The following is a 144179-nucleotide window of genomic DNA, read 5'->3' on the forward strand; positions in this document are numbered from 1 at the left end:
GACTTTCAGTAGGTTGTGACAAAAGGGTAGCTGGATTTAAGGTATTGACAATCTCTAAATGCACTCTTGGGTTTTCACACAACATAGCTTGATACTTAGTCATGCGGCTATTACTGAACCAATGATTGCCTTTGTAATCTAGCAACGTCTGTACTGCGTGCGGGACTCGCACATAGAGTTCTTGACCCAGAGTGAGTTTATTGGCTTCAGCTACCAGCAGGGCGGCTGCAGCTACGGCTCTTAGACAAGGTGGAAGACCACTGGCCACTGCATCTAGTTGTTTAGCCATATATGCAACAGGTCTTTGCCATGATCCCAAGTACTGTGTTAATACTCCCACAGCCATTCTTCTCTGCTCGTGTACATATAGGTAGAATGGACGTGTGTGATCAGGTAGACCTAATGCTGGGGCACTCATCAAAGCCTTCTTCACATCTTCAAATGCCTTTTGCTGTTCTGGGGTCCATAGGAAGGGATCGTGTTCTGTACCCTTTATAGCTGCATACAGAGGTTTCGCCAATATCGCATAACTGGGAATCCATATCCTACAGAAGCCTGCTGCCCCCAAGAACTCTCGCACTTGTCTTCTATTCTTGGGTATTGGTATTTGGCATACAGCTTCTTTTCTCTCTGGCCCCATTATTCTTTGACCTTCATAGATATGGAATCCCAGATACTTGACAGTTGGCTGACACAACTGTGCCTTCTTCCTGGACACCTTGTATCCTGCCTTCCAGAGAATGTGTAGTAGATCATGTGTTGCTTGCTGACATATTTCTCTTGTAACTGCGGCTATCAACAAATCATCTACATATTGCAATAATACACACTCTCCTGGGATGGACTTGAAATCCAGTAAGTCTTGACTTAAAGCTGAACCAAATAGGGTAGGTGAATTTTTAAACCCTTGGGGCAGTCTTGTCCAAGTCATCTGGCGTTTCGAGCCCGTTACAGCATTTTCCCATTGGAATGCGAAGATACACTGGCTTTCTGCAGCAATTCGGAGGCAAAAGAAGGCATCTTTGAGATCTAAGACAGTAAAATAGGTAGCCCCGCCCAGGATTAAAGCAAGCAGGTTATACGGATTGGGCACAACTGGATGTATACTTACAACCGCATCATTGACTGCTCTCAAGTCCTGCACAGGGCGATAATCATCTGTACCGGGCTTTTGAACAGGCAGCAATGGGGTGTTCCAGGGGGAAGTACAGAATTTTAGGATACCATACCGTATGAACTTATCCAGATACGATTGTATATTCTTCTTAGCCTTTTGCGGGATATGATATTGCCGTAGGCTCACTGGATAGACCCCAAGTTTCAATTTGATTCGAATGGGTGGAATATTGCGAGCAAGTCCTGGTGGGTTGTTCTCTGCCCAAACTCCTGGTATATTGAATAAGGATTCATCACTCTTAGGGTTTTGGCTAGTCAACGCTGTATAAAGTCGCCACTCTTCTTCTTTTGGTACTGATAGTGTCATTATACCTGAAGGTCCATTGAACTTTAAAGATGTTGTTCCATTTGGTAGAAACGTTATCTGCGCTTGTAGTTTTGACAGCAAATCACGTCCTAACAGTTGGACTGGACATTCAGGCATATAAAGGAATTGATGTTTCACTATGTGGCCTCCCAATGTACAGAGTCGACTTTTAAGAACCGGTTTTGCAGCTCTCCTTCCAGTTGCTCCTATTACGGTGATAGTTATTCCAGATGGAGGAGCAACTAGGTCAGTCACCACCGAATGTTCAGCACCAGTATCAATCATTAATGCACTCCTTTTTCCCCCTATCGATACATCGACCATAGGCTCCGCTCGGCCAAGGGGGATGGAGCCCGGTCGGTATCAATAGTCCTCCATGACCGTGTCAGCCAATCCTACAAAGTCCCTATCTTCTCTATCGCGGGATCTCTGCGCTGCGGGATAGTACCTGTCTTCCCTAACACTTCCTCTATTGTTACCATTACTCCCTCCGGGACCTCCTCTACCTCTCGCTCTGCCTCTATAATTACCATATCCTGCCCTGGGTCGGTCTCTCTCATACTGTTCCCTCTGTGGACACTCACTTCTCCAATGCCCTTCTTCCTTACAATATGCGCACTGATTCCTACTCAGGGGTTCCTTATTCCATCTACTATCGCCTCTATCAGTTCCCCTATATACTTCCTTTTGCCTTCTGTCTACGCCTGCGATCGCTACCGCTAGCATATCCGCCTTTTTACGCATCTTGCGCTCTTCCTCTTTCTTCGTCTCCGTTTCCCTGTTCATATATACTTTATTCGCTACCTCCATTAGTTGGGTTATGGACATCCCTACAAACCCTTCTAACTTTTGTAGCTTGCGCTTAATATCTCCGTAGGCTTGGCTGACAAAGGCAGAGTTAACCATCCGGGAATTTTCAGGGGCTTCCGGATTAAAGGGGGTATACAAGCGGTATGCCTCCAATAATCGGTCATAAAAGACACTGGGCGATTCATCACTTTTCTGTAACACCTCAGCCGTCTTAGACATATTAATAGCTTTCTTTCCTCCTGCTTTCATGCCAGAAATAATAGCGTCTCTATAAGCTTTTAAATGAATCATATCTGCGCCATTTACATTCCACTCGGGGTCAGTGTTCGGATAATGAGTTGCGGCCCATGCTGCTGGATTGGCTTGATTTAGTGCACGGGCCTCTTCTTCCAGCGCTTTAATGGCCGCTTGGTTTATCCTAGTCCTTTCCTCGTTATTAAATAATGTCATTAATAATTGCTTGCAATCAGCCCAAGTAGGATTGTGTGTCTGGACTATCGAGGTGAACAGATCGGTCATGGCTTGAGGCTTATCGGTGTATGAGGAGTTATGGGTTTTCCAATTAAAGAGATCAGTAGTCATAAAGGGGACGTATACAAAGACTGGGTCAGCGTATTGTATCTGGCCATCATCATTAAGGTGTGTCGAGCCGGGAGTCAATCGAAGTGGCATTTGATAATGTCGGGGTTGGAGGGTACCGGTCAGTTGTTGGGTTAGTATAGGGCTTCGTTGAGGTGCGTCGGTTAGGAGTTCCAGTCGAGGGGTAGTAAGGCATGGGGATGGGGAAGCTTTACTATGGGGAAGGTTGGTGAATAAAATATTCCGGGCCGGGCTAGGGGGAGCCTGACCGGAAGCTAGATATGGCGCCACATCAGGATATGAGGGGTTAACGGAAGTTGGTACCGGAAGGGGAGGTTTGGAAACAAGGGGGCTGGACTCTGAGCTGGAGGAGGAAGTAGATGGGGACAATGGGGAAAGGGGTGTAACGTTTCCAGCAGCACCTCCTCTTCCCCTTCCTGTGGAGGAGGAGTAAGGGGGCGGCATAGGGATCTCGGACTCAGGGGGCGTGTCCAAAATGGGCGTAATCATGGCCCTGGTGGACAAACGAGTCCTGGCCACCATGAGGCGACATTGCTCCTCGTGGCATACTCGGATCCATCTTGGCGAGTCATTTACGGCTTGCCTCCAGCAATCAATATATGGAAACTGGCCGTAAAGTTCAGGCCTACCTGATACAGCCACGTGTACACGCTGTACCAGATTAGGATCCAAACTGCCACGTGGCGGCCATGCGGCAACCAAAGTAGGCCATTCCCTATTACATTAATGTAATCACATTTTGTATATCCCTTTTTAAAATTCTTTAACATGCATCCTAAGGGATCCAAAATCGTCGAATCTGACACGCCCATACTTAACAATGGAGCATCGTTTCCAACGGATACTATACACACACTCTATCAACGGTCACACCCGTTCCCTCGGCAACAGCACCACGTGGTACAGTTACTAAGTGAAACGCACACAACAAAACAACACAACTCAGGGAATTCCCGTACACACACAGCTGTTACACCAGTCACTAAGTAACAAATACTATGTCCTTTGGAGAAACTATACAGTCACCCACGCTATAATTCTCTATATTTGAATTACCCGTCTATAACATACCCCAGTAACATCGTCTTTACAGACAGTAGTTACAGTACGGTTAGCATAGGTTAAAGTACAATTTAAAGTCACAGTACAATTAATAGTGGTTATGGTATTAGACATGCAATATAGACGACAATTATTAGTACTTATTTACAGTGTCAGTAATTATACATGGTTATGGTACCGTGCGCTATAATACAGCTACACACTATTCACACTCCCGCTAGACAGCAGAGCTCACGCTATCTAGCAAGATATACACGCTACTAAAACAATCTTTAACACATATACAATTCCCAACTAATCTATTGGCCAGTACCTTGATGTACTACCTAAAACTATCTACATCCGTTTTGGTTAGCCACACTGCCCAAGCACCACATATAGCGAACTAGAGGGCGGAATTTACAACAGTACCCTCTTAGTCTAAATACTCTATCAAAAATCTAGTGGGTTCCTGTTACGGTTACCCTTAGGCTAGCTGAGAGCTGGACCGTTTAGTTGTCTGGATTCCTAGTTGCTGAAGAGGGGAGAGCCGAGTTCCATAGTATTCCATGCGAGTCCTGTAAGTGTGGAAACATCCCACTAGCTATAGCATAGCTAGGATACCTTTTCTACCCACAAAACGAGTCAAAGCAGCGATTTGAGGGTCAAGTAAGAACTGAGGACTGGGCTGACCAGCCTGCTTTTTATTGTGGTTACATGTAAACAGGATACTCCCAGGGGGAGGCATAAAATCACCAATCACATATTGGGTACCTCCCACACATCTCCTCCCCTCAGATAAACAGTTAACCCAATTATACAGTACATATTTTCAACCAAGTTCTGGATGTACCCCGAAACCAGGGGGTACCCCTTTAAATCCTACACCGCTGTACAGGTCTTGTTCAGGGGAGCAACATATCCGAAAACCAACCTGTTCGGATGAACGGTTCAGGAGTTAGGGGTTTTCAAAGTTTTGACCGACCGCACAGACTTTCTGGCCGAAAATAGTTCCACACGTTTAGGCCTTGCGGTCGGTCTCCGTTCGTACGGGAAAACTCCACGAACCCATGGTCATCCATAATTATCCTGGAGGTCGCTGTACTCCCCTTGCGGAGAGTAATCGTCCTACCGAACGGTGGGCTATTCGGTAGGTCCAGCACGAAGTTATGCTATCCTGGAGGTCTCAGCGGTGTTCGCCTGGGTGCGTCTCCGTTTTTAGTTCCAGACGATTGCTGGCAAACACCGCTGTTCGCACGTAAGATGGCCGCGAACACGTGCAAAGTCCCGAAATGGCGGCCACCTATACGCTTACACAAAGGATTCGTGCTGAACCATACCAACGACTGCACATAAGGCAGAAAGGCGAAAATAGCATTGAAAAGTACACAGTGCAATAAGGTTTTTGTAACAGTTTTGTAACAGTGCTCCCTTTTTGTGGAACACTCTGGCAGACACCGTCTGACCCCTTTTCGGGGCAGACTAAGGCTGTCCAGACCGCTGGTTATGCTGGGCTGAGGTCCGTTTGTCTGGACAACCCGTCCGCATTGCCATTCTGTTTCCCAGGTCGGTAGGAAATGGTGAAATTGAAGGGTTGTAATGATAAGCTCCAACGTAATAACCTGCCGTTATCTCCAGAGACCCGGTTTAGCCACACCAACGGGTTATGGTCGGTGACCAGAGTGAACTCTTGTCCATATAAATAGGGAGTCAATTTCTTTAATGCCCATACCAAGGCCAAACACTCCTTTTCAATCGCTGCATAGCTGACTTCGCGGGGCAGGAGCTTCCGGCTGATGTAGGCCACTGGGTGCTCCCCTCCATCTTCACCTACTTGGCTAAGGACGGCTCCCAGCCCGAACATGGAAGCGTCTGTATGGACGATAAAACGTTTGTTAAGGGCTGGGGCCGCCAGGACAGGAGCATTAACCAAAGCATTTTTGAGGGCCTGAAAAGCCGTTTCACAGTGGGGAGACCACAGGACCTGTCGAGGTAAGTTTTTCTTGGTCAAGTCAGTCAAAGGTTTGGCAAGTGTGCTGTAGTCGGGTACAAAACGTCTATAGTACCCTGCTGTGCCCAGAAAGGCTAAAACCTGGGTTTTTGTGATGGGGGTGGGCCAGTTGGCAACAGCTTCTATCTTGGCTGGCTCTGGTCGCTGTTTTCCGCACCCCACCCGATGACCCAGGTACTGTACCTCGGCCATCCCAAAGTGACATTTTTCTGGTTTCAGAGTCAGGCCAGCCGCCCGGATCTGATCCAGAACCATTCCTACGTGAGCTAAGTGGTCCTCCCAGGACTCACTGTGAATCGCTATGTCGTCCAGGTATGCACAGGCAAAACCCTGGAAGCCATCCAGGAGTCTATCTACCAAGCGCTGGAATGTAGCGGGGGCGTTCTTCATCCCAAACGGCATTACCTTAAACTGGTATAGGCCGAAGGGGGTGACGAAGGCCGACTTGGGGATAGCCTCCGGGGCCAGGGGAATCTGCCAGTAACCCTTACAGAGGTCGATAGTGGTCAGGTAATTTCCCCTGGCTATGCGATCAAGTAGCTCGTCTACCCTGGGCATAGGGTAGGCGTCTGTCACTGTTTTTCATTGAGTCTCCTATAGTCTACACAGAACCGGGTTGTCCCATCTTTCTTGGGTACCAGGACAACCGGGGAGGCCCAGGGACTATCGGAGGGCTCAATCACCCTGAGTTGGAGCATCTCATCTATCTCCTTCTTCATTCCGGCTCTAACGGCCTCGGGGATGCGATACGGGGGTTGGCGTAAGGGTGTTTGTCCGGGGGTATCGACCTGGTGGGTAGTTAAGGTGGTGTACCCTGGTTTCTGGGAGAACGTGAGGTGCTTGGACTGGAGGAGTGTATTGAGCTGCTCCCTTTCAGTGGGGCTAAGTCGGTCTCCTATCTGAACCTGGGTCACTACCCCTGTGGGTGGACTCTTTTCCAGCAAGTCGGGAATGGGTAGACTGTCGGGGTCTTCCTGGGGAGGGCAACATACGGCGGTCACGTTCTCGGGGCGCTCCAAGTATTCCTTGAGCATGTTTACATGGAATGTCTTCCGGAGGTTGTTGTCGTGACAACTGGCTATAACATAAGTGGTGTCGCCCCTTTTTTTCTACGATCTGGTATGGGCCCTGCCATGATGCTTGTAACTTGTCGGTCTTTACCGGCTTAAGTACTAACACCTTTTGTCCTACGGTAAAGATTCTCCTTCGGGCCCCCCTATCGTACCATACTTTCTGTCTTTTCTGGGCCGACTGGAGGTTAGCCTGCACTGATTTGGCTAGCTGCTCCATGCGGTCCCTGAGTTCCAATACGTATGGTACAATAGGGACACCGTCCGTTTCCGTCTCTCCTTCCCAGTGTTCTCGGATCAGGTTTAGGGGGCCCCGTACCTTTCGTCCGTAGAGCAACTCAAAGGGAGAGAACCCTGTCGTTTCCTGGGGCACCTCCCGATACGCAAATAGGAGATGCGGCAGAAAGCGTTCCCAATCTCGGTACTCTTGTGTGAACGTTTTGAGCATTTGCTTGAGGGTTCCGTTAAACCTTTCACAAAGTCCGTTCGTTTGGGGATGATAGGGTGAACTCAGGAGGGATTTAATTTTGCACACCTGCCAGAGTTGTTGGGTCAATTCTGCTGTGAATTGGGTGCCCCGGTCGGATAGAATTTCTTTTGGAAATCCTACCCGGGAGAATACTTGTACCAGGGCATTCGCTACCGTATCCGCTTGGATGTTGGACAGGGCGACTGCCTCGGGGTACCGGGTAGCGTAGTCTACTACGGTAAGGATGTAGCGCTTACCGGAGGGACTAGGGGTGGCCAGTGGTCCTACTAGGTCAATAGCAACCCTGCTAAAGGGTTCCTCTACAATGGGCATATTGACTAGATGCGCTTTAGGGTGATCGCCTCGCCTTCCCACTCGTTGACATACATCGCAAGTATTACAGTAATTCTTAACGTCAGCGTGTACTCCTGGCCAAAAGAATGTGTGGGTAATGCGGTGTAGCGTACGTGTTATAGCTAAGTGACCTGCCAAGGGGATGTCGTGTCCTATTTTGAGGATTTCCTGACGGTATTTGTGGGGTACTACCAGCTGTCGCCTACGTTGTCCCTTTTTCTCTGTCAAGCGGTATAGTTTCCCTTTTTCCCATAGAAAAGTTTCGTTATCTGCCCCGCTCCCCCCTGTCTCTGCTCGTTCCCGGTATTTTTGTAAGGTCGGGTCAGTCCTAGACTCGGTCTCAAAGGTAACTGGGGTGTCCCAGGGTATGGGGTCTAACAGGTCAAGAGAAGTCGGGGTTGGTCTTACCTGGGTCTCCCGCACTGGTGAGGGTTCTCGGTCCGTCCGGGCTTGTGCCCGTGTAGTCACTGGGTTCGCTTCGTTGTTATATACTGGTGCATAGGCTGAAGTCATGGGGCCCAAATCATTGCCCAGTAGTACTTCAGCAGGTAAATGGTCCATTATACCCACGTTTACAGCTCCTTTCCCCGCTCCCCAATCAAGATGTACTTTAGCGGTCGGGACCTTGTACACATCCCCTCCCGCCACTCTAACGGCCACGGTCTGCCCTGACCTCTTGTGTTCTGGCACCAAATGACTTTGTACCAGTGTTATGGTAGCCCCTGTGTCTCTCAACCCCTCGGTAGATCGCCCTTCGAGCCATACCTTCTGCCGATGGTGCTGTCGGTTATCCGAAGCCGCATATACCGGGTCTGCCTCGTGAAGCGGCCCCAAATATTCCTCCATAGGGGTCTCCTGGTTAACACAGAGGGCTCGGGCAGGACGGTAGGGCCCAGAGGGGTAATTGTAATTCCTGGGCGTCTGGTGTGTGCCAAGCGGGCAGTTGGCCATGAAATGTCCTGGTTGCTTGCATCGGTGGCAAGTGGGCCTAGGGCGATCAAAATTGTTATTGGATGACCCTGAGTGTCTGGGGGGCCCGGCGGGTACTGGGGCCCGGAACTCCGTACGAGGAGGTGCACGGTAAACCTCTCTGGGCTCGACCCGTGCTGGAGCCCGGTAGTTTGTGGACTCGTGAAGACGTGAATCGTAATGTTCATCAGCTAATTTGGCCGCTTCTTCTAGAGTGGAAGGTCGCCTGTCTCGCAGCCACTCCTTCCCTTTTTGTTCCATGCCATCGTAAAAATGTTCTAAGAGGAATAATTGTAAAATTTCCTCACCAGTCACAGCTTTACTCCCGCTCATCCAGTGATTTACCGCTCTCCGCATTCGGTGCGCCCATTCCATATGTGTATCGTTAGGCTTCTTTTTCGTGCCCCGAAACTGCCGGCGATACGTGTCTGGAGTCACCGCGTATCTTTTTAGCAGAGTCTCTTTAACTCGTTCATACTGTGTCACTTCCTCAGTACCCAAAGTACGAAAAGCTTCCAGGGCTCGCCCAGATAGCTTCCCAGACAAGATCGTGGGCCACTCTCTGGTGGGAATCTGGTGCAGGGCGCATTGCCTTTCGAAGTCTGCCAAGTACTCATCAATTCCTGTCTCGCTCTCCAGGAAGGATCGGAATGCCGCAAAGGGTATTTTAGGCTTCCCAGCAGTTTCAACAGGAACGATTACTTGTGGGGCTTCAGCAGTGCGTTGTGCGTTGGCCATTTCAATGTTGTAGGCTCGGGTCTTTTGTAAATCCGCGTCTGCCTCCACCATCAATTGCTGTATCAGTTCTATAGATGGGTTTGGCCCGTATAAGGGAAGCCTCCCCCGAACAATTCTTGCCTTTGCATCATCATCCATGATTGGTGTTTCCGCCATGGTGGAGCTTTGATCCAGTTCTGTCAATTCTGCGATCAGTTCCCTCTTTGGCCGGTTGCTGGCGTGCCTTCCTCTGCTTTCCAATAAATCTTTCAGGGTTGTACGTTTCAATTTTGCGTAGGTGCTCTCCATCCGTTCCGTGCCTCTCCTAGGATATCCAGAATCGTCCCACCGCTGCCACCAAATGTTACGGTTACCCTTAGGCTAGCTGAGAGCTGGACCGTTTAGTTGTCTGGATTCCTAGTTGCTGAAGAGGGGAGAGCCGAGTTCCATAGTATTCCATGCGAGTCCTGTAAGTGTGGAAACATCCCACTAGCTATAGCATAGCTAGGATACCTTTTCTACCCACAAAACGAGTCAAAGCAGCGATTTGAGGGTCAAGTAAGAACTGAGGACTGGGCTGACCAGCCTGCTTTTTATTGTGGTTACATGTAAACAGGATACTCCCAGGGGGAGGCATAAAATCACCAATCACATATTGGGTACCTCCCACACATCTCCTCCCCTCAGATAAACAGTTAACCCAATTATACAGTACATATTTTCAACCAAGTTCTGGATGTACCCCGAAACCAGGGGGTACCCCTTTAAATCCTACACCGCTGTACAGGTCTTGTTCAGGGGAGCAACATATCCGAAAACCAACCTGTTTGGATGAACGGTTCAGGAGTTAGGGGTTTTCAAAGTTTTGACCGACCGCACAGACTTTCTGGCCGAAAATAGTTCCACACGTTTAGGCCTTGCGGTCGGTCTCCGTTCGTACGGGAAAACTCCACGAACCCATGGTCATCCATAATTATCCTGGAGGTCGCTGTACTCCCCTTGCGGAGAGTAATCGTCCTACCGAACGGTGGGCTATTCGGTAGGTCCAGCACGAAGTTATGCTATCCTGGAGGTCTCAGCGGTGTTCGCCTGGGTGCGTCTCCGTTTTTAGTTCCAGACGATTGCTGGCAAACACCGCTGTTCGCACGTAAGATGGCCGCGAACACGTGCAAAGTCCCGAAATGGCGGCCACCTATACGCTTACACAAAGGATTCGTGCTGAACCATACCAACGACTGCACATAAGGCAGAAAGGCGAAAATAGCATTGAAAAGTACACAGTGCAATAAGGTTTTTGTAACAGTTTTGTAACAGTTCCAAATTTACACGCCTTCCCACTTAGCCAAGATAGGTTGAGATCTAGCGAACCAAATTTACACAGGCGCCGCTTAGTCTCCCGGTCCCTCCGACCTAGCGAACAAATTGTACACCCTAGAACGCTAGTCTAGACAAGACATCGGTGTCCGGCTAGGGCTATTTACACAGGACCCCGCCTGACTCCAAACCAAAATTAAACGGGCTTACTAAAGAGCATTTAATTGAGCGGTGCGCCTTCGCTCCTTCCGTCCACTGGAGGGGGCCAATTCCATACACAAATAACCCCTTATGGGCCTACCGCACAATCGGTATCCAGAACCCCTAGTGGGTCCGCCGTCTAAAACAGCGGTCGTCTTACCTCCTCGTTCCTGAACCTGAGTTCACACTCATCGACGGGGACACCCCAGCACTTACTACATAGAGGCCGATGATCTCCTGGACAACAGACCAGTGGCACAGAGACGAAGGGAGGTCCACGCAGAAGTTCAGGGGTGCAACCGTAGAGAACGTGGGCAAAGATAGACCGCCTCTGCTTCTCAGCTACCGTTGAACGATGAGCTTCCCGGCCAATGCACCAAATGATACCGGAGAAACTGACGGAAGCCAAGCACAGAGAGATGGACACAGGTTTCTTCAGGAAGGAAGAGATTCTTTATTCGGTTCACCGATCGGGACTCAGAGGGACTAATGTCACCAAAATACAACAAGTTCTGAGCCCCGGACAATGGTGTAGGCTCCTTATATAGGCATATAACTCCTCCCACAATAAGCTCCACGCACACATTCTCTTAACCAATCAAAACGAACAAGAACTAACTTCCTGTTTGACCGCATGGCTTGTCCAGCACAATGGAGGAGGGGAATACTATATCCGGTATTCTCGCACATGCTCCGTACACTACTGATCGTATCTTTGCCACGTGCAACCAACCGACCGATACGCCAGTATATGCACGTACACATGCCACGTGGTAATCTCGGCCTACTAAATTTATTTTTACCGAGATTCCACCACAAAAGCAATTCTTTAAAATTGCAATTCCAACCAACAGCCTTACCTGATAGAGGCTTTCCTTAGCCGTAATTGGGAAGCAGAGGCTAGAGCAGACAGACAAGCTGCAACTGCATTACAAAACCTGTTTGATGCGGACTCTGCTGGAATCAATAGCAGAAGTAATTCTTAAAATTGCAATTCCAACCAGTGGCGTCTCTAGGATTCATTTTTAGGGGGGGCACATGGTGGGCCAGGGACAAAAGTTGGGGGGCACATTTAACCCCGCCCCTGCTGCATGTTAAGCCCCGCCCCCGACACAATGTGTTTTTTTTTTTTTTTAAAGTCCCTGGTGGAGAATTCATTATTTTCCACCAAGGATTATTTAAAAAACAAAACAAAAAAAACAAAAAAAAAAAACATTTCCCTTGATACAGTCCACACACACACACACACACACACACACACACACACACACAGACTGCTGAGTCCTTACACACACACACAGAGAGTCAGACTGCTGAACACACACACACACACACACACACTGCTGAGTCCATACACTCATACAGACTGCTGAGTCCATACATACACACACTACTGAGTCCATACATACACAAACACAAACACACGCAGACTGCTGAGTCCATACACACACACACAGACTGCTGAGTCCATACACACACACACAGACTGCTGAGTCCACACACACACACACACACACACACACACACAGACTGCTGAGTCCATACACACACACACAGACTGCCGAGTCCATACACACACACACACACACACAGACTGCTGAGTCCATACACAGACACACACACACACACACAGACTGCCGAGCAGTGGCGGATCCAGAACCAAATCTAGGGAGGGGCACTGGTGGTGGGCTAGAGCGGGGTGAAAAGGGCTGCAGCGGAGGAATAGGGTAATCTTGTTTAGGGGATAGGAGGCTGTACACATATGCGACCACACACCGTGATATGAAAACACAATAACACACTGGCACATACACACAGAGAAAAACATATACCTTCACACACATACACTGGCACACCCACAGATACAAACCTATACCTACACATTCACACACAGATACCTACATACACAGATACCCATACCTACACATATACACACATGTACACACACACACACACACACACACACACCCCTAAATATACACAAAATTACACACATACACACACACAGATACAAGGCAATAGAATATACAGACAAAACTCCATGTACTGAAGATATATTTATTGGAGTATAGAACACCTTAAAAGTGCAAACGTGCAACGTTTCGGCCCTAGAGGGCCTTAATCATGTTTAAGTCCGTCTAGGGCTGAAAAGTTGAATTTTTATGTGGTGTTCTACCCTTCAATAAATACACCTTCATTACCCCGAGTGTTGCCTGTATATTCTATTACCTTGTATTGTTGGACGGATTAGCAGTGTCTTTCTAATGCAGAACACCTCTGAGGCTGTGGGCCAGAGTGAAAAGCGGAACCTGAGTGCAGTGGTACACACAGATACACACTGACACTCACAGATACACACATACTCACAGATACACACTGACACTCACAGATACACACATACTCACAGATACACACCGACACACCCAGATGCACACACACTCACAGATACACACATACACACTCACTCACAGATACACACTGACACTCACATACACACTGACACTGACAGATACAGATACACACACATACACACTGACACTCACAGATACACACAGACACTCACAGATACTGAGCTGACTGAGGTGCTGATGGACCGGCGCGGAGAAGGGAGCTGACAGGAGCTGCAGGAGAGGTAAGTAAACACTCTGCAGCCCCCACAGCCCCCTGTCTGTATTATGGCAATGTAAATTGCCATAATACAGACACTGACTCGAGTATAAGCTGAGTTGGAGTTTTTCAGCACAAAAAATGTGCTGAAAAACTCGGCTTATACTCGAGTATATACGGTACCTTAAATGTCCTCAGAGTGTGTTGGAGGTTGGTGAGAACACACTTGCAACAGATTCTGAGTGCACCTGGCAACAGTTAGTTGCTGCTGGGTAAAGCCTCTCTAAGTCCTGGAAACCAATGTCTTGACCCCGGAGAGAAAAAACAAAGATATTGGCGCCTGAATTTAAAATCACATTACGCATGTCCTGCATTTCGCGATTTCACGGTGGAAATAAACATAACCTGTACGAGTGTTCCACCGCCAGGACTTTCCAGCTAGTGCCCAAATGCGCACTATTGTCTGCTCGGCACCTGGCTCGGTAAAGACGGAATTAATACAACCCGGGAGATACAGCCGTCTGGAGTGTTAACCCTGGCTGATCTCTGAAAAAGTTTTTAAAAAGAAGTAGAGCCTCCAGAGCCTCAGCCCTCTCACCATACTTCTAGGGAGAAAACCTGACTTGACACCCTCCTCTGCCGGAGGCAGGCAAAGAACTGGGGAAGTCTTGGGTAGGAAGCAATTTATAAGGTCAAAGGTTAATTAGGGGAGGTTCTTGAAAAGTTTTGGAGATTGCCCGCCTGTTTTTTCCCTCCAGGTGATATCCCCAGTCGTAAAGCACTGCCTCTAATCTGAAGGGAAAAATGTATTATACAAAGTTTTTTTAACAGTAAACAATTGAATTGACAAATAAATCACAATAATGTGCAAATAACATGTGCAGTGAATAGCAATAATATAATGAAAGAGTTAACAAAAGATTCCAAAGTGAACAGGAGTGATAATGAAAGACCTAAAGCATTTTCACAACATGCTGTACTCACCTGTTCTGGGTAATAAAGCCTGTCTTGTGAGGCAAACACAAAAAAGGGAAACAGGTCCACGATACAGGCAGGGCCGGCGCGTCCATAAGGCGGCCGCCTTAGGGCGCACCGGCTCTGGGGGCGCAAAATTCCAGTGAACGGCAGGAGGGAAGTGCTCCCTCCTGCCTGGTCACCACCTGGATCCCCGGAGCGGCGCTGAAGTTCATTAGGAGGCGGCGAGGGAGCTCTCTGACCGGCTCCCTCGCGCGCCTTTTGCTGATGCCGCGGGAGCCGGAATATGACGTCATATTCCGGCTCCCGCGGCATCAGAAAACAGCCTGCGAGGGAGCCGGTCAGAGAGATCAGAGAGCTCCCTCGCCGCCTCCTAATGAACTTCAGCCGCACGCCTCCCAGCAGCCCCACTGGACCACCAATGAAAGACCCACGCCAGCACTCCAGGTAGGGAGGCTGGGTGGGAAATGTAAATTAAATTTAGATAATTAATTACTGTGTGTGTATGTGTGTGTGCATGTGTGTGTGTTCGAGTATGTGTCTGAGTGTGTGTGTGTCTGTCAGTGTGTGTGTGTGTGTGTGTCTGTCAGTGGGTGTGTGTGTGTGTGTCTGTCAGTGTGTGTGTGCATGTGAGTATGTGTGTCTGTCAGTGTGTGTGTGTTAGAGTATGTGTCTGTGAGTTTGTGTGTGTGTGTGTGAGTATGTATTTTTCTGTAAGCCTGTCTGTATGTATGTATCTGTATGACAGTATGCCTCTGTATGTATGTATGTGTCTGTATGTCATGTACGTATGTTTCTGTATGTCTCTGTATGCATGTATGTAACTGGATGTATGTTTGTCTCTGAATGTCTGTATATATGTCTCTGTATGCATGTATGTAACTGTATGCCTTTATGTCTCTGTATGTACGTATGTGTGTGTCTCTGTATGCCTGTATGTCTTTGTATGCATGTTTCTGTATGTATGTGTCTGTATGACGGTATGCCTCTGTATGTGTCTGTATGACGGTATGCCTCTGTATGTATGTTTCTTTATGCCTGTATGTCTGTATGTATGTGCCTGAATGTCTTTGTATGTATGTTTCTGTATGCCTGTCTGTATGTATGTGTCTGTATGACGGTATGCCTCTGAATGCATGTATGTCTTTATATGCCTGCATGTCTCTGTATGCATGTATATCTCTGCTTGTATGTCTCTGACTGTATGTGTCTGTATGTCTCTGTATGATTATTTCTGTCTTTGTATGACAGTGTACCTGTATGACTTTGACTGTGTGACTGAAAAATTATGCCTGTGGCTTGGGAGGAAAGACACACAGGTGAAGATGCATTTTTTTTTTTTTAATGAGGGTTGGGGGCGCCAAAATGCATCTTCGCCTGTGTAACTAAAAATCCTAGCACCGGCCCTGGATACAGGTAACAATGTCCCATGGGTATGCTATACAGACGTACCCATGTGGCCCTGCCAAATCTGTCAGACAATTTAACCTCTCTACTAGAAAATATTATGAACCTCAGTGCCCTCCCATATTCCACATCTGCCTGAATACTATTAGTTATGTGACAGGTGGGCCACACAGGTTATTCCTTGTATCTTTAGAAAGCCTTGCTACCCCGGCTACATCCTACCTGCTATATACCCAACAGATACCTTGTAGAAGGTATAATCAGGAGATCCATATATTTGTCTGATCTAACTAACAAGAACATTTGCACCTGGTTAGGAGAAATGGTATTGCGTGGTAGTATGTTTTGGTTTGTTGTAGGGATTCCTACTATATATACAAAAATTAATCATTTAGTGGACTATGTAGATGTTGCTATTAATGCCACTGGCGATGTTAGTAAAAACAGGAACAAATTAGGATGGTTGCCATCCAAAACAAAATGGGCTTAGATTATCTATTGGCAACCCAAGCGGTTTGTAAGGTACTAGGTGATCAATGGTGTACTTACATTACTAATGAGAACGAGACAATACAACATGATCTGCAAGTTCTAAATGAAGTTCAGACTAGACAACTAGACCAAGACTTGTTAGGAGATCTACATTGGACTTTTGGTATTGGTAATAGGCTAGGTAGTATTTGTAGAAATATTGTTACATGCTTATTAATTATTTTCTGCTTCATATTCACGATATACATTATTTTCTAAGCGTTTAAATACTTGCTGCAACTTCTGAAATGTAAACCCAAAGACAAGAGTAAATCTCATGTATATCTTTCTTTGCAACCAGTTAAGGTTCCAGACAACATTATTAAAATGATCTAAACCGGATCCATCCTTGGGGTAGGAGTCTGCATGGCTGTGATAACTCCCCAGGTTTCCAAGCCTCAAGGAGGTATATGGGTTTGGCCTTCCTGATCACCCTACTCCCACTTACCGACCCTACTGATTAACGTTTTGTATGCCTATATCTAGTTATTGTTTTAGAATTAAAGGAGGGATAGACGGGTTAAAAATGTCTTTCTTACTGCAATGACCTTCAATAACACTTGTAACTAATTTTAGCCATTAAATCCGATTCTGCTACAGTGTCCTTAAAGGAATCTGATGTTTCCAGCTAAGGCCAGTTCTGACCAGTTTATTGCTACAGAAGTTTTGCAGATAAGGAAACAGAATTGTGCAGTTTAGCAAATATGCACAAAGGTTCCAGTAATAATGGCAAGACCCCTCAATGTGATAATAAATATTTTTTGCAAAAAGATGATGTCTTAATCTATTTGCGTAATTATCTACACCCATTATTGCCGAATTATGTACACCTCTTTAAGTCTCGAATTTTCTGTTTAAGAACCTATATAAGCTCTTGCTTTGTTCTAATAGTGTGATGTAATTCCAGTAAAATACAAGTTTAGCAGGCTAAGATTGCCACAAGGCATATGTATGTATATGTGTTTGTAGTATCAGTTAGTTAATTACACGTAGCTAAGATACTGTTATCACTGTACTGACCAGGTGCAGGAATGTAAGAACTGGAATTACGCGTCCCTCTCCTTTGTATCAGATGAGCCACGTGGTTAGACCGGATGGATGAGTTTAGACTCTATTTATTAAATAGGTTAAGGGTATGTGTGGGTGTAGTTAATTGTGGGAGGAGCTACAGTGCTATATAAGGAATGTACTCTATGTATTCAGTACTCAGACTTTGCTGTATTTTGGTGACGCTAGTCCCTCTGAGTCCCGATCGGTGATCCAATAAAGAATCTCTTCCTTCCTGAAGAAACCTGTGTCCATCTCTCTGTGCTTGGCTTCCGTCAGTTTCTCCGGTATCATTTGGTGCATTGGCCGGGAAGCTCATCGTTCAACGGTAGCTGAGAGGCAGAGGCGTGAGACGGTCTATCTTTGCCCACGTTCTCTACGGCTGCACCCCTGAACTTCTGCGTGGACCTCCCTTCGTCTCGGCGCCACTGGTCTGTTGTCCAGGAGATCATCGGCCTCTACGTGAGAAGTGCTGGGGTGTCCCCGTCGATGAGTGTGAACTCAGGTTCAGGAACGAGGAGGTAAGACAACTGCTGTTTTAGACGGCAGGACCCACTAGGGGTATACCGATTGTGCGGTAGGCCCAAAGGGGTTTTGAATCTGTGTATCTGCCCCCTCTGTCGGAGGGAAGGAGCGAAGGCGCACCGCTCGATCGAACGCTCTTTAGTCAGACCGTTTGATTTGGTTAGTCAGGCGGGGTCCTGGTGTAAATAGCCCTAGCCGGACACCGGTGTCTTGTCTAGACTAGCGTTCTAGGGTGTATATTACGTTCGCTAGGTCGGAGGGACCGGGAGACTAAGCGGCGCCTGTGTAAATTCGGTTCGCTAGTTCTCATCCTATCTGGGCTAAGTGGGAAGGCGTGTAAATTTGGAACCCACTAGACTTTTGATAGTGCGACTAAGAGGCGCCTGTGTAAATTCGGTTCTCTAGCTCGCTATATATGTGGTGATTGGGCAGTGTGGCTAACCAAAACGGGTGTATATAGTTTTAGGTAGTCCATTCAAGGTACTGGCCAATAGTTTAGTTGGGAATTGTAAATGTGTTAACGATTGTTTTAGTAAAGTGTATATCTTGTTAGATAGCGCGAGCTCAGCCGTCTAGCGAGAGTGTTAATAGTGTGTTGCTGTATTATAGTGCACGGTACCATAACCCTGTATATTTACTGACATTATATAATAAGTACTAATCATTGTCGTCCATTGCATGTTTAACACCATAACCACTAATAATTGTATTGTGACCTTAACTTGTGCTTTGACCTATGCTAACCGTACTGTAACCGCTATTTGTAAAAGACGATGTTACTGGGGTGTGTTATAGACGGGTAATTCGTATATAGAGAATTATAGCGTGGGTGACTGTATAGTTACGCCAAAGGGCATAATATTGATTATATAGTGACTGGTGTAACAGCTGTGTGTGTACGGGAATTCCCTGAGTGTTTATTGTTATTGTGTACGTTTCACTTGGTAACCGTACCACGTGGTGCTGTTGCCAGAGGAAACGGGTGTGACTGTTGAATAGTACGCGTGTATAGTATTCGTTGTCGACGACGTTCCATTGTTAAGTATGGGTGCGTCGCAGTCAACGATTCCGGATCCCTTAGGATGTATGGTTAAGAATTTTAAAAAGGGATTCAAAGTTTGTGATTTTGGGGTAAAGATGTCTCCTGTACGTTTGGTCACTTTGTGTACTAGGGAGTGGCCTACTTTGGTTGCGGCATGGCCGCCACGTGGCAGTTTGGATCCAACTCTGGTACAGCGCTTACACGTGGCTGTATCGGGTAGGCCTGAACTTTACGGCCAGTTTCCTTATATTGACTGTTGGAGACAGGCCGTAAATGACTCGCCAAAATGGCTCCAGACATGCCACGAGGAGCAGTGTCGCCTCATGGTAGCTAGGACTTGCTCGTCCACTAGGACTGGTGTTAGGCCCATTTTGGACACGCCCCCTGAGTCCGAGATCCCTTTGCCGCCCCCTTACTTTCCGTTAAGAAGAAGTGACGCAAACGCAGGAAGTCCTGCACCCCTCCCCTCATTACCCTCATCCACTTCCGCTTCCTCCTCCAGTACAGGATCCACCCCCCCTCGTACTAAATCTCCCCTTCCGGAACCAGAATCCACCCCCATTAGAAACGAATATCCTGATTTGGCGCCACTTCAGACTTCCGGTCAAGCTTCATCTAGCTCGGCTCGAAGTGTTTTATTTACGACCTTTTCCCAAAACCGACCTCCCACATCCCCATACCCTATCTCTCCCCGACCGGAACCCATGACTGACGCCTCTCTACGTAGCCCCATCCAAACCCGACAGTTGACTGGTGCCCAACAATTAAAGCACTATCAGATGCCTCTTCGTCTGAATCCCGGGTCAGCTTATATCGATGCCGCAGGTCAAATGGCACACGCTGACCCAGTCTTCGTATATGTCCCATTTACCACAACCGATCTTTTAAACTGGAAGACCCATAATTCCTCGTATACTGAGAAACCACAAGCTATGACTGATCTGTTCACCTCAATAGTACAGACGCATAATCCGACATGGGCTGATTGCCAGCAGTTACTAATGACTTTATTTAACAATGAGGAAAGGACAAGAATAAATCAAGCAGCCATTAAAGCATTAGAGGATAGAGCCCGTGCTTTGAACCAAGCCAATCCAGCAGCATGGGCCGCGACACACTATCCCAACACCGATCCCGATTGGAACGTAAATGGTGCTGATATGGTTCAACTCAGAGCCTATAGAGACGCTATAATTGCTGGCATGAAAGCCGGAGGAAAGAAAGCCATTAACATGTCGAAGACAGTTGAGGTGATCCAGAAAAGCGATGAAGCGCCCAGTGTCTTTTATGACCGATTATTGGAGGCATACCGCTTGTATACCCCCTTTAATCCGGAAGACGCAGACAATTCCCGAATGGTTAACTCCTCCTTTGTCAGCCAAGCATACGGAGATATTAAGCGCAAGCTACAAAAGTTAGAAGGGTTTGCAGGTATGTCCATCACCCAACTAATGGAGGTAGCAAATAAGGTCTATATGAACAGGGATACAGAAAGTAAGAAAGAGGAAGAGCGCAAGATGCGTAAAAAGGCTGATATGCTAGCGGTAGCGATCGCAGGCGTAGATAAACGGGGCCCAGATAGAGGCAATAATAGATGGAGTAGGGAGCCTTTGAGTAGGGATCAATGCGCGTATTGCAAGGAAGAAGGGCATTGGAGGAACGAATGTCCGCAAAGAGAGCAGTACGAGAGAGACCAACCCAGGGCAGGCTACGGAAACTTTAGAGGTAGAGCGAGAGGTAGAGGAGGCCCCGGAGGGAGTAATGGTTATAGAGGGAGTAATGGGAACAGAGGAAGTGTTAGGGAAGACAGGTATATTCCAGCAGCGCAAAGGTCCCGCGATAGAGAAGGTAGGGACTTTGTAGGATTGGCTGACACTGTCATGGAGGACTATTGATACCGACCGGGCTCCATCCCCCTTGGTCGAGCGGAGCCTATGGTCGATGTATCAATAGGGGGGAAAAGGAGTGCGTTCATGATCGACACTGGTGCTGAACATTCAGTGGTGACTAATCTAGTTGCTCCTCCATCTGGAAGGACTATTACTGTGATAGGAGCAACTGGAAGAAGTGCTGAAAAACCGGTTCTTAAAAGTCGACTCTGTACATTGGGAGGCCACGTAGTAAAACACCAATTCCTTTATATGCCTGAATGTCCAGTCCAATTGCTGGGACGTGATATGCTATCAAAATTACAAGCGCAGATTACGTTCCTACCAAATGGAACAACATCCTTAAAGTTTAATGGACCTTCAGGTATTATGACTTTATCCGTACCAAAGGAAGAAGAGTGGCGACTTTATACAGTGTTGACTAGCCAAAACCCTAGGAGTGATGAGACATTGTTTAACATACCAGGAGTTTGGGCAGAGAACAACCCACCAGGACTGGCCCGCAATATTCCACCAATAAAAATTGAACTGAAACATGGGGTTTATCCAGTAAGCCTAAGACAATACCACATCCCACAGAAGGCTAAGAAGAACATCCAATCCTATCTGGATAAATTCATACGGTATGGTATCTTAAAATTCTGTACTTCCCCCTGGAACACCCCATTGCTGCCTGTTCAAAAGCCCGGTACAGATGAGTATCGACCTGTACAGGACTTAAGAGCAGTCAATGATGCGGTTGTTAGCATACATCCAGTTGTACCCAATCCATATAACCTGCTTGCTTTAATTCCGGGCGGGGCTACTTACTTCACAGTCTTAGATCTCAAAGATGCCTTCTTTTGCCTCCGAATTGCCGCAGAAAGCCAATGTATTTTCGCTTTCCAATGGGAGAACGCTGTAACGGGCTCAAAACGCCAAATGACTTGGACAAGACTGCCCCAAGGGTTTAAAAATTCACCTACCCTATTTGGTTCAGCTCTAAGTCAAGATCTACTGGATTTCGAGTCTATCCCAGGAGAATGTGTATTGTTACAATATGTAGATGACTTGTTGATAGCAGCAGTTACAAAAGAAAAATGTCAGCAAGCAACGCACGATCTACTACACATTCTCTGGAAGGCAGGATACAAGGTGTCCAGGAAGAAGGCTCAGTTGTGTTTGCCAACTGTCAAGTATCTGGGATTCCATATCTCTGAAGGTCAAAGGATTATGGGGCCAGAGAGAAAAGAAGCTGTCTGCCAAATACCAATACCCAAGAATAGAAGACAAGTGCGAGAATTCTTGGGGGCAGCAGGCTTCTGTAGGATATGGATTCCCAGCTATGCGATACTGGCAAAACCTCTGTACGCAGCCATCAAAGGTACAGAGCATGACCCCTTCTTATGGACCCAAGAACAGCAAACGGCATTTGAAGATGTGAAGAAGGCTTTGATGAGTGCCCCAGCATTAGGTCTACCTGATCACACACGACCATTCTACTTATATGTACACGAGCAAAGAAGAATGGCTGTGGGAGTATTGACACAGTACTTGGGATCATGGCAAAGACCTGTTGCCTACATGTCTAAGCAACTGGATGCAGTGGCCAGCGGACTTCCACCTTGTCTAAGAGCCGTAGCTGCAGCCGCCCTGCTAGTAGCTGAAGCCGATAAACTCACTCTGGGTCAAGAACTTTATGTACGAGTCCCACATGCAGTACAGACGTTGTTGGATTACACAGGAAATCATTGGTTTAGTAACAGCCGTATGACCAAGTATCAAGCAATGTTGTGTGAAAACCCAAGAGTGCATTTAGAGACTGTAAACACCTTAAATCCAGCTACCCTTTTGCCGCAACCTACTGAAAGTCAACATGATTGTTTGGAAGTAATGGATGAAGTATTTTCAAGTAGACCAGATCTTCGTGATTTTCCCATCCAGAACCCCGATGTTCAATATTACACCGACGGCAGTAGTTATGTGAAAGAAGGGATCCGCTATGCAGGATATGCAGTAACAACAATAGACAAGGTGATAGAAGCTCGGCCACTGGCGAAAGGAACATCAGCACAAAAGGCAGAATTAATAGCACTAACACGAGCGTTACAATTGGCTGAAGGTTTAAGAGTAAATATCTATACGGACTCTAAGTATGCGTTTTTAACCACTCATGCCCACGGAGCTTTGTATAAAGAAAGAGGACTACTGAATTCAGAAGGCAAAGAAATCAAGTACGCAGCTGAAATCCTACAACTATTGGAAGCAGTGTGGGAGCCGAAAGAAGTCGGTATCATACATTGTCGAGCGCATCTGAGAGGAGATGGTGATGTAACCAAGGGAAATCGGATGGCAGATAGTGCAGCTAAGCGTGCTGCTGAATCAGGAAGACAGGAGTATGTGGGGCATATAGCTGCTCTTATACCAACTCCACTGTCCCAATGGACTCCAGTTTATACAGCTCAAGAAGAGGAGTGGTTAAAGACTGAACCGGGAAAGTATTTGGAGAACAAGTGGTATCAGCTAGAAGATGGAAGAATAGTCATACCAGCATCACTAGCGGTAGAAATTGTCCAAAATTATCACAACGGGACACATTCTGGGAGAGACAGTACTGAAGAATCTCTCAGGAAACATTTCTACATACCAAGATTGTCCAACTTGACTCAGGCCATTGTACGCAGATGTGTAACGTGTGCTAAAAATAATGCAAGACAAGGACCAGTAAAGCCACCAGGAGTCCAGTTTATGGGGGGACTCCCCATGTCCGATCTACAAATAGACTTTACAGTAATGCCTAAATCGGGTGGACATCGTTACCTGTTGGTAATTGTGTGCACCTATTCAGGCTGGGTAGAAGCATGTCCTACTCGTACAGAGAAAGCAGGAGAAGTTGTAAGATTCCTGCTACGAGAAATAATACCCCGATATGGACTACCCTGTTCTATAGGATCGGACAATGGTCCAGCTTTTGTTCACCAGTGCCTACAACAACTGACTCATATGCTTGGTATAAAGTGGAGGCTTCATACTGCATATAGACCCCAGAGTTCTGGTAAGGTAGAGAGAATGAATAGAACTATAAAGAACCAGTTGGCTAAAATGTGTCAGGAAACCCAACTTAAGTGGAACGTTCTCTTACCCATAGCTTTATTGCGAATCCGCAGTACCCCTACCAGAAGGATGGGCCTCTCTCCTTTTGAAATCATGTATGGGCGACCACCTCCCGTACTTGGTAACTTAAGGGGGGACTTGAGTCAGTTGGGAGAAGGAATTACCCGGCAGCAGGTTGTAGAGTTGGGTAAGACTATGGAGGAGGTACAGAAATGGGTACAAGATAGATTACCTGTGAATATTTATCCCCCTGTTCATAGTTATCATCCAGGAGATCAAGTGTGGATTAAAGAGTGGAATAATGTACCGTTAGGGCCCAAGTGGAGAGGTCCTTATGTTGTTCTTTTGTCTACCCCTACAGCGATAAAAGTAGCCGAAGTAACTCCGTGGATACATCACTCCAGGGTTAAACCAGCAGCAGTCGATTCTTGGCAAATTACAGCAGATCCAGAGAATCCCTGCAAGATCCGGTTGAAACGCACTACTCAGTCGGAGTAACGAGGAATTATTGTGGATTACAAATTTTATTGTTACAGGTGTGAGTGAGAAGGCCATAATAAAGCCTGTCCGCTTACCAACACATAGTGTATAAGCCAGGAAAGTCTCGAAGGGACACCTGTGAAGACGAGCAGAACTCCATTCCCTGCAGCCCTCACATCCTGGAAGCTGAGGTTCCATCGCACGGACGAAGACTGAGGATGACGGCGAAAGATGTGCTTTTGATTGTGTTTATTTATATGTGTTTTTATATTCAGGAAGGTAGAGGTACCGACACTCCTAGCTGTGAGGTATGCATTAAGACTACGAGAACAGGTAACCATATTTCCCAAACCCTAATTTGGCATTCACAATACGAATGTAAAGGAGAGGTATCAAGATGTAGATACCTAAATATAGACTATAGTGTGTGCCATTTAGGAGTAGGAGAACCTAAGTGCTTCAGTCCAGAGTATCAACCTCGTACAATTTGGTTGACTCTCAGGAATGGAGATCCTCAGGGGACCCTAATTAATAAGACGGTGTTAGAATCCGTACATTCTTCGGGTGTTCTGCTATTTGATGCATGTAAGGCGATATCAAGTGGTAGAAAACCGTGGAATGTATGTGGGGATCTTAGATGGGAGAGGACGTATGGGTCTAATGATAAATATATTTGTCCCAGTAGTAAAAATAAATATGTGAGTCCTAGATGCCCAAATAAAGACTATAACTTTTGTCCATATTGGTCTTGTGTGGGGTGGGCGACTTGGGGACAGACAGTAGATAAAGACATGATAGTGACTAAGTTGCCGACTAGCCCTTATTGTAAGTCTATGGAATGCAACCCAGTCCATATACTTATTAATAACCCCGACAAGTTCCTAGATAAGTATGGAAATTTATTTGGGTTTCAAATATACGGGACGGGTTTAGATCCTGGGACATTATTGTTTATAGGAATAGAGACTGATACGGTATCCTCCCAGACTCATCAAGTATACCATTCCTTTTATGAAGAGATGAGTATAGATAATAAGATCCCCCATAACGCTAAAAACCTGTTCATTGACCTAGCTGAAAGTATTGCCGGTAGTCTTAATGTTACCAACTGCTATGTGTGTGGAGGTACTAACATGGGAGACCAATGGCCTTGGGAAGCAAAGGAGGTAATGTCCGGTTCTGAGGCAGTTGACCAACTAATATCTACACAAGCCGATTATCATTTGAGTGTTAGAGGTAAATCTGAGTGGAGATTAAAGACCTCCATCATAGGTTATGTTTGCATAGCAAGGAAAGGAATAATGTATAATACTTCTGTAGGAGAATTAACTTGTCTAGGGCAAAAAGCTTATGATGATGATACTAAAAATACAACTTGGTGGTCGGCTTCAAATGTCTCAGAACCATCTAACCCGTTTGCTAGATATGCCAGTTTAAAGGATGTGTGGTTTGATTTATCCATCACATCTACCTGGAGAGCCCCAGCAAATTTGTACTGGATCTGTGGTAAGAAAGCCTATTCGGAGTTGCCACAGGACTGGGAAGGGGCATGTGTGTTGGGTATGCTCAAACCATCCTTCTTCTTGTTACCGATTGAAACAGGTGAGACTTTAGGTGTTAAAGTGTATGATGTGAATCATAGGAAGAAAAGGGGACCCTTAGAGATAGGCACCTGGGAAGATAATGAATGGCCTCCCCAGCGTATCATAGATTATTATGGGCCAGCCACGTGGGCAGAAGATGGTACCTTTGGTTATAGAACCCCAATTTATATGCTCAACCGTATTATAAGATTACAGGCGGTGGTTGAGATTATTACTAATGAGACCTCACAAGCACTCAATCTTCTAGCGAAGCATAACACCAGGATGAGGACAGCAGTCTACCAAAATAGATTAGCCTTGGATTACCTTTTGGCAGTAGAGGGAGGTGTATGTGGGAAGTTTAACCTGAGCAATTGCTGTCTTCAAATAGATGACGAAGGGCAAGCAATAGCTGAGCTTACTAGCCATATGGTTAAACTAGCGCATGTGCCTACTCAGGTATGGAAAGGGTACAATCCAAGTAGTTGGTTTGGTAGCTGGTATGAGTGGTTTGGAGGGCTTAAGGCAGTGGTAGGTGGAGTCCTACTGATTTTACTGTTGTGTCTACTCCTACCGTGTCTTATACCCTTAGTAGTTAGGTCTGTGCAAAGCCTGATAGGAAGTATAGCAGAGAGGAAGGCTGCTGCACAGATAATGGCGATATATAAGTATAAGGCTCTAGATCAAGGAGAACCAATGCAGGAAGATGAGTGTTAAAAGATTCACATCATAAGATAAGTCTGGTCTGGTTCATGGTAACCTGAGGTATATGCAAACCAAGGTTAAGTGATGCCTCAAGTAATTGTGAAATATCAGAGGCATCAAAGGGGGGAATGTGATGTAATTCCAGTAAAATACAAGTTTAGCAGGCTAAGATTGCCACAAGGCATATGTATGTATATGTGTTTGTAGTATCAGTTAGTTAATTACACGTAGCTAAGATACTGTTATCACTGTACTGACCAGGTGCAGGAATGTAAGAACTGGAATTACGCGTCCCTCTCCTTTGTATCAGATGAGCCACGTGGTTAGACCGGATGGATGAGTTTAGACTCTATTTATTAAATAGGTTAAGGGTATGTGTGGGTGTAGTTAATTGTGGGAGGAGCTACAGTGCTATATAAGGAATGTACTCTATGTATTCAGTACTCAGACTTTGCTGTATTTTGGTGACGCTAGTCCCTCTGAGTCCCGATCGGTGATCCAATAAAGAATCTCTTCCTTCCTGAAGAAACCTGTGTCCATCTCTCTGTGCTTGGCTTCCGTCAGTTTCTCCGGTATCAATAGATTGGAGTATTTTATTCAGCTTTCTTTGTGTCAGTTTGAGTTTGTCGCTCCCTCAAGGCCTTGTGTGGAGAACCAAAAAGTCCATGGCATTAGGAGGGCGGTTCGCTCCAGGTATAGTGATCACTAAGAAAAAAGTTACAACAATCATAAACTACACCCTCAGAAAAACTGCAGATTTCTCTGTTTCGGCAAAAATGTTGCACACACAAATTGCATGTTTCAAGGTCATGGTTAGTTAGGAAATGTTTGAACAAATACCATAAACACATATCTTCCAAGTGTCCCTAATTAGGAATTACATTCATATTGTGGACCCAAATCCCTCTTTTCTAGGAGCTCCATAGAATAAAATGCTCTATATCCATTCAAGTTGCATAAACTATCAATAACTCACCTAAATAAAATACAAAAATAAAGATTGTCAAAAAAAAAAAAAGACTCACCTAAACCTCAGAGCAGCCCTGTTCCCAGCCACCCCTATAATAAAGCACCCCTCTCTGTACATTGGGCATAATGTGAACAGTTCATAACTTCTCTTAAAGAAAATGTAGCTGTCCGTCCTGATTTACAAAAAGTGATCTGCTGACGTCATCAGACAATGAACATATTATCAGTTATTTTAAAATAAATCATAAATACAAACAATGTAAAGCTATGCCTTTAACCCCTGTGTCTCCAGCAGGCAGAGCGCTGGCTTGGCAGAAGGCCGCCGCCCCCCACGCGTTACCGAGGACACGGCGCTGGCTCGTATTCACGACGCGGTGACGTAGCGCGCGTTTACGTAGTGTCGCGATTGCTGGTGGCCGCCATCTTAGCGCGGCAGGTCCTGCGTTTCAAAGTGCTGATGATTATAATTTTTTTTTTTTTTTATCTGAATTAATAATTCCCTGCGTGGGCTGAAACACGAGCACGGTAATCAGTGGGTACAGGAGCGTGACCTGCACCAGGAGGAAGGACACTACGTACAGTGCGTGCCCAGCCGCGGGGATCACAGCCTCTCTCTCCCTCTGCTATCAGCGCTGCCGTAGCGCCTGCCGGGCCCTGGACTCGGCCATGATCATAGAGGACTTCGAGGCGCTGAAGAAGTGGCTTTCAAAGACCTTGGAACCAATGTAAGTGCTGGGCTAGGAGCTGTGTGTGGGATTCGCACACTCACACATGGGGGGGCGATACAGGGGGGCTGGGTGTCCATTTTGGGCAGCGGTGCTGGGGTTAGGGTCTAGTCCCACCTGCCTCACACGCACCCTGTGAGAGAGCTTGGACTAGACTCTCACCCCTTAAGGCAGGGGTCCTGAAACTCCGGCCCTCCAGATGTTGCTGAACTACAACTCCCATGATTCTTTGAATTACATAGCCAGAGAATCATGGGAGTTGTAGTTCAGCAACATCTGGGGGGCCGGAGTTTGAGGACCCCTGCCTTAAGGGAACCCCTGAGTACAGCTAGATCAGTAACCGGTCTGCAGTGTATGCATTGAGAGGGTGTCTGTGTGGCCTTTGATGGGTTATTGCTGTAGGGCAGGGGAAGGCAACCTTCTGCACGCCAGGTTTAGTGGACTACAACTTCTAAGATACTAATAAATGTTGACATTTTTATACAATAGGCTTGCAAGGAATTTATTTTCTGGTTTAGTCGTCTTCCGACAATCAATGTAAAAAGGTGAGTTTCCTCACCTTTATCGCAGCGCCTTTTTGGTCTGTCTCTTTGGCTGAAATCATCAAATTTGAAGATCCCAGCTCATCCCAAGATTTCACATAGAAAGCATTGGGAGGCTAATGCAAGCACGCCAAAACACTGTGATCTGTCAATTAGCATCTCATCAAAGAGATGCATTGAATGGAGACACTGGAGTTCTGCACTGACCCAGGAAGCAGCTCCAGTGGTCGTCTGAGTGACTGCCACTAGAGGTGTTCCTAGGCAGCAATGTAAACACTGCCTTCTCTGAAAAGTAAGTGTTTACATAAAATTCCTGCAGGGGCAGGCACTAGATAACAGAAAAGCTACATAAGTTGTTATGGTGTCTATAGTGTCTCTTTAAAGGAGCACTATAGTGTCAGGAACATAAACATGTATTCCTGACCCTATAGGGTTAAAACATCATCTAGCCACCCTGGTCCCCTCATGCCTCCCTAAATATAGTAAATCGTATTTGTATTCAAGTCTGCAGCTGCTTATTTTGTGCCTGTTTCCTTTATACCTGCCCACTGCCTGCTGACATCATCAGAAGTGGTGGTCTGAACCAATCACAATGCTTCCCCATAGGATTGGCTGAGACTGACAAGGAGGCAGATCGGGGCAGAGCCAGCACAATTCAAACACAGCCCTGGCCAATCAGCATCTCCTCATAGAGATGAATTGAATAAACGAATCTCTATGAGGAAAGTTCAGTGTCTGCATGCAGAGGGAGGAGACACTGAATGTTTGGATGCATTTTAAGCAGCCATGACCCAGGAAGGATCTCCAACAGCTATCTGAGGAGTGGCCAGTAAAGTTATTACTAGGCTGTAATGTAAACACTGCATTTTCTCTGACAAGCAGTGTTTACAGCAAAAAGCCAGAAGGTAATTCTTCTACTAACCAGAACAAATTCAATAAGGGTTTAAAGGAACACCGTAGCATTAGGAATACAAATCTGTTCTCCCCCAGCCCCCAATTTACCGTATATACTCGAGTATAAGCAGAGTTTTTCAGCACATTTTTTGTGCTGAAAAACCCCAACTCTGCTTATACTCGAGTCAATAGTCTGTATTATGGCAATTTGCATTGCCATAATACAGACAGGGGGGAGAAGGGGCTGTCAGAGAGTTTACTTACCTGTCCTGCAGCTCCTGTCAGCTCCCTCCTCCTCCACGCCGTCCGTTCAGCACCTCGGTCAGCTCCCATTGTAAATCTCGCGAGAGCCGCGGCTCTAGCGAGACTTACAGTGTGAGCTGACAGAAGAGCTGACCGGACGGCGCGGAGGAGAAGGGAGCTGACAGGAGCTGCAGGACAGGTAAGTTACAGCTCTGCAAGCCCCCTCTCCCCCCCACTGAACTGCCAATCCCACTGGACCACCAGGGAAGGAGAGCCCCCCTCCCTGCCATGTATCAAGCAGGGAGGGGGGACGAAAAAAAAATAAATTCATAATAATAATACAATATTAAAAATAATAATAATAAAAAAATATAAAAAAAAAAAATAAATAATACTATACAATAAATATTATAACAAAAAATGATCAAAATAATAATAAAATAACAATCAAAATGCCCACCCCCCACCAACACATACACAAACACACTCTGCATCACACACACTCACACTGCATTCATATACACACACTGCACTCACACACACACTGCACTCACACACACACTGCACACGCACACACTGCACTCACGCACACACTGCACTCACGCACACACTGCACTCACGCACACACTGCACTCACGCACACACTGCACTCACGCACACACTGCACTCACGCACACACTGCACTCACGCACACACTGCACTCACGCACACACTGCACTCACGCACACACTGCACTCACGCACACACTGCTCACACGCACACACTGCTCACACGCACACACTGCTCACACGCACACACTGCATTCATACGCACACACTGCATTCATACACACACTGCATTCACACACACACACACTGCACTCACACGCACACACTGCACTCACACGCACACACTGCACTCACACGCACACACTGCATTCATTATATACACACACTGTAAATAAATATTCAATTAATATAATTTTTTTAGGATCTAATTTTATTTAGAAATTTACCAGTAGCTGCTGCATTTCCCACCTTAGTCTTATACTCGAGTCAATAAGTTTTCCCAGTTTTTTGGGGTAAAATTAAGGGCCTCGGCTTATATTCGGGTCGGCTTATACTCGAGTATATACGGTAATTAAAAAAAGAAATAAAAGTTTTACCTTTCCAGCTCTCGTGACTAGATTCCTAGACTAGAAATAACAAAAAAAAACAAAACACTGCAATGTTAGGAATACAAACATATAATCCTAACAATGGAGTGTTTTCTTAACTATTTAGATCATGCCCCCCGCCATCCCCCCAAACAGGTAAAACAAAGCCACAGCGCATTCCCTGGATGATATCATCATTACTGATCTTAGCCAAACCAGTGCTTCTCCACAGGGAAACATTGGGGGACTAGTGTACCCATGCCGTAATTTGCAGTTCCTCACATATGAATTTGCTCTTTGCATCCCTATGGGGAGTGTTCCAAGTCTTCATTTAGCACATGAAGGTGCGGTGGTGAATGCTGGTCCCGCAAAGATTGTAGGAATACACCAGGAAGCACCTCTAGTGTCTGAGTTTCACATTTATCATAAAAGTATGCCAATCTCAGTACAGATGTTGAGGTAATACAAAATATGTCAACATTGTAGTGTATGTACGAAGAACACCATAAAATAGGTAAACACTCTATTAAGGAGGGGAAAGAGAGCCAAAGAAAATATTTGAGAAAGGAGGGAAAGAGTAAAGTGATTAGAAAGAGGATGTGGCAGGAAGGGAGCTTGGACTTCAGGCTCGACCAGAGAACCCAGCACGTATTGGGTCAAAGCAGGTAAAAGTAGACCACGTTGACAGCACTAAGCTAGGAGACCACCGACCAATATGGTGGCTACTGTTAACAATAAAACCACATGTTACTTCTAAATTTTTATTATACTGTCGCATTGGATAATTTGTAGTGCAAACTATACAGCTAGTGCCTTCTCAAAAGAAAGATTAATTTAGTGACTCTTCACTGTCTAACCTCTATACTTGTCTTTTACAGTTGTGATGCTGACCCATCAGCTCTTGCAAAATATGTTCTTGCTTTAGTTAAAAAGGATAAAAATGACAGAGAGTTGAAGGCTTTGTGCATAGATCAACTGGATGTGTTTCTACAAAGAGGTAGGTAGTGCATGCATTCTGTTAATGTTTTATGTTAATTGTCGACTTCAATATATTTTACTAAAAACAAACACATGGAACTAGAATATATTTCGTTGTTATGCAAATTTAAAATTCTTAATGTACTAATTTTATTTTTGTATTGTTGCTGGAAGCGATCAAATCATTTCCCATATATTTTTTCCTAAAGAAACCCAAGGCTTTGTAGACAAACTGTTTGAAGCGATCAGCACAAAGAGTTACCTTCCTGAACCAGAATCTCCATCAGCTGCTGCAAAGTTAGAGACGTTTGAACCTCAAGAGAAGGAAGCAAAAAAGGAGGAGGTATGGAAAAATGTTTAAATGATAACTGCCTATCAAATACTTTAAAGGGATTTTAATGTAGTGGTGTTTGTGTCTAGAGCATGTCCCTGAAGCCATAACACTGTAAACACTGCCCATTCAGAGTAAAAGCAGTGTTTAGATTGCTATCTGGTAGCACCTCTAGTGACTGTCACATATACGGCCTCTAGAGTTGCTTCCTGTGCAAGTGTGCATAACTCCACGCTCTGCATGGATGCACTGAATATTCCCTATAAGGGCCAGGGACCTAATTGTGTATTCCAAGATTATAGTGTAATGTATGCATTCATGACACTGTAGTTTTTCGTTAGGGGACCTTCTAAGCACCATAAGCTTTTCAGCCTTTTTTTGTGTGATTATGGTGCCATTAATCTTGGGGTACTGTAGTGGATTCTTTTCTGCAAACCAATAAGTTTGAATGACTATCTGTTCCTGTCCAAATTAAAGATAACAAAGTTGCGTGCACGCAGAAGTAAATTCACACTGAGACACAGGGTTCAGGTTAATGAAAGAACTTCGGAATGATTTTAATGGCATCGCTTAAAAAATGGGTGCGCAGACCCTTATAAAGCACAATTACATCATAAGCATTGTCAGAGATAACATCGATTTATGCATTAATAATTGGTTTAGGTGTTAAGTGATTAGTTAAATGCCCTCCCATCAAGAGGTGGTGACATCCTTGACACGGGAGTGGACACAAGATGTAGGTGTCATCCTGTTAGCACGAGGTGTCCACAGCACGAGGTGTCCACTCGATGGGAGGGGGGCTTTGGCAGCAATTTTGAGTAGTTAGCATTATTAGTTTAAAAGTTAGAATTCAAGGTTCTTTTTAGTAAATACACATTTTATCATTCAGCTGACACATGCTTTATTAAGACCAACATGTAGCTTAGTTGCTACAATGTTTCATTTCAACAGAAACTCATTGTTCTGCTGACGCACATTTCCTCCTGACAAAGCATTCTTTTAAGATAATCTTATGAAGTCAATAATTCTACAACAGTACCATTTCCAGAAGTATTTATTAATTGTGACATTTGTAGGAAATGAAAATGTTGTAGGCACTGTTAGATAGCACAAACATAGGTGAGATGCTCTTTCATATACTGACCTCATTTTTATTTACTGACTTTAGCATAGTTGTAAGGACTTATGTGCTTAGGTAGCATCCTCTTGTTGCTGCATCATTTGGGAGAGTGCTGGGTATTTGTGCCCCATCCTTTCTATTTTCTTTGTCTGTTCTCCAAAAACATCTATATTTATTATTATATTTTCTTTTACATGGCGTCAGCAAATTCCGTAGCGCTGTAGAATGGGTGGACTAACAGACACTTAATTGTCCCTGTGCATCCATTTGTCTGGTTACAGAGTGGTTGAGGGCCCTGCTCAATAAGATTACATGCTAGAAGGAATGGGGTATAGTGACATAAAAGGTATAAGTAGGGGTAATGAAATAGGTTGCTAGAAAAGTATTCACTGAGAACTTTGGTTATTTTTGACAGCTGGAGGAAAGGAGTCATGGGGGTGCTAGTATCAGATTCATTAACAGCATGAGGGAGACTGGCACTGTAATCCTGAGTAAATTGATTGTTTGGAACCTCTAACATGTGCAATTGACATACATGATTGTGTCTGGTTAACACCACAAAAAGTCTCATTGTGTGATCAATGCTGGACATTAAGAATGTGTGAATAACAAGCTACTTGCTTTTAAAGTGTAGCCAAAATAGACCAGACTGACAGCCAGACACACTTAATTCTGCCTAATTTCAAATTGTTGATGTTGTGTTAGTATTTTTGCCTATTAAAGGATTAGTATAACCACTCTGCATTATTAAGTGCATGGTGCTTAGAACACCTTGAGTTAATCGGGTTGAAAACATTTCTGCAGAATAAGTAATAATTCCACAAAGGGACATATTAGAACCTCAGTAAATTTTATATTTTGCCAGTACTTAATGTATTAACTGTGTCACAGCTTAACATTTCCACTAGCCATTGGTGGATTTTGCGTTTTTTGTTTGCCGTGGACCCTCAGGCTTACAGTGGCAAGTAACTTTTAATCCTGTATAAGTAGCGTAGGACTTCAAATTTTGAGCCATGATCAATATAACTTGTATCAAAAAGAAAAACAAACAAGCCCTTTAACATATTTCTGTCAAGTGTCTGCTAAAGTCGTACAAAACCAAATTTTAAGTTGTTTTCACTAAAGTGAGAATTAAAAGTGAATTTCAAACTTAAAGGGGAAAACAAACCCATTTTTCTGGCACTATAGGTTTCTAAGAATCCAGCACCGATGTCCTTCGTCGCTGGGTCAGGCTCCACCCACGCTCCTCCCCCGCCGATGTCAGCCGGAGGGGAAGACCTAATGCACATGCACGGCAATGGCCGCATTCGCATTATTCAATGCTTTCCTATGGGGGAAAATCTGACGCTGGAGATCCTCATGCAGAGCGTTGGGACGTCCAGCGTTAGATAACGGACCAACGTCTGATTCAATACCGGAAGCCCTCTAGTGGCTGTCTGATAGACAGCCACAGAGTGCAGACTTAGAACTGCAATGTAAGCAGAGTGCAAAAGGGACACTGCACCCAGACCACTTCAATGAGTTGAAGTGGTCTGGGTGCCTACAGTATTCCTTTAAGGTCCATAGACAAATTGGAAAAATTATCTAATTGAGCTATGCTTCCAGTTCAGCTTCTATGGCTTCAAAGTGAATTTTGAATTTTCATTTTAGTTAATAACCCTGTATGTCTTGAAGAGAGAAATTAATTTGTACTGAATTTCATTCTCCTGGGTTATTCATACAATTTTTTTTTTTTTTATAGCTGCCCAAGGAAGATGAAGCAAAAGACAAGAAAATTTCAAGAAGGACGAACCACAGTCCTCAGCAATCAAGTACCCGACACCGAGAAATTAGGTAATTAAGAGTTGAATTAACAATGCTTAGAACTACACCCCAGGGTAAGCTAAATCAAACACAAAGAATTAGATTTGTGTAGTTCTGCCTTGCAATAAGTTAAGTCATTAAATTAAAGTCAGATGTATTCTATGTGTTATAGCTTTATATCTATTCAAAGTTTGTAATGATTAAATATATGTATATGTGTCCACATTTTGGCTGGTAACCTATTTATGGTGTTGGACATAGTATTTGTTATTGCATACAATGTGCACATCTTCTATCAGTTATTATTTCTAATCATGCAACAGTGACCAAATTGGAACCATATCTTCACACATGCAAACCTTTCAGTAAGTAGGACATACTGTTTTTTTTTTTTTTTGTTTTTTTTGTTTTTTTTTGTGGAACATTCTGTATAAGACTAGGAATTTTTCACTTCTAAAAATATTTAGTTAATCCATATATGAACACTAAAGATTTCTAAAAAGAACACTCTTCTGTAAAGTTAGTGTTCAGTTTTTAGTGTAAGTTACTGAACCATCTGTTAAAGGGACACTAGAGTCACCAAAGCAACTTTAACTGTGTTTGTGTAAATATCATTCCACTGCATTATCATTGCTCAATTATCTGCCATTTAGGAGTTAGATCTAGGGTTTGACTGATTATCGGTTTGGCGAATATAGTCGCCCAATATTCAACATTTTGGAAAATATTGACATTGGCTCATAATGACACAGATATTGTCAATAGCATGGGCAGAGGCCCAGCACATGCCATCTTCAGTTCCTCTCTCAAATTCTTGCAAGCACCCAGCCGTGAAAGCATTGGTGTGGGTTGCCATGACAATGCTCCACCTGGCAAACCAGCTTTGTGCATGTTGGATAGAGGCCCCTACCGAAACAGAAGATAGCATGCGCTGGGTCCCAACTGTCCCTGCTTCAAAACCACTGGCAGAATACAGGCATACCCCGCTTTACATACACTCACTTTAAGTACACTCGCGAGTACAGACATCCCTGTGTCTCTTCTGTCCGTGAGTGAACGGGAAATGGAAGGTTCTATTCTCGCCCGGAGCGGCTCAGTTCCGTGTCTTTGGGCCAAGAACTTTTCACACCTAACTGGAAATCTGCAGTTGCAGTATCAGTTATGCCTGTAAATGAATATTGCAATGCAGTACATGCATTGGGAAGTGAAAAAAGGTATTGTTTTACATACATGCTCTGGTCCCATTGTGTACTTAAAAGTGGGGTATGCCTGTATCGCTACCAGTTATCGACCCTAAAGGCCACCATTATTCGGTACATGCCCTTGAAAAGTGATATTTGTCGATCCTTAGTTAAATCGTTTTGTTTATACAGCCCTAGTCACACCTCCCTGCATGTGGCTTACACGGCCGACCTAAACACTTCCTAAAAAGTGAAATCTAATGTTTACTTTTTATTATAGCAAATTCTGTTTAATTTAGAATATGTCTCTTGCTCTGTTAATAGCCTGCTAGACCTTACAGGAGCCTCCTGTATGTTATTAAAGTTACATTAACAGGAGATAAAAACATCTGAAGCAAGTAAACGTTTGATCATTGCACACAATTTAATTATTTTTTTCATGCTGGCTATCAATCCTCAGAATTGGTTAAACATGGATACATTTACCAAATAGAACGTTTTCTGTTTTGCTTAGTACATTTTTAGTGTTTATTGTTTTAATGATTGATTTTTGTTTACTTACAAAATATAGGTCTTGTGTATGGTAATGCAGTCCTTTAACACTGTATGCAGTGTTCTGATTGTGTACTCTGTTCCCCTCCAAACTAGAGGCAGTGCCACAATAACTGTATATCCTCTGTCTGGACAGGCAAAGGCAGATTGTGTTGATGTCAAAAGCACATTATAGTGCTATTTGGAGAAAGCCAGACCTCCATCGTTCAAACAGGTTGTTTATGCTTTATCAGGGCAAAAAAAAGTCTAATGGCATTTAAGAGTTCCCTGGCAAGATGGATTATGGAGGCTATCGTTCTAGTCTTCAAATCTTCCAATGTTTCTCCTCTCCTTAACGTAAAGGCTCATTTTAAAAGGGTGGTTTCTGGGCATTCAAGGCTTCAGACATCTTGTCGTCTCTTCAGGCATTCTCCAGGCAGTATAAATAAGACATACATGCCTCTAAGGACACAGTTTTGGGGCATAATGTGTTACAGGCTGTGGTGGTAAAATTCTTCTCTCCCTGAATTGATTGCCTGTCTATCCAAGTTATGCACTGCCTCTAATCTGGAGGGAAAAAAGGAAACCGTGTATATCCCATACCCTTTTCTGTTCGCTACAAAATGATTCTCGGTTAAAGGGACACTATAGTCACCAGAACAACCACAGCTTAATGTTGTTGTTCTGGTGAGTATAATCATTATATTCAGGCATGTTCATGCAAACACTGCCTTTTCAGAGACAGGGCAGTGTTTACATTGCCTCCTAGGGACACCTGTAAGTGGCCACTCCTCAGATGGCTTCTGGAGGTGCTTCCTGACTCAGTGCTGCATAGTAGGCAGCTCTGCCGTACAGCGTCCCCACGCTCTGCATGGGGATGCATAATTTTCCTCATAGAGATGCATTGATTCAATGCATCTCTATTAGAAGGTGCTGATTGGCCAAAATGGCATTTGGCCCCGTCACCTTGCCGATTTTAGCCAATCCAATGCTTTCCCCATGGGAAAGCATTGGATTAGCTAAAATTCTGAAATTCTGATGTCACCAAGGGGATGGAGCTAGTGCAGGCAGACCCGCACGGCGCTGGAATTAAGGTGAGTTTTTCATGCTTTATGTGGGGGGGGGGTTTGCACTGTAGGTTCAGGAAAACATGTTTGTGTTCCTGACCCTATAGTGTTCCCTCAATTAAACTTCCTCTTGTCTGCTAGTGAGATTCTAGGAACTCCCTGTAGTGAGGCAGCTGTTAGCTCCTGTCCATGAGCGGTTGACGCAAGTCATATGTTTCTGTAGTTTCTCATTTTATACACTACTATAATATTAAGTTATTATAACTTAAGTATGTAAACTCCAAGAAATGTAAATATACATTTACATAAGCTATAAGCAAAATTAATAATTATGTGTGTAAACAGGTTAATCTAGATGTATTGTAATGTCAGGGATAGCTTTTTACTATCTTGCAGTTTGCATATTGTATGGCTTAAATTACAATTGTGAGATAACTAGTCTTTGTGACATATTTTTTTTTTTGGTCAATCTTTATTTTATTGTAAGTTTTCAAAAACAAACGAGACATAAAGACAGGTTCAAGGGGTGCGTTATACATAAACTTTGAAAACATAATCAGGGGTACACTCTGGTCTCACGATATGGTCCTATTTCAATGTACGGTACAACTGTGTGGGGTTGCCCCCTTTGCCACTTAGTCGTCTTTGCAGTTAATGGAGTTAGGCCTTAGTTCACAGGGTAAATATGTATCACGGGCATATCAGTATAATCGTGTGATCAGACCGCATCGTCGAGTGTTAGTATCGACTTATGACCGTGGAGTATAGCATTAGGTGTTCCATGTATTACCCAATCATTTGGTTACCCAACAGTCATCCCTATTCTTCCCTCTTTGGACTTCCGTCAGTGTTAATTTCCTGTGTCAGTGAGGGAAAGATGCCAGTTCAAAGCTGATGTGACATTATCAAGTTATGTGCTGAATGGGCAGGTGAGAATGTGTGGCTAGCATCAGTCGGCTGTGCGAGGAGGGGAGGAAGCGGGGCCAGCCGATCTGGTGTTTCGGTGTTTTGATGCCAAGGCATAGTTAGTTAGCATAGTATCTGCCCTGTCCTGTAATAAAGTTAATTTCTCTGCGGTTCGTCTATAGAGTGGTCGGCATTAGCTTGTGTTCGCACTCTGGGCGGGCTATCATCTCTCTCCGTCAGTGACTCCGGAGATCTAGGGATCACCGGGCCCTCTGTTAGTCCTTTGTGTAACATTAGTGTGTGTATTCCATTCGGTTTCCCCCGTCCTCCCTCCCCCCCATGTCGCCTTCGGTATGTACTGCGGGGTTTAAGCTTGCTAACCGTCTGTGGGATGCATCTGGCTGGGCAATTTGGGTAGTTGGTGGTGGTCAGTAGTCGGTCTGTCACAAGTGGAGGTCTAGGGTCCCATATGCCTCTCTGCAAGCGCCAGTGGCTCATACGTCCTGTTGGCAATTAGCCTCATATCCCTGTTGCCCTCTGCCGTGTGGCCTTCCCTAGTCATGGTGTTTGTCCATTGTGCGGGACTTATCTGCAGAGCCTGGGTGTGGCCTTTCCCTAAATCGTGTGTGGTGACCTGTGGGAGGCAAGAGCCTCGACTCCGTATGTCTTAACCTATACGTGGCTCCTTGGAGCAGTGTGTTCAGAGATTGTAGGGAAGGGTGGGGATGGAGTGTGCAGGTAGGGTGGGTGGGTGGTGGTGAGGCATGGTGGGAAAGGGAGAGGGAGGGGAAGGCACGTTCGCCATCGAGGCCGCAGCCCCCTGCGCCTCCCCCCGCCGTCCAGACGGGCACATCCCCTGGGTCCGAAGGGGCCCCCAAGGTTCGATCCTCTGGAGCGTTCCCAGGTTCGAGCTCGCGTCCGGGGACTGTCCTGGGAGTTAGTTTGGCCTATTTGAGATGTACGTGAGCCATGGCATCCAAACATGCATGTATTTTTCTGTGGTGCCGTTGAGGGCGGCGGTTAGCTGTTCCATCCCGTGTATTTCTTCGACCCTGTCCATCCAGTGTTGTAGGGTGGGTACCTGTGTGGAACGCCATCGTATCGGAATTAGCGTTTTGGCCGCGTTCAGGAGGTGTTTAGTTAGTGTCTTTTTGTATTTTGAGATAGGTAGCGGTGTATGATGAAGTAGCATCTGTAGTGGCTGAAGGGGAATGTCAGTGTCTGTGATATGTTCGATCTGTGCGTGTACCTGTCGCCAGTATGGGGCTATCTTTTGGCACGTCCACCAGATATGAAGGGCTGTGCCTACGTCATTGTTACATCGCCAGCATGTCGTTGGCGCGTCCGGGACCATCTGGTGTATTCTCACTGGGGTTCTGTACCAATTGGTTAATATTTTATAGTTGAGTTCCTGTAGTTTGGAGCTAATGGAGCTTTGGTGAGTCAAGATGTGAATGTTCGTCCATTGGGGGGCTGTCAATGTTACCCCGGTGGCTTCCTCCCAGCGTATGGTGTGTTTCAGGGGCTCATGCTGTGTGGAGGATATCAGCATCGCATAAAGGTGTGAGATTCCTCTGCATAGGTGTTGTCGCTTCGTGCAAATTCTCTCAAACTCTGTTAGGGGTCTATGGATTAGGCGTTTCCCCGGTAGAGCTTGGTAGAATGACTTGATTTGGAAGTACCTGTATCTTTCAAGACCCGTTGGGGCTCTATCGGTGATCAGGTCTGGGAGCTGTTTTAGGGAATCGTTCGTGCACCACTGTTGCATGTACGTCCAGTCCGTGTCTCCAAATGCTTCTACGTCGCGTAGTGAGAGTCCCCCAGCGAGGTCTGGGTTGTGTGTGATCGGAGTCAGCGGCCCCGGGGTCGTCGTCCATGCCAGTTTGGTCCTAATCGCGTACCAGACTCGTAAGGTTGCACCGATGAGTGGGTGCTTGCGGGTTCTCATGGAGGTTAACGGGCCTCCTAGCCATAGTGCTGCTGGCAGCGAGCCTCCCATCTGTAGCCGTTCCATATGTATCCATTGTTTCCGTGTGCCGGTGGCATGCCAGTCCACAATTCTGTGGATGTGCGTGGCTCTATAGTAGTCCAGGAGAGAAGGGAGACCCATGCCTCCTTGCGCTTTTGGTAGTCGTAGTTGCGACCTTTTTAGTCTGGGAGCCTTGGAGAGCCAGATGAACTTGGTGATGGCCGTATCCATGGTTCTGAAGAAGGTCCCTGGTATAGAGATTGGTACGGTCTGAAATAAGTACAGCAATCGGGGTAAGAGATTCATTTTTATGGCGTTCATTCTCCCGAACCAAGACACGCATAGACCAGCCCACCTGGCTAAGTCCGAGCCCAGCTTCTGTTGTATAGGTGCGAAATTGTGAGTGTATAGCCGGGAGAGGTCGGCAGGTAGCCAGATGCCAAGGTATAGTAGCTTGTCCTGGCACCATGTAAAGGGATACTGTGTTTTTAGATGGGTAGTCATCGCGTCCCCTGTTGTTATGGGGAGAGCCTCCGATTTGTCCGTGTTTAATTTTAGGTTCGATATCCGTCCGTACTCCTCAAAGGCCCTCAGGAGATTCGGTAGGGAAACCATCGGCTCACTGATAAAGAATAGCATATCATCGGCATACGCCGCCACTTTATGTTCTTGCTCGTGCATAGCAAACCCCCGTATGCCCCCGTCCCGTCTGACCGCCCCCAGGAAGGGTTCCAGGGAGAGGGCAAACAGGAGGGGGGACAACGGGCATCCCTGTCTTGTTCCGTTGCGTATGTGTACTGGGTCCGACAGCGCGCCATTCACCCTGATCCTAGCAGATGGTATCGTGTATACGGAGGAGACCCACGTAAGGATGTGGGGGCCGAAGCCCATTGTCTGGAGTGTCGCGAGCATGTAGTGCCAGTCTACCCGGTCAAAGGCCTTCTCCGCGTCGGTTGAGAGGAGGAGGATCTTCTGCGGCGACTGCTTTGAGGCGTGTAGGACATTTAGGGCTCGGATGGTGTTGTCCCTGGCCTCTCGACCCGGGACAAACCCGACCTGATCAGGATGTATCAAGTCTGGCAGGACCCAGCCAATGCGCGTTGCTATGACCTTCGTGAAGAGCTTCAGGTCAGTGTTCAGTAGTGATATTGGTCGATAGCTGGCGCAGTTGGTCGGGTCCTTGCCCTCCTTCGGGATCACCGTGATCGTAGCTGTTAGGGTATCTCTAGGGAGCGTACCCCCCTCCAAGAGTGAGTTGAGGCCCGTCAGGAGCTTGGGCATGAGTATATCTCCTATTTCCTTGAAATACCGAACCGGCAGGCCATCGGGTCCCGGCGCCTTATTCGTCTTGGAGCCTTTCAGTGCTGCTTGGAGTTCCTCTAGTGTGATGGGGGTTTCCAGTGCGGCTGCCTCTTCCCGTGTGAGGGTCCTCTCCACATGTTGTTGTAGGTACTCCATTATGCGGGTATCTTGGAGGCGTCGGGCACCGGGGGCGTCATCTACCGGTAGGTTATACAGATTGTGGTAGAACCCTTGGAAGGCGCTCAGAATATTGTCAGGGATTTGGGTGGTCGTCTGGTCTCTGTTTTTAATTTTTGTGATCTGGCACATCCTTCGCCTCTTCTGTAGAGCTCTGGCGAGTAATCGGCCACATTTATTTGAATATTCGTAGAAGAAACGCTGGGATTTGCGGATCGTGTACTGGAGTTTGCGTTGGAGAATGTCTCTCAGTGCTCGTCTCGCGTCTAGGAGAGATCTGTAGTCCTCGTCGGTCTGGGAGGCCTTATGGGTGGCTTCCAGGGTCGCTATCTGTGCTGTTAACTCGGCCACGCGTTGGCGCTGTTGTTTTTGTCTGTGGGTGCATAATTTAATCAGGTGTCCCCGGATGACGCATTTGTGCGTTTCCCAGACCACCATCGCCGGCGTCTCGGGGGATTCATTTTCTTCAAAGAATGTTGTTAGTATCGTCCTGAGTTCCGCGATTACTGGTGCGTCATTGAGGATCGATTCATTCATCCTCCATTGACGGTCCCGTGGTCGAAATAGTGGGGACTCGAGTGTAGCTGAGACCGGCGAGTGGTCAGACCAAGTCATTGGTCTTATCTCTGCCGATATTAACTTTGGCAGAAACTCCTGGGACACGAAAATATAGTCCAGCCTGCTGTAGGAGTTGTGCACCGTGGAGTAGTAGGTGAAGTCCTTGTCCGTCGGGTGCATCACTCTCCAACAGTCCACGAGTCCGGAGCTCCCGAGGGCTCTTCGGATGGTCTGTAGGCATTGGCGCGGGAGGGAGCTAGCACCTCTGGATGTGTCGTTCCTCGGATCCAGGGCCACATTCACATCCCCAGCAACCACCAGGAATCCCTCTCTGAATCTTTCTAACTTAGTCAGCGTCTGTCGGACAAATCTGCCTTGGCGGGTGTTTGGGGCATATATGCTTGCAAAGGTGTACGAGCAACCAGCTATTGTGCCTTTGATGAACAGATAGCGTCCCATGTTGTCGGCTAGAGTGTCGGTACAGTCAAATGGTATCGTGCTTGCGAATAAAATTGCTACTCCTGCCTTCTTGGCTGTCTGGTGGTTCGCGAAGAACCCCACTGGGTATCTTGAGTCTCTTAGCGTAGGGTTTTCCGTGCCTTTGAAGTGGGTCTCCTGGAGGAAGGCGACTGAGACTTTTTCGGCCCATAGAGTTCGCAGCAGGTGAGATCTCCGCTCGGGGGCATTCAGACCCCTGGCGTTACCCGTCCAGACATGCAGAGGGGCGGGCGTGAACCCCGACCCCATGGCCCCGAGCCTATCAAGGGAGGGGGGTGGGTTAGGGATGGGTGTAGGGAGGGGGAGGTTTGTTAGGTCCAATACAGACCTGTATGAGTCGGCACCTGTGGCGGGGATGTCGCGTGCGGCGCCCGATAAGAGCGTCCCACGCCCCCCCCGTCAACCTTTGAGTGGTGCCTGTCAAGGGGTACTGGTCCCTTGGAGCACAGTGGCAGGCAATAGACAGTATATGAAAAGAGTGTAATCAAAACTATAAATAAGTGCTTTTCTCTTTAGAAAAGTAACAATCAGAAAGATAAACCAACTATCACTCACCCCCCTGGCCAGTGGGTCTTGACTTTACGGGAGGCATATGGTTCCGGTCAGTGGGACATCGTTTTGTGTGTAAGTTGTAAGTGAATGTGGGCGGTCGTCTCAGGGTTGGGTCCCTAAACTCCTGGGGGCATCTATCATTCTCAGGGGGGGCAAGTCCACCGGGAAGGGTCGGGTCTGTCAGGGTTCTGTCTCTTTCTAGTCACATGCATATCGGGTCTCTGGACGCAGCCGTCGGTGTGAGGGGTGGCTCATATCCTCTACGTTGCGTATTTGTGGGGGTCCTAGGGGGCCTGGCTGAGCGGGGCGTTGTCGCTCGTCTAGTGTCTATGCGTCGCTGTTTCTCACTACTCCGTCTCCCGGGCTTAATCATATATGCGTGTCTAGTGTGGGCCTTCCGGTCCCTATCCTGGTTTGTCGCCTCCCCAAGTAGCAATCAATCATCTCTTGTGGGTGTCCCTCGGTCTAGTACCACAGAACATGTCAACAGATATTATGCATTAAAGCTCCTGAGCTCAGGATACGTTTCCCCCTCTCCCTCAGATACATCAGAATATCATACAACATGTCCAACAATGCATATATTTTGTGCTTGAGCCCCTGCGGGACAACTGTTTCCAATAGCTAGACTGAAGTAATCCCCCTTCCCTGGGTTGAGCCATCTCTAGACCTTATGAGAGGGCTGGCGGCAGTTTAATTACATTGTCAAAATGGGGGCCTCAGTTCGGGGCTATGCCAAGAAAGACAAAAAAAAAACGTGTTGGGTTACTGCATCGCTGCCGTAATTGTAGTGGTTCCGCATGTATGCGTCCCTCAGGCAACATCATCCCTTCGTCCCCCCACCCAAATCCCCCAACTGGAGGCTGTATGTGTAGGCCACCCCGCCTGTGTCCCCTGCGATCAGTGATGGCAGCTCAGGGTAATAGCACAGTTCCCTGTGTCCCACAGTTCCCTGTGTCCCTTTCAAGCCCAGGGAGATGGGGAAGCAGTTGATGGCATTAAGTCCCCCTGTCCCTCTCCCTCCCCAAGTGTCCAGACCCCCCCCGTTGCCTTGTGGTCTCTCTTGCCCATTAGTATGTCCCCCCGTGTGTTCAGGACTCACCAAATCCCCTTCTGAACGGGCGCTCCTTGGAGATTACTCTTCCGGGCCTTCCGGGCCCCCTCGTCGACGCAGTAGGGCGTTGTTGCCGGGTACAGGTGCCGGAGGGTGCAGCGGAGCTAGAGGATCTCGTCGTGTTGCAACAGCTTCCTCCAGGATCCAGTTCCTAATTCTAACAGACGGCAGGCCCAGTGTTCGCAGCATGCGTGGAATATCTTCCGGCCAGCGGGCTGTGAGCCAAGCGTTACCGTGTTTCACTTGGAGGCTGAATGGGAAGCCCCACCGGTATGGTATACGTTTGTCACGGAGGGTACTCGTCACCGGTCTCAGGGCCCTTCTGGCGTCTAGGGTGAGGCCGGACAGGTCCTGAAAGAGTGAAATGTCAGCTTCGTGGAATCTGATAGAGGTCTGTTCCCTTGCTGCGGCCATTATTTGGTCTTTCACGCCCTGAGAGGTGAGGCAGCATATCACATCTCTGGGCCTGCCATCTTGTCTCTGAGGGCCTAGTGCTCTGTGTGCCCTCTCCATGCGGAATGTGTCCGGGGCCTGGTCTCGCAGTAGTTGGTGAAATAGGGCAGTCAGCGTTGTCTGGAGCTGATCTGTGTCCGCTTCTGGTAGGCCCCTGATCCGGATATTGTTGCGCCTACTCCTATTCTCCAAGTCTTCCACTTGTCTGCGCAGCGTTAGGAGCATGTTACCTTGTCTGGTAACCGCTACCTCTGTAGCTCTGTGGTGCTCGTCGCATCCATGGGCTGCTGTCTCCATTTCGTCCACTCTTTGTTCGAGCGCAGTCAGGTCTGAGCGCATTTCAGCGAGCTCACCACGCATTGCGGCCCGGATTTCCTGCACTAGAGTGCCAGTGTCTGCTTTGGTAAGCATGCTGGCAGAGATGTGTGCCAGTTCGGTTCTGATTTGGGCAAGTTCACTAACCGGGGCATCTTCTGTGTGAGGCTCTCCCGCGCCCTCCTTGCTTGGAGAGGCGGGCGCCATTTTGTGCTCACTGTGCTGTCTCCGCGTGTCGGCCGGTGTAGCGATGAAATCATCCATCGGGCCCGTGTGTCTCCTCGGTGAGTCTGTTCCCACTGTCTCAGCTGTCTGCTGCTTCTTATTGCGGACCATTTTCTCCCGTTTTCGTAGCTAGTTTTCGCTGTTTAGGCGGCCAGGGGTGCGGAGCTCTTTCAATGTGTGTCCTGCACCATGCTCGTCCAGGCCACGCCCCTCTTTGTGACATATTCATGACCAGGTCCGACGCTTGAATATTCTTGTTCCCTGGAACTTTAACATTGGCCAGATCTCTCCTGTCAGGTCAACGTCCTTTCTAGGGGTTCTAGGTTACAGTCCATAATTGTCATGCTTGCTACAAGTAAAGGAAAAGTGTCTTAAAGTACCACTATAGTGCCAGGAAAACAAAGTTGTTTTCCTGGCACTGTAGGGTCTTTAGGCCCCCCCACCCCCAGGGTCCCACTCTCGCCGGGCTGAAGAGGTTAAACTCTTACCTTTCTCCAGCGCTGGGCTCCCTCGGTGCTGGGGAACTCTCCTGCCTCTTCCGACGTCAGCGCCGAATTTCTCAATGCTTTCCTATGGACGTCAGCGTCTTCTCACTGATTTTTCACAGTGGGAAGCGCCTCTAGCGGCTGTCATTGATACAGCAACTAGAGGCTGGATTAACCCTAGTGTAAACATAGCAGTTTCTCTAAAACTGCTATGTTTACAGCTGCAGGGTTAACCCTAGATGGACCTGGCACCCAGACCACTTCATTGAGCTGAAGTGGTCTGGGTGCCTATAGTGGTCCTTTAATTCCTTAAGGACCAAACTTCTGGAATAAAAGGGAATCATGACATGTCATGTGTCCTTAAGGGGTTAAGCTCCTGCATTGCAATTTGGCAGTCATTTCCTGCACATTGTGCCTTTTTAATTTGTTATTCACAATTTGCAATATATCATTATTTCTGAGGTGGTGTTAAGTGCATTCAAAACATAATTTGTAGGTGCACATGAATAGGATATTGAATATAAAATAATATGTTGATTTCTGAATGTGAGGTTTATTAGAACAGATGCCTACATTTTCTTTCTGCAATGTTGGCTGCAGAAGAAGAGTGTTCCCTCAGCCAATCATAACCATCAAAGTATTTTCAGTATGTGAACTGCAAATATCCCAGAAACCCTTGCAGTTATTCTGGAGATTTGTATTTATAGCTTTTAGATATCCTTGAACTATTCTGCTTCTAAGAGAACTGACGATGTCCTTTGGTACAGTTTGTACATTTGGCTGAGGTCTTATAGAACATAATATAACAGAGGGTAATATTTCTGTTGGAGAGCCATTTCAGGCACCAGAAGTTAGTTTTAAACATAAAATGTATCCTTATTTAATTTTTTGAAGGAAAAAAAAAAGACTTTTCTTAAAAACCTCTTACCCCATAACACCATCCTGTTTTGTTTTGGTTTTCTGCTCATCTCAAAGCACAAGTTGTATTCCCTCCCAGTAGGAACTTTCCACTGTCTAATTTTTCACAAGTCCCTCACTCAGTGTTTTCTCATTCTAGAGCATTTGCTGCTCATTAATTTATCTTTTTCCTCGTGAATTAGAATCTGTATCTTTCTCCTTCGCTTGAATGAGAAATCATCATGTGTATATGTATTGTCATACAAGTGTGGTTGCTCAGTAAGTCTCTTTATAATTATAGAAAGATGAGGAATGGATGAAACTTCAGCCCATTTAGAGAAATGTGGAATGTTGGACTGGCTTTCAATGCTGAAATTGGATTTAAAGGACCACTCTAGGCACCCAGACCACTTCAGCTTAATGAAGTGGTCTGGGTGCCAGGTCCTTCTAGGGTTAACCCATTTTTTCAGAAACATAGCAGTTTCAGAGAAACTGCTATGTTTATGAATGGGTTAAGCCTTCCCCCTATGTCCTCTAGTGGCTGTCTCATTGACAGCCGCTAGAGGCGCTTGCGTGCTTCTCACTGTGATTTTCACAGTGAGAGCACGCCAGCGTCCATAGGAAAGCATTGTGAATGCTTTCCTATGTGACCGGCTGAATGCGCGCGCAGCTCTTGCCGCGCGTGCGCATTCAGCCGACGGGGAGGAGAAGAGGAGGATCGGAGGAGGAGAGCAGGAGGAGATCTCTCCGCCCAGCGCTGGAAAAAGGTAAGTTTTTACCCCTTTCCCCTTTCCAGAGCCGGGCGGGAGGGGGTCCCTGAGGGTGGGGGCACCCTCAGGGCACTCTAGTGCCAGGAAAACGAGTATGCTTTCCTGGCACTAGAGTGGTCCTTTAAGAAAAGGATAGTAAATGTATTCTGTAGTGAAGGGTGAAAAACCTTTTTGAAAAATCATAATTTTTTTTACATTAATTTTTTATAGCAGTTTATTAATCTGGAACAAACTCCTGTGAGTGTTCAAACTTCCTTCTGGTTTGTCTAAACTAAAGTGAGGAGCTGTTGAATGGTGAAAAGGAAAAATCAAATATAGCTGCTATGTAAGAAATGTAATGATCTGGTTCTGCTTTTTTATAACTTTGAATGGACCAGCAATTATTTATGTTCTCTTATAGTATTTTTCTGACTTGTAAACAAAATCCTTTGCATATGTAATTGGCACAGTAATTGGAAATAACCTATGATAAATCGCTTCACTTGCTTGTTATTACTTTTGTTGTTGTAAAAGGGAAAACAGTCGCAAAAGAAGCAATTCTGATCGAGATAGTTCTTCCATGCAACACCTCTTCAGATCAGGAGGGCAGGAACAGAAACAAGAGGTCGATATTCCACCGAGTCGTTTGAGTGGAAGCAAAATTCAAAATACAAAAAACACCACAAGGTAAAGTGGTTAGTTTTTAGCATGATCACAGAATGTGGCTATCTTCATGAAATAGAACATGAGACTAGACCTACTGGAAAATGTGTGTGAATAGTCTACATTGGATTACATCACACTACCTTGCAGTCATCTGCTAGTGAGAGGGTCATGTTTTGCACTGTTTTTCTATATGTTGTGGATTGATTCCCATTTACACCCAGCTACATAAACAGTTAAACTGAAAGACTGGCTGAGCATCATTGAAAGTAAAGTACATAACATTTGCAATGTAAAAGGTTATCTATCACTTTGCTAAATCTTCTACTGAAAAAATATCAGAGGAATGACTATTTCTCAAAGGCCCACTATAGTGCCAGGAAAACAAACTCGTTTTCCTGGCACTATAGTGTTAATAGGTCCCCCCCACCCTCAGGGTCCCCCTCCTGCAAGGCTCTAAGGGGAGGAAGGGGCTAAATTCTTACCTTTCTCCAGTGCCGGGCTCCCTCGGCGCTGGGGACTCTCCTCCTCCTTCCGACGTCATCGGCTGAATGCGCATGCGTTGCAAGAGCCGCGCATTCAGTCAGTCCATAGGAAAGCATTTCTCAATGCTTTCCTATGGACGTAAGCATCTTTTCACTGCGAAAATCACAGTGAGAAGCGTGGAGGCGCCTCTAGCGGCTGTCAATGAGACAGACACTAGAGGTTGGATTAACCCATATGTAAACAGCAGTTTCTCTGAAACTGCTATGTTTACAGCTGCAGGGTTAACTCTAGATGGACCTGGCACCCAGACCACTTCATTGAGCTGAAATCGTCTGGGTGCCTATAGTGGTCCTTTAATCATATTGAATATTTATGAAAAGTTTTATTAAAATTCCATCACAATTAAAAGGTAGACATGAGCTATGTTGATTTACTTGTAACTTTAGGGAAATAAAGACCGTCCTGGAATATTGAGTTTTAGAATTCCTTGCATTTTTCAGTAGTCATGGCTGACCATTATATCGATTTCATCTCTCTGTACATGTATGAGATCTGTGGGAAATCCTGGTGATTCTTCCATAAATAACAGATTTATAGCCGGTGTACAATGCATTCTCATGAATATAACAGCGGTCCTCACCTTCTTTTGCTAGTGTCCATCGTCTTTTGGTCTTTACCATTGTGGGTCTTTGCAGAAATAACCTGCTTTCAATTAATCGTGTCCAACCTTCAACATACCCTGTTGTTGAATTTGGTCCAAAAATAAGAAAACCAAACATTGAAGTAATATGAACTTTAGCTCCAATGGTCCAAAATCTTTCCAATGTAATCGATATTCTGATACAAAATATAGACTTGTGCATTAGGTGGAGGAGGTCTTTTGGAATCTTATATAAAGTGAGTTGAGACTTCTCGCAAATGGAGGTTCAGAAGCCAAATACAAAGCTAAAGAAAGATGAAAGGCTTTAGGTTAGTATATCTCTGTGCAGGTTCTCCCTCTGTCCCACATACATGAATGTCCTTGTCATCTTGAAGGATCTTTACATTGTGATTGACTTTAAGAATAATTATTCTTTCCTGACTTCTAATTGGAAATTGGATCTCTCTCTGTGGGCACTAAGCTATTCTTATTAGTTATTGTTTATTTGTCTATTTTGTATAGATTAAAAATCTAGCACATTTTAAAGCATCAGTTGACAGGACACTTTAATTCCATATGTCTCACTAAAGTCTTTTTTTCCTCTCAGATTTCAATGTATGACCCTGTGTTTTTTGTGCACTCTAATTGTTTTATAGATTATTAGAGAGCTCTTCTTTGTGCATGCCTGTGTTTTTGTAAATCCTACTGTCTAACAGTTAAAAATTTTTTCCTGTAAATTGCATATCTAAAATATTTACTTTTATGAATTGACTGGCTTACTAATTGTTTAATAATTAACCCCTTATGGACTGGGGCAGTTGTACAAGTTGTGATCAAAACAAAATGTAAACAAAACCTTGAATTTACGCTATATGTCTGTTCAGGCGTAATTCACCTCTTTCATATTAAATGCACCCACACTTATAATATATCATTTTGTTCAGGAGAAACAGGACTTTCATGTCACATCAAATATTTATAAATTAAACATAATAAAATATAAATACAATTTTAAAAAATTAGAAAAATTAAGAATTGCTTTTATTTTTTTTTAGTTCTGTGTGGCATTTTAACTGTAAATGGCATATTATGTTTAGCTGTTACTGCAATAAAATTCACACATTCAGTGAAGTTTCACAAGTAAAATAGCACACCCCCCAAGTACAGGTTTTATAGTGTTTTGGAACGTTAAAGGGTCAAATTTAGCACATTACATTTTTTAGTTTATACACATTGAAATCTGCCAGACTGGTTATGTTGTCTCTGAGATCATATGGTAGCCCCGGAATGAAAATTACCCCCATGATGGTAAACCATTTGCAATAGTAGACAACCCAAGGTATTACAAATGGGGTATGTCCAGTCTTTTTTAGTAGCCACTTAGTCACAAACACTGGCCAAAGTTAGCATTCTAATTTGTATGTGTGTGAAAAATGCAAAAAAACTGATTTGAACGCTTATTTTGGCCGGTGTTTGTGACGAAGTGGCTACTAAAAAAGACTGAACATACCCCATTTGCAATACCTTGGGTTGTCTTCTTTTGCAAATGGTATGCCATCATGGGGATAATTCTCATTCCTGGGTTACCATACGCTCTCAAAGGCATCATAACCAATCTGGTGAATCTTAATGTGAAAAAATGGAAATGCAAGTATTATAATTACACTCTGTAACTTTTGAAAATACCATAACACCTGTACATGCACTGCATGACCCGGCTATTTCGGCCATGTGATCGCAAGGACCCGTGATCACATGGCCCTGGAGGACCGGATCGTGCAGAAAGGGGCTGCCTTGGCACTACCAAGCCTCAATAGCCAACCAGTAACCAGCCTCGTGCTAATGATTTGCATTAAAAATTAAACAGCTGTCCATGAGTGGTTCACTGGCTTTGCATATTTTTCTAAGTTGTGTTTCAAAGCTATTGTATACAGCAAACACAGACTCAAAGGAATCCATGTTTAAAACGGAATGAGGCAAAAATTTGACTTTGTTTTTGCATATGCCTACCCAGAATCCTTTGCAGTAGTAACATCACTGCAAATTTGTCATTTCTATGAAAAAAGCAAGTCTTATGGCTTGACTGGTGTGCAGATTTGTTTGACATTGTATCAACTATCCATAGAGATACGTGTGTGTGTGTGTGTGTGTGTGTGTGTGTGTGTGTGTGTGTGTGTGTGTGTGTGTAAAAACCGATATAATTAGTATCTTGTGATACCTTTTTTTTTTTTTTTTTTTTTTAAATTGGTCTAACAGAATTTCTTTTTATGACAAGCTTTTGGGAGAACCTCCCTTTCTCAAGTCTGAAGCATTTCTGAGCAAGACGACACATAGAATTCAATGTTGAGTTGTGATACAGGGGTTAAAGTGACATGAGTGCAAATAAGACACAGGTTTGAAAGAAAACATTGACAACATTCTTGCAGAGGGTCATACATATCTTTCTGAAGATCAGAGTGAGGGAGGAAAAAAAACCAACAAGCCAATAGTGCAGAAATTGGTACACTTTATATATGTATGTATGTATATATATATATGTCTGTGTGTGTGTGTGTGTGTGTGTGTGTATACACACACACACACACACACACACACACACCTATATATTTATATCCAAACACATGAACTCATATACTCAAATATAAATGCACATTCACATATATAAGCATACATGCGTAAGAATATGGGAAAGGTCTACACACTTTGTTTATGGATAGAATAAACATATTGGAATGCATTTTCAATGATGATATATATGACAGAACAGTAAGATAATGTGGGGAAGTGTTTTTAGTGGGACAGGAAATCCAAATCAATATTTAGTCCTCTATTCTTGCTGTTAAACAATTTGATCATTCTGGTTTCAAAAGTGTTTTTTGGGTTTTTTTTGGGTGGTATTTTTAAAAACCCCTTTCAGTATTTGATTTTTAGGTCCTTCATTGAGTGCCCAGGCTTGGTAAAGTGGTGTCCCACAGGAGTGCAGTATGATCCTTCTTTGTTGTGTTTAATGGACTGTCTGCATATTCATTCTGCCATTTAATTGCTGGGTGGTTTCCCCAATGTAGCATCCTAGGTGGCATTTGGTGCATTGAATCCTGTATACAACAGTGCTGGATGTGCAGGAGTATGAAACTTTAATTTCTTGGGTTTTATTGTTGTGTGTTGTCTCTGCATATGTGTTGACACAGTTTGCAGCAAGGCTTTTTGCATTTACTGGTCACGTTTTCATTATTCTTCCCATCAGTGGGCAGCTTCCTGTTGATTAATTGTTGGTTAAAAGTTTGGTGGTTGTCTGAAGGCCAAAATGGATGTTTCAGAGAAAATGTTTTTCACAGTCTCATCTTCTGTTAACATTGGTTGTAGGTCTTTGATGATTTTCCATATTTCCTCAAGAGCTGGGTTGTAGGTGACCACAAGTGGTACTCGTGTGGATATTTTTTTCTCTCTGTACTGTAGCAGGCGCGTGCGTGGAGTTTTTACAGCAAAATTGATTTGTTTGGTAATAGTCTTTGGTTTGTAGCCTTTCTGTCTCATAGATTGGGAGAGTACATTTAGATGGGAATTACGGTCATTAGGATTAGAGCATATGCGATGGTACCTAGTGGCCTGGCTGTAGATGATGCCCTGCTTAGTATGGGAGGGGTGGAAGCTGGAGCTGTGAAGGTAACTGCACCTGTCTGTGGGTTTTCTGTAAACCGAGGTGTGGATTGTGCCATCGTTACATGTCACAGTGCTGTCCAAGCAATCCAAAGATCCAGTGGAATATTCCATCTAAATGTACTCTCCCAATCTACGAGACAGGCTACATCTATGTGTCGTCTTGCACAGAAATGCTTCAGACTTGAGAAAGGGAGGTTCTCCCAAAAGCTTGTCATTAAAAAATTCTGTTAGTCCAATAAAAAAAGATATTAGAAGATACGAATTATATCTGTGTTTTTTTTTTTTTTTTTTTTTTTTTTGTTTTTTTTTACATGTTCTTCACGGGACTAATACAGCTACAATCTCTCTCTCTCATAAATAAAGTGCATCAAATAGGACATATAAATGATTTTAAAGCTGTCAAATAACTAATAACCATCTTGTTCTATGTCCCCCATATGCGAAAAAATTGTTAAGAAACAGACAAAATAAACAAGATAAGTCAGTGCGACCGGGTGTATCTCCCCTCCCCATATATTAGAAACCATAAGAGAATTAGGGAATTAGACTTTAAACCTGTCCAGATGCATACTCAGCCAGGGTTCATATATATATATATATATATATATATATATATATATATATATATATATATATATATATATTTGGATATTTAGGCAGTGTGTGACTCTCCCAACCTGTATCCAACTTGTTCCCACTCGTTTCCTAGGTCTTTAGACCAAACCGTAAATTATCTAGGTTTAATTACCTTTTCCAAGGTTTTTAGAAAAATATGGGCTTTTTTAATTCTTTATTTTTGAGTGCAGAGTTAAATACATGTCTCAGCGTTGTCACATAACATAAGAGAGAGTAACAGTATATATCACTTCGAGTATGCGTGGTATGCTGCACTTTTTTTTTTTTTTGGAACAGGAGTAATACGAATATACAAACAGGCTTATTAAAATACAGAGTAATCTTGTTTAGTCCTAGCTGGAAATGCATGTCTGTAATTATATAGGCTTGCTATACTTGTGGAAATGTGTGATTGTAAGAATACGTCTCGTGTGCAAATCACATGGAAGGCTCTATAGTAAAAACAAAAAGTAAGAGAAAACAGTACATTCTAAGTAAATACGCTTTTATAGTACTACGATCTTAATGAACCTGAACGCTATTTTCATTTGCTGGGCTATACAATCAAACATGCTAGTCTAGATGATAGACACGTTAAGCTGGTGTAAGACTTGTGTTGCAGTTTACTAATAAACGACCTGTTGCAAAAAGAAAGGTCAGCTGGGTCTATAGCTTGGTCACAGCAGCTTAACAGAAAAGCAGAGGCTTAGTGAGTATTCTAGATACACGTAGAAAAAAAAAAAAAAAAAAAAAAAAAGTTATCAGGGGTTAAATAGGAGTCCAAACTTGAAGGGTACGTCCAAAGTTCAGCTTCCATACAGGATAGCGTCCGGGCAGAAGCACAGGTCACATGGTGTGCGTGTGGGCAACGGCTGGATGCCAAATGATGAGGTAGTCCCTATGTGCCTAGCCGATACCCATTCTGGAGGCCGTGGTTGCTGATCTGGAGCAAGAGGCTAGCGAGGTGCTGGACTGCTGTGGCTCCTCCGGTCCCGGCAGCGGTAAGAGGTTGTTGCTGACTGGGTGCTCGTCTGGTGGCTGAGCGCCTCTTCCCTTCGGATCTCTTTCAGCGGTGGTGAAGAGGCCGGGTATATACCTGTTGAGGTAGGACCCAGGCCTGTGGTGGTGCGTCGCCGCGTGCCATGCGCAGGCCTCCGCCTCTGCTTGCGTGGGGGATGCGTCTGGGCTTTGCCCCTTGGGGCCCTCACCCCGAGTTGGCTCTTGTGGGGGGTCGTGGGTTGTGCCGTCGGGTTTATGCCTGGGAGCTTCCCCGTGCCCCTCCGGCTGTTGCTTACTTGGGACCTTGGCGTGTTCTTGCCCGTCCGCGGCTGCTGCTGTGTAGCTGTGTGTCTGGCTTCCACCTTTGCCCAGAAGTTTGCCATCAGCCTGTTCAAGCGGGTTTCCAGGTCGCCAGTTAGCTGTGTGGGTTCACAGGTTGCGGGTGATTGGACCGGGTTAACCCCCACCGGTCCTGAGGGGGGAGGGGAGGCCCGATACTTCAGGTGCCGCACGCTTTGATGAGTTGGGAGAGCGGCCGCCTCTCCCCTGCACTGCGTCGTGTAGGCCCCAAGCCTCTGATCTACCGATCCAGCGGTCATACGGGTGTGTGGGATATCATTCTGCTCCCCAGCTTTGGTGTCGTCGAGTAAGGTAAGTTGGGGTTCAGGGTCTGGGATTTTCCCCCCGTTTTCCGCTTTAGATCAGGACCGGGCTCGGGAGCTCACAGATTTTGCGTCTAGTCGGCTCCCCGGTCAGGCTCCGCCCTGAAAAATATGGGCTTTTTAAAAAATATTTTTGTTTGAATGGACAGCAAAGATGTTCTCTAATGCATCCATTGCATTTTGGTGTTAGAGTGGTTAGGAGGTGCCCAGTGAGAGAATGCTTTATACGAATCAAATTATAGTAATCATTAGTTGGTATTTCATGCTCAGTTATTAAATGTTCATATGTTTTGAATTGGGAACCCTCTAAAAAAAAGTCTACTACCTTTAGATTTTTGTTGTAATACCACTTTATCTTATTCATATCTGGGATGTTGTTTTCTATTATTTCTATAGGGGTTTGTTTTATTATTTTGTCACTTAATCCAATGCTAGTCTTCAGTTTGGACTAAAAGGATGGTCAAAGTTCCATTTAGAATCATCCAAGATTTTTTTTACTACTGCATTATATATCCATAAAATATTGTTATAATTCTTAATATCCAATATTTTTTCCTCAATCATAAACCAATCTTCAAATCTAGAAGAGTGTGAGTGAATAGCATGTAGATGCGTCAATGCATACATTCTACTATATAGCATCATGTTGGGAATGCCCATACCCCCACTAGATTTGTTTCCATATAATATTTTTTCAGATATTTTTGGTTTCTTGTTTAACCAGATACATTTTTCTACTGCTGTTTGAAATTGTATACAGAAATAGGATGAAGTTGAAGTGGGATTACTCTTAAGTTATATAGCCATCTGGGTAGTACGTACGATTTAATAACATAAAGTTTGCCCATCCATGATATGGGTAATTGTTTCCATTCTCCCAATTTTTAAAAAAAGATTGTTTAATAAGTCTTGGTAATTCAGAACAATTAGATGTAAAGGATCCTTTGCGATTCTAATCCCTCAGTAATCAATGCAATTCTCTTTTCACATAAAAGGGAAATTGTCTTAGTGAAGTCAATCTATTTTCACTGATTCCTACTGTCATCGCTTGTGATTTGTTAATATTGAGCTTATAATTAGAGTATTCCTCAGATCCTTTAATCTCTTTTAAAAAGGGCTTCTACTGAGGTTTCAGGGTATGTTAATGTCAGCAGAATACAATGCGCATAGAGACTGGTCTTGTTTTCCGTGTCGCCAATAGAGATGCCCATAATCTCTTTGTTGTTTTAAGGTCATGATGTAGAGAAGCGGGGCCAAATGACATCCCTGTCTGGTACCGTTCCTGATTGTAAACCACTGGGAGGAGAAGCCTTGCCCAACTACCTTGGCTGTTGGATCTGAGTACAAAGCCACAATTAGTTTTAAGAGTTGATTCCGGAAAAAAAACACCATTTATATTAAAGTTTTTTTTTTTTTTTTCTGTATGTCCCATCTGCCTCTTTGCGATGAACACCTCACTGAGGGTTTTTTTTTTGTTTTGTTTTTTTAAATCATAAAAAAGTTGTGTTTATCTTAGGTGTACATATCTTGTCATATTTTAGGTGAATGTAGACAACTTTGTTTGGGTCATCACATTGTAGAACTTAAGTAGAATGCTGATAACAAAAACAAAATCAAATTCCTTAAATCCTTGAATTGTTTGAACCTTTCAGCCACTGTTTGTAATGAGAACTAATGGAAGAAGCTACAAATCTTTGTGATTTTAAGCAAATCACTACACATTAATGTTTTTTTATTTGTTTTGTTTTCTTTTATCATACACTTTTGTGAAGCGGGATATGCATCTATTATATATATATGTATATGTATATGTATATATATATATATATATATATAGTTCATCCATCTGCCACAATTCTGGTTAGAAATCTGATCAATGTAATAGATGAATAAGCTTTATTTAAGGAAGTCAAAATCCTTTAATTGATTACTGATGAAGAGGAGTCAGCCTTAAAACTGTAAATAGGGAGAGAAAATTTATTTATTCCTTTTACACACACAATTAAATTTTTTTAAATTTTGTATAGAAGTAGAGATGATCGAAAAAAAGATGACCGGTCTCGTAAAAGAGAATATGACCGGAATCTACCTCGACGAGATTCATACAGAGACAGATACAACCGGAGACGAGGAAGGAGTCGCAGTTACAGCAGAAGCCGAAGTCGCAGCTGGAGTAAGGAGCGGCAACGCGATAGAGACAGAGATAGAAGCCGATCAAGGAGCAGAACACGGAGCAGAGGTACTTATTTTTGTGTACTTTATTCTGTGTATATTGAAGGTTTAGTAATTGACTTCACAATCCAGTTCAGTCCATGCACATACTGCAATGAAGGAAGCGAAACCTTTTATCTGCGTCCAGAAGAGTCGGAAGCACCTGATTAGGAACTTTTGTTTACTTGACTGAGATGCAGTCCAGGAATTGTTCATTGTCTGAGAGTGTCAGTTGATCACTCTCAACCAATGAAGCAGAGCTTTCAGCTCTCTGAAGGCTATGGAAGCAGGAAGGGACATCCATAGAACTCCTGGTAAGAAGTTAAGCTTTTCTAAAACGGTTTACTTATGTTGAGGAGGCACCAGTGTACTCCTTACACCATAACCACTGCAGTGTGTTGCAGAGGTTTTTGTTCTTGGAGTGTACCTTTTATAAAACCCAAACATTGTCAGGTGTGCGTGATCAATGAATGCTCATACTTTGCAGTATTTTTTAGCAGATGCCCTGCCAAAAATGTGCATGGAAGTGCTGGAAAGGTAAGTGCCTTTATACATTTTTCTGCAATACTTACTTCAGTAAGCACTTCCATAGCGTTTTTAATGAGGGTGAATGGTTGTGGAAGTATCACTTCCTGAAAAGTGGCTGTTACAGTTTGATGATAAGACTGTCAGTTAACCAAATAGAAATGCAGACAACTGGGATAAATAGTATATGCAGTCGCTGCCCTGCTACGTTGCTACTTCAGCATTAGCATTTAAGCCCACAAAACAGTGTTCAACATGCAACCGTAATAACATTAAGACTTTACCAAGCAGTATTTTGTTTTTAGCAATTTGTTATAATTTTGTTTAACACAAACTATCTGAAACTTTTATAGATAAAGAGTCCGGCAAACCAAAATATGAAGTTGAAAGGACAGAACCCACAGATAACAATTATCCATCGGGATCTTCTGTACCCCAAATTGCATCAGCACATTATCCAGTTCCAACACTAAACAGCACTATTACAGTTATAGCACCTTCTCACCATGGAAGCAGCACAACTGAAAACTGGCCAGAATTCCATGAAGATCAAGTTGACCACAGCACATATGGTAGACCTCCAGTACCCAAGAAAAGATGTAGGGACTATGACGGTATGTTTTTCATTTTTCCTTCTTTTTAGTAGTAAAATGTAATAAAATGTCACTTGTTTGTTGCTTGATATAACTTTTATAGTGCCCTCTCTTTTCACATAGCAATTTGCTTATTATTTGTACATAGCGTACATGCTCAGTCAGTTAGAAATCAGAGAGCACTGAGCTGCTGATGTGACTCTATCTGTGACCTTTCCGTCTGACATACTATATAGTTAAAAAGAGGACAATGGTTGCAGATGGAGCTTTTTGACTGAGCTATACTGTAAGTCTGTTTTCCAAAGACTTATGCTTGAGAAGGATGCAACATTTCTCATTTAAAGCAATTTTATCAGGTAAACATGGTTTTAAAGGAACACTACAGCTTTATGAACACAAACCTGTATTCCTAACGCTATAATGTCGTGCTACAGGTTGCATTGTGTCGTTAGTCTGTCCAACACCACACCCTGGTCTCCCCAATTGTACTTTGTCTTTTTGGTTTAGATCATCGGTGTAGGAAAACAAAAGCTATCTGGGTGTAAGTGCATTTAGCGACTGCCAATGTGACAGCCACTACATGTATGTTACCTTACCACGCAGACATCACCATTCATGTAAAATGGTAATATTTTCAATTGTAGAGGGAATCTACAGGGACGTCGTACCCAGACCTCGTCATGCAGATGAAGGGCCCTAGGTGCCTATAATATATAAGAACACAACTTCTAAAAAGCATGTAAATTGCATTTGTATCTAGAGTGTTCCGTTTAATTTTCAAATTTCCACTTGTTCAGTTCTGGGCACACCTGAAGAAAATGTAAGCTACATTACAAAGCAATGGAACTACGTTTTTTTGTGGCTTTTTTGCATTGCCGAAAGTTTCTATAGAAAGACACAGTTAATGCATTAAATAATGAATATTTAGTTGAAAGTTGCAGCAGTAAACAGTTCAACTTTCTTATTTCTAAACATGGATTTAAAATTGCGACTCTAATTTGTGTGGTCCTTTTGCAAATAATGGCCTAGCATCTCCAGAATTTACTCCTTTGATTAAAACATTTGTTTGGTGTGCAGCAGGGTATGTTTAGCAAGAACTATAATTATTTTCTTTGTGGTGGATTCCTTATGAAAGGTGCAATGTATAAGGGTTTTTCAGCTGCACATCTTTTTATGTCACTAGGAAAAGGTTATTTAGATGATACTTGATTGTTCCACAACTTTTAGCACATACGTTTAATACCCATTTTAACCTCTGCTTGAGAGATGCGGCATGATTGTCCTGTCTGGAATGTTACTTTTTCAGGGGCTTCTTATACTGAAGATATTACAAAGCATACCTCAATCAGTTATTTTAAGTTTTTACCCCTTGTGTTTCTAGACAAACTATTTCTCTCCTAAATCATTGCCTGTTGATAGAATACAACTAACATTCCCACAGTAGTTACAGTGTTGACTGAACTCTCAGCCAACAAATGATGGGTCATATGGCCCATGCCCTTAATAAAACCCACATAAAATGAAGGTTCCCTTTTAGAAGAAAGGGCAGTATCTCCTTACAGATTGGTACTTACATCTGAAATTCCCTTATACGTGTTCCCTTATCTTCTTCATTCTTCTTTCCCTTACACACCTATAGTTAGCTGGCTGCCATTCATAGCAGATTTCTTAGTATTCTCAATTACATTGCTTGAATATAACTTGAGGGAATATGCAATAATATTGGATTCTGAAACTGTTTATTGTATTGCTACCACCTGTCCTTGTGTATTTGTATAACTGTCAAATCCTAATAAAATATTTTATTGGTAATATTACTTTTTTTCTTGTCTTTACAGCATAAGCAACTCATGTAAATTGTTCTGCTTTTTACCCTACAGAGAAAGGATTTTGTATGAGGGGAGATATGTGCCCATTTGATCATGGTAGTGATCCAGTTGTAGTGGAAGATGTTAATCTTCCAGGTATCCTGCCATTCCCAGCACAACCTCCTGGAGTTGATGTTCCACCACCACTAGGTCTTCCTCCTCCACCCTCCCTCTTAACACCACCACCTGTAAATCTGCGACCTCCAGTGCCTCCTCCAGGACCACTTCCACCCAGCCTACCACCAGTCACAGGTGCAATATTATTTTGTATTTTTTGTGTATCTGCATATATATGTGTTTAATTTGTAATCTGTCCCTCACTTGGTGTTGAGAATTGCCAAATGTTTGTCTATACATGAGTTTTCCATATGCCAATGAAATATACCGTAAGCCATTTTTTTACAAGACCCCTATGCTGGTCTGCTAAAATAATTGGTTCAACTAGGATTCAAAAGAAACAATTCCTTTTTTAAAATATACAGCTAGTAAAAAGCATAAAATACCCAAGAGTTTACTTCTTAGGATCTATACACCAATGTAGACACTCCTGTAGTGTCCAAAAGGCCTAACCATAATAATAACAACAACAACAACAACGTGGATGAGGTAAAAACTGGAAAATGTAATACGTATCCTGAGGTAAATGGGATCACAGTCCACTCTGCATGCACCAATACATACACAAAGAACATCTATCCCACGTGCAAGTGAAATATACTAGCCGTGTAAGGCTACTCCTCTACCTAGTATGGATAATGGATAACCATTGGGTTATCCAGACAGGTACTTAAAATATTAATATACAAGCTTTATTAATTAGGCTTATTTGTAGCAGTTTTGATAACCCTTTGTAGGTAAGTAGTGCACTGGAAAATAAACCAGTGTGCCAAGGTAGACAAGGGGTTAAATCATAGTATGTGTTAAAAACAAGGATTAACTAGAGGTTAAACCATAGTTCTGTCTGTAAAAAGCAGCATGTTAATAGTACCTTTGTTAGCCCTTGGTAGGTAAATAGTGCACTGAAAAAGTATACCAGTGTACCCAGGTAGACAAGAGGTTAAAACATGGTCTAAGTGTTAAGTAACAGAGATTGACTCAAGGTTAGACCATAGTACTATCCAAGTGAAGCATGAATAAACATAGATTGGATAATAGAGCACTTTAGTATATTCAGCTGCAACCTAAAATATCCCAATAAATAAATAAGTCAATTTCCAATGTACAGGAAAGCATTTTATCAAAACATGCCATGGCTCAAGATAACAAAAGCACAGTGGAGAGTAGAGGGAAACAAACACTTATAACTTTTCAAGCCAGTTGGCAATTCATTATGAAGTTCTTTTGAGTGGAAATTAATTTAGGTTATGTTGTTCCTAAACTTAATGTCAATGTGGTGGTCTGTGCCGTCATGCAGTGCTGAGTTGTAATGACCCTTGACTGCATAGACCGCTGTGCAGTAAAAGTGTCAGCAGGGGTTAAATCCTTGCTGGTTAAAAGGAATCCAAGGTATTTTGTGATACCTGAGGGTCCCCTCTGTCATCTGGGATCACAGTTAGTGGTCACAGACTGACATAAGCTATGAGCAGCATGGGACTACAACAGTGATGTGATAAACAAAGAAGAGTGTATAATCCCATGTCAATATCTTGATACAGCACTTAGTTAGGATTAAATTGTGTGAATTAGGCCTTTCCATGTACATAACTTAAAGACTGTTTGCCTTTAGTCTTAAAGGATGAACATGGGCTATATAAACCCTTGGCGCATCACCTTACAACTCTCGTTCTGGGAGAAGGTAGTGAATCTATTTTGAGTAAATTTTTCTTTTTTTACGGTTGGTGTGTAGAAATATCGTGTGTGTGTATATATATATATTTGTAACTATTTGATTTTTTTCTTTTACAGGCCCCCCACCTCCACTTCCTCCTTTGCAGCCATCTGGCATGGACGCACCTCCTAATTCTGTGACGAGCTCTGTACCTACTGTTGTCACAACAGGCATCCACCATCCACCACCCCCAGTAGCACCACCATCTCTATTCTCATCCGGTACCTATTCTAGAATACTTAAGCATTTTTATTGGGTTTACTAGTAATTTCTTTGCTCTAGTACATTTACACCTTCACTTCAGTTATTTAATGTAAAATTCAACATTTTCAGTGCTTGAAACATGTGCAGCCACATGTGTGAAGAAAACTGGTGAGGGGGATGGGAAGTAGGAGGTAGATACTGACTGAATAGGGAGGTTAGTTGTTTAATATGGGCTACTGGCTGTAGGGATTTAAGAGGAGAATAGGCTACGGACTCTGAGGGGTACAAATACCTCCCCTTTATTTATTTATAAATATATATATGTGTGTATGTGTATATATATATCTGTATTCACTCACAGCTGCTGTTCACGTACATACATCCAGAATCCACACGCACACTAGCCCTCTCCATACATACATATCTCCCTGCATTCACACACTGACCCACCCCACTCATTCAAACATTTATTTATTTTACAGTCCGGTATTAAGATCAGGAAACTTGTATAACCAACAGTTGGACAACCATAAACTATGAAGACAATATGAGATGAGCAGATATAATCGATTCTAGTGTCTCTCCATGAGTCGCTCAGTATTCCACATTCAAGGAACACTTGGGGTCAGGAACACAAACATGTATTCCTGATATTCTTGACACTATAGTGTTAACACCATCTGTCCCCACCTTTCCCTCATAAATATAGTAAATTCTTACCTTTACTCCAGTCTGCTGCTGCTGGCTCTGCCTCTGCTTGGCTGACATCATCAGAAGTGTTGATCTGAGCCAATCAAAATGCTTTCCTGGTGGAAAGCATTAGGTTGACTGAGCTTGTCATGAAGCCAGATCAGGAGCAGAGCCAGCACCAGCCAGACTTAGCCCTGGCCAATCAGCACCTCTTCATAGAGATGTATTGAATCAATGCATCTCAATAAGGAAACTTCAGTGTCTCCATTCAGAGGGTGGAGACACAGAATGGCAGCACTGCCCCAGTAAGCACCTCTTGTAGCCATCTGAGGGGTTGCCAGTGGAGGTATCCCTAGGCTGTAATGTAAACCCTGGCTTTTCTCTGAAAAGACAGTGTTTACTGCAAAAAACCTGAAGGGAATGATTATACTCCTCAGAACAAATAAAAAAAGCTGTACTTGTTATAGTGACTATAGTGTTTCTTTCACTATTGTCCAATTCCTGAAGCTTGCAAGAGGCTTACTGTTTGAAGTAAACATACACAGGGTGAGACAAAATTCAGTGTAGGGTTTGAGAAGACAACTTTTTTTATTTTTTTTGATTAATGAACCAATTTCAATGATATTACATACAATGAATGCTTAGCGTATGGAGATTTGCTGCCTCGCGAAGTCGGGCTCTTTCGATTGCATAGTTCATAAAAGAAGTCAATATTTGAGGCTCTAGCGCTAGAATTTCTACACAGATATTCTCTTTGATCTGCTGAAATGTACGTGGTTTGTTCATGTACACCCGCAATTTCAGATATCTGCACTGGAAGTAATTGTGAAATTACTCATAATGAATCTCCCAAGACTCAGTTATTACGTGTTCCTGCAAAAAAAATAAAATGTACTTATAACCAATAAGTTATTTACCTATCCTATTCTGAATTTTGGCTCACCCTGTATTAATAAGTATATGACTCTTTTATAAATATGCTGTAGCACCGCTGACTGTTTTATATTGTGATTGAATATGTTTATAGTCATTCACACTGCTTTTTCATTTTTATCTTTCTGTTTGGAACTAATAGCTATAACAGTACCCATTCCCTTGTTTCCCGAAACATATGAAACAGATGGGTACAATCCAGAAGCGCCAAGCATGACAAATACTGGCAGGCCAATGTATAGACATCGCGTGCATACGCAAAGACCTAATTTAATAGGTTTAACATCTGGAGACATGGACTCGCCTCCAAGAGGTAAAGTTGCTTTCCACTTTACAAAATTATGGGAGGGTTATATATATCTCAAAATACACTTTTATTGGGAAAAAAAAAAAAAATATATATGTGTGTGTGTGTATATATATATATATATATATATATATATATATATATATATATATATATATATATATATATATATATATATAAATAAAGTGTGTGTGTGTATATAAACACAAAGAAAGGCACACGCTGGACTTCTGTCAGGAAATTTCGTCTTTATTAATCACACTTGGGTTACATCACATCGACGTTCATCAGGATCTAGTTTTTTAACGCAGTTTTTGTGTAAAAAAATGCACAAAACCCCCTACCCCCCCCCCCAAAAAAAAACTATAAAACATATAAGCACTAACTTTGTCCACGATTTGTAACTAAGTGGATACTAAATAAGGCTTGACATACCCCATTTTGAATACCGTGTGTTGCCTACTTTTGCACTTGGGTTTTCCTCTCTATTTTTCTATGATATATATATATATATATATATATATATATATATGTGTGTTAATGTATGTACTGAAAGTAGTCGTATGGACTATGATGTAAAATCACATTTGAATTGCACTTGCGCTCTTGTGTGATAACAGTGATTGTACAATTGCACAAAAAATTTGACTGTAGGGGGGAGGGGGTGATGTGTCATAGTGGGGCAGATTTTATGTGGGGAGACTGTGCTTCCCTTTTGAGCCTTCCCACACATTTGTGTTTTTTTATTTGATTTGTTTTTTGTGAGCCTTTGTACAGTAATGGGGGCTCTAAACATCTCTCCCTGGTGGTCCGACGGACTGCCTGTGGAATGTGCCCTCTGGCTGAGAAGAGACCCCTCAAAATGTTAATCTCTGGTCCCTCGTGATCTGCCTCCAGCCTGTGCTGCGTGGACAGACTGAGGGGGAGCTCAGAAGATTAGGAGTTTAAAAGGTAGTGGTGGCTCTATCATAGGCAAAATCATTGCACACAAAATTTGTTTAAAATGAACTAATTTAATTTGCAATGCTTGTAATCATGTATACACAGATACAGGGTATGGGCGCAAACCCTGGCAATTGTGTGTACATGAGTACCGATGTAAAAGGGTTAAGCCTCACTCAAAGTCATGAGACATTTTGCATAAATTCTGTCCATGCAAGAGATACTACTGCACATGCTTTGCTGATTTCTGCAGGTAAGTATTTGAAATTTACTACACAACTGTGCTGCTGCGACACTTCCTTACATTTCTGTGAGTGCAATGATCGTCTGACATTTAGGATTCCAATGTAATATTTTTGGATAAGCTTTTCAACAGATTTAATATTGTTTTTATTATTTATATTTAATGCAAAATTAAAATTTACTAAAGTTTTTTCAAAAAATGGTTTAGTTAAAAGTTCATTGCTGATGTCGATATTACATTGGTTCCTCAATGATGAGGGTTCCTTGCAGCATCAGGCTGATAAAAGGGGGGAAAAACATAAGGAGGAAGTGTGTGGATATGTGAGAAGGTATTACCCCACTTCCTCAGCTTTTCTCAGTTTCATACACATTAGGTGTATGTGTATAGCTGAAGGATCCTGTCAAATAATAAAGGTAGGGATTAGTTTTTTTTTTACATATGCTTTGTAATCTATAAAGCAGTATTGATGTAAGGATTATTATGTTAAAAATTTTTTTGAGATGATAGTTGTCCTTTTAAGTTTTCTTCAATTGCTTTTGCGAACTTGTGAATTCAGATCAGTTTATTATAGTTGGACCTTCCTTTTCTGTTCTGTTTTAGTCTGACGTGTTTACTTTTCCACGAGGCTGTCTTGTTAATGCTGTTTTTATGTGCTTATTTTATATTACCCGCTATTTTGACACTCACTCTTCTGGTGCGAGCATATTTATATTCTATCTTTTTATACTATCTGCTGTGCTATTACTCCTGCTTCACTAAATTAGCCAGTACTCCGGAATAAAGCAATTTTTTTTTCAGATTTTGTGTTAATCCAGGTTAAATCTTTTTTTTAAGGGTCTGGGCACTCCAATCACCTTTCCCTGTGATTTCCCATAAACCATAAGGTCCACTGATAAATGCGAAAATAGTTTGTATTTGTTGGGTCAGACATTAACAAAGCCACTTCTATGGAAGAAAGCCTACTGGTGTTCCACATTAAGGATGTACCAGCTTTGTTAATGGAGATTCTTCACACTCTGAAACTTGGATTCTACCTCCAACCGATCTCTATCTAGAGGAGTATTTGAAATGATTTTCTTTAAACCACCTGTCCATTCTTGTTTCTTTCCAGACCCATTTATGCTCTGGGATGGATAAAGAATTAGAACTAATTCCTAGTGCCTGAACTCTTGACAGAAGATTTAATTGTGTCATGTTGATCCCACCATACAGTCTCTTGGAGCTACTGTCCTCAGAGCCGATAGTATTTCTTTCTACAAACTCAATCCTGCCCCATAATCAATAGTTATTTCTTGGCCAGTCTTTTAGAGACACATCAATTGCCTAAGCTCTTTGCGTAGGTTACGCTCCACTTGGATCCTTTAATACCTCCTCCTTTTTCCTCAATGCTTATTATTGCTGTAATTTGCTAAAAAAACAAAAACAAATGCTACTTCTAGAAGCCCACCATATCTCTGACTTTCTGTGGCTTTACAGGTAGTTGTATAATGTGTACAGGCTCCTCTGTTGCTTAATATGCAAAAGCCTTTTTTTATGTTTTTCTCAATATTCTTTTTTTATTACAGTTCTTAAATGTGTTTTCTCCCCTGCTGACTTATTTTATATTCCTGTTGTTTAGTCTGTAAGATCATGGTCTGTATTGCATAGAAATTAGTTTTAATGTTCTACATATAACTCTATAATATGTTTGACTCTTTACCTGTAATCCTACTTATAAGTAATTTCATAATTTTTGTAAAGCTGTCTGGATATAGAAGAAATCTTAAATGGTTTGCTGTAATAAGCCACATGCAGAATAGAAACAAGGATAGAGAATATTATTACACATACTAGGAGTGTCCCTTTAAATAAGGTTATGTTCGGTCATGTTTTTGTGTGTAAAGTAATATTTATATCATTTTTGTGTACACTTAAAATACATTGTGGGTGTTTTGCAGAGAAAATCATCAGCAACAATATGAGGATTGTGGTAGATTCTGAATCCCGTAAAAGAAATCTTGCATCAGTGGAAACTGGAATACCTGCAAAAAAACCCTGGTTTGACAAGTAAGATTGATAAAGGATTACAAAAGCTAAATTTAAGCAACATTCCAAGCACTGAAACCTCCACAACCCACTGTATTGGTGCCAGAAGAGCTCTGGTGCTGTCAGAGCATAATCTGTAAAACTGTTTTAGGATGGTTTGACACCCACTTGGGTCCCACTAGAAGCCCAACACAGTTTCTAGTATTCTTGAGCTGGAGAAGCAGAGTACACATGTAGGCATTCTCATACACTGGCTTGGAACATTTGCTAAGGGCTTTTATCCAGTGAGTTAGATGAGTTTCTGTCTTGAACAAAAGTGACATGTGGCTTCTCCACCTTGTAGATGCCTGAAACAGAGTGGGCACCCGACAGGTCCCAGATAAATGCAAAATAGACAAATTGTTTATGCTTTCATTGAAATGGCTTTTAACGTTATTATCTTACAGATCAAACTTTAACAGAATGCCCAACACTGGCTTTCAGAAAAAGGTCCAGTTTTCAAATGAGAACACTAAACTTGAGCTACGACGAATACCTCCAGAGCTTAACAACATTAGTAAATTAAATGAACATTTTAGTAAATTTGGCACATTGGTAAATTTGCAGGTATGTATATTTTCATGAACAGCTTCTGCATATTATATTAAAAACTCAAAAACTTAACTGAAATAGCAGCCTCTTATTATTTTAAACCATAGCTTAACTCCAGTGTATACAATGTAAGGTGACACGCAATTCATTTAGTTTGAGTTTAATTGTTAAGTTGAAGTTTTTCTTTTATATAAGGTATTTGCCTTTTTAATCATACAAAAATAACATATCCAAATTGATTCTAAAGAACACTGTTCACTTGCAAACTTATTAAAGTAAGTATTTTTTTTTGTTTGTTTTCTCTTATACAGGTTGCTTATGATGGTGATCCTGAAGCTGCTCTCATTCAGTTTGCATCCAATGTAGAAGCAAAGAAGGCAATATCTAGCACAGAAGCAGTTTTAAATAATCGGTTTATCAAGATGTACTGGCATCGAGCAGGCCAGTCACAACATATTCCAGGCCCAGCCACCCCTAAGGTGTGTCCTCTTTCCCTAGAAAGCAATATGGAGCAAAAAAGTGCAATGTATGTAATTGCACCTATTTGTTAATAGTAAAGAAAAAATCCTTGCTAAAAACAAACCGCATTAAAGAAACACTACAAGCATCATGATCACTATTATTTATTATTATTGATATTTATATAGCGCCAGCTTATTCCGCAGCGCTTTACAATAAAAGGGGAATTTATGTGACAATATCAAAATGTAACCGGAACAATAGGTAGTTGAGGACCATGCTCAAACGAGCTTACAGTCTAGAGGAGGTGTGGTATAAAAACACAATATGGAAGGGTATTGAGAGAGACCGCAAATAGACATGGTGGGAGAGTAGCAGAACTGGAGGTGAGAATGGTCTGACAGGGATGTTCCAAAGGAAAGGAGCCGTCCCTGAGAAGTCTTGCAGGCGTGAATTTGCAGTAAGGGTGCGAGCAGCAGACATGAGTAGGTCACCAGTAGAGCGGTGAGAAAGCGAGAGGGGGCATACCTATGAATCAGTGAAGAAATGTAAGAGGGGCTAGAGTTGGTTAGAGCTTTATAGTTAAGGGTTAGTATTTTAAATTGACACCTGTAAGGGACAGGAAGCCGGTATAAGGATTGACAGGAGAGAAAGATCCGCCTGGCAGCAGCATTCACCACATATTGTATGGGGGCAGTACAGCTTCTTGGTAGACCAATTAGAAGAGAATTACAGTAATCGATGCAAGAGATAACTAGAGCGTGAACAAGCTCCTTGGCAGCATCTCGCGTAAGAAAGGGGCCTATGCGGGCAATTTTTTAAGTTGGAATCTACAGGTTTTAACAACAGACTGGACATGAGGCGCAAAGGTGAGGCCAGGATCAAAAGTGACCCTAAGACCGCAAGCTTGAAAGTATGGGGTGAGGCAGGTACTGTCAACCTGCAGGGAGAGTGAAGAAGGAGGATCAGTGTTATGAGGAGGAAAAATAAGAAACTCTGTTTTAGAGAGAGTGGGTTTCAGAAAGCAGGAGGACTTCCCACTACAGCCAGTGTAAGTAGTCAAACCATTTAAGAACGATTTGATAACTCACATGGGATCTGTTGGGTGCCCATTGCTATCTCCCCTCGAGATGAAAGCTCCGAAAAGGAGCCTAATTTAGCTGCAGTGAGCAAAGCAATGCGATGAGCATCAGCTACACATTGGCTCAGTGCTCATTGAAGTGGTCATTTAACTAGAATATCAATTTATAGTTTAGTAAACACCCTGTGTATGGAATAATTAGAGTACATTGTATGTTTGCAAATTGTATTGCCATTATTATAATCGGCTGTCTGAATAATCTAACCTGCTATGTTTTGATTGAAACATTTCTTTGCTTGGATTAAAGGTTGGTCAGTTTACAGTACAGCCACACAATTTGCCAGTTATGAAGCAGTCTGTAAAAGAACGACTAGGACCTGTCCCTTCAACCAACATGGAACCAGCCGAGGCCCAAAGTGCTAATGCAGAGAGTGTTCAGGTATGTTTCTGGAACATTTCTTATAAACTTTTTCTTGTAACCGTTTTGAAGTGCTGGTTAAAGCATTAGTTGACCCTTAAACTGGTCCTTAATTAATAGATATGACTAAACATAAAGTAGTTAAGCACTTTCTAGTTATGGAGATTGACAACACTGGGTAGCTTCCCTGTAGGTGTGGGTTTGTGTTTTTCTTCTCTTGAGCAACTTTGATTTGTATTCGTTTGAAGTTGATCTTTTAACATCATAAACAACAAAAATTGCAGCTGAAGAAAACTACAGAACCAAGTCACCAGTGGGACCTACCAGGCCGGTACAATTGCTTAACCTTAACAATACAGATAAGAGGAAAACAAATCAAGCACTCAACCCAAAAGAAATTGGGTGGCGCTACATGATAAGAATTTGAATTAAATTCCCAGATATTAATTTGGTGACTGGAGGATAAACCAATTTCAAGAAATACAGCCATTAATTTCTAACACCTCAATTTCTCTGTGATATTAATCATTATCCTGTGAATAGTTGAACAATTAAGGATTAGTGAGTGCTATAAGGCTTTATTAAATTCGGCTAATCAATAGCCTCATTCATCCCATTAAACATCCATTATTATTATTATTACACTAATCCTGTAAGGAGGAGATAATTCAGCTTGTTATTTACAGGATAATGATTGGAATCACTGAACGATTGTGGTGTTAGAATTATATGGCTTGATTTCTTGAAATTGACTTATACTCAAGGCGCCAAATCATTGTCTGGGAATTTATTTCTGATTTTTAACAGGCATCACCCATGTTTTTTTGTTTCTTGTTTTTTTTCACTGTTGATGTGGAAACATCCCTCCTAGCCATGATAGACTGTCAAGGAAACACATATATATATTTTTTTTTTATATATATATTCTGAATTGTTTCATTTTCATCAATCTATAATACGTATGTGTTAAAATAATCGTAGAAACTTTAAGTATATATTTTGGCTATTTCTTCCTCATACACCTTTTGACTTCAATGGAGATAATTTCTCAATATAGGCAAATACATATGTTATACACTTTCTTTATACACCATGCACCAAATAACACTTTATTTTGGTATGTTACTTTACCACTTTATAAAAAAAATCACATGAAGTTTTCACCATTATCTGCAACAAAATGTAAAGGACAGGTGGCAGTGATGGATCCTAGAAGGAATACAGTTTTGAAGCATTAGTTAATACTGGAGGAACTGGATCCCTAGTAATTATGTAGTGTGAATATAAATGGATTTGGGTAGGCAGTAATGCTCATTGCTTGCTCCATTTGATTTAATTTTGTTTTGCTTTGTTAATGTAATAATGTGTTTGAGCATCACAAAGAGGGATTCATGGCAATTGATAATACAGCCACATTGTATCTGAAGTGTAATAAAGTGTGTATATGTGCTTCCCTAACACTCAAGAAATAATAAAACCAGAAACAAATATACCAGTAAATACTCCTTAGTGCATCAGTGGATAATAAGTGCAAAATATAAATACAAACATATACTTGACCAAAAGATACTGACTGGTAACCATACTCAAACACTATTGAGTTATATTTGTACCCAGAGTATGACTCAAGTGTCCCTTTAATTTGTGTGCAGCTTTTCACAAAGAAAGTAAACAAATAAGAACTGCAGAAGTGATGCTTACTTGTTAAAATAGAAATGTTACTGATATTGTGGATACTTATGAAATTGGAATTTCATCTGTCTGTCCAAGAACATAACTCGTGCAGTCTGTTTTTCTTCGTCATTTCTTTATATTGTCAACCAGCGTTTTGTAAGTTCTATGCATGGTACCCCTGAAACTCACAAGATATAATAATCCATTTGTTAATCATTGCTTCAAACTTTTTTTTTTTTGCGTTCTTTTGGATCAACAGCAAAAAACTAAAATGAGGAATGCTGAACTTGATGGACGCCAGTCTCTTTTCAGCTATGTAACTGTAACTATTGTGAATACCTGCAATGTTTCATGCCAATTTATTATGTTTTATCTATATATTAGGAAGGATGATAAAATTACATATTTGAGCATACTTATATTTTTTTCTAGAATGTAACCAAAGTATCAATAAAAGACAGGTTGGGGTTTATCGAGAAACACACTTCTACTGCCACAGAAAAGGTCAGAAACACATGATTCATGTTTAAATTATTTGTATGGTATAGTTCCGGAAATAATTGACCATTCATAGTTCGATTGCTTCTAGTATTTTCTTGCATTCTTTGGTAGACAGATTGGTTACGGATAAAGTTCCATTATTCAAAAAGAAAGGAATTGAATAAATTCAGCTCTAACTCTCTGCTAGAATACCCACTTCTGCTTGTGGGTCAGTGCCAAAAACAAAATTGTTTCCAAACTGGACCTATGCAAAATTGTTGGACTTTAACCCCTTAAGGACAGCGGGCGTGCTATGCTGTCCTTGGGGACCCGGCTCTAAATGCTGGTGGGCGGAATAGAACGTCCACGCTGTCCTTCCCACTTACCTGCTTGCTGGCGATCGCAATGGGGGGGGACTTGCCTGGCATTCCAGGGAGTCTCCCTGCTTCTGATCCCGCTCTCCTGGGCCATGTGATCGAGAGGTCCTTGTGAGGACCTCAAGATCACATGGAAGGAATAGCTGTCCATAGCATTGTCAGCAGGGGGAGTGTCTGGAATGATAGGTAGTCCCCCTGCTGCCTGTAAAAAAGTTAAATAAAAGTTAAAAACCGTTTAAAATTAAATATATACGTGGATTATATATAAGATCAACGTTTCAGTTCTCTAAGGAACTTTCGTCGGGATCCTGACAAAAGTTCCTTAGAGAACTGAAACGTTGATCTTCTGTGGCAGATGCCTGAATAAAAAGCTAATTTTTTTTCACAATATTTTCGAAGTCCTTGGATTGCAATCATTACTTTATTTCTATTATTTGTCTTTTAAGCACCGGGCTTTTTACTATTAATCCAGGAGTGCAAGCAATTGGAACTTTTTATATATATATATATATATATATATATATATATATATATATATATATATATATATCTATATATATCTCAAAATACACATAGAATGATAATAAAGGAAATATAGTGTTTAACTCACTATTTAGGTGGCATGCCCCCGCCATCCTCCCCATAGGGAATTTTAGAAAAATTTACTGGCTTCTTACTTACTGGCGTTCAAATTACTTTGTTGCATTTTTCACACACAAGCAAATATTAACGCTACCTTTGGCCAGTGTTTGTGACTAAGTGGCTACTAAAAAAGACTGGACATACCCCATTTGCAATACCTTGGGTTGTCTACTATTGCAAATGGTATGCCATCATGGGGGTAATTCTCATTCATGGGCTACCATACGCTCTCAAAGGCAACATAACCAATCTGGCGAATTTCCATGTGAAAATACTGTAACATGCTTTTTTTGACCCTATAACTTCCCAAAACACCATAAAACCTGTACATAGGGGGTACTGTTTTACATGTGAGACATGGCTGATAAAAATATGTGTATTTTATTGCAGTAAAGGCTAACCGTATTATGACATTCACAGTTAAAATGCCATGAACTAAATTTTTAAATCTTTTTTCTCACTTTTTTCTTATATTTTATTCATATTAAATTATGTTTCATAGCTAAATTATGATAAATGAAAACCCTGTTTCTCCAACGCATGTTGGAACCTTACATCTTTTTGGAGAGAGGCGCTGCTGAGAAAAATATTCATTGAGTTAAAAATTAAACATTTAAGATTTTCTGTGGCGATCTGATTCTGTCTCTATGCCCATGGCTAGTGGATTTTGCCACTTTGCCCATGGCTAGTGGATTCTGTCACTCTGCCCTGTGCTAGTGGATTCTGTCACTCTGCCGTACACTAGTGGTTGCTTGAGAATGTTACTCTTTTTACATGGAACAAAAGCTTGTGTTTTAATTATATCCTACACTACAAATACTTTAAAACAATATACATTATTTAAGGAATATCAATTTCAGTAATGCGTGTCCGTTGTATGTAGGTGTTAATTTAGGGAAACAAATTCTTTCAGCTTTATGTTCATCTCACGGTTGAATCTATAGTTCTTTTGTATGCACATAGATCTGTATTAAACTTGAGGGTTTTTTTTTTTTTATTCACATTTAGGTGCTGTCCACCTCCACTGGTCTTACAAAAACCGTTTACAATCCAGCAGCTTTAAAAGCCATGCAGAAATCCATGTCCTACCCAACATCAATGGACAACAGTGAGGCACTGAAAAAGAAACAGGTGAACTACAACTTTTATACTCCATGTCTTATTTACATAGGTCAATTTATAAAATATCCATTTATGAATGTTGGTCTTTGTATTGATGAAATGCATAATGCATTTTGTTAATTCAGATTAATGGGTAGCAGTTATGGAAAAGAAAAAAAAATCAATTTGCTTACATGAAATGTATAAAGCTGATTAGTACATCAATTATGGAATACTCCAAGCACTTTATCATCTTTGATGTCTGTGGTACCTATTCTAAGCTCTTCTGAGCGTTCAGGCAGCCTGACTAGTGAAATACTGTATTCTTTATGCAAGTTTTGTCTTGTGCAAAAATATTGTGTGCATTGTTGATTAAATATGGAGATGGTGCTTAATTAGGAAGCTAAGTGAGCTGTGCCTCATGCAGTACAACCTCTGCTTAAAACGTTACTCCTACAGACTAATTGTATGACCATATATTTACACTGTTGAATGCAGATTACTTTCTCTCGTGTTAATTACCTTTCTTTGTACAATTCTACAGGAAGCAATGAAACTTCAACAAGATGTACGGAAAAAGAAACAGGAGATATTGGAGAAGCACATAGAGACACAGAAGGTGAGAACATTTCAGTTAATTTCTATTTTTTATTTTATTTTTTTGACTATGTATGAACATATTAAGTGCAGTTTAAGGGGAAAAACGTAATAAAATGAACTTATTCATGTGTTTTTGTATGAATCTATATGTAATTGGTATAATATTCCATGTTTTCTATAGCCTGAATACTAAGTAATTCACTGGCATTAAAAATATGCAGGCCTGTGATTACACCTAATGTGCTTTCTAAATGTAAGACAAAAAAAGAGTCTTACATCTTTAAATTTTTGCACATAATAGGCTCAAAAGAGTCCTTCTCCCCTTAGAAAAGACCCACAATATGTGGTAGTATCATACATTTCTGTAAACTTAAAGGACCACTCTAGGCACCCAGACCACTTCAGCTTAATGAAGTGGTCTGGGTGCCAGGTCCAGCTAGGGTTAACTAATTTTTTTATAAACATAGCAGTTTCAGAGAAACTGCTATGTTTATCAATTAGTTAAGCCTTCCCCTATTTCCTCTAGTGGCTGTCTCACTGACAGCCGCTAGAGGCGCTTGCGCGATTCTCACTGTGAAAATCACAGTGAGAGCACGCAAGCGTCCATAGGAAAGCATTATGAATGCTTTCCTATGTGACCGGCTGAATGCGCGCGCAGCTCTTGCCGCGCGTGCGCATTCAGCCGACGGGGAGGAACGGAGGCGGAGAGGAGGAGGAGAGCTCCCCGCCCAGCGCTGGAAAAAGGTAAGTTTTAACCCTTTACAGAGCCGGGCGGGAGGGGGTCCCTGAGGGTGGGGGCACCCTCAGGGCACTCTAGTGCCAGGAAAACGAGTATGCTTTCCTGGCACTAGAGTGGTCCTTTAATGTTGCTTAATAGTTTAAGAAGAGTTTAAAAAATACTGCACAGTTCAAAATGGCTACCACACCATATGATAAATGTGAATCAACATCACATCTTAACATAATACAGCAAGTTGCAAATCTGTAGCATAAAATGTTCTGGGGAATATATATATATTTTTTTAATATTTAATAAAATTGGTTGATAGTAAAGGCATAATGCACCTTGCATCTCAACCATCCTGCAAAATTTGAAGAGTTTCTGGCAATCCGTTGGTGTTTTATCTGCATTTCATAAAACACTGTGGCATAATAATAAACATAATTTAGATAACCTTAAAACAAAAACTATACTTGACCACCTTGTCATTTTATGTGGTAAAAGTTTATTGTGCCCATTTATAATTATTATATACTTATGAGTAACTGTATGAATTGGTTATAAGTGTGTAAATGAACAGCAACTTTCAAGCAAAATCCGCTGAGACTCAAAGGAACTTAACTATTTTAGTATTCAGTGTAAATATGTAATTTTTCTGTTTGTGATTTTCAGATTCTTATATCAAAAATAGAGAAAAATAAGAACATGAAGTCAGAAGACAAAGCAGAAATCTTGAAGACTTTAGAGACTTTAACCAATAGCATTACAAAATTAAGAGATGAACTGAAAGCAGGCTCATCCACTGGAAATGTCATGCGAATTAATAAAAGCAGAGCTCAGGTATGTCTGTTTGCATGATCCTTTTTGAAAAACAAAAGACAATGTCATTTTCTATGATCCTCCCCCTCCCATGTGTTAAATACATTCTTTTCGTTAAGTCTTTCTCATTTTTTTCTTTGTTTAATCTTATCTCCTTACTTTAGACACAAAAGGAACTATTAGACACAGAGCTAGACCTGTACAAGAAAATCCAGGCTGGGGAAGATGTAGCAGAACTACGAAGGAAATACACAGAATTGCAACTTGAAGTAAGTGGTGCATTTTATTGTTGTGATATGTAGCTTAACAAGTTATGCAAACAGATCGAAAGCCATAAACCGCTAAATTAGAGCCCACTTAATAATGATGCACACTGAATTACAGTTACAACTTGTCCATTGTGGGCCATGCAGTATAACAATTCCACATCAAGTGCAAAAATTTAAAAAAAAGTCGTCTACTCTTGTAACATACAATAAAGTTATATATATATATATATATATATATATATATATGTATATATATATTTTTATTAAAAATGGGGGAGGTAAACAGCTGCTGAATGTGTCATACTGATATGACACTTATTTTACTACCTGGCTTAACAAATGATACTCTTGTAAATGATGCCTTATCTTTACTGTCACAAATTGTAATTAAGCTGAAAATGTAGCTGCTTAAAAATATAGTTAATTTGTGCAGAATGCTTATCGACCTCTTTAACGCCGACGGATGTCCCCGCCACCCTATGTACTTAGGCAGTCCCCAGGATCGCAATCGTTTGCAGGTCTGAGTGAGAGTCCAGGCAGTCGCCCTCCAGCAGATTCGGCCCTCCCTGGCCAGATGATTGCTAGGATATGGACATAGATGTATAGATATATAAATCATTGTTAAACACAGATCTGCACACCAGTCAACCCATTAGACTTGCTTTTCCCACAGAAATAACAAATTTTTGCCTCATTTTATATGTATGTACATAATATATATATATATGTGTATATATATATATATATATATATATATATTTATGTGTATGTATATCTTTATTTAACCATGTAACTTTCCAAGACACCATAAAACCTGTACTTGGGGGATATTGCTATACTCTGGAAACTTAGCTGAACAAAAAATATCAGTGTTTCAGAAAGTGTCGTTTTTGTTTTTTTGTTGTTGCATTTTTCACACAAACGGCATTTTCACTGACGATATTATCATTGTGATATGTGTTACTAATATTTGTGTTCCGCAGTCTCATGAGTATAGCAATAACCCCTATGTACAGGTTTTATGGTGGTTTCAAAAGTTACAGGGTAAAATATCAAGCTTGCGCATTTCAGTTTTTTACAGATTGGTTATGTTGTCTTTTGAGACCGTATGGTAGCCCAGGAATGAGAATTACCCCAATGATGGCAAGCCATTTGTAAAAGTAGACCACCAAAGGTATTGCAAATGGAGTATGTCCAGTCTTTTTTAATAGCCACATAATACAAAACACTGGCCAAGTTAGCATTCATATTTGTTTTTTGCATTTTTCACACACTGGCTAACTTTGGCCAGTAAAAAAGACTAGACTTACTTCATATTGGCAAATGGTATGCCATCATGGGGGGACCAACTACATATTAATGTCTGTATTTAGAATTTAATGTCCTAAAAGTCCCAGTTGATCTAATAGTCAGATGTCCTAATGCTTTTGTTCATATAACGTTTGTACAAATATGTAAAATAATCATATTTAAAAATTGTGGAGGCACATACTAGGTGCACTCTTAAAAATGTGTATTATATGCTTTTGGAATCTGACTGACAGTATTGTATTCAGTGTCTCTAATTTGTATGTGAATGTGGTTAAATCTTTAAAAATACACAGTATGGTGTGGAGGTTGTTTTAAATTTTCCATGTGTTACAGGCATGGTATAGAAATATAATTAACTTTATAAACAATATCCTTGAAGTTATCAACCTTTATGTCTGCTAAGCCTGATTAAGAAACGAGTTATGTAAAAAAAACAGCATTAGTTGTAATTGTATCTGTTAATCATTGGCAATCTGCAAAACGGATTAAGGGAGATGTACCAGGAGCAGGTGACTGCATTTTGATTTTGAGCCAGCTAAAGGTGTTTTGGTATTGCTGATATTTTGTGATCTTAGAATTGTCTGGCTTTATCATACAAAACATTTTTTTTCATTTAACATTGCCAGATTCCTTTAAAAATGTTTTTTTTACATATTCAATATGTTCTGTCCAAAAGGCAGCAAAGCGTGGAATTCTATCTTCTGGTCGTGGTCGAGGAGCCCACCCTAGAGGAAGGGGTATATCACGTGGCAGAGGTCGGGGATCACGTGGTAGGGGGAGAGGTGTCCCGCATCATGCTGTGGTCGATCACCGGCCGAGAGCTTTAGAAATAACTGGATTTACTGAGAGTGACAGAGAGGACCTGCTTCCTCATTTTGCGGTAGGTCACATTAGAATTGTTAGTTGATGTATTTATTCTTATTTATCTACAGTATTTGTTATTGAAATTATTATTTTTATTATTTATATTAGATTATTCAAGTTACTATGCAGGTAATTAAATGAACAGTAGTAGTAGTATTTGTTGTTGTTGTTGTTACTCTTTTCCCTTCCCTTACTTATTGCCCCAAAGGCCATGAGCTTCCTCCCTTTGATTTAGAGGGCACCATTAGTAGTTCATTTAATTACCTACATAGTAACTTGAATGCTATAATATAATTAATAATTTCAATAATAAATATATATATAAATAAAAACCAAGAGGGCTGCACACACATTTATTAAGAAAACATGGATGGATATATATGTATGTATGTATGTGTGTATGTATATGAAACAACTGTACCTTGCACTCAGACTCCAACTCCCAAGACCGGGTGCACTACCAGGGCTCCAAACATCCAAATGGTTGTAATAGAAGGCTGCACTCACGGTTTCCATAAAATATAACTTTTAATCAGTCTTGTTAAAAAAAATCAAACATTTCAGTCCTACTTGAGGACTTTCATCAGGATTATATAAGTGAATAAACCAAAAATAGATAAACGTAAATTAAATAAACCTGACAACAGGAAAAATAAATGACGATACAAATTTTTTGCATACCTATTCATATTGATATATAATCAATAAATGAAAAGTCCTCAAGTAGGACTGAAACGTTGATTGATTTTTTTTAACAAGACTGATTAAAAGTTATATTTTATGGAATTTGTGAGTGCAGCCTTCTATTACAACTATATGTATGTGTGTGTGTATATATATATATATATATATATATATATATATTACACTCGCACAAACTATATTGGCTAAAAAGCTGTTCTATTTATGTAGACACAGCAGCATCTAATATGTAATTACAGTAATGAAATGGGTGCACTCATGTTTTTGGTTTTTTTTTGTGGAAAAAAACGTAACTCCTTTTATTGCCTGTGAGCAAAAATGGACACACTGTCTCAATCGACGTTTCGAACCCAACCTGGGTCTTTCTCAAGATCAACTAGTGAAGTAAAACAATGTACAATAGATACAGTGAAGTGTAAAGTGACTTGCCAATCCAAGTGCATTCTTACAGGTCTTGGACATTAAAATATAATTTGAAGTGGATCGCTGTCATCACCGAATAAGAAGAGTACTGAAAATTACTGCAAGAACTCTTTGAGCTCACATTTTTTGCATACCTATTCATATTGATAGGTTTACGTACACATTAATTTCCAGTATCGCATTCATATTTTCTTATATCCCCATTGTTTTATTGTTTATATAGTTTTATTTATTCATATTACAATTTTTTTTCATTCATCATTTTTGATTTCTGATTTTCACTTTTATTTTTACCCATATATTTTTCTATTTTTTTATTCATTTTTTTTATGTATTTCTTATTTCTTATTTTTATTTTATTCTTTATCTTTCTTATTTATTTTTTTTATACATATTTAATTTTTTAATGTTTTTATTTGTTACTATTTTTTTTTTCCATTTCTTTCTGATTTTATTTTTAATTCTCATTCCTTAGTTTTTATGTTTATTAGTATTTATTTGTATCGTCATTTATTTTTCCTGTTGTTAGGTTTATTTAATTTCCGTTTATCTATTTTCGGTTTATTCACTTTTTCTCACACTTTTATATATCATTTAGCTGTCACACACTCTTACTCAATACTTCCTACATTTATTTATTTATTTATTTATTTTCCACACACTTCACTGTGGTTTATTGGCCTGCTCACTCCCTGATGAAAGTTCCTGCGTGAACTGAAAGACCGTTTGGGAGCTTCAATAAAGAACCTCTACTTTTTTTTTTTTTTTTTTTCTTTTCCAAAAGAGTGCAGACTACCTTTTACATTTTTGATATATATTTATTCCAGCGCACTTGCTTATTCACTAAACAATTATTTCAAATCTCACAGATTGTAATAGTTTTACTTAAAAACACCTCACATAGGCAAAAAAATAATGGGGGCTTAGTTACATAATATGATCATATATTGCATAAGCCTGCCACAACGTCAATGTACCCCATTCTTGGCAGGTCTTACTCTAACAGCCTAATGCCTGCTCTGCTAAAAGTAACATTTTTCAGATTAATAAATAATTTTAAAAGTTCATTTAAAAATTTTGAATAATTTGAAAAGATTTCCAATAATAATTATTCAAGGCCATAGTAGGAAGAATTAATTGCTAGCTCATTAAAGTACACTTTTATTTATTTTAGAATAGGCAAAGCATTTTCTGTACATACTCCAGTTACATTCTTTTTTTTTTTTTTATTCTAGCAATTTGGTGAAATTGAAGACTACCGGATAGATGATTCTTCTCTTCATGCAATAATTACTTTCAGGACCAGAGTTGAAGCAGAGGCCGTAAGTTATACCTTTAAGAATGAATAGAACTGTTTTTAAATAGTAAAAAAAATATTGACTGAGCACCTATGCAATTTTTATTTGCATCAAAGTGTTTTGGATTACATATTTAGACAACTGGACTACACACACACACACTCACTCACTCACTCTAGAGCATGGCTGTTCAAAAGGTGGAACCCCAGATGTTGAACTACAACTGCCACTATGCATTGACATCCTTTATAATGCGAAAGCATCATGGGAGTTGTAGTTTTATATCTGGAGTTGCCCCTTGCCCACAGCAGATTGTTAAAATGTCTATGATTTTAATTAATTTTTCGACGTTGTAAAACATATTTTGCAAGGAGTGAATTACTATTTTAAACCTAAAACTTTGCAAAATTTGACATGCTGATATTACAACTTTTGGAACACACCAGACCATGCTTGTCCCACTATGGCAGACACCCCATATTTGTTTTCTGTTCTCAAGTACAGTCATATCCCACGGATATATATTTTTTCCCTAACCCTTCACTTAATTCAGCTTGTAATTCTAAACCTTTTCCTACTCATACTCCAAACTCTAACCATTGCGTAATCCTACTGATGAGCATATCTATAATTCATTCCTAATCTCACTTCTCAATGGATTCCGTATGGTGAAGTCCGTACAGAGGGATTTCCTAGCTTCCACAGTACAGAGGACTCTGTAAGCCCTCTATAATGTGTGTTCCAGCATTAAAGGGAGATTTCTCATTAGCTCTCACTTTTCAAGGAAGTGTTCACAAAGGCAGTGCAAGTCACATGTAGGGAGGTGTGACTAGATTTAGAGAATTGAGCAGTGAGACTGCAGGGGCATGATCTATACACCTAGTAGTTTCATTAAGCTAAAGTTCGTTTAGTGACTAGTGCAATGTAACATATGAAGATATGTTTGAGTAGGTATGGAAGACTACATATTTAAATGAAATTTGCAGCCTCGCAAAGTTGCTCTTTCAATTGCATGGTTCATAACTTTAGTTAATATTTAAAGATCTAGCGCATTACTGTTTACTAGATCGACCCCCTGACTAAGTGAGAGCCAATCACAGTGTTCACATTGCCTTCACTTACAGCCAATGCAAGAAACTACTGGTTTATCGGGTTAATTACTGCCATTCCCTGACTTGCTGATTCTGGAATGCACTGCTGCAGGTGGGCATCAGACGCCTATCAGGCCACAAAATCACTGTGAATTGACAGTTACAGTTGTTGTATGACATGTAAGACCCAAGTAGACCGCTTCACATGTGATTCTGTCCAATTATTGATACCACAATTGCTGTGATCGTGGCATGCGCTGTTCTTAATGGAGTTTCACCACTGGCTGCATATTAAGGCCATATCAAGTCCAGGTGTCGACTGTCTTTGCAATCTGTCACTTTGGGGGGACTCCCTAATTTCTATTTCAGTGATACCTCACTACTGACCCTGACAAGACAGTCAAGCGTTTTTTTTTTTTTTTTTTTATAGTGCACTTTTTCTGACTGGTGCATGTAACATATCTGCTAGTTAAAAGCGGTGTTCATACCATATGATGGTTATCAAATGAAAATATGTAACTGCTGAGCCATCATTTGCAAAAACAATAATAATAATAATGAAACTTGAATGAAAGGAGCAATGATTTAAGTCAGTGGTTCCCAATCCAGTCCTCAAGTAACCCCATACCAGTCCAGAATTTAGGGATTACCCTGTTGTGTCTAAAGTGTTTTTTTTTTCTTCTAAAAACACCTTAGACACAACTGGGTAATCCCTAAATCCTGGACTGGAAGGTGGTACCTGAGGACTGGGTTGGGAACCACTGATTTAAGTTATTATAAGTAAAAAGTTGTAGTAAAGTGTGCCATTAAAATGTGTGATGTTAAAATGATTGTTGGTTTGAACTGTGTTCTAGAAATTAATTTTCAACTTCTATACTGCATTTAAAGGCATTTTGTGTGTCACTTTGACACCTAGTAGGATTCATTAGCTCTGCTTAGCACATGCTGTGGTTACATAAAACCTAACTTACTGACTTTTCAAGGCATATTTGCTGTTTCTTTAAATGTGGTTTAAGTAGGTTTGTTGTATGGGATCCATGATATTTAATTTAGTATGTAGTTTGCTGGTTGTGTTGGGATCCAACTTGCTGTTTTCTTAGAACACGCTAGAGAAGCGGTGGCAGGGTTATCAGTAAAACATTCATTGTTTAAAGCCTTTTAAAAAAGATTTAAAACTTGTTTCTGATCTGAAATGTCACATCTAAATACTATTAACAAATTGACTTGTGTGACATTATTATGAGATTATGAACAGAAGAGCCATGTCCTGCATGGTAATGAGTTTAGAATCCTTTAAATATACCATAAATTTATATGTACAGATTTAAAATTTATACCTGGGGACTTCAATATCACACAACTCATGTTCAGCTGTCATTGAACATGTAATTGTTTCTACATTTCACATTATGCTGTGCTTTAAGATTGTACTATAAATCTTCTATGACTGTCCCAGTTATTTGGGTATGTTGCTAACACTGATTTATGCTATTTCATGTTACTTTTATTTGAGCATACAATTTCCAAAGCAGCCACTTTATTCAGCTGTTACTAAGGGTGTTAGATTTTATTTTACATTTTTGAGGTGTTCTTTGGAGGTTAGTTGTCTTTTAAACTACTTTCAAGGAAAGATGGGGGAAAATAAGTGTCATACAGGAAATATTAAATTGGTATCACCACAAGTGTTCACTATAATTATCGGTAAAGTAAATTATAAATATATTTGATAATATGAGTAATAATGTTAGTATTATTTAAAGGAACCCTCCACACAAATATAAATCGCTATTTAGATCTGCTCCAAATGAAAACATATATTCGTTGAGTAATGCATGGGGGTATATCTACCTGCAGCCTTTGCAAACCCTCTTTTTTTTTTTTCCAGAACAGCACTTTTATAACTTGCAGTTAAAATGGGTGACTATAGACATAAAGCACTTAAGCTGAAAAACGTTGTGTGGATTGAATACTTTTATGTATAGTTACATGGAGCAGGTATCATTGAAAAGCTATTCAAAACAATAATTCTCAACCCAATATAATACAAATCGGTAATACTTAAAGGGAAACTATAGTACCAGGAAAGCAAAGTTGTTAAAAACACCTTCTGTTACTTACCTCCGTCCAGCGCCAATGTCCATCGGCGTGGGAGACCTACTGCGCATGCGCAGCAATGGCCGTGTTCGCATTGGGGTTTTCCCATAACAAAGCATTAAGCAATACTTTCCTATGGCCTTTTAGGTGATGCTGGACTTCCCCATACGTAGCATGACGACGTCCAGCGCCAGGTGACAAATAGTTGCCTAATAGCCTGCAAGTCCCTCTAGTGGGTGTTTGGTAGACAGTCACTAGAGGTGGAGTTAACTCATCACGCTAATTATTGCAGTTTCTTAAAAACTGCAATAATTAGCTTTGCAGGATTAAGAGATCTAGGACAGTGCACCAAGACCACTTCAGCTAAAGTGGTCATGGTACCTATAGTTTCCCTTTAATTTATATTGATCTGGTTGTAGATCTGTGGCTGTGATAAGGATACAGGAAAAATGGGGTTACAACTGAAAATCTAGAAAAAATAAATTAAAACAATACAAATTGCATAATACAGTTTGTGAATATACAAACACTGTAACAATTCACTCACAGGATATGAAGAAAATAAATAGCTCATGGCTGCTTCCCCATGATGTTGATTTGGACTATAAAACCCTCACTGCACCTCGGTCACCTATTTTCCTGGTAGAAAATAATCCACTCAAACACAGGATACATCTGATGTTGTCACGGAAAACTATTCAGGAGTGATGCATAAAATGCATATGCATTTTGTGTAACAATAGTAGACTTATATAATATATAACATATAATTATATAACCTTTAAAACACACATTTGCAAGAACACCTCACTCTCCTGTGTCCATTTATATGTTACCAAATACTCTAGTGGTTGAGTGAGTACATTTTGTGTTCGTCCTCCTAATTTCTTTTCTAGTCCCTTGTGGCGAGCTCCACAAGCCTCCCCAACTCACCTGTGTTTTATGTATTCTCACTGCATTTACCGTATTTATCGGCGTATAACACGCACCGGCGTATAACACGCACCTCATTTTTAGAAAGAAATTCCAGGAAATTTCCCCCCCTCCCATAGTATTCCCCCCCCCCCTCATCCCATAGTATTCCCCCCTCATCCCATAGTATTCCCCCCTCATCCCATAGTATTCTCCCCCCTCCCCTCCCATAGTATTCTCCCCCCTCCCCTCCCATAGTATTCTCCCCCTCCCCTGCCATAGTATTCTCCCCCCCTCCCCTCCCATAGCATTCCCCCCCCTCCCCTCCCATAGCATTCCCCCCCCTCCCCTCCCATAGCATTCCCCCCCCCTCCTCTCCCATAGCATTCTCCCCCCCCCTCCTCTCCCATAGCATTCTCCCCCTCCCCTCCCATAGTATTCTCCCCCCCTCCCCTCCCATAGTATTCTCCCCCTCCCCTCCCATAGTATTCCCCCCTCCCCTCCCCTCCCATAGTATTCCCCCCCTCCCCTCCCATAGTATTCCCCCCCTCCCCTCCCATAGTATTCCCCCCCTCCCCTCCCATAGTATTCCCCCCCTCCCCTCCCATAGTATTCTCCCCCCCCTCCCCTCCCATAGTATTCCCCCCCTCCCCTCCCATAGTATTCTCCCCCCTCCCATAGTATTCTCCCCCTCCCATTCTCCCCTCCCATAGTATTCTCCCCCCCTCCCATAGTATTCTCCCCCCCTCCCATAATGTACTTCCCCCCTCCCCTCCCCACCCATAGTGTACTTCCCCCCCCCCTCCCATAGTGTACTTCCCCCCCCCCCCCCCCCCCCCATAGTGTACTTCCCCCTCCCCTCCCATAGTGTACTTCCCCCTCCCATAATTACTTACCTGTCCTGAAGCGTGGGCCGGCTTCACAGCTTGCACCGCGGTACAGGAACTTTAATTTCATGTTCCGGTTTCCGGCGGGACTGAAAGGAAGTGTGCACACTTCCTTTCAGTCCCGCCGGAAACCGGAACATGAAATTAAAGTTCCTGTACCGCGGTGCAAGCTGTGAAGCCGGCCCACGCTTCAGGACAGGTAAGTAATTATGGGATATCGGCGTATAACACGCACCCACGATTTCCCCCCTATTTTCAGGGGGAAAAAGTGCGTGTTATACGCCGATAAATACGGTACTTCTTCATAAACTGGTTTACACTATTTGTAGCATACTCAGTTGTATTACAATTTGAGCTGTAACATCATTTGTCAGATATAGATATAGATATAGATATAAATATATATAAAGCTAGTCTGTAAAATATATATATATATATGATTCTTGAATTATACACACATTACATTTTACAGACTAGCTTTATATATATCTATATCTATATCTGACAAATGATGTTACAGCTCAAATTGTAATACAACTGAGTATGCTACAAATAGTGTAAACCAGTTTATGAAGAAGTAAATGCAGTGAGAATACATAAAACACAGGTGAGTTGGGGAGGCTTGTGGAGCTCGCCACAAGGGACTAGAAAAGAAATTAGGAGGACGAACACAAAATGTACTCACTCAACCACTAGAGTATTTGGTAACAAATATATATTAATTGTACGGATTGAGCAACCCACTCAGGATTTTTTAAAATAGATTTAATGTAACCATACAATTTCATTATTTTACAGCATGCAATGGCTATTGTTTACTTATCTCCTCCCCTCATTGTATGCAGAAAAGGGAGATGATCTAAAGCTCTGTCATGAAACCATTATTACATGTGTGAGAAAACGTATTATTATTTACATAGCGCCAGCAAATTCCGTAGCGCTGTACAATGGGTGGGACTAACACACGTAATGGTAACCAGACAAATGGACGCACAGGAACAGAGGGTTGAGTGCCCTGCTCAATGAGCTTACATGCTAGAGGGAGTGGGATATAGTGACACAAAGGGTATAAGTAGGGCTAATGAATAGTGGAGTGGAACATTCTAAAATACTTACTGAAGTGTTTATAGAAAAAATTCCAAAGGTTTACAGTCCAATAATGGTTAATTTAATAGGTTCTAAATATTTTGAAGAACAAAAAGCTTATAACTGATCAGGTACCTAGGAAACATTGCCACAATAATTTCTCATAAATATTGTTCTCTTTCCGTGTCCTTTTTGTTTTGACCCTAAACACCTTACATTAAGGCATTGGTGTTTTTATCTGAAGTGGTTTGAAGCATTTTAAACTTTGTTGTGTTTTATTACGACTTTGGGGAAAGAAAATGTGATTTGAAAAGTATGCAAGTCAAATTTCCCTTTAGTTTATAGAAGATCATTTTTAAAACGGTTTATTAGTAAGGTTTCATTGGTTACATAGGCAATGCATTCTAACAGTTCTTTCACTATTTTAACAGGCTTTTTACATTTAGATGTTTATATGGGAACCTTTGATATGATTTAAAATCTGTCCCTTCTCACTATATTTACATCCATTCAGGCTGCAATTCACGGAAAGCATTTTAAAGGACAAGACTTAAAATTAGCTTGGAATAAACCAGTTCAAAATACATCTAGCATGGAGGCTGAAGATGCTGAACAGGAGGAGGAAGATGTAAGTGTTAACACAATTCTATATGTGCATGTATGTAAAAGTGAAAATATTTAAAATTCCTTCTTTTTTATGGAATTGGGTGCACAGTTATCTTTAGCTGCTGAGCACGATTAGAGCAGAAGACTGCTGCAGGAGGCAAATTGATTCCCCTGGACCTAGATGGTGTAAAAACAGAAACTGCAATTTCAAATATTTAAAGTTTGTTGGAAAATGCCTTTTCATATGTAAAAACTAAACTTCTAAGATTTCCCTCAAATACTTTTCTTTCCACTTTAACTCTTTAAGTTGAGTTGGTCTTTTGGTAAAGAATAATCCATACAGAAAAAAAAATATTTTTATATGAAAAGTTCAAATGTGTTGTGTATATAAATACAATACCTAGGTGTTACTGTTGTAAATTACAGTATCTCTATTAGTTCTTTGTGAAATTCATATTTTGAACATTTTAGTTTCAGGAAGACTCCATTGTGGACGACTCATTGCTTCAGGATGATGACGAAGAGGAAGAAGATAACGAGTCACGATCTTGGAGAAGATGATTTCATTCAGACTGACCGGAAAATGCCTAGAAATCAATTTAAGATCACCTCATGCACTTTTCCATAAAATGTATTCCTACATTTATGTGAGAAAAGGTGTACTGGACACTTTGAAAAGCAGACTTGAAAGTTTTCTGTTTTTGTTACATTTCAGTAAATGATCGCACAACGCATCATACTATACACATATGCAATGTTTTATTATGCACACTTTGCTGGGTGTACAATTCTCTGGATCTTGTCGAATGCAAATGAACAATGTGTTTCTTATAACAGAATGAAAGTTTGCTTTAAAAATCTATGAATGTTTTCAGTCATGGGTTGATTGAACTGCTGAACTGAGGTCTCACATATTATGTATACATAATACATAGTGTTATGAGTAGGCTTTACTATGTAGTAGCCTTTTTGTTCAATTTATTTTGTGAACGTATTTTACCTTTGGATTTTAATAACATTGTATAACTGCTTTGCAAGCAAGTCCTTGTGACTTTAACGTGTTGAAAAAAAAATAAAGAAATGGAATGGTCCAAAAAAACAAAAAAAACACAAAAAAAAAATCTATAAGCAATAACGACAATAGAGCTTTGTTCGTAGTTGACAAAAGTGGGTTGGAAAAAAAACGAGAAATTGAAAAGAAACAAACCAAAAAAAAATAACCATTCCAATGGATTCAGCTTACTTACCCACACACATTCAAGAAAATATACAAACTGTTTTGTGGTGTCACTGTAAACCATAAACTTTATACATCAAACAAAATATGTGCAATTAGTTTTTGGAAAGTGCATTCACTTAATAAGGTGACTTAAAATTGCTCTTCGAAAGGCATCTCCGTATGTGTAAACTGAATTTTGAATTCAAAGAAAACACTTGTCCCTGCTAGTTATATTGGACCATCATTGTTCAAAGATCTAAGAAACTCTACAGGCATTGGTGAGTTAAAGATATTATGCGCATGCGTTTTATTATTTTATAGAATTTCATAGACCTCTATATAACATACTTTGTATTCAAAATCAAAAGGGCTGTGAATGTTAAAAATAAAGTATCTCAATTTATATTATTCCTCTATTGGTTTATGAATTGTTTATTAATATTAGTTGAAATACAGTTTTAAACTGTACACTTGAAAAATTTACTGATTTTTGCACGAATGCTGTTGTCTTATAACATCTTCGTTGTAATTTACTTTACTGCATTAACCCTGACACACAACGCAGAGATAAAGTGATTTCTAAGATGATAAAATGCATTTTAGCTTTTTTTTTGTATTTTTTTTTTTTTTTTTTTATGTATTTGCATCTAAATTTAACATTTTTGGCTAAGGACATTTTTGTGTGCTTTTTCTCCTACCAGCACTACTACGCATGCAATTTTAATCTAATTGACAAGATACCGCAAGGATGTCTTCTATGCGAGGAAGGTAATTAAAATATAAATAAAAATAATAATCCTAATTGCATTTGCTTATTAAATGTTTCCTTTTCAAAGACAATAGATTAGTCATATTGTCAGTTGACCCAAATAAAATTCAGTCAAGATATGACTTAAACATTGTTATATAGTATTTTTTGATTTTTTTTTTGTTTCTTGCGCTGGTTTTATATGTGGACTTTGTTTATTGATATTAGATTGAGCCCACTCATCCAAAACCTGCATGGTAGCTTCACCAACTTCTTTAAAGGGACACTCCAGACAGCCAGACCCATTCTGCCCATTGGAGTGGTCTGGGTGCCAACTCCCACTACCCTTAACCCTACAAGTGTAATTATTGCAGTTTTTTATAAACTGCAATAATTACCTTGCAGGGTTAACTCCACCTCTAGTGGCTGTCTACTAGACAGCCACTAGAGGGCACTTCCGTGTCCCTAGCACAAGAAACCTGTGCTAGAGCGTCGCTGGACGTCTTCACGCTATGTGAGGACCTCCAGCGTCGCTCATTTCCCCATAGCAAAGCATTGAAAAGCATTTTCAATGCTTTCCTATGGGGCGCTCTAATGCACATGCGCGGCATTGCCGTGCATGCGCATTAGGTCTCCCTGGTCGGTGGGCAGTATCAGTCTCGCCCACTGGCCGACGCAATCACAGGGAGGAGCGGTGGCGGAGGAAGAAGCAGCGACGTGGGACATGTCGCTGCCTCTGGTAAGTTACTGAAGGGGTTTTCACCCCTTCAGCAACTGGGGGGTGGGAGGGAGAGGAGACCTGCAGTGCCAGGAAAACAGATTGTTTTCCTGGCATTGGAGTTTCCCTTTAACCCCTGTTTTATTGCAGTCTATTTGGTAATCACATCTCACCCATTTCTAGTGAATGTTGTGACAGATTTACAAAGATTTCTGCAACTGTAAAATATACAAATGCTGTAAATGTCCCTAAAATGCTCTGATACATGTATCCAGTTTTATTTTTCCAAACCTCTCTGCCAATGTACATCATATAATCAACCGATTTGTTCCTGTACGTTTTATTGTAATTGTCTTATTTATAGTTAAATCCCCCCTCTCATAATATTGTAAAGCGCTACGGAATCCATTGGCGATATTAGATATATAAATGACTATAATAATCTAATCAGGTAATGAGGACTAATGAGACCGGATACAGCTGTATCTGATCTACAAGAAGACATACCTTGCCCAGTAGTGTGGAAGGCCTAGTTACTTTTTGCATTTTGCTGTGTTACACTATACAGAATATGTAGAGTGCCTCCATTAAGCCAGCATTAGCATTTTGACAAGGGAACAACACATGTTGGAACAGGTGAATGGAATGATGGCTTCTTTTGCGACGTGGCTACTTTCATGTAAAATGTATCCATTACCAATTCTAAACAGTTACCAGTCTTCCTGATTTTAAAGACATATCAATTTTTTTACCGTGGCAAAGGCTAAGAGAAGAAATCTCAAAAAATAAATAATTTTTGGATAAAATTTGAAAGGATGTAGGAAAATTAGAATGGTCCCAAATATGAAATATAAAACTAGTGAAAAGGTCTAAACTAGCCATGGTGTAGTTCAGGTACAGGGAAAATGTGAATCAAACCAAAATGAATGTGTAAATCAAATATTTATAGTTTTGGGTTAGTCCATAATGCAGTACCTACTAATAACATTTCCCCCAGAGAGTTGTTGTTTTTAAAAGGAAACTCTTCACACCAAAACAACTTTAGCGTAAATAATAAACAGTTTTGTTTTATAGGTTTTGCCCTTGCATTCTCAATGCTCAATTATTTGCCAATTATGGGTTAAATCGCTTTTGTTTCTGTTTATGCTGCTATAGCCACACTTATGGCCATAATTCTCAGTCACCATGAAAATAGTTTCATTTTCAATCAGATCTTACAACACAGTGTGTTTACTTTAGAAGCTATCTGTTGCTGTTTCAAATTACGCAAACACGAGAGCCAGGGTTAAGACGTTAAAGGGTGCACCAAGTACTATCTACTTATCAATAATTTGCCCAATCGTTTATAAAGACAAAGTTTAAGCCTCTATGTTCATACATTCACATGTCTATTGCAAATGCCACTATGTACAACCCTTTAAAACTGAACATACGATGTTATCCTGTAAAGTTGATATTTAACAAAAAAAAAGGTCCAGAATGTAGCACATGCTGTCCAAATGTTAACATATGTTTAGTAATAAGCTTGTCAAAGCCTTTGGGGCATGTCAAGCCCACTTGTTATATTTCCATGCACACCAAAATAAAGAATAAAAAAAAAAAAAAAAAAAAGAGAAAAAGTTAAAGGGACACTCCAGGCACCCGGACCACTTCTGCCCATTGGAGTGGTCTGGGTGCCAACTCCCATCACCCTTAACAACTGCAGTAACTACTTTGCAGGGTTAAATCCTCCTCTATGCATGAGGACCTCCAGCGTCGCCGGAATCCCCATAGGAAAGCATTGAATAATGCTTTCCTATGTGGAGGTAAAATGCACGTGCGGCCATTGCCGCGCATGTGCATTAGGTCTCCCCTGCCGGCTGACATCGGCAGGGGAGGAGCGTGGGCGGAGCCTCACCCAGCTCTGAGGGACATCGGCGCTAGATTCAGCTAAGCCACTTAAGTGGTTTTAACCCATTCAGCAACCTGTGCTGGATTCTGCAGTGGATTGGTTTTCCTGGCACTGGAGAGTCCCTTTAAACACAAAGGTTTGCAAGTATTAGGGATCGACCGATATTGATTTTTTAGAGCCGATACCGATACCGATATTCTGTGAACTTTTAGGCCGATAGCCGATATAATTTGCCGATATTCTGTACATTTACCATTTTGTAAAATAAAAACTATTTCTAAAGGTAAATGCACAAAATATACATGCCACGTGTAGTGGATGCAGTGTGTTTAGACAGGGGAGCTGTGTATGTTTGTGTAGTGTGTGTGTAGTGGATGTAGTGTTTGTGTAGTGTGTGTGTGTGTAGTGGATGCAGTGTGTTTAGACAGGGGAGCTGTGTATGTTTGTGTAGTGTTTGTGTAGTGTGTGTGTAGTGGATGCAGTGTGTGTGTAGTGTGTGTGTAGTGGATGCAGTGTGTGTTTGTGTAGTGGATGCAGTGTGTGTTTGTGTAGTGGATGCAGTGTGTGTTTGTGTAGTGGATGCAGTGTGTGTTTGTGTAGTGGATACAGTGTGTATTTGTCTAGTGTGTGTAGTGGATGCAGTGTGTATTTGTCTAGTGTGTATATAATGAAAACAGTGTTTGTGTAGTGTGTAGGTAGTGTGCGTAAAGTGAATGCAGTGTGTGTGTGTAAAGTGAATGCTGTATATACTAAATGCAAAGTGTGCGTGCTTGTGTAGTGTGTGTATATAAGGAATGCAGAGTGTGTGTGTATTTGTGTAGTGTGTGTATAGTGAATGTAGTGTGTTTATATAATGCAGTGTGTGTGTTTGTATAGTGTATGTATATAATGCAGAGTGTGTGTGTAGTGTGCATTATATAAACACACTACACAAACACACACTGAATTATATAAACACACACTGAATTATATAAACACACTACACAAAGACACTGAATTATATAAACACACTACACAAAGACACTGAATTATATAAACACACTACACAAAGACACTGAATTATATAAACACACTACACAAACACACTGTGTATATAATGCAGTGTTTGTATAGTGTGTGTGTATATAATGCAGTGTGTGTTTGTAGTGTGTGTGTATATAATGCAGTGTGTGTTTGTATAGTGTGTGTGTGTGTGTGTATAATGCAGCGTGTGTTTGTATAGTGTGTGTGTATGTATCTAATGCAGTGTGTTTGTATAGTGTGTGTGTGTGTTTATAATGCAGTGTGTTTGTGTAGTGTGCATTATACACACACACTGCATTATTATACACACACTATACAAACACACTGAATTATATACACAGTGTGTTTGTGTAGTGCATGTGTATAATAAGAGTGTATGTGTGAGGGGGCATTTTTTATTAAATTATTTTTTTTATTTTTATATTAATTTTTTTTTATATATATATTTAATTATTATTATTAGTTTTTTGTTGTCCCCCTCCCTGCTTGTTGCCTTGCCAGGGAGGGGGGATATGTTAATCCCTGGTGGTCCAGTGGCATTGGCTTAGCTGTGGGAGGGGGGGCAGCAAGCGTTTACTCACCTCCCAGCAGCTCCTCCAGCTCCCCAGTGTAAATCTCGCGAGACCAGCGGCCGTCAGAGCTGGCCGCGGGTCTCGCGAGATTTACACTGGGGAGCTGGAGGAGCTGCTGGGAGGTGAGTAAACGCTTGCTGCCCGCCCCCACCAGGACCGCCGGGCTTGTAATGAGCTTGGCGGTCCTGGGAGGTATTATCGGTATCCCTATTGGCCGATACCGATATTGCCGAAAATACCAAATATCGGCCGATTATATCGGTAAAACCGATAATCGGTCGATCCCTAGCAAGTATGCAGACTCTCTATGGGAACATGAGTAGTTCACAAAATGTAATATTTTAAAATAGTTTTTCACAAATGTGGCTATCCTTTATTCACATATAGTTTAAATGTTAACTTCTCTTTAATCCCAGAGTGTTTTTTTGTTTTGTTTGTTTGTTTGTATTTTTTTTGGCAATGTTCAGTTATGTGCACATGCTACAACTTTGTGTATTACTGTAATCATAATGTGTGATATTAATCTACATTTTTTTCCCTCTTTTTCTTTTCAGGATGCACTATCAATCTCAGAAACCTGAGTTTCAACCTGGAAGGTTTTTTTTTTTTTTTTAAATTAAATTAATTTATTTCGCATTTACTCGGAAATTATTACACTCTAACTAATCAGCAGAAAAACTTTAGAAGGATTTTATTTTTTTTGTGTAGGGTATATTATTTAACTAGTCTTATTTTATTTATATAGCTATATCTTGGCAAATACCTTAATATTTTTATTAGAAGAATTGTGTGCCTTATATTTCCTCCTTTATTTTTATTTCATATGGAGGATTTTTCTAGCTTGCGTTAGTCCAGTTAGTTACTGGATTATTAGAATTTCAATGGTTCTCCGTAGTAACATTTACAGAAAAATACACCAGTCTTCTAGCTAATATTATTCTATCACCAAAAATCAGTTAAAGGGGCACTCAAAACTAGTAATGACCCCCTATTTTCAAACTTGTGTAGATCCTTTTTTTTTTTTTTTTTTTTTTTTTTTTAAATGATACAATCGGCCTTCAGTGCTGCTTGTGTCTGGAAGTAGCTTGACGTAATCGGAAGACTCTCACTTTGGTCTATAGAATTTGAATTGTTGGACATGCTTCAATCAGCACTATAAGTAATTAGGCAATATGGCTACTTGCCCTGTTTACGGATATTGGAAAGGTGATAGTCACTAGCCGAAACGCTTGCCTATAACTTGTGTTTTAGTCCTTTATAAATCTGGGAAGGTGCCTGCTTGACTCTATATGAAGGACGGTGCTGGCTTGAAATTTCAAAACTCTTTTCATTGCCTCAGGGCACAGGGTTCTGGGTCTTGTAGTTCAGTTAGTTATTTACTAAATTCACAATAAGCTTTGCTTCCTAATGGCATGTACAACTTTCTTATTGGTTACTGCAGGTTAGGGGGAGCTATTACTTCATGTCTGCAGGTAGAGTAACTGTTGAAAATCTATTTAAGCATGTAAAAAGTAATTGACCAGAAACTATCTATAAAGGTTGTTTGTGCCTTCAGTGTCTATGCCTTAGTATACGTGGGTATGTTAAATTTATAGAAGGAAGCCCTTTTATAAAAATCTTTGATATTAAAACTTTAATGGTCCTTTGCAAATGTGTTGTATGCACTGTAAAAGTGAACCCCTCCTTTCTGCATTCAACAGCTAAAATATCTCCAACTCTTTATCTTGTCATTTTAATAAATATATTTTCTGATCACTTGGAATTTGGGAGTTTTACATTGGCTGCTTAAATATTAGTAGGTCTAAGACATTTATTTCCTATGTATTTATTTTAAAATACTTAATTACTGGTACTTTAAAATGTGGACACCAGGAAAACAACTTAAGCTGTTTCAAGCAGCATGACCGTTCAATTTTCTTAAACTGATAAACTGGGGATTCACAGACGAGGGTTTTTTTGTCTATTTTTTTTTACTTGAGCAAATAAACATGTTTTCTGATGTTTTGTATAATATAATTTTGTAGAGAAAATCCTTGTGCTTCTTCATGCTTTATAGAAGCCTGGATGTATTGCTCTACCCTGCATAATAATAAATCGACAAAGTCATTGAATGCTATGACTATTCACACATGCAACTACAATATAAATTATTATCCGAACAATAATATTCATTATGATAGTTGAATTGAACTTGAAACCCAGGTGAAAGAGTCCTCTGTATTCAAACAGGATTACTAATTTAGGGTGCTAAAATACAAAACGTGTATTTGTGGCAAATAAAACTGGGTTACTAAAGCATGAATGATGTTTTTAGTGAGCAGTATCAGAGGGAATATACACTATAGAAGGTGGGGACAAGCATATTAAATATCCATGTATATATTGCTTAAATTTAACATTGCTAAAGGTAGGCCCCTTTGGTTCCCTGGTGCTGGTCTTCCATTCACCATTAAACTTTTTTTTTTTTTTTTTTTTAAGTTTTAATGCTAAACAAGAGTGCCCAGAAACCTGTCCCCTGCTGGGGATAATGAGAAGGCATTTGCCTTAGCAGCAATGGACAGCTGTGATTCGCTGAGTGTGTCAGCTGACCACATTCAACCTATCGCAGGGTCGTTGTAGGTATGAATTGGTATGGCTGCAAGGGACTATGTAATCTATTTCTTTGCCAGTGGTGGCAGGCCTGTAGGAAACCAGGGCCCTCATTCAGTGTTAATCTACTTGAAAATGGTTTAACACTGAATGAAGGGACAGTGCCGGGGGACTCCATGCACTATAACAAATTTAAAAAAAATAAATGGGTTTAGTGCCTACATTGTCCCTTTAAAGTGCAGTGCATTCAGCACTGTTTTTTTAAAGAAACGGCACAACAGGCTAATGTAGAGACATGTTAATCATGAACCGTCCCAATATGCTTTTCTTTAAAATACATGTGAAAATACAATTATAAATATAAGTGAAAAGTCCTGGGCTAAGGTTTAAAGGCATTATTGGCATTTAAATTATCTCTTCTTCATAAACATCCATTATAAAGTAGCGACAAACTTTTTAACAATTACATTTTATATTTTTGTTTTAGGCTAGCCATGAGCATCTTCTCAATTTTACAGCAATTGGAGCCATTTATACAATGTTTCTATGTCTGATACACAAATAGCTAATAGATGTGCTATTCATATCATATACACATGCTTATGTAGGAATTATACATTGACCTAAATTATGGTAATATCACTAATTGCAACATACATTGCTAAATTACACCAATAGTGAGTGCTATTGCTTACTAAATTCTCCAGTGGTATATGTACCTTTCTGATAACATTTAGCTTGTTTGGACAGTTTACTTGGAGGTGTCCTTTAGTTGTAAGGCCTCCAAAACCATTTTTTATGGTATAGTCAGCATGGCATTTACTCAAGCTGACCCAAAGATCTGCCTATTTTAATGTAATTCGTCCCACTTATGTAAACATCTACTCACTTATTTATTTACCCTCCATTCAAACACACTCTCTTTTTTGGCCTCTATTAAGACATTCATCTACCATTTTATGTGGAGGCATTTTGGACACTGGACCAACCAATGCTGCTCTATAAGCTGTTAATGAAATCCAAACCTATTCAATTGATTTCATAATTCATGTCTTCATTTTATGTTCTAGCTTGTTTAAATGTGTAATGTTACTCAGTTATTTGTATCTTATGTCCGCTCATTGTACGGTGATGGAATTTGTTGGTTCTTTATAAATGTTTTTGTTTTAAAATCACTACCTCTGTTCTGGAGTCATACAGTAGGTGGAATACATTCACTATAGCAGCAAGCTATGTTTTGTTTTTTTCAAATTTCATGAAAATACAACTCTTGATATGACGCGAGCAGGAAAACAAAATCCAGCTGGATAATTTGGTGTGGAAATCAAGCTTGATATAAATCATCTGTAATGTTGGTACTTGATTTTTGTTTACTTTTATATATATATTTTTTCTAAAAAGAAATAAAGCACTTTTTTTTAAAGGAACCTTGTGTCATTTTCATTTATGTAATGAAATACCAGTATGTAAAAAATAAACCATGTGCTACAACTGTAAATGTAATTGCTAAAGGGACACTGTAGTCACCCTGACCACTTCAGCTCAATGAAGTGGTCTGGGGGCCAGGTCCCCCAGGTTTTAACCCTTCAGATGTAAACAATGCAGTTTCAGAGAAACTGCTATGTTTACATTGCAGGGTTAATCCAGCCTCTAGTGGCTGTCTTTCTGGAAGCCACTAGAGGCGCTTCTGCGACGCTGGATGCAAAAATCGCATCCATCGTGCAGAACGTCCATAGGACGGGAGCTGGCGCTGGATTAAGGTAAGTAGCTGAAGGGGTTTAAAACCACTTCAGCACCAAGGGAGGGGGGCCCTGAGGGTGGTCCTAAGGATGATATAGTGTCAGGAAAACTAGTTTGTTTTCCTGACACTATAGTGATCCTTTAAATATTATCCAGATGCACAGTGAGTAATACAATTTTATGAAACTGATATGAACTGATGCTGCATTCTTCAAAGACAAAATCTCAAGTATGTTGTGGAGAAATTAGCCTAAATGCTTTATGTAGCATATCAATGTACCATGTAATAGGGGAACATCATACAATTTTATCAAGGCTTTTAAAATTCTTCACAGACAAATATGTGGATTTAGTCTCAAAATAAAACCATACTGTGTTTAAGTTTACCACTACTTAAAAGTGACTGATGTCAGTGAGTCCTATATTAATTTTAAAATGTAAGATAAACATGGCAGGGCTTAAAATTGCAAGAACTATGCTACTAGTCAGGCCTTAAATGTTACTTACAAATGTACGTCTAAAGAGCCAAAGACTTTAATCAGGCTTATGTGTCTTTTTTTTTTTTTTTTTTTTATTGTAACTTCCAGAGGATCTCCTGGAGCAGGGTGCTCAACCCAATGGAATGCAGCAGAACTCCTAATATTAATTGAAAGAAAGACATTGTGTGTGCACTCAGAACATGCATATCGTAATATAGATGCTGCTTTGAAGACTAATTTTATTAAAGACACGGAGGCTCATATTATGCATAACTCTTTCTTTATTTCCTCAGCAGCAAAGATAGAGGAATATAAATATTATCAAAAAATGAAAGAAAAAACTGTACAGGCATAACCGGTAGCCAATCACATAATAGAGGAAGTAGCTATATAAGTCCTGTGTCTCCCACAATCCCTCTCTTTCTTTGCTGCTTCCTCAGACAGCTAAGTACCTTACTGAGCTCTAATACTGATTGCATTTTGTGTTGTGTTCTTTACATGTATTTTGCAATTGTTGCTTATAGCTCTTGATAATATTATTATATTTCTGTATTTGGTGTTTGTTTTTGACCACATCGTTGGTGTAGCTGGGTGTTCTCCCCTGGGACTTTGCCCGCCGTCGCGGGCTGTGTTTTCCCCTCCATCCCACCCCCGTTCTCTCTGATCGCTTTTCGGCGTGGTTAATCTGCCGCGACAATCCTCTCTCGGCGACCGCGGCAGAGTGTGCTCGTTCCCCTCTCACGGGCTGCCCGCGTGGGTGGGTGCACGCGCCCCTTCCCCCGCCGGGAGCCGGCCCGCGAGCGCACTCTGACACGTGCGGCGGCCATTTTGGGCGGTCATTTGTGTCGCCCTGTCCTGCCGTGCGGTCGGTCCCTGTTTCTCGGGTTCCCCTGCTACACCAACGATCGAGTTATAATTCGTTTGCTGTTCTACTGGGTTACTCGACCCTTATCTGGTAATTTTCTTTAGGTTTACCTTAGTGCAGTTTTACCCTTAGTGACTACCGCCATTATGCAGGATAGTAAGGATGGGCCTACTGACCCCTCTGGGGATTTCCCGAAAGACAACCCTGAGGGCGCTATGGCCTCTCAGGAGTTCCAGGCCTTATTAGAGGCCACCATGGCGTCCTCCCTTCAGAAGGCTATTGCCTCCGCTATGGGGGCTGTTTCGTCCTCCTTCACCCAGTCACTTCATTCCGTATTTTTGCCCCCCATGGCTACCCCTACCCCCCTGGGTGTGGGGTCCCCTTCCCCTGCCCAAACTGTGCCAGGTGCTCGTAAGGCTAAGGCAAAATCTCGCCATATCGGCTCCCACTCCTCGATGTAGGCCTTGCCTGCCATGACTGACACGCCTCTGGCGGTCGCAGATCACGCGCACAAGAGCCCCTGGCCGGGCTAAAAAGGCTAGGTTGTGGAAACGGGCTAGAGCCCTGGATAATGGGTCGGATACCGACCGGAGTGTGGAAGATGATTCCGATATCATGGAGTATGACTCCTATGTTGAGGGCGAGTCAGACGAGGATCAACCCCCTACGGGTGTAACCCCTACTGGGTCCTCTGCCAACCCTCGAGGGAAAGTACCAGACCCCACTGGGGATGATATTAAGGGGCTTTTAGACCCACAGGGTAACCCCCTGTTCGACCCGGACGACCTACGTCACCCGAGGTCTGCTGAATGGGTCCCTCCGGACCATATCGCCCAATATGTGGCTAAACGGATTCGCACACCTCTGTCCAAGGAAGGCCGCAATAAATTGCGCGCCGAATGCCCACGACCTTCCCTCCCTGGCGCTGCCTGTAAAACTCCAGACGTTGACCCTCAAATCGCCCAGTTTCTGAATAAATCTGGGTGGAAGCCTAAAAAGGGGCTTAATCACTCCCTGAAAGGGTGCCAAGATAAAATTCTTGATACGCTGGGCCCCCTGTTTAAGCTCTACGAGCTTCTTGAGGCCGCTCGTAATGGTGACTCAGTTCTGGATGTAGATGTGGCCATTGGGTGGGTCCAGCGAGCTATCTGCCTTGTGGGGAATGCAAACACGGCTATGTCCTCTGAGAGACGCAAGGCTATTCTTTTGAAAATAGACCCTAAACTGGCCGCTATGACCGTAGCTGAGCCTGACTCAGCCGATGAGGGGATGTTGTTCGGCACATCCTTTGTGAAGGACATGGGGTCCTATGTTAAAACCTTTACGGCTATCGACAAGGCGCAGGCAAATATGAAGCGCGTCTTCGCGCCCAAGGTTTTCGGTGGGGCCGGGCGTAGCAGGCCGTGGCTTCCGAGGCTCATTCCGTGCCACCAGAGGTTCCTTTTTCCCCTCTCGAGGGTTCCAGGATCCGAAAACGCCTCCCTTCTTCCCGGCTAGAGGGAGATCGTGGGGCTCCAGATACCCCCGTGGTGGGTCTTCGGGCAGACGCCCTTATGGTGAGTACCCCTTCTTCCCTTCTCGATCAGGTTCGGGTGGCGGGGAGGCTGGCTTTATTCTACCCAAAGTGGGCAGTTATAACCTCAGATGCTTGGGTTCTGCAGTGCGTAAAGGGTTACCAACTAGATTTTGTCTCCCTGCCTGTTCAAACGTATACCCCCAAGGAATTGTCTCTCCCACAGGAGCAAGACGCGATGATCTCCGCGGAAGTCGCGGAGATGTTCTCGAAGGGCGCCATCGAAGAATTGCCGTTCGCCACTCCAGGCTTTACGAGCAATCTCTTCCTTGTACCCAAGAAAGGGGGCGGTGTCCGCCCAGTGATAAATCTTCGCCCTCTCAACGCCTTCCTACGCTACCAGCATTTCCAGATGGAAGGCATTCATTGTCTCAGAGACCTCCCGAGACAGTCGGATTGGATGGCCAAGTTGGACCTGAAGGATGCGTACTTCACGGTTCCAATAGCAATAGAGTCCAGGGACTACTTGCACTTCACCTGGCACGGACGGCGTTGGCGTTTTACATGCCTGCCGTTCGGTCTCTCCTCGGCCCCTTGGTGTTTCACCAAAGTAATGAAGCCGGTGGTGTCGTTCCTCCGTACCCGAGGGGTTCGACTGATTATTTACCTGGACGACATTCTAATCATGTCCCAATCGTTGGAATGCCTGAGGTTGCATTTAGACTGGACGGTCAACCTCTTACAGAACCTAGGTTTTCTGGTCAACTGGGACAAGTCGGTCCTGACACCCGCCCAGTCTATGGAGTTTTTGGGGTTCCAGGTGGATTCCGTACGGCAGTTCCTGTACTTGCCGGAGTCCAAGATAAAAGCCATCCAGAAGGAGCTTCGTCGGGCTCTTCGTGCTTCGGACTTGTCGGTCCGGCAGCTAGCAAGGATTATCGGTCTACTGGCCTCCTCCATTCAGGCGATATTCCCAGGCCCTTTGCATTACCGGGCTCTCCAGCGGCTCAAGGGGTCACGCCTACGTTCGGGTCAATCATACGAATCCCGAATTTGTTTGGACGAGGAATCCAGAGACGAGCTGGTGTGGTGGTTGGCACACATGGAAGCCTGGAACGGAAGAGCGATTTTCGGTTCCTTTCCGGACGTGATCATAGAATCAGATGCCAGCTTGCACGGCTGGGGGGCGCGTTGTGGCAACATTTCCACGGGGGGCAGATGGTCCGACGCAGAGAAGTCGTTACACATCAACTGCCTAGAACTTCTGGCGGGAGCCTTTGCGATTCGCAGCCTTACCCCTGGAAGGGCGAACTGTTGTGTCCTCCTCAAGTTGGACAACGTATCGGCAGTCCGATACATAAATCACCTGGGCGGCACAAAGTCCAAGATGTTGGCTCTACTGGCGAAGGACTTTTGGCAATTCTGCCTTCTCAACAACGTTTCGGTGACGGCGGAACATATTCCGGGTCTGGACAATTCCGGTGCGGATTGGAACTCCAGGCATTTGAGAGACTCGGGAGACTGGCGATTGCACGCCTCGGTCTTCCAAGGCCTAACCAGGTTGTGGGGACGGTTCGAGATGGACCTGTTCGCCTCTCGACTGAACACTCAGTTGCCGAAGTTCTACAGTTGGAGACCGGCCTCCGGGCCACCTGTATGCCTTTCCTCCATTCAACATGATTGCTTGTACGATCTCGAAGCTGGTTCGTCACGACTGTTGTCTAGCTCTGATCACCCCTCTGTGGAGATCCCGTCCGTGGTTCCCTCGTTTGATGGAGTTGTCCATAGACTTCCCTCGTCTGTTACCGAACTTCCAGAACCTCCTTCTGGATCCGGATGGGAACTCGCACGAATTGGTGCTGCAACACCAGCTGCCCCTAGTAGCATGGTTCCTTTCAGGGGACGCTGGCTTGTCCCTGACATTCCACAGTCAACTCTCTTGCTCCTCGATAACGCCTGGGCTCCGGGCACACGATCAGCTTACCGGGCTGCATGGAAGTCTTGGTCTGATTGGTGCATGGAACGGGCAGTGGATCCCGTATCTGCCCCTCTCCATTTGATCCTGGGGTTTCTCACAGCCCTGTTCGACTCAGGCAAGGCGTACAGGACTATCAATGTTTTTCGCTCGGCCATTTCTGCCGGTCACGGAGGTTTGGAAGGTTTCCCCGTCGGCAAACATCCTTTTGTATGCCGCCTTCTCAAGGGTATTCGCTTCGTCCGTCCACCTAGGTCGCGGTTTTCGGCCTTTTGGGACGTCAACGTAATGTTGCGGTTTCTGTCGGAGTGGTATCCTAACCAGGACTTGACTCTTAAACAACTATCCTCCAAGATGGTTATGCTGTTTTGCCTGGTCTCTTGTAAGAGAGTCTCCGATGTCAGGGCTCTTGATTGGGGTGCCTTTGTGTTTACTCCTGAAGGCGTTACTTTCAACATATCTAGGAGAACTAAGTCGGCATCCAAATCCTTCGTATATCCTAGATTCTCGTCATGTCCGGCACTCTGTCCGGTGGATTGTTTGAAGGCCTATCTAGAGGCTACGCGACCGTTGTGTTCGTCTGACCGACATCCCCTATTCATTTCGTTTAAGGCTCCTCATCGCCCAGTATCGACACCGACGCTAGCGCGTTGGATTCGTTGGCTTCTATCCATAGCGGGTATAGACACGTCTATCTTTACGCCTCATTCTGTACGAGGTGCTATGGCCTCGAAGGCGTCCACAGTTGGTTGCCGTCTGGAAGACATCATGCGCGCAGCGGACTGGTCCCGAGAATCAACCTTCAGAGACTTCTATTTCAGACCAATTGAACACATCGCATCTCAAGTGATAGCACAGCTTTGAACTTGCATAATATGAGCCTCCGTGTCTTTAATAAAATTCCCAGATTTTACTAGTAACATGACGTAAAGTCATGATTTTATTAAAGACACGGAGGCGAGTATTATTCCCTCCCACCCTCCCGGTGTGGATTTGGGATAAGAGATGCTTCGATGCTATACAGGTATGTTGTCAATTAGGTCTGTATTGAGATCATGTTTCTGTATCGTGTAATTTTATCATGCTTAGATGATTTTGGCAGTTTTATATTGGTTTCTAATCTTATGTATTTTTCTATTCCAGAATCCTGTTTCATGTAGAACCTCTCACGGTTATGTTTGGTAAGTCTACAGTTTTGAGTTTGGAAATTACCATATTTCTCTATCTTTTTTAGCTTGAAGTTATCGTTTTGTTTCCCGTTTCCTGTTTGGATCAAGTGGGACGTCGTTTTATCTTACCTGGTCTTCGGTTTCGCAAGAAAGAGGGGGATTGTGGGAGACACAGGACTTATATAGCTACTTCCTCTATTATGTGATTGGCTACCTGTTATGCCTGTACAGTTGTACAGTTGTACAGTTCTTTTTTTTTTCTTTTCATTTTTTGATAATATTTATATTCCTCTATCTTTGCTGCTGAGGAAATAAAGAAAGAGTTATGCATAATACTCGCCTCCGTGTCTTTAATAAAATCATGACTTTACGTCATGTTACTAGTAAAATCTGGGAATTATATATTCAATATACAAATTACAGGGCAAGTGCAAAAAAAAAAAAGTATAACTTTACACAGCTTCTTAAAAGCCCTTATCTTTGTAAACAATGCTGAGGATTTAGTCATACCATATAGCCATACTGTTTTAAATCCTCTACTGGTTAAAAGCGTTCCTGCATAGATTTGTATTATTAATGAACATGAGCTTGTGTAGCATAAAAAATGTAACATTTTTGTTATTGGCAGCTATGTTTTACATCACTAAATTATTTTGAAGTGTAGGCAGTTGCAAACCATTTATCTCCTCTGGTGAAATGTCTTGCATGTGAGGACATTATTTTCTGTAATAAATCATGGGATATAATTCACTTGAATGAATACCAGACTGCCAGAAAATTCATAAAGAAGTGGTTAAATTGTTACCACTTTTAAATTTTGTGCATTCTTTTTAGAAGCCTACAGCAAGTCTGTGGCACTCCTTTCATTTAGTAAATTTTGTGCAGCATTGAATTCTAGCACTGCAGCACCTGGAGTAAGACTGCAACTTCAAACCATGTATTTTAATATTTATTATTGTGCTGGTTTATCCTTAAATAATATTTTACAGCATGACTGGCTGTACGTTTTGCGTATCTTTCTATGCTTAACTCCATAGCAGCAAATAAACGTATAGAAAGAAACAAGTAATGTATATATGAGGCACAGTGAACCCAAGCACCTCCTCTTTCTTTGCTGCTCCATCCACAGGTCAGAGGTTCTGCTCTCTTCACTGTCTCTCTATATTGTATTATTGTGTCAGTTTGCTATTTTGTGACTGATGTTTTATTTATTCTGTGGGGGTAGTGTTAGTGTGGGATTTGTTTGTGGTCCCCTATTTAACTCTTTATATGTCCATTTTATGGCAGGCTCTGCTTGCCCCAAACACTCTAACTTCTGTTCCGCGAACAGCAAGTGACACGACGGACTCTCAGCATCCTGTCATTAAGATCACTTATGACAATGGCCATAAGAACCCAGAAGTGTGGTCTGGTTATGGAAGAACCCATGAAGATGGGCTAGAATATCAGCTGGAGTGTTATATACACCCCCTGAACAACGCTCGTGATTGGTAGTATCACGGGCGTTGTTAACCAATCAAAATAATTGGTGGACTATTTAAACCCGGAAGCAGCAGCACTCAGTATACCGTTTGATAATGCCGGACCAGATCGGTGAAACGCGTCTCGAACCTCACATTAAAGGGATACATTTTTTTAGTTTATGCTTATACCTATTTATTTTAATTTGTTTAATAAATTGCATTCTATCTGGAAATGTTGTTCTGTGGAGTATTCTACACTGCTGCTGCTAAAGAAGGGCATTATCTCCTTTAATGATACATATATGTTATACTAGGTGCCATGTAAAGGGCACCTAAGAAGGTGAGAGGCCACTGTGTGTTTTTGTTTACTCATGCATTTTAAGAGTTAATGCACCAGAATTGGCTGTACCCCCTTCCTTTCTTTTGTGTGTGTGTGTGTGTCTCTCTCTCTCTAAAAAAAAAGCTTTAACTGCTTCAATGCCGGGCGCATCAACCAGAGCTCCAAATGATACAATATCCATAAACAATGGTTGCTCACCGGTCTTTTAAAAAAACGAAAATTTATTTGATTAACCCCTTAAGGACCAAACTTATGGAATAAAAGGGAATCATGACATGTCACACATGTCATGTGTCCTTAAGGGGTTTAGCGACCAACGTTTCAGTCCCCGTTCTGAACTTTCTTCAGGGTCAAAAACAACAGGACAACCTGAACGGGGACTGAAATGTTGGTCGCTATTTTTAACTTAATCAAATTTTGCAGGATAAGCTTTAATACTTTTTTTTTTTTTTAGCGATCAGCACTTATTAGTTATTAGTTATTTAGTTATTTTTAGAACAAATAGTCATTATTTACTTTGTATTAAATAGGGTGGAGAGTACCTATATTGTGGTTCAGCTGCTTACAATAACATTCACTTTGTTGCACTTTATTGTATATAAATATTATACACTTGCACTTTATGGTATTTATAAGCGCCTTGAACACAGAGCACTTTTTGTATTCCCGGCTGGCTCTTTCCCTTTGTGTTGTGTTATTTTTCCCCCTTCCTAATGAGAGAGGCAACAATATTACTACGCCTGGCACCTCTCGTTCGGCATCAGCCTATCCTAGGCTCTTTGGAGCTTGTGTGGTTTTCAGCTACATCTTGGATCTCAGTGCACCCACGAGTTAGAGAGAGCTGCGGTTAGGAGGCTGACTGTTAATTCAAACAGTGCCTGCCTGCGGATTCTACAAGTTGTTTTTCTTTTTTTTTTTTCTCATCACCATCAGTTCTACCTGCCTGGACATGGGGACCAAATTTAAGGTCAGTGTATTCACCCTGGGAGGTTTTACTTGTAATTGTGCTGCTGAGGGGAGCCTGCTGTTGCTGTCACCTATACTGGGTGAGCTCCAGTTCTTTGACCATCTTTTACATATGAACCGTAAACCTTAGACGGGCAAAGGTTTAAAAATATCAGGAAGTATTACTTTTCTGAGAGGGTAATGTATGTATGGAATAGCCTTCCAGCTGAAGTGGTAGAGCTTAACACAGTGAAGGCGTTTAAGCATGCGTGGGATAGGCATAAGGCTATCCTAACTATAAGATAAGGCCAGGGACTAATGAAAGTATTTAGAAAATTGGGCAGACTAGATGGGCCGAATGGTTCTTATCTGCCGTCACATTCTATGTTTCTATTTACTGTGTCTGATTTATACTGCCAAACTGCCTGTACACTTTAGTCTGTACCTCCTGGTCTAATGCCAACCACTGCCCTTAGTACCTAATATGTATTGCTGTGGTCTATCTGCTTATGTACTGTTGCAGTTGTGGTACTTTGTACATTGAGTTAGCCCCAGTGGATTGACTGAAAATGGAGGGCTCTCAATTTTCAGGCCACTATAAGTACTGTGGTGGCTGTGTAGGTAGAAAATGTGCTTTCCAAGGTGTTCCCGGTGAGCTCTGACCCATCTGAAGCTGCACTTACCACCAAGTGTGCCCACTAAGAGATCGAATCCAATGACTCCGACTCCTACCGGGGAGTGGTTGCATCCCGCTTAACACCACTGAAAGGGTGAAGGGGCTTGACCTAAATCATCAAGGGTAAAAGATACTCAAAGATGGCAAGCAACATGTGGCGCCACCTGCTTCTCATGCGCCATAGGTCATTCCTCGGACAAGGAAAATAACCTACCCCAGTCCCTCTTGATACTTGACGAGTAGCAAGCAGACACCTCTGGACCAAACAATGACACTTGGGGTTCCATCGTGAGGCTGGATGCCGCGTTTGTGCAATACCCCTTCCTGGGTGAGCCCCCGGTGCTTCCGATGTGGAGGTCATTCTAGATGCTTCGGGTAAACGCATATTCGACCCGCACAACATATGCCACTCCCACTCGGAAGCCTAAGGAAGCCATTGTAACAGTCTGAATATCCACAGCCTCCGGGCTCAGGCATAGGGCAAGCTCTACAGGAAAGCCTTTGTGAAAATCTTTTTTGTAGGGCTGGATAGCAGTGGGTCCATGCTGCTAGCTGTTTCTGGGCGTTAGACCCCCACTCTTCCTTACTGCAATCCTACCTGGAAGTGGGTGGTGGACACGGTTTTAACTACTCCAGCGGTGTTGCCTATTTGCAAGGTGATTCACAGGGTTCTCCATCATGTCTCTCATGCTAGCACGGATCGTGGGCCTGTTGTCTTACTCAATTCAGGCGATCTTCCTGGGTCCACTGCAGTACTTGGCTATGCAGAGTCTGTAGGCCAAATTACTCCAGATGAAGCTCACTTACAACCAATAAGTCCCGGTGATGAACGTGGTGCAGATGGGACTGCAGTGGTGGCTGGTCCAGCATGCAGGCCTGGAATGGCTGAGCCATATTTGGAAATTGCCCAGACATCGTACTGGAGTCAGATGCCTGCCTTTGGGGCTAGGGAGCAACTGATGGAGGTCTGTCCACAGAGGTGCTTGGAGCCCCTGGCGGGAGTGTTCGCCATCCACAGTCTGGTGAATGGAGATCCAACTATTGCATTCTGCACCAGATGGACAATGTATCTGCAGTGTGTTACTTCACCTTTATCAGTTGAATATCTGCAGAGGAGACCAATCTCACAGCGGAGTGTTTCTCTTGCCATTGGAGGAAAGGCAGGAACTGGAAGCTGGATCCACTGGAGTTCGCTGCCCTTGCATCCTGGAGGCAACCATTCCAATTCAACCTGTTTGTGTCTCGCAAGAATTACCAAACTCCAGACTTCTATAGCTGGCTACCGGATCCATAGAGCAAAGCGGTAGATGCGTTTTTACAGACTTGACTGGTCCATGCAGCCAACGATTTCCCCCACCTTCGCAATGATCGCGAGGGTCCTTCATCATGTCCAGTCGCAACAGGTGATGATCACCCTGATTGGTCCTCTGTGGCGGAGCCTGCTTGGTTCCCAGACCTTCTGGAATTGTCTTGCGAGGACCTGCTCCTTCTAGCCTCTCACCCGTTGCTCATTATGGATTTTAAGGTGAACCCTCACCCATTGCTCTTAGAAGATCTTAGAAGATCTGGTGACTTTGACTCTTCCGTAGTTTCTGGCAGGTCAGTGAACTTTCACAGGGTGCTAGGGATCTCCTCTGTGATTCCTGGGCCCTTCGTACGAGATGGTGTTACCTTCCTGCTAGGAATGCGTAGACGGATTGGTGTGTAGAATAGGGTCTTCATTTACCGCCCCTGTTTCCTCAGTCCTAAACTTTCTCTTGGGGCACATTTTGTTTGAGGGGGAGTGGGGGGGAAAGCGGCTTATTACACTTTTTCAGCAGGCGCTTTGCGAATATTTTATATGGATTGGTTTCGGGAGGATACTATTCTTACTTTATATTTCTGTCCCTCTTATAATGCTGCAATTTCTCTCACAGCATTAAAATTCAAAATATGAAGCCTCCTGTCATGTTGCAAAATGAAAGATTGAGCTAGCTTTAGTGTATTTTCCCTCCCCTCCCCCCTTTTTTTTTTTTTTTTAACATTGTTTGTTGTCATGGGTGGTATAATTTGGTTGTTGGGTGGATTTGTTGTGACTTCCTAATTGGCTTTTACTATTTTAGTACGGTCTTAGTATTGATTTTGTGTGTTTTGGTTATCCACGTGATATTACTTAGTTTCTTTTATGATTTATGTATACTTGAGATTCTTTGATTGCCTACATTGTTTTGTTATTTTATAAGTTTGATTCTATATGACTAAACCTTTTACACAGTTTTTTAGTTTAATTTGCTTCTAGGGTTTGCTGTCCTGGTTTAGTTGGGATCTTCGTTCTGCGGGATGCTGCTTTCGAAAGTTCATTTTTTTTCTGTTTGATCGATTTTATTTTTCTGTTTTGTTTGTGATGTCACATAAAGAAAGAGGAGATGTTTGGGTGCATTGTGCCTCATATATAAATCACTTGTTTCTCATTGGTTTTTGTTTTTTCTATATTTTTCTTTGCTATTATGGAGCTAAGTAAAGAAATAATTGGAAAATACTGGCCTCCTGTCAATTTAAAATGAAGATTATTATTACACTAAAGCTGGCATTATCTTCAATTGTCACCTGCAAACTGATAATTTTCAGGTTGGCATTGATCTCTAATATATACTTTCTCATGTGATCCAAATTAATAATTGTTTTGAATTTGTTGTATAATGCTTCACAATTTTAAGGCTTGAGAAAGCATGTGCTGTAGCTAGTTTCATAAGGCAAGTACCCTGGTTCATTTGTCTTGTTGGACAGAGCAACCTACTTTTAATATGTGCATAGATATATTCATATATATGCAGTCAAGCCATTGAAATTTGAAGAACTTCTTTGGGCTCCAGCCCTTGATATTTTTCAAACCTACACTCCTCCTTTTAGTGTGTTTCTGTGTGTGTGTGTGTGTGTGTATATATATATCACTATATACTATCACAGGCTGCTAGGGACCTCCTCTGGGATTCCTGGGCCTTTCGTACGAGATGGTGTTACCTTTCTGCTAGGAATTCATAGACGGATTGGTGTGTAGAATGGGGTCTTCATTTACCGCCTCGTTTCCCCAGTCATGAACTTTCTCTTGGGGTGCATTTTGTTTGTGGGGAAGTGGGGGGAAAGCGGCTTATTACGCTTTTTCAGCGGGCGCTTTTGTGAATATTTTATGTGGCATCACTATAGTTGCATAGCTGAAAAGAGATTTGCGTCCATCAAGTTCAGCTTTCCTCACATATGTTTTAGCTGTTGATCCAAAAGAAGGCAAAAAAATGGTCTGAAACGCTTCCAATTTTGCAACAAACTAGGAAAAAATTCCTTCTTGACCCCAAAATAGCAGTTGGATGTCTCCTTGGATCAAGCAGCTATTACCCCACTAATTAGAAATTATATCCCTGTATGTTATGTTTTTGCAAGTATTTATCCAATTGCAGTTTAAACACCTGTATGCACTCTGACAAAACCACCTCTTCAGGCAGAGAATTCCATATCCTTATTGCTCTTACTGTAAAAAACAACTTTTCTTTGCCTTAGATGAAGTCTCCTTTCTTCCAGCCTAAATGTGTGACCTTGTCTCCTATGTATAGCCCTGTTTATGAATAGATTTCCAGATGAAGGTTTGTACTGGCCCAAATATATTTGTATAATGTTATCATATCCCCTCTCAGGTGCCGTTTTTCCAAACTAAACAGATTTAAATTTTTTTAACCTTTCTTCGTAACTAAAATGCTCCATTCCTTTTATCAATTTTGTAGCTCGTCTCTGCACTTTTTCTAGTGCCATGATATCTTTCTTTAGAACAGGTGCCCAAAATTGCACAGCATATTCAAGGTGTGGTCTTACCAGCGATTTATATAGAGGCAAAATTATATTTTCATCCCGAGAATTTATGCCCTTATTTATACATGACAAAACCTTACTGGACTTAGCAACTGCATATTGCTACCTAATTTGTTGTCTACAACAAGTCCCAAATCCCTCTCGTGTGTGGTTATCCCTAGTTCACTACCATTTAGGGTGTAAATTGCTTGTGCATTCTTAACCCCAAAGTGCATAACTTTGCATTTCTCTATGTTAAATTTCATCTGCCATTTTAGTGCCCAGTCCCCCAATCTATCCAAATCCCTCTGCAGCAAAGCAATATTCTGCTCACATTTTATTACTTTACAAAGTTTTGTGTCATCTACAAACACTAAACCATCTCTTTCAATGGCTATTGCCAGATCATTTATAAATATGTTAAATAGAAGCTGTCCCAAAACAGAACCCTGAGGGACACCACTTACCACTTTTGTCCAGTCTTAAAATTACAATTAATGACAACTTGTTGTACTCTATCCTTAAGCCAATGTTCTATGCAAGAATATTCATCTAGACCAATTTCTTTTAGTTTGAAGACTAACCTATTGTGAGGAACCGTATCAAATGCCTTGGCAAAATCCAAGTAGATCACATCCACTGCAACACCCTGATCTATACTTCTACTTACTTCTTAGTAGAATGCAATTAGGTTAGTTTGACATGACCTATGTTTCATAAAACCATGCTGATTATTGCTAATAACAAAGTTCTTCCCAATGAATTCCTGGATATTATCCCTTAATAGCCCTTCAAATATTTTCCCAGTCACAGAAGTTAAGCTCACAGGTCTATAATTTCCAGGCAAGGATTTTGAACCCTTTTTAAATGTAGGAACAACATATGCCTTCCTCCAATCCTCCGGTATAATACCTGAAACAAAAGAATCTTGAAAACTTAAATACAGAGGTTAAATTATTTCGCCACTCAGCTCCTTAAGTACTCGTGGATGAATACCGTCAGGCCCCGGAGCTTTATTTACATTAATTTTCTGTAATAGCTCTAGCACCTTGTCTCGAGTTATCCAATCACAAGTTATCTGCAAGTTTTTTGCAGCAATAATTTGCATATATCTTGCCATAGGATCCTCATTAATATATACCGAAGAAAAATAGTGATTTAAAATGTCTGCTTTATCCTGGTCTTCATTAGCTAACAAACCCATCTCTGTTTCCAGTGTACCTTTCATTTTTTTTTTTTTTTTTTTTGAATTGATGTACTTGGAAAAAATGTTGGGCTTGGTTTTCCATTCTTTGGTTATCTATTTCTCATTTTCTAGTTTAGCCACTTTAATTGCATTTTTGCAAGCATTATTGGCATCCTTATATGTTGTATAGGATGCCTCTGATTTGTCTGATTTAAATGCTTTAATTGCCCTTTTCTTATTTTTAATCTCTTGTTTTACTTTTCTACTAAGCCACATTGATTTTAATTAGTTTCTTTTATATTTATTACCCAATGGTACATACTGAGAAATGTACCTTTCTAATATGTGTTTGAATAGTTTCCATTTATCCTCAGTGTTTTTATCACTAAGGAGTTTACGCCAGTCGATATGTTGTAGAGCTGCCCTAATCTTATTGAAATTGACTTTTTAAAAATTATACGTTTTAATATACCCCACATGCTTTTGCTTTTTTGAGTTTATTGAAAAAATTACCATATTGGGATTTTTTTGGTCAAAAGATCAACATTGTTTGTTATAACGAGATCCAGACAAGCATCCTTTCTAGTTGGTGCTTGTACCAGTTGTGACATAAAGGTGTCATTTAATACATTCAAAAACCTGATTCCCCTTGCTGAAGTACTAGTCCCTCTATCCAAATTTATGTCCGGGTAATTACAATCTCCAATAATTAACGTGTCACCCCGATTTGCAGCTTTCCCAATTTGCTCTAGCAGCTGTTCTTCCTCGTTAATATTTACATTAGGTAGTTTTATAACATATCCCAACCAATAATTGATTTCCCTTTGTTTGCCCCAAGCAGATATCTACCCATAAAGCTTCCACATTTTCCTCGTCACACTCCACATGCCTAAGATTTGACTTTAACTCATGGTTGACATACATACAAACATACCTAACAAGAAAGAGAATGCACACCATGTGCATTCTCTTTCTTGTTAGATTACTATTTATATGGGTATTTGAGGGAATACCAGTGAGGATTAGCACCCAGATGGTTATGCTTTCTGTTAATTAGTCTCTCCATACTTTGTTTATTGTATGACATACAAACATACCCCACCACCCTTCTTGTTCTTCCTATCCTTCCTAAATAACGTGTACCCATTTAAGTTAACTGTCCAGTCATGTGTCTCATCCCACCATGTTTTTGTTATGCCTATTATATCATATTGTTTAGTGTATGCTATTGCCTCTAGTTCCCCCATTTTGTTATATAGGCTCCTTGCATTAGTTAGCATACATTTAATATTAACGTGAGTCATTTGTACTTTTTGTGCATTATCAATATTACATACCTCCTTTGTTCTGAGCTTTCCCCTCCCCCCATCTCCACCCCCTTTGTTCTGAGCTAAAGCCCATCTCCTTTCTATCCTATCTCCATTTTCTAGATTGTTTTGACCCTCTCCCCCTACTACTAGTTTAAAATCTCCTCCAACCTTCTAGCCATCCTATCCCCCAGCACAGCAGACCCTCTTCCATTTAGGTGCAATCCGTCACGACTATACAGGTTTACCCAAGTGCAAAATCAGCCCAGTGCTCTAAACATATCACCTTGGAGGTCCTTTTCTTTAGCTTACTTCCTAGTTCCCTGAACTCATACTTTAGGACTTTTCATTTTCCTCTGACTTTGTCATTGGTATCAATATGGACCATGACAGCTGGGTTATCCCCAGCCCCTCCCAATAATCCCTCCACTCTGTTGGATACATGCTGGACCCGAGCACCCGGAAGATAGCAAACTGTCCAGTTGAGTCAATCAGAGTGGCAGATTACCCTATCTACTCTCTTAATAATAGAGTCCCCTACCACCACAATGTGTCTAGACTTCCTTACCCTCTCAACCCCACCCGTACTAGAGGGGCTGTTAACACGGCTGTTAGAAGGAACAGCTTCCTGAAGTATAGCTACTCCTGAGCTGTTGATCCCAACATCTTCACTCAAACGGGCAAACCTGTTAGGGTGCACAAGATCAGACTAGCTAAACCTTTCCTCTTCCCTCCCCCTCTACTTCCTTGCCCCACTGTTACCCAGCTATGTGCTTGCTCACCAACTGTCTCATCTCCTCCCACTCCACTACCTGCACCCACTAAACTCTGCTCAGTGAGCAGCAGACTCCTCTCAAGATTGTCAATCTCCCTCAGTGTTGCAATTTGCCTCTCCAGATCTCCAATCTGAGCTTCCAGAAAAGCCACTCGCTCACACCCACCACAGAGGTATGGACCCTGGACAGATTTATCCAGGCATGCATACATGCAGCACGATGTACACTGAGTAAAACTCGCAATCTTGCTAGCACTCATCCCCAGTTACCAAAAACCCAGGTGAGCAAAAACAATATATATATGAAACTAAAGGGACATTCTAGGCATCATAACTGTTTTAAGTGAACCAAAAAAAGTTATCTAAAACAAATAGGTGCTTATATAAGAAATTACATAAGGAAAACTGCTACCACCGAAGTTTCTCTCCAACAATACAAACCATTATGCAGATAAAAGTGGAAAAAGCCAACACCAGTGAACTAAGTAGAGTGCTGTAATAGCCTTATAAACCTCATGTGTGTGATTAAAGTTAAATTTTACCACGTGACAGGAGGCTTCATATTTTGCATAAACTTTCTTTACTCACTCCATAGCAACAGAGAATAGAGAAATAAAAAAAATAATCAGATGTAAATATAAGTCCCTCCTACTGAGCTACTTCCTCTTTCTTTGCTGCATCCCTTCCCTTCACCTTTTACTACTGGGGTGCTCCCCCTTCCCTTGTTGCACCCCCCGGGTTACTCCCCGACACTTGGAGACCAGTTCGTAACTTTTTACCATCCGCTCTGAGTGCCAGGAACTGTCATGCCTTAACTATGGTATCCTCTTACTTCCTGGTTCCACGGAGCTTAGCCACACCCCTTTATGACACGGTCTCCCTATTTAATCCGACCGCACCAGCTGATCGACGCTGGATTATTGAACTACGTTCCGTACTCACGAACCGGCTACAACATCGTTGTGAAAGCCCTCTGTTACCGGACCGGACTGGAAGACTTCAAGTTCCCTTCACCTCTCCTCATCCACGACTAAAGCTGAACTCTCTCCATTCAGGATAACCGCCTCTGAGGAGATCTCGGGAACCAGTGTTCTATGTGCCGGAAGCTAAGTAAAACCTCTGTGATAAGCGTTGCATCTCAAAGCTGTTATTTCCTGTCTCCAAGGTCCTTCGATAAAACAAACCCGTTACAGCTAACTTCAACTCATACTTTATCTCAGTTAGCTGTATCTGTCTTGCTTCAGTTAAAGTCTATGGAACAGCTATTGTAACTTCTTATCACCTAATTCATTAATACTACTAAAAGACTCTTTCTGATTCAGTGTCTGCTAATTACTACCGTTTACTACTTAAAGCTACAGTGCCTGTAATTGTGGACTTCAGTTATCGTTTACTACTTAAAGCTACAGTGCCTATAATTGTGGACTTCAGTTATCGTTTACTACTTAAAGCTACAGTGCCTATAATTGTGGACTTCAGTTATCGTTTACTACTTAAAGCTACAGTGCCTATAATTGTGGACTTCAGTTATCGTTTACTACTTAAAGCTACAGTGCCTATAATTGTGGACTTCAGTTATCGTTTACTACTTAAAGCTACAGTGCCTATAATTGTGGACTTCAGTTATCGTTTACTACTTAAAGCTACAGTGCCTATAATTGTGGACTTCAGTTATCGTTTACTACTTAAAGCTACAGTGCCTATAATTGTGGACTTCAGTTATCGTTTACTACTTAAAGCTACAGTGCCTATAATTGTGGACTTCAGTTATCGTTTACTACTTAAAGCTACAGTGCCTATAATTGTGGACTTCAGTTATCGTTTATTACTTAAAGCTACAGTACCTGTAAATTGGAATTAAAGTCAATACCTTTTACTTTTTATAATAAATATTCAAACTATAAGAAATCTGCAGTTGTGTTCCTTCATAACAAATGTTTAGACGTGACAGAATAATCCAGCCATTGTAATGGATCCAGCAGATTTCGATTCTACGATAACTACGCTGAATCAAAGAGTTGATACACTAGCCCAAGGTGTGCAAGACCTGCAAGTTACTAACGAAAGAATTCTCACTTATGTCAGAGATCTACAAACTCATACTCCTCATACCATTCTGCACTCGGCTAGCGATCCTGCTGTATGTAACCCTGAAAAGTTCTCTGGAGATCGTTCTAAATACAGGGAGTTCCTCAACTCTTGCAAACTATTAATTGCTTTGAAACCTAGATCTTATCCTACAGAAAGAACTAAAGTTTGTTCGGTTATTTCCTTTCTAAGAGGTGAACCTATGTCATGGGCCCATTCCTTTCTGGAAAACGATGACCCCATCTTAGACTCACTGAATGAATTTTTTGAAGCCATGTCTCTTCTCTATGAAGATCCTAACAAACAAGCAACAGCTGATTTAACAATCAGAACACTACAGCAAAGACATAGACCCGTTGAAGATTACATTGCTGAATTTAAAAGATGGGCAGTAGAAACGCAATGGAATGACATCACATTGCGCAACCAATTTCGAATTGGTTTATCTGAAGCTGTAAAAGACGAACTATCTAGAACAGAACTCCCTACTACTTTGAACGCTCTAATTCACTTATCAATCAGCATTGACAGAAGATTAAGAGAAAGAAAGGCCGAAAAAGCCCTTTTACATTCTAAAGACCGCAAACCTTTCACTCCCTCAAAAGCTCCTGAAAAGACTTCCTTACCAAGTGAACCTATGGAAATAGGGGTAATAAGAAGTCCTCTCACTCCTGAAGAGAAGAACCGAAGACGTCAATTAAATCTATGCATGTATTGTGCTTCTCAAGATCATTTGGTTCCTGATTGTCCCTTATTAAAACGGACAAAGGCCGGTAGGCAAGCCTATACCTCTGCGATCTTCAGTGCACTCCCTTCTACACCAACCACTCAGTTCACTCCTATATCTCTTATACTACAGTGGGACAAGGTGAGAATTATTACTGAAGCTATCATCGATTCTGGTGCAAATGGAGTATTCATCGATTCAACCTTTGTAACAAAGAATAAAATTCCTTGTGTTCGAAAAACCATTTCTGTTCCTATTAAAGTGATTGACGGCTCCCTTATCTCCTCGGGACCGATTCTTCATGAAACCATCCCTCTAAAGGTAACCACCAATCATATTCATACTGAATTTCTAGTACCGTATATACTCGAGTATAAGCCGAGTTTTTCAGCCCATTTTTTGGGCTGAAAAACCCCAACTCGGCTTATACTCGAGTCACTGTCTGTATTATGGCAATTTGCATTGCCATAATACAGACCGGGGGAGAGGGGGGCTGGCAGAGCTGTAACTTACCTGTTCTGCAGCTCCTGTCAGCTCTCTCCTCCTCTGCGCCGTCCGTTCAGCACCTCGGTCAGCTCCCAGTGTAAGTCTCGCGAGAGCCGCGGCTCTCGCGAGACTTACAGTGTGAGCTGATAGAAGGAGCTGCACGGACGGCGCAGAGGAGGAGAGAGCTGACAGGAGCTGCAGAACAGGTAAGTTACAGCTCTGCCAGCCCCCCTCTCCCCCCCACTGAACTGCCACTGGACCACCAGGGAAGGAGCCCCCCTCCCTGCCATATATCAAGCAGGGAGGGGGGACGAAAAAAAAAAAATATATAAATAAAATAAAAAATAATAATAATAAAAAAAAAATTAATAACACAAAAAAGGGGGATAAGGACCACTATGGGAGGGAGGGGGGTATAAGGACCACTATGGGAGGGGGTGGGATAAGGACCACTATGGGAGGGAGGGGGGTATAAGGACCACTATGGGAGGGAGGGGGGGGGTATATGGACCACTATGGGAGGGATGGGGGGGGATAAGGAACATTATGGGAGGGAGAAGGGGGATAAGGACCACTATGAGAGGGAGGGGGTGGGATAAGGACCACTATGGGAGGGGAGGGGGAAGTAAGGACCACTAGGGGAGGGGAGGGTAAGGACCACTAGGGGAGGGGAGGGTAAGGACCACTAGGGGAGGGGTGAGTCAGGACCACTGGGGGGGGGGTGAAGGAACACGGGGAAGGGGAGGTAAGGACCACTGAGGGAGGAGGAGGGGAAGTCAGGACATATGGGGGGGGGAGGGGGCGGCAAAATTTTTTTTGCCTACGGCGGCAAATATCCTTGCACCGGCCCTGCACACACTGCATTCACACACTGCATTCATACACACACACACTGCATTCATGCACACACACACTGCACTCATACACACACTCTGCACTCATACACACACACATACGCACACACTGCATTCATTATACACACACTGTAAATAAATATTCAATTAATATATTTTTTTTAGGATCTAATTTTATTTAGAAATTTACCAGTAGCTGCTGCATTTCCCACCCTAGTCTTATACTCGAGTCAATAAGTTTTCCCAGTTTTTTTGGATAAAATTAGGGGCCTCGGCTTATATTCGGGTCGGCATATACTCGAGTATATACGGTATTTGATGTTATTCCATCACCTCTCTATCCCGTTATAATAGGGATCAACTGGTTAAGGAACCACAACCCTCAAATTTCTTGGTCTCCTTTCTCTCTCACCTTTAACTCACATTTTTGTAAAGAAACATGTTTACAGCAAATTCCTATTCTTCAGATCTCCAAAGAACCAACTATACCTTCTTGTTATTCAGACTTTTCAGACGTATTCAGTAAAAAAGAAGCTGAAACGCTCCCACCTCATCGTTCCTACGATTGTATCAACTGGCCTGTTCCCTCTACAGTAAAAGAATTACAGCGATTTCTAGGGTTCGCCAACTTCTACAGAAAATTTATTAAAAACTACTCTGAGATAGCTCACCCACTCAATCAACTTAACAGTAAAAAACATCCCTTCAATTGGAACGAGAAGGCTCAAACTGCCTTCAATGAATTAAAGAGAAAGTTTACAACAGCTCCTGTTCTTCAACTTCCAAATCCTTCATATCTTTATGTCCTTGAAACGGATGCTTCGGAAATTGCAATTGGAGCTGTCCTTTCTCAACACAAAACTCCTCACGAACCTCTTCATCCTGTCGCCTTCTTCTCACGATCATTATCTCCTGCTGAAAAGAATTATCCTACAGGGGAAAAAGAATTATTAAGTATCAAAGTGGCTTTAGAAACTTGGAGACACCTTCTTGAAGGTGCTCAGAACTCTTTAATCATATATACTGACCATAAAAATCTTGAATATCTTCACTCCAATAAAACACTGTCTGCTCGACAAGTAAGATGGAATCTCTTTTTTTCCCGGTTCAACTTCCAAATCGTCTTTAGACCTGGGTCTAGAAACAAAAAGGCTGATGCCCTTTCCAGGATCCATAAAGACACAAAATTTGAACCTCCTTCGCCTACAGTCATTGGAATCTTATCTTCTCTTATTGACGACATTAAAGATCTCAGTGAAGATGCTCTTGAACTTCCTAAATCAATTAAATTATCCAAGAAAAACGGTCTCTACTATTTTAAAGACCGGATTTACATACCTCCCTCTTTCAGAATTAAAGTACTCAAATTTATTCATGATTCTCCTCTGGCAGGTCATCCAGGTATAAAAAAGACCCTTGAATTGTCTAAAAGATACTATTGGTGGCCTCGTCAAGACCAAACTATTGAATCTTATGTCAAATCTTGTTCTGTATGCCAAAGATCCAAACATGTCCATCATCAACCATTCGGTCAATTATTGAAATTACCGATTCCTGAACGACCTTGGCAATCCATTTCTATGGACTTCATGGTGGAATTACCTCCTTCTCATCATCATACCACCATTTTAGTGGTAGTAGACCGCTTCACGAAAATGTCTCATTTTATTCCTTTAAAGAAGTTACCCTCATCCTCTGAACTTTCGAAAATATTTCTTGACAACATAGTTAAACTTCATGGACTGCCAGACGAAATCATTTCAGACCGAGGAACTCAATTTACCTCCAAATTCTGGAATGCATTATGTGCTACTCTTCATATCCAACGTAAACTATCATCTGCATATCATCCTCAAACAGATGGACAAACTGAAAGAGTCAACCAATGCTTAGAGCAATATCTACGATGTTATTGTTCTCACTTACAAGACGATTGGATAACATGGTTACCCATGGCAGAATTCGCATACAAAAACTCTTTCCATACCAGCAGCAAAATGACTCCATTTCTATCCAATTATGGATTTCATCCTTCCTCATTTCCTGCTCAGACAGTTTCTTCATCTAATCTCTCCGATTCGAATCAAATCTCTCATATGTCCTCTTTATTCAAGAAATTGCATGAAAATCTAGAATTGGCCTCCTCCAATCAAAAGAAGTTTTTTGATACAAAAAGACAACCTTCACCCTCTTATAAAATCGGTGATCTTGTCTGGCTTTCCTCAAAGAACATCTCTACAAACCGTCCATCAAAGAAGTTAAGTTCCTTTTTTCTTGGTCCTTTTCCAATAATATCGGTTATCAACCGTAATGTTGTTAAATTGAAACTTCCACCTACTTTGAAGCTACATCCTGTTTTTCATGTGTCCTTGCTGAAGCCTCATCATCCTGACCCTTTCCAAAGAAATGTCACTACTTCTCCTGATCCCATATTGGTCCAGGGTGAAGAAGAATACGAAATTCAAAGTATACTGGATTCAAGGATCCATCGTGGCTCCTTACAATACCTCATCAGATGGAAAGGATATGGAATTGATGAAGATACATGGGAAAACTCCTCTGTCGTTCATGCTGACAAATTGATTTCCAAATTTCACAAGCGTTACCCTTCTAAACCAAGTCAATAGCACCCAGAGGTTGCTCATTAAGGAGGGGGTACTGTCATGCCTTAACTATGGTATCCTCTTACTTCCTGGTTCCACGGAGCTTAGCCACACCCCTTTATGACACGGTCTCCCTATTTAATCCGACCGCACCAGCTGATCGACGCTGGATTATTGAACTACGTTCCGTACTCACGAACCGGCTACAACATCGTTGTGAAAGCCCTCTGTTACCGGACCGGACTGGAAGACTTCAAGTTCCCTTCACCTCTCCTCATCCACGACTAAAGCTGAACTCTCTCCATTCAGGATAACCGCCTCTGAGGAGATCTCGGGAACCAGTGTTCTATGTGCCGGAAGCTAAGTAAAACCTCTGTGATAAGCGTTGCATCTCAAAGCTGTTATTTCCTGTCTCCAAGGTCCTTCGATAAAACAAACCCGTTACAGCTAACTTCAACTCATACTTTATCTCAGTTAGCTGTATCTGTCTTGCTTCAGTTAAAGTCTATGGAACAGCTATTGTAACTTCTTATCACCTAATTCATTAATACTACTAAAAGACTCTTTCTGATTCAGTGTCTGCTAATTACTACCGTTTACTACTTAAAGCTACAGTGCCTGTAATTGTGGACTTCAGTTATCGTTTACTACTTAAAGCTACAGTGCCTATAATTGTGGACTTCAGTTATCGTTTACTACTTAAAGCTACAGTGCCTATAATTGTGGACTTCAGTTATCGTTTACTACTTAAAGCTACAGTGCCTATAATTGTGGACTTCAGTTATCGTTTACTACTTAAAGCTACAGTGCCTATAATTGTGGACTTCAGTTATCGTTTACTACTTAAAGCTACAGTGCCTATAATTGTGGACTTCAGTTATCGTTTACTACTTAAAGCTACAGTGCCTATAATTGTGGACTTCAGTTATCGTTTATTACTTAAAGCTACAGTACCTGTAAATTGGAATTAAAGTCAATACCTTTTACTTTTTATAATAAATATTCAAACTATAAGAAATCTGCAGTTGTGTTCCTTCATAACAAATGTTTAGACGTGACAGAATAATCCAGCCATTGTAATGGATCCAGCAGATTTCGATTCTACGATAACTACGCTGAATCAAAGAGTTGATACACTAGCCCAAGGTGTGCAAGACCTGCAAGTTACTAACGAAAGAATTCTCACTTATGTCAGAGATCTACAAACTCATACTCCTCATACCATTCTGCACTCGGCTAGCGATCCTGCTGTATGTAACCCTGAAAAGTTCTCTGGAGATCGTTCTAAATACAGGGAGTTCCTCAACTCTTGCAAACTATTAATTGCTTTGAAACCTAGATCTTATCCTACAGAAAGAACTAAAGTTTGTTCGGTTATTTCCTTTCTAAGAGGTGAACCTATGTCATGGGCCCATTCCTTTCTGGAAAACGATGACCCCATCTTAGACTCACTGAATGAATTTTTTGAAGCCATGTCTCTTCTCTATGAAGATCCTAACAAACAAGCAACAGCTGATTTAACAATCAGAACACTACAGCAAAGACATAGACCCGTTGAAGATTACATTGCTGAATTTAAAAGATGGGCAGTAGAAACGCAATGGAATGACATCACATTGCGCAACCAATTTCGAATTGGTTTATCTGAAGCTGTAAAAGACGAACTATCTAGAACAGAACTCCCTACTACTTTGAACGCTCTAATTCACTTATCAATCAGCATTGACAGAAGATTAAGAGAAAGAAAGGCCGAAAAAGCTCTTTTACATTCTAAAGACCGCAAACCTTTCACTCCCTCAAAAGCTCCTGAAAAGACTTCCTTACCAAGTGAACCTATGGAAATAGGGGTAATAAGAAGTCCTCTCACTCCTGAAGAGAAGAACCGAAGACGTCAATTAAATCTATGCATGTATTGTGCTTCTCAAGATCATTTGGTTCCTGATTGTCCCTTATTAAAACGGACAAAGGCCGGTAGGCAAGCCTATACCTCTGCGATCTTCAGTGCACTCCCTTCTACACCAACCACTCAGTTCACTCCTATATCTCTTATACTACAGTGGGACAAGGTGAGAATTATTACTGAAGCTATCATCGATTCTGGTGCAAATGGAGTATTCATCGATTCAACCTTTGTAACAAAGAATAAAATTCCTTGTGTTCGAAAAACCATTTCTGTTCCTATTAAAGTGATTGACGGCTCCCTTATCTCCTCGGGACCGATTCTTCATGAAACCATCCCTCTAAAGGTAACCACCAATCATATTCATACTGAATTTCTAGTATTTGATGTTATTCCATCACCTCTCTATCCCGTTATAATAGGGATCAACTGGTTAAGGAACCACAACCCTCAAATTTCTTGGTCTCCTTTCTCTCTCACCTTTAACTCACATTTTTGTAAAGAAACATGTTTACAGCAAATTCCTATTCTTCAGATCTCCAAAGAACCAACTATACCTTCTTGTTATTCAGACTTTTCAGACGTATTCAGTAAAAAAGAAGCTGAAACGCTCCCACCTCATCGTTCCTACGATTGTATCATCAACTGGCCTGTTCCCTCTACAGTAAAAGAATTACAGCGATTTCTATTGTTCGCCAACTTCTACAGAAAATGTATTAAAAACTACTCTGAGATAGCTCACCCACTCAATCAACTTAACAGTAAAAAACATCCCTTCAATTGGAACGAGAAGGCTCAAACTGCCTTCAATGAATTAAAGAGAAAGTTTACAACAGCTCCTGTTCTTCAACTTCCAAATCCTTCATATCTTTATGTCCTTGAAACGGATGCTTCGGAAATTGCAATTGGAGCTGTCCTTTCTCAACACAAAACTCCTCACGAACCTCTTCATCCTGTCGCCTTCTTCTCACGATCATTATCTCCTGCCGAAAAGAATTATCCTACAGGGGAAAAAGAATTATTAAGTATCAAAGTGGCTTTAGAAACTTGGAGACACCTTCTTGAAGGTGCTCAGAACTCTTTAATCATATATACTGACCATAAAAATCTTGAATATCTTCACTCCAATAAAACACTGTCTGCTCGACAAGTAAGATGGAATCTCTTTTTTTCCCGGTTCAACTTCCAAATCGTCTTTAGACCTGGGTCTAGAAACAAAAAGGCTGATGCCCTTTCCAGGATCCATAAAGACACAAAATTTGAACCTCCTTCGCCTACAGTCATTGGAATCTTATCTTCTCTTATTGACGACATTAAAGATCTCAGTGAAGATGCTCTTGAACTTCCTAAATCAATTAAATTATCCAAGAAAAATGGTCTCTACTATTTTAAAGACCGGATTTACGTACCTCCCTCTTTCAGAATTAAAGTACTCGAATTTATTCATGATTCTCCTCTGGCAGGTCATCCAGGTATAAAAAAGACCCTTGAATTGTCTAAAAGATACTATTGGTGGCCTCGTCAAGACCAAACTATTGAATCTTATGTCAAATCTTGTTCTGTATGCCAAAGATCCAAACATGTCCATCATCAACCATTCGGTCAATTATTGAAATTACCGATTCCTGAACGACCTTGGCAATCCATTTCTATGGACTTCATGGTGGAATTACCTCCTTCTCATCATCATACCACCATTTTAGTGGTAGTAGACCGCTTCACGAAAATGTCTCATTTTATTCCTTTAAAGAAGTTACCCTCATCCTCTGAACTTTCGAAAATATTTCTTGACAACATAGTTAAACTTCATGGACTGCCAGACGAAATCATTTCAGACCGAGGAACTCAATTTACCTCCAAATTCTGGAATGCATTATGTGCTACTCTTCATATCCAACGTAAACTATCATCTGCATATCATCCTCAAACAGGACAAACTGAAAGAGTCAACCAATGCTTAGAGCAATATCTACGATGTTATTGTTCTCACTTACAAGACAATTGGATAACATGGTTACCCATGGCAGAATTTGCATACAAAAACTCTTTCCATACCAGCAGCAAAATGACTCCATTTCTATCCAATTATGGATTTCATCCTTCCTCATTTCCTGCTCAGACAGTTTCTTCATCTAATCTCTCCGATTCGAATCAAATCTCTCATATGTCCTCTTTATTCAAGAAATTGCATGAAAATCTAGAATTGGCCTCCTCCAATCAAAAGAAGTTTTTTGATACAAAAAGACAACCTTCACCCTCTTATAAAATCGGTGATCTTGTCTGGCTTTCCTCAAAGAACATCTCTACAAACCGTCCATCAAAGAAGTTAAGTTCCCTTTTTCTTGGTCCTTTTCCAATAATATCGGTTATCAACCGTAATGTTGTTAAATTGAAACTTCCACCTACTTTGAAGCTACATCCTGTTTTTCATGTGTCCTTACTAAAGCCTCATCATCCTGACCCTTTCCAAAGAAATGTCACTACTTCTCCTGATCCCATATTGGTCCAGGGTGAAGAAGAATACGAAATTCAAAGTATACTGGATTCAAGGATCCATCGTGGCTCCTTACAATACCTCATCAGATGGAAAGGATATGGAATTGATGAAGATACATGGGAAAACTCCTCTGTCGTTCATGCTGACAAATTGATTTCCAAATTTCACAAGCGTTACCCTTCTAAACCAAGTCAATAGCACCCAGAGGTTGCTCATTAAGGAGGGGGTACTGTCATGCCTTAACTATGGTATCCTCTTACTTCCTGGTTCCACGGAGCTTAGCCACACCCCTTTATGACACGGTCTCCCTATTTAATCCGACCGCACCAGCTGATCGACGCTGGATTATTGAACTACGTTCCGTACTCACGAACCGGCTACAACATCGTTGTGAAAGCCCTCTGTTACCGGACCGGACTGGAAGACTTCAAGTTCCCTTCACCTCTCCTCATCCACGACTAAAGCTGAACTCTCTCCATTCAGGATAACCGCCTCTGAGGAGATCTCGGGAACCAGTGTTCTATGTGCCGGAAGCTAAGTAAAACCTCTGTGATAAGCGTTGCATCTCAAAGCTGTTATTTCCTGTCTCCAAGGTCCTTCGATAAAACAAACCCGTTACAGCTAACTTCAACTCATACTTTATCTCAGTTAGCTGTATCTGTCTTGCTTCAGTTAAAGTCTATGGAACAGCTATTGTAACTTCTTATCACCTAATTCATTAATACTACTAAAAGACTCTTTCTGATTCAGTGTCTGCTAATTACTACCGTTTACTACTTAAAGCTACAGTGCCTGTAATTGAGGACTTCAGTTATCGTTTACTACTTAAAGCTACAGTGCCTATAATTGTGGACTTCAGTTATCGTTTACTACTTAAAGCTACAGTGCCTATAATTGTGGACTTCAGTTATCGTTTACTACTTAAAGCTACAGTGCCTATAATTGTGGACTTCAGTTATCGTTTACTACTTAAAGCTACAGTGCCTATAATTGTGGACTTCAGTTATCGTTTACTACTTAAAGCTACAGTGCCTATAATTGTGGACTTCAGTTATCGTTTATTACTTAAAGCTACAGTACCTGTAAATTGGAATTAAAGTCAATACCTTTTACTTTTTATAATAAATATTCAAACTATAAGAAATCTGCAGTTGTGTTCCTTCATAACAAATGTTTAGACGTGACAGAATAATCCAGCCATTGTAATGGATCCAGCAGATTTCGATTCTACGATAACTACGCTGAATCAAAGAGTTGATACACTAGCCCAAGGTGTGCAAGACCTGCAAGTTACTAACGAAAGAATTCTCACTTATGTCAGAGATCTACAAACTCATACTCCTCATACCATTCTGCACTCGGCTAGCGATCCTGCTGTATGTAACCCTGAAAAGTTCTCTGGAGATCGTTCTAAATACAGGGAGTTCCTCAACTCTTGCAAACTATTAATTGCTTTGAAACCTAGATCTTATCCTACAGAAAGAACTAAAGTTTGTTCGGTTATTTCCTTTCTAAGAGGTGAACCTATGTCATGGGCCCATTCCTTTCTGGAAAACGATGACCCCATCTTAGACTCACTGAATGAATTTTTTGAAGCCATGTCTCTTCTCTATGAAGATCCTAACAAACAAGCAACAGCTGATTTAACAATCAGAACACTACAGCAAAGACATAGACCCGTTGAAGATTACATTCCTGAATTTAAAAGATGGGCAGTAGAAACGCAATGGAATGACATCACATTGCGCAACCAATTTCGAATTGGTTTATCTGAAGCTGTAAAAGACGAACTATCTAGAACAGAACTCCCTACTACTTTGAACGCTCTAATTCACTTATCAATCAGCATTGACAGAAGATTAAGAGAAAGAAAGGTCGAAAAAGCCCTTTTACATTCTAAAGACCGCAAACCTTTCACTCCCTCAAAAGCTCCTGAAAAGACTTCCTTACCAAGTGAACCTATGGAAATAGGGGTAATAAGAAGTCCTCTCACTCCTGAAGAGAAGAACCGAAGACGTCAATTAAATCTATGCATGTATTGTGCTTCTCAAGATCATTTGGTTCCTGATTGTCCCTTATTAAAACGGACAAAGGCCGGTAGGCAAGCCTATACCTCTGCGATCTTCAGTGCACTCCCTTCTACACCAACCACTCAGTTCACTCCTATATCTCTTATACTACAGTGGGACAAGGTGAGAATTATTACTGAAGCTATCATCGATTCTGGTGCAAATGGAGTATTCATCGATTCAACCTTTGTAACAAAGAATAAAATTCCTTGTGTTCGAAAAACCATTTCTGTTCCTATTAAAGTGATTGACGGCTCCCTTATCTCCTCGGGACCGATTCTTCATGAAACCATCCCTCTAAAGGTAACCACCAATCATATTCATACTGAATTTCTAGTATTTGATGTTATTCCATCACCTCTCTATCCCGTTATAATAGGGATCAACTGGTTAAGGAACCACAACCCTCAAATTTCTTGGTCTCCTTTCTCTCTCACCTTTAACTCACATTTTTGTAAAGAAACATGTTTACAGCAAATTCCTATTCTTCAGATCTCCAAAGAACCAACTATACCTTCTTGTTATTCAGACTTTTCAGACGTATTCAGTAAAAAAGAAGCTGAAACGCTCCCACCTCATCGTTCCTACGATTGTATCATCAACTGGCCTGTTCCCTCTACAGTAAAAGAATTACAGCGATTTCTAGGGTTCGCCAACTTCTACAGAAAATTTATTAAAAACTACTCTGAGATAGCTCACCCACTCAATCAACTTAACAGTAAAAAACATCCCTTCAATTGGAACGAGAAGGCTCAAACTGCCTTCAATGAATTAAAGAGAAAGTTTACAACAGCTCCTGTTCTTCAACTTCCAAATCCTTCATATCTTTATGTCCTTGAAACGGATGCTTCGGAAATTGCAATTGGAGCTGTCCTTTCTCAACACAAAACTCCTCACGAACCTCTTCATCCTGTCGCCTTCTTCTCACGATCATTATCTCCTGCCGAAAAGAATTATCCTACAGAGGAAAAAGAATTATTAAGTATCAAAGTGGCTTTAGAAACTTGGAGACACCTTCTTGAAGGTGCTCAGAACTCTTTAATCATATATACTGACCATAAAAATCTTGAATATCTTCACTCCAATAAAACACTGTCTGCTCGACAAGTAAGATGGAATCTCTTTTTTTCCCGGTTCAACTTCCAAATCGTCTTTAGACCTGGGTCTAGAAACAAAAAGGCTGATGCCCTTTCCAGGATCCATAAAGACACAAAATTTGAACCTCCTTCGCCTACAGTCATTGGAATCTTATCTTCTCTTATTGACGACATTAAAGATCTCAGTGAAGATGCTCTTGAACTTCCTAAATCAATTAAATTATCCAAGAAAAACGGTCTCTACTATTTTAAAGACCGGATTTACGTACCTCCCTCTTTCAGAATTAAAGTACTCGAATTTATTCATGATTCTCCTCTGGCAGGTCATCCAGGTATAAAAAAGACCCTTGAATTGTCTAAAAGATACTATTGGTGGCCTCGTCAAGACCAAACTATTGAATCTTATGTCAAATCTTGTTCTGTATGCCAAAGATCCAAACATGTCCATCATCAACCATTCGGTCAATTATTGAAATTACCGATTCCTGAACGACCTTGGCAATCCATTTCTATGGAGTTCATGGTGGAATTACCTCCTTCTCATCATCATACCACCATTTTAGTGGTAGTAGACCGCTTCACGAAAATGTCTCATTTTATTCCTTTAAAGAAGTTACCCTCATCCTCTGAACTTTCGAAAATATTTCTTGACAACATATTTAAACTTCATGGACTGCCAGACGAAATCATTTCAGACCGAGGAACTCAATTTACCTCCAAATTCTGGAATGCATTATGTGCTACTCTTCATATCCAACGTAAACTATCATCTGCATATCATCCTCAAACAGATGGACAAACTGAAAGAGTCAACCAATGCTTAGAGCAATATCTACGATGTTATTGTTCTCACTTACAAGACGATTGGATAACATGGTTACCCATGGCAGAATTCGCATACAAAAACTCTTTCCATACCAGCAGCAAAATGACTCCATTTCTATCCAATTATGGATTTCATCCTTCCTCATTTCCTGCTCAGACAGTTTCTTCATCTAATCTCTCCGATTCGAATAAAATCTCTCATATGTCCTCTTTGTTCAAGAAATTGCATGAAAATCTAGAATTGGCCTCCTCCAATCAAAAGAAGTTTTTTGATACAAAAAGACAACCTTCACCCTCTTATAAAATCGGTGATCTTGTCTGGCTTTCCTCAAAGAACATCTCTACAAACCGTCCATCAAAGAAGTTAAGTTCCCTTTTTCTTGGTCCTTTTCCAATAATATCGGTTATCAACCGTAATGTTGTTAAATTGAAACTTCCACCTACTTTGAAGCTACATCCTGTTTTTCATGTGTCCTTGCTGAAGCCTCATCATCCTGACCCTTTCCAAAGAAATGTCACTACTTCTCCTGATCCCATATTGGTCCAGGGTGAAGAAGAATACGAAATTCAAAGTATACTGGATTCAAGGATCCATCGTGGCTCCTTACAATACCTCATCAGATGGAAAGGATATGGAATTGATGAAGATACATGGGAAAACTCCTCTGTCGTTCATGCTGACAAATTGATTTCCAAATTTCACAAGCGTTACCCTTCTAAACCAAGTCAATAGCACCCAGAGGTTGCTCATTAAGGAGGGGGTACTGTCATGCCTTAACTATGGTATCCTCTTACTTCCTGGTTCCACGGAGCTTAGCCACACCCCTTTATGACACGGTCTCCCTATTTAATCCGACCGCACCAGCTGATCGACGCTGGATTATTGAACTACGTTCCGTACTCACGAACCGGCTACAACATCGTTGTGAAAGCCCTCTGTTACCGGACCGGACTGGAAGACTTCAAGTTCCCTTCACCTCTCCTCATCCACGACTAAAGCTGAACTCTCTCCATTCAGGATAACCGCCTCTGAGGAGATCTCGGGAACCAGTGTTCTATGTGCCGGAAGCTAAGTAAAACCTCTGTGATAAGCGTTGCATCTCAAAGCTGTTATTTCCTGTCTCCAAGGTCCTTCGATAAAACAAACCCGTTACAGCTAACTTCAACTCATACTTTATCTCAGTTAGCTGTATCTGTCTTGCTTCAGTTAAAGTCTATGGAACAGCTATTGTAACTTCTTATCACCTAATTCATTAATACTACTAAAAGACTCTTTCTGATTCAGTGTCTGCTAATTACTACCGTTTACTACTTAAAGCTACAGTGCCTGTAATTGAGGACTTCAGTTATCGTTTACTACTTAAAGCTACAGTGCCTATAATTGTGGACTTCAGTTATCGTTTACTACTTAAAGCTACAGTGCCTGTAATTGTGGACTTCAGTTATCGTTTACTACTTAAAGCTACAGTGCCTATAATTGTGGACTTCAGTTATCGTTTACTACTTAAAGCTACAGTGCCTATAATTGTGGACTTCAGTTATCGTTTATTACTTAAAGCTACAGTACCTGTAAATTGGAATTAAAGTCAATACCTTTTACTTTTTATAATAAATATTCAAACTATAAGAAATCTGCAGTTGTGTTCCTTCATAACAAATGTTTAGACGTGACAGGAACCCTCCTGTATGTGGCTACATTCGCCATCTTCTTTAGATGTGTTTGCGGCGCCAAACGCTATAATTTCATTAGTGTGTCGTTGTGATACAGGTGTTTGACCAATGTGCAGCCCCTCTTTCCCATGGTTTGTAGTTAAATGTGGGGTTGGCTATGTGTATGCTCTGTATCGGGGTTGCTAATGACCACTGTTTCGTGTATCCTACTTGATGTTTGGTTGTGTCCCAAGTTCTCAATAGTAGTGAGGTGGTGTCGGGAATTCCTTTGGGTACGGGGCGTAAGCGGTGAGGTATCCTGAATAGGTGGTGTAGCCCTTTTGGGCATGCCCACATCGATTCAATGTCTACCCATTGCGGCCTGTCTTCCACCTTGTGTGCTAGCACCATTGTGGCCAGGATGGTCGCCCTATAGTATGCGCCCACGTCAGGTAGCCCTAATCCCCCTTCCGTCACCGGTTTGCGCAGTATTTTTTCTGTTACTCTAACTTTGCGATTCGCCCTGACAAATCTGTTTAGGTTTTGTTGGAGTTTCTGCAGGAATATTTTAGGTAGTGGGATCTGTAATGTGCGGAATAGATATTGTAGTTTAGGCATCACCATCATTTTTATGTCTGCTATCCTTCCCACCCATGACAGGTACTTGTCCTCCCATGTTTGTAAGGTGTCAATTATATCTCTTCTTTTTCCCGTAGTTGTGTTCATGGAGTCCAGCTATCGTCTTAGTGATTCGTAGGCCCAGGAAGGTGAGATAATCATCCCTCCAATCCAGGGGGAATGTGGCTTTCAGTTGTGTGGTTATGTGGCCTGGTATCCCTACCCCCATTGCCTGTGTCTTTGCGACATTTAACTTATAATACGATTGGTCCCCATATAGGCGGATCTCATGTAATAAATTCGGTAGAGACACCTGGGGTTGTGTAAGTGTGAGTAGGATGTCGTCCGCAAATAAGTTAGCTTTGTATTCATCGCCCCCTACGGTCACTCCATGTATGGAGGTGTTTGTCCTGATATTTATCGCCAGGGGTTCCAGTGCTAGCACATACAACAATGGGGATAGGGCACATCTTTGCCTCGTCCCGTTAGTGAGCCGGAAGGGTTCCGATAGGAATCCTGAGTTCAGCACCTGTGCCGTTGGTGCGCTGTACAAGGCCTTTATTACTGCCACTACTGTATCAGGGATTGCAACACCCTTGAGGAATCCCCAGTGCAGATGGTCAAAAGCCTTTTCTGCATCCAGGGAGACCAGTATCCCTCCTTTGCCTTGGGTGTGTAGTTTATGCAGTAAGGTGACCTTCCTGGTGTTGTCCGACCCCTGCCTCCCCTTAACAAATCCCACCTGGTCATTGTGTATTATATGTGGTAGCACAGACCCTAGTCTCGTGGCATATAGTTTTGCGAGTAATTTAGCATCTGTGTTGAGAAGTGATATAGGCCTAAAGTTCTGTGGTGTTGTCGGTGTCTTGTTTGGTTTCGGGAGCGTTACCATGTGTGCTAGTAAGATTTATTTGGGGAGGGACTGTGCATTTATTGCCTCGTTAAAGGTTTTAACCAGTTGAGGTGCTAAAGTTTCCTTAATTTTTTTATAATAAGCGTTATTAAGGCCATCTGGGCCCGGGGATTTCCCGTTAGGCAATGAATTTATTGTGTCGATCATTTCTTGGTACGTGATCGGGTTGCTAAGTGTATCTTGTTGTGATTGCGTCAATGTTGGAAGTTGAACTCTGTCTAGGTAGTCTGCTATTCCCCCATTTGGTTGTGTGGTGGTGGCGTTGTCTTTAAGATTGTATAAGTCTGAATAATATCGGGTGAATACGTCACTTATGTCTTTTGGGGTTGAAGCTTTTGTCCCGTTGTGGTCTATTAAATGGTGTATTTTTTGGTTCGAGTTTTAGGCGGAGTGCTAGTAATTTACTAGCTGTGTTGCCTTGGACATAGTGTGTTGTTTTTAGTTTGGTCATACTTCTGTTAACTTGGTCTATAGCTTGTTGGTGTATGAGTCTCGTTATGTGAGTTATGCTGTGTTTTGCTGCAGTGATCGGCGAGATTTGGTTTTGTGTGTTCAGGTCATACAGTTCCTTCTGCCATTCCTTGAGTTTTGTTTGTGTGGTCTTCTTTACAAACGCTGCTCTCCTGATCAGTAGGCCCCTCATAACTGCCTTATGGGCTTGCCACACCGTTGTGGCAGCTATTTCTCCCGTGTCATTGTTCATGAAGTAAGCCCTCAACTCTTCTGTAAGTTCCTCTGCAAAGCTCCTGTCAAGCAGTAGTGAGTAATTTATTTTCCAGTGGCTGCGGTGTCTAAAGTCATAACTATCTTTAAGCTCCAGTGTAACTGGTGCATGATCCGACCACGTTATTTGGCCTATTTCACATGAATGCAGCTGGTTTAGATGTGAGCCGGATATCATGAGGTTATCTATCCTGGAATAGGAGTTATGAACTGGGTAATAGTGGGTGTCATTTTTTTCGTTAGGGTGCGCGAGTCTCCAGGTATCATAAAAGTGGTGTGTGTGTAAGAGTTTTTGTATGGCCTTGCATTGTCTTTTCAGGGGGCGGTGCCTGCGGCTGTGTATGGGTAGAGTAGTGTCTAGTTGTGCGTCTAAAACGTGGTTGAAATCTCTGCAGAGTATCGTAATGCCATATTGTGTGTTTGCTAGTTTGTGAAGGATTTTGTGTAGGAAATTCCTTTGGTTAGTGTTGGGCGAGTATATGTTTGCAATTGTGTACTCTATGTCATTCATCGTACCTGACACTATGGCATATCTGCCGTTAGGGTCTATGTCTTGGCTGTGGAGGGAGAATTTAATCTCTTTGCTTATCAGGATGGAAGCGCCTTTTGACTTGGTACTAGAAGTGGAGTGAAATTGATGCGGGAAGTCTCTAAGCAACGTGTTGGTAAAGTCACCTGTGCGGTAGTGGGTCTCTTGTAGGCAAAGGATGTCAGTGCGGGCAGCTCGGAGGTCGCGGGTGAGGAGGTGTCTTTTTGCGGGGACATTCAGTCCCCTCACGTTATATGTGCATATCTTTACGGTGGTTGTCGCGTGCGGAGTTGTATGGATCTCTTTGGAGTGTGTATTGGTGCGAGGGTTCCTGCTCTTCCCAGCCAAGTCAAGCTGAGCAGGGTAGTCCTCAAATTGTTTTGTGATCTTCCCCTGAGTGGGGTGGAAGGGCGTTGGTTTTGTCCAACATGTGTTGCATGTAGCGTACCATGGAGGAGTGGTATGGGGCCACCCATATGCCCCACAATGTGGACATTCACATTAGTACAATAAACATAACATGCAATAAACAAAAACATATAATACAGAAAATCCTGAACTAATACTACGTATGCCACTAACATGGCTAGGCACTGCGTGGGCGTGTTGTGGGGGTAGAGGTAGTAACCTCTCCTCCTGTGGGAGTTTCCTTCCTCAAGTGCTTCTAAGTTGGTGTGTGACATTGTGTAACCCTGTTACTCTTTTTTTTTTTACTCAGTTCTTACAGATCCTGCCCCTCTTACTCTTTTGTCCTCTTCATTGGGCCCTTTTGTAACAAGTCTTTCATTAAAGTGTCTGGCTAATGGTGTGATAGTGTGATACGTTAATTAAAATATCATATTCCTGCTAGGACCTGCTAGGGAGGGGGGTCATACCCGAAGTTGTCTATGCCCGCTCGGGTCCTTGAGTCTCCCCACACCCTCCTATATGTTGTCATGTTCCCTCCAGTTGCCAAAACTGTACATTACCCAACTGGTGGTACAGAGTTCGTCTGTCAAACTGAATTTTTAAGGCTTTTGCTGTGGTCGATATTTCTTAGTGTCCTGTCTTTATCTCTTTTTGGGTTTTCTCCATTCCGGGGCGATTTTGGGCACTCCTCTGGTGTTATTTGGGTCTGTCGTTGGAACAATGTCCAAGGGTCTTTAAAATCTGTTCCCCTTCTTCTGGAGTGGCAATTGCCGTCGTTTTCCCTCCTCTGGTTACCAGTAGTTTGGTGGGGTATCCCCATCTGTACGGCAGTCTGTTGTCCCGCAGCGCCGTCGTAATGGGTCTGAAATCTCTCCTTCTTTTTAAGGTGTAGGCTGAGATGTCTGCAAAAATTGTGTGGTTCTTGTATTCGGCTGGTAATGGCTTTCCAACTCTATTCGCCGCCAGGATAGCCTCCTTGGCGTGGAATTAATGGAGTCTCATGAGAACATCTCGTGGGGTATCTGGGGGCAAGAATGTAGGCCTCGCTGTGCAATGGATCCTGTCTAGGAGGAGCACATCCGCGGGCAAGTCAGGGACTAGGTGCCGTAGTAAGCCCGTGGTGTCCGCGGTAAGGTCTGTGTGCCCACTGTCTCAGGTATGCCCCTGATTCTTAGGTTGTTTCTGCGGGCGCGGTCCTCCATGTCTGCTATCTTGATGTCTTGTGCCAATACCCATGCGGCCAACCCCTCCATCTGGTCCGCCAGAACATTGTGTGCTTCTGAGATGTCCTCTATTTTATTTTCTATATGGGATATTCTGTGTCCCAGGTCTTGTACATCTTTTCTGAGGTCTTTCAGCGCGGTGTCTAGCTTCTGGAGAAGCTAGTCAGACATTTCTTCCAGCAGTTCTTTCATCCTGCTGTGGGTAAGTGGGGGTTCCTCTACCAGGGTTTGTGTATTAGCCTCTTGGTCACTCTTGGCGCCATCTTGGGCCTGGTCTGGCGGCTGCCAGTGCTTGCCCTGACCGGCTCTTGCCGCAAAGAAGTTCGCTTTATTGGCTTTTTCCGTCGTCCGCTTACTTTTAGGCTGCGACATGTCTGCGTTGGGCGCTTGATTTCTCCGTTAATGTCGGGTTAATAGCTCCTAGGAAGCAGGCTCGACTGGAGGTCCTAGCACATGCGACCGGTGCGCTTGGCGTCCAGGACACACCCCCAAGCTAGCATTATCTTTAATTTACAGAGAAGGAGATTAAAACTTCTAAAGCAAGTAAAAATCTGATTGAAAATGAAATTGTTTTTCCTGCAGGCTGTGTGAGTCACAGTCAAGGAAGGTGTGACTAGGGCTGCATGAACAGAAACAAAAGTGACCTAATTCCTAAATGACAGAGAATTGAGCAGTAAAACTGCAGGAGCACGATCTAAATACCCAAACTGTTTCATTAAAGGGACACTATAGTCACCAGAGCAACTACAGCTTGTAGTTGTTTTGGTGTCTATAGCCAGTCCCTGCAGGCTTTTTAATGTAAACACTATCTTTCCTGTGCATGGAGGAGCATTGATTCAATGCAGGGCCGCCATCAGGTAATGACAACCATGACTGTTGTCATGGGCCCGGTGGCCCCGGGGGGTCCGGACTGCACAGCGAGTCCGGGTCCCACATTCTTTATGTGCACATATATAGCGATTTTCGCTATATATATATATATATATATATATATATATATGTGCACCTGCGGGGCTCCGGCTCTCTCCAAGTCTCGCGAGCTGTGAAGGTCAGATGTTTCTTCACCAGGTTTGCACACATCTCAGGAAGGATTTTGTCCCACTCCTCTTTGCAGATCCTCTCCAAGTCATTAAGGTTTTGAGGCTGACTTTTGGCAACTCAAACCTTCAGCTCCCTCTGCAGGATTTCAGTCTTTCACGGTGTAGCGTGTGTTACCAATTGTTTTCTTGGTGACTATGGTCCCAGCTGCCTTGAGATCATTAACAAGATCCTGCCCTGTAGTTCTGGGCTGATTCCTCACAGTTTTCATGATCATTGAAACTCCATGAGGTGATATCTTGCATGGATCACCAGACTGAGGGAGACTGACAGTTAGTTTGTGTTTCTTCCATTTGCGAATAATCGCACCAACTGTTGTCACCTTCTGACCAAGCTGCTTAGCAATGATTTTGTAGCCCATACCAGCCTTGTGTAGGTCTACAATCTTGTCCCTGACCTCCTTGGACAGCTCTTTGGTCTTGGCCATGGTGGAGAGTTTGGAATCTGATTGATTGCTTCTGTGGACAGGTGTCTTTTATACAGGTAACAAACTGAGATCCCTTTAAGAGAGTGCTCTTAATCTCAGCTCGTTACCTGTATAAAAGACACCTGGGAGCCAGAAATCTTGCTGATTGATAGGGGATCAAATACTTATTTCACTCATTGACATGCAAATCAATTTATAAGTTTATTGACATGCGTTTTTCAGATTTTTTTTTTTTTAATTCTGTCTCTCACTGTTAAAATACACCTACCATTAAAATTATAGACTGATCATTTCTTTGTCAGTGGGCAAACGTTCAAAATCAGCAGGGGATCAAATACTTTTTTCCCTCACTGTACATATCTATTACATTTATAAATGTACAGCACTTAAACTTATAGTAAAACATGATTGGATTAAATTGAATAAAAAATAAACTTATTGGGTTAGCTGACCTAAAACTTTATGCAATTTATATAAAAGGCAATGTAAAATTAAGAGCCACATATCAGGGTGTTAATAAAACCAATCAATTAGCCATTAACATGACATTCGGATAATTAGAAAAAGTAGAAATCAATATGCATAAGGACCTTGTATTACATAAAATAGAAGACAAATCATAAAACATTATTTATTAAATCCTCACTCCTCCAGTTAGTTTGTGCTTTTTAAATGGCTAGAAATTGAAGGTTCCAAGGGTCTTTATTAAGCTTTACTTTAAAAACTAAATATAAACTATGTTTCCTAAAACCATGTTTTATATTTCTGACATGTACTTGTACCCTTGTGTGTAGTGCATGGATCTACACGGACACATAATGACATAAATTCCTTTTTTTGAGTAGCATATGATTACCAGTTTGATGGGAAAAATGTCTTTATTATCTTGGGGGTTTATAAATTTCCCTACTAGTCTTTTTCTGTTATACATTTTCTTGCATGCTCCACTGGAGCCGCAACCATAAAAGCCTATAAATTCATAAAACAAAATTGTGTTGTGTTTTTTTTTGGTTATATGTGATTATGTACTAGGGTGCTTTATCTAGTGACTTGGGCAATTAAAACCACATATAAAAGTTAATTGCTTGTGTCTATTTAGGTTAGTTTTATTCTTTAGTTTCTTTAATTAGTGTATCGCTATTCTCAGGGCCGGATTAACATAGGGGCTGATGGAGCTGCAGCTCCAGGCCCAAGCACATGGAATAGGCCATTTTTCTTAGGTTTGCCACCTGTGCTTTTAAGGCACAACCGGTATTTGAGGCTACCTGGCCGTGATGGTATTGCAGTAATACCGGCAATACAAATGCAAATATTTTTCTCAGTATAAATGGAGATTACTCTGCAATATCATCACCAGCCAGTAGGGGTCACTCTGTATGGAGAGAGGCAGGGATAGGAAGTTACAGCATATCCCTGCTTCTCTCTACTCACTGATCCGCGGGGGAGCAGTTACACAGCACAGAGAGTCCAGACAGCAGCTCTGCAGCCTGTTGAGACAGACTAGAGCACAGGTATGTGAATGATGGGGGGAAAGGCAGCAGGGAGACATGGGGACACTGAGACACTAGGGGACACATGGGGACACTGAGACTGTAGGGGACACTGGGAAACATGGGGACACTGAGACACTAGGGGACACGGTGAGACATGGGGACCCTGAGACACATGGCAACGCTGTGAGACATAGGGAGACACATTGGGACACAGAGACAATAGGGACACAGTGTCTCCCAGTGTCCCCATGTCTCCCAGCCAGTGTCCCTAGTGTCTGGGTCCCTATGACTCCCAGAGTCCCCTAGTCTCTCTGTGTCCCCATGTCTCCCAGTGTCCCCAAATATCTGTGTCCCCATGTCTCCCAGCCAGTGTCTTTGTCCCCATGTCTCCCAGTGTCCCTATGTCTCCCAGCCAGTGTCTCAGTGTCCCCATGTCTCCCAGTGAATGTGTCCCCATGTCTGTGTCCCTAATGTCCCCAAATGTCTGTGTCCCCATGTCTCCCAGTGTCCCCATGTCTATGTCCACAAGTGCCCCCATGTCTCCCAGTGTCCCAAAGTGTATGTATCACCATGCCTCCCAGTCAGTGTCCCTAGTGTCTCAGTGTCTGTGTTCCCATGTCTCTCAGTGTCCCTAGTGTCTTAGTTTCCCCAAATGTCTGTGTCCCCGTGTCCCAAGTGTCTCAGTGTCCCCAGGTCTCTCAGTGTCCCCATGTCTCTGTGTCCCCTTTCTCTGTACTAACTCTAAAGTAAGTGTCTTTCAATACATTTTCCTGATAACTTTTATAGTCACCAATACAACTTTGCTTAATTAAGCAATTTTTGTGTATAGATCATCCTTCCGAAGTCTCACTGCTTTTGTCCTTGCAGCTATAGCCACACATCCCGTGGCTGTGACTGACAAAGCGTGCATTAAAAAAAAAAAGGTTTAATTTTCAATAAGATGTTACTTTACAAGTTATCTCCTGCTCTATAAATTGAACTTTAATTACATACAGGAGGCTCCTGTAGGATCTAGCTTGCTATTAACAGAGCAGGAGATAAGACAATTCTAAATTAAGCAGAATTTGCAATAAAGGAAGTGTAAACATTAGATGACTCTTTACAGGAAGTGTTTAGGAAGGCTGCATAAACAAAGTGATTTAACTCCTAAATGGCATTGAATTGAGGAGTGAGACCCCTGCATGATCTATACCGAAAGTGATTAATTCAGCTAAAGTTGTTTTGGTGACAATAGTGTTCCTTTAAAATTATTTAAAATTTGTTGTAATGGCTCATAAAAAAATCTTGTCATCAGTACAATTACACTTGATAACTGGGAACTTGGGGTATTCAGCCATGGTGAAAAATGGCAATACTCTCTTGTATATAACTAAGTTGGATTCCCCAATCATTCTGCTTAATATACGATGAAACTGAGGGTTAATCACCTTTGCAAATAAAAAAAATGTAACTTATGTAATAGTCATAGGGCACCAGGCTGCCACCCCACCTATTGTCCCCATGAACAACCCCTGTTCCCACAGAGACATGAACAGGTTGGCGTAACTGGGTGTGAAACTGGTTCCCACTGTTGTCCCACAGATTTGTAGATATAAACTGCCACCAAACCAGAAGTAATTGTAAGCGAGAATCCAATTTATACCTTCCAAAATAAAATCCATTAATTTGATAGGAGAATCCAACGTACAACATTAGGAAAATTGTTAATGTCCTTGACCTTACCATTTATGTAGATAAATGGACACTTAACGTAATGGTACATGGTTATTTAAAAGAAAGTAGTTGCCATTTTTACCTGTGGCTATTGAATGCGCCAAATGCCCAGTTATTAAGAATCAGGATTGTAATGATGACATAATATAAGTTTCTTATGTATATTGATTTGTACTCTATTTTCTAATTATCAGACTGTCATTTTAACACTTAATTTATGATTTTCTTGGCACCTTGATATGTGGCTCTTAACTTTACATTGTCTATAACTTAAATTGCATAAAGTCAGTTTACCCAATTAGTCTAGTTTTTATTTAATTTAATCTAATTATGTTATACTATAAGTTCAGATGCTGTACATTTAGAACATTAAAAAAAAATGTGTTACAAGTGAATGCTATCTATTTACAAATTGGGGTATTTATTTAATAAATATAGCTTCATGTTAAGTGCGTTAATTGATTTTTCATTTCATATGTTGCCAATTCAACCTTGGACGCGAGTATAACGGATGTGACGCGCTGAGCAGCTTTATGTTTGTTTGATCCATGTTTATATTACCAAACATTATTGCACTAGATGCCTCTGTTTTTGTCTTTGCTCTTTCCTTAAGCAGGTGTGGTTGGAGGAGGATAGAAGAAGGACAACATCACCTTAGTACACATCTACATATGAGATCTGTGTCTGTCCTCAAAAGGCACTGCTGTATGTGAGTGTATCCATTATATTTTCAAACACACTGTACCCACTCAAATATAATACACTATATTTGGTTCTCTATCACTTTTAAACTCTTAAGATATATAAGGGTAAGTGTTTTCTTTAATTGCAGCGCTCTTCTCAGCTCACTGGTGTTGGCTTTTGCCACTGAGTTATTTGTTCTTTTTTTATGCATTACTATAACCATTTTATCTTGTAGAAATGGTTATTATTTGCAGTCCCTTGGCTCCATCCCTCTATTCAGTGTTATACCATATTTGAATGGTTTAAAACTAAATAAGGGTTCCACAACTATCATTCCACTGGAGATATAGCTAAGAAAGAGTTTAGACCCAATAAACCAATTTCATGCAAAGTTTCAGCTATTAGCTGGCATTTGACTCTAGAATACTTTGGTATTACTAGGTATTACTTTAGTTTATATAGGAGTTCATGGTCGACTCAATGACTGCAAGGTTCCCAGGTCAGGTGGCTGCAAAACAAGCCCAAATTATCACCCCTCCACCACCATGTTTGACAGTTTATATGAGTTGTTTGTGCTGATATTGTTTGGTTTTAGCAAAACGGGGCGCTGTGCATTATGACCAAACATCTCCACTTTGATTTCATCTGTCCAAAGGACATTGTTCTACAAGTTTTGTAGTTTGTTCAGCTGCAACTTTGCAAACCAAAGCCGTACTGCCATTTCTTTAGAGAGAAGAGGCTTTCTCGTGGCAACCCTTCCAAACAAACTATATCTGTTCAGTCTTTTTCTAATTATACTGTCATGAACTTTAACATTTAATATGCTGAGGCCTGTAGACTCTGAGAAGAAGTGGGTTTTTGCAATTTCTCTGAGCATTGCATTGTCTGACCTTTGGATGAATTTGCTGGTATGTACACTCCTTGGAAGATTGGCAACTCTTGAATGTTTTCCAGTTTTGAATAATCTTTCACACTCTATAATGATGGACTTTGAATTGTTTGGAAATTGCCTTATTCTCTAAGATTATTGCTGATGTCTCTCCTCCTTGGCATTGTGTTAACACACACCTGAATGCTGCAGACAAGCAAACTGCTAATGCTTTGGCTTCTTTAGAGGTGGTCACACTTGCTGATGATCAATTAATCAAGGGCATTTGATTAACAGCACCTGTCTGCTAATTAGCCTCCTAATTCCTATTGAAGCAGTAAGGGTGTACTTAGTTTTACACACACAGTTTCTCCATTTTGGCTTTATTTTTGTAAATAAGTCATGACATGGTGTAATATCTCTAAAAAGCAATT

The 144179-nt window shown here is 41.7% G+C and overlaps 1 protein-coding gene across 4 annotated transcripts; it reads left to right on the top strand.

Annotated features, from left to right (window-relative positions):
• The first annotated feature begins 28415 nt into the window (after positions 1–28415).
• RBM26 (RNA binding motif protein 26) lies at positions 28416–96438 on the top strand. Of its 4 annotated transcripts, XR_010083984.1 has the most exons (25): positions 28522–28617; positions 32310–32428; positions 32619–32752; positions 35602–35693; positions 49177–49329; positions 58395–58606; positions 59457–59717; positions 61577–61816; positions 63470–63613; positions 65362–65532; positions 68650–68758; positions 69184–69343; positions 69640–69807; positions 71176–71307; positions 73393–73464; positions 75468–75590; positions 76105–76179; positions 77554–77721; positions 77865–77969; positions 79957–80160; positions 82505–82591; positions 89152–89265; positions 89715–90740; positions 91164–91230; positions 95969–96438. XR_010083984.1 is itself a non-coding variant. In XM_063425819.1 (23 exons), the coding sequence occupies exons 1-23, from the start codon at positions 28559–28561 to the stop codon at positions 89802–89804; spliced, it is 3192 nt and encodes a 1063-aa protein (XP_063281889.1). In that variant the 5' UTR covers positions 28416–28558; the 3' UTR covers positions 89805–90870. The 4 variants fall into 4 exon arrangements, 3 of the variants coding, with proteins under 3 accessions (XP_063281889.1, XP_063281887.1, XP_063281886.1); XM_063425819.1 differs by lacking the exons at positions 91164–91230; positions 95969–96438 and having other exon boundaries at positions 28416–28617; positions 89715–90870; XM_063425817.1 differs by lacking the exons at positions 91164–91230; positions 95969–96438 and having other exon boundaries at positions 65407–65532; positions 89715–90870.
• Positions 96439–144179: the final 47741 nt, after the last annotated feature.

The sequence above is a fragment of the Pelobates fuscus genome, chromosome 1 (assembly GCF_036172605.1).
Source record: "Pelobates fuscus isolate aPelFus1 chromosome 1, aPelFus1.pri, whole genome shotgun sequence".
Lineage (NCBI taxonomy): Eukaryota > Metazoa > Chordata > Amphibia > Anura > Pelobatidae > Pelobates > Pelobates fuscus.

What these genes read in the sequence shown, in the direction of transcription:
- RBM26 (XM_063425819.1), top strand. Translation starts at nt 28,559, where the DNA reads ATGATCATAGAGGACTTCGAGGCGCTGAAGAAGTGGCTTTCAAAGACC. An exon ending in TCAAAGACCTTGGAACCAAT is followed by an intron (nt 28,618 to 32,309) that starts GTAAGTGCTGGG and finishes TGTCTTTTACAG; the next exon opens with TTGTGATGCTGACCCATCAG. An exon ending in GAGCAGAACACGGAGCAGAG is followed by an intron (nt 58,607 to 59,456) that starts GTACTTATTTTT and finishes AAACTTTTATAG; the next exon opens with ATAAAGAGTCCGGCAAACCA.